The sequence below is a fragment of the Pan troglodytes genome, chromosome 12, assembly GCF_028858775.2.
Source record: "Pan troglodytes isolate AG18354 chromosome 12, NHGRI_mPanTro3-v2.0_pri, whole genome shotgun sequence".
NCBI lineage: Eukaryota > Metazoa > Chordata > Mammalia > Primates > Hominidae > Pan > Pan troglodytes.
The window spans coordinates 51,515,182-51,659,360 of NC_072410.2; the positions used below are offsets into that span (position 1 = coordinate 51,515,182).

A 144,179-nucleotide genomic window follows, 5' to 3' on the forward strand; every position below is an offset into this window, starting at 1 on the left:
CCTTTCAGCCAATCAGAGCCGGCATCTCCCGCAAGGAGGTGTTCCACCACAGGAAAAAAAATGAAGGAAGAGAAAAGACAGACATTAAAACCAATCAGAAGCTGAAACTTCTGAGGGAGTGGGCGGGCACTGCTTCACATTTAGACCAATAAAAACCACATATGCCATTCTAGGTGACCGAACGGCATCTTCTTTGGCCCAATAGACGAATGGGGCGGTGCCCGGCAACCAATGGCTTGGGTTCGGGGGCGGGGCGAGAAGGCAGTGTGCCGTAAGAGATAACCTGGCAAGTGGTAGTGGCGCTTCTCGGGTGCTGTGCTTCACGTTTTGGTACTAAAGGCCGAGACTGTTGTGGCGACGGCGACCTCTACGGCAACGGCTTAAGCTCTCGGAGGAGTGGCAGAGTACGATCTGAAGGAGGGGCTTCTGGTTAGCCCAGGTGGGCTCGGGTGCCCGGGCTGCTGGGGAAAGGACTCGAGGGAAACGCCGTTCTCCCGGCTCTGGGGGCGCCCTGCGCCTCCCTTTCTGCCGCCGTCGGGGCTGTGAAGGGCGGCACGCGCCTGCCCGAGCTCCTGTAGGGAGGGAAAGCGCGCGGGGTCCCACGTCGCGGCCATCGGCGAAAAGGGGCGTCCGCTGGGGTCAGCCCCTGCCCCTCGGGAGCGATAGGGGGTTTTCGTCCCTTTCCCCCCCGCACAGGTGCTCTGTTTTCCCCCCACTCCCACCCAAGTTCCTGACTCCCCTCAGCGTCCTCCTAACACTCGAACCGGATTCTTGGCCTGCGTCCCATTTCTACCCAGGTGCAACAATGCTAGGCAAATTGACCCGCGCGGCATCCCCCGCCCCTCTCCCCGGGCTGGAGGGGGAGGGATTGCGCGTCGTGCCCTTCCCCTATTCGCGGCCCCTGCGCGTCCTCTGCCTTTTTATACTTGCTCCAACTCCCCCTTGACTCCAGCCCTCATTCTTCATGCCCCATTTGCCTGGGAGACGTTCGCCACTTCTCTTGTGCCTTGCGGTCCGTGAGTGAGCCCATCACCCCCTACCAACCCCTAAATTCCATTCTCATCTCTCCAGAAAACTAACATTTTCCACTTGCCTCTTCCAGGCAGCTGGAAGGTGAACTGAGAGAGGCAGAATACGCTGAACAGGGAGTTTGGCAAGGTTGGGAACTTTAATGTTTTGTTCCTGGTAGACTGTTTTTGCCTTCAAATGGCATTTGACCATTATACCCGCTCTAGAATCTTTGTCCTAATGCAGTTCTTTTGGTGGTAATTGCTGAAAATGCAGTTGAAAAGGGCTAACTAGAAGCAAGGGATTTAAATTTTGTTACTATTATTTTAAGTAAATTGAATTGGATTATACTTTAAACAGCTTAACTGGGGTTTCTGGGAATTTGTAGTGTAAGGGCCTGGCTACCCTACTTTGTCATAAAATATAGAACATACTTAGTTGTACAGCACAGTGTGATTCGATCACACCCAACCTATGAATGGATAATAACAGCATTGAATCTGTTTAAAAACAACATTCCCTGTTCCCTTTTCACCTTCATAGTATATTCGTTTGGTTTCTAGTAATGTCGGTTCTAGCCATATGTTTTTTGATAACAGTACAAACTATGCTGTGCCTAAGTAAAATTATGCCAACAATTTTATGGGGAAAAGCTAATGCACTGCTCTTAGTTTTGATTAAGATTTTAGACGTTTGAAAATATAAATTCAGATATTGGACAGTGAGGGTTTTATTTTGAAGGTTGGAGGAGATTGAAGTGTTGGGGTGAGACTGATAGGCTCCTTTGGCTACTTGTATATCGGGGTGGGGAGAATATACAGGTTTACAAAATCTTGTAAATTCTCACAGTGCTTAGTTTCCTGACTTTACAAAAATTGGAATTGTTTTTCCTAGCTTTCAGTGGAGAAATGTAAGCTATGAGTTTAACATCATGTTCACTGTGTTTTGGCCAGGATTTTGCAAGCTTTTGTGGAAAAAATTATATTGCTTTCTTTATCCTGTTTGTAATGTATGTATCAGTATGCTTCCTTGTATTTTACTGTGGTAAAATTGTATCTTGTATATAAAGAAAAAAGTCTATTATAGTGAATTAAAAGAAATCTTTACTCTGAGGTGGCAGCCTTGTCTAATGGACCATATGTTTAAGCCTTGTTAATAAATCACACTAGAGCCTAGCACAGTGGTGTGTGCCTGTAATCCCAGCCACTTAGGAGGCTGAGGCAGGAGGATTGCTTGAACCTAGGAGTTTAAGACCAGCCTGGGCAACATAGTGAGACCCCATCTCAGTCAATCAACCAATCAATCAATTACACTAAAAAGAGTAAGATCTTAAAACTGTTCCAACAAATGTCTGGGTGTCTAAAACAAGGAAAAGAGTTTATGACAGAGTTACAGCAGTCATCAGAGAAAAATCCTGGACAAATTGCAAATCTGTAACAGTTGTGAATTGCTAGGACTGCAGCTGAAAACCAAAGTTATTTTTGTGCAGTCTTTTTTGGGAGTATTTGTGTTTAATAATAACTTGTTTGCAAATTTAGAGGACTCTAGCTATGATTTCTTCTTAGAGACCTTGAGGAGCTCACAGTTTAATGGAAGAGAGAACTAGAAACCAATAATTAAATGCAGAGAGTGAGGTTCTACAGTAGAAGGTATATACAGGGTGCAGAGAAGCACGATGGCACTGTGTTCTGACCTCATCTCCTACTGCTCTAGACTTCCTGAAGTGCCATTTCCTGAACCTACCTGTTTTTTTCCACCATCTGGACCTCTCTCTGTATGCACTGTTCTCTCTCCTTGCAAGCCTTTTCCACACCTTATGTGCTTGGTGAAATTCTGTTTCTTCAGAATCTTGAAGCCTGCCTCTGCCTCATCCAAATGTTTTGCCTACTTCTCTGTTATTTCTTTATAAATAATTATAGTCGATTCTCATTATTTGCAGTAGTTATATTCTATAAAGTTGCCAAGAACACTGAATTATCAAATATTCAACCCTTGTTCCCAGGGAAAATATATACATATATACATATCTCACATAGATTACAAAATTAATTCCTAAAAACAACTCATCCTGGTAGATTGAATTTTCTTTATTTACAAAAAATAAAGGAAGTACAGAAGTGTTAAGCGATTTGCCTGAGGCCTCTCTACTAACAGGTGCCAGAGTTAAGATTCAGACTCGTCCAGATGGCCCCGGAGCCAGAGCTTCTTGCACTACGCTGCACTGCCCTCTGCTGTCTCTGTCCTCTGGTCATCTTTGTATGAGGGCTGAGACAAGGCTGAGGGTCACCTTATTTGATCTTAGCTTGGGACTTGGGCAAGGAGTGACATATTTTTCACTACTATGTGTATATCCATAAGTCACCTTGAAAGCTCCACAAGTATTTGGGGATTACAAAGACATTTTAGCAAGTAAGCAAATTTGCAAATATGGGATCCACAAATAATGAAGATGAACTGTATTTGTAAGTGACTGCTAGGGTCTGTTTCATGGTAACCCCTTTCCCCAACAATGTGGACTATTTCTTTAGCTTATTTGATAGTTTGTACATTTATTCATAAATTTATTCAGTTATCATATATTCATTCATTCAGTTTGTTCATTTATCATATATTAAGCACTTACCATAAGTCAGACTCGGCTGGGCGTGGTGGCTCATGCCTGTAATCCCAGCACTTTGGGAGGCTGAGGCAGGTGGATCACGAGGTCAGGAGTTCAATACCAACCTGGCCAGGATGGTGGAACCCTGTCTCTACTAAAAATACAAAAAAATTAGCCAGGCATGGTGGCAGGCGCCTGTAGTCCCAGCTATTCAGGAGGCTGAGGCAGAGAATTTATTGAACACAAGAGGCAGAGGTTGCAGTGAGCCGAATCGCGCCACTGCACTCCAGCCTGGGCGACAGAGTGAGACTCCATTTCAAAAAAAAAAAAAAGTCTGTGTTTTTTTTTGTTTGTTTGTTTGTTTTTGAGATGGAGTTTCGCTGTTGTCACCCAGGCTGGAGTGCAATGGCACGATTTCAGCTCACTGCAACCTCTGCATCCTGGGTTCAAGCAATTCTCCTGCCTCAGACTCCAAGTAGCTGGGATTATAGGCTCACACCACCACACCCAACGAATTTTTGTATTTTTAGTAGAAACAGGGTTTCACCATGTTGGCCAGGCTGGTCTCGATATTCTGACCTCAGGGAATCCACCCATCTTGGCCTCCCCGAATGCTGGGATTACAGGCGTGAGCCTCTGCATCCAGCCTCAAACTCTGCTTTAATCTGTGGTGAACAAGCTGGAGATTAAGGTCCTGCCCTGTGGATTTTATATTTGCCTAAGAAAGACAGATAAGAGCTAAGTCAGGAGCTCTGGGGAAAGGCCCAGGTTGGAATTAAAGATTCACTTGACCAAGGTAAACCTGGTGTGCCTGCTCCTACTTCACATCCCCAGACATACTTCCAGAACATTTCCTTTTGTATTTTTGTGTACAAACTCTTCCTTTTGAGCCTCTCTCCATTGTCACATGTCAACCTCTACTTGTCTTTTGTTGATTTTGAGGCCACTTGCCCATGTAAGTGGCAGGATATTATAGAAGAATCATGCTGACCTGGGTCTTTGAATTCTGGTTCTGCTACCTACCAACTGAGTTCCTTTGGTCAAGCTCTTGGACTTCTGAGCCTGTTTCCTAATTCCAAAAGTGGTATATGATGTGTTAGTCCCTGGTGGGTTGCAAGAAAGAGGCACACACATATCAGCTTTGGTGATGAGGGCTGAATGTAAACTTGGATGGAAAGTCATCTAAGCAGCCATATTGTCTCTTGGCCCTAGTACTTTCAAAACTTCACAGAACATTAATTTAGCAGTATTTAGTATTTGAGCTCTGAAGACCTGCCCTCTTTTCCTTTGTTCACTCAACATTTGTATTTTCCAAGAGAGAATATCTGATTGGATTAGTCTGTCACCTTCTAAAAACAGAAGGCCCCTACTAGAGAGAATTTTGAGCTGTGCCATCATGTCCTTGGTGACTGATCTCCCTGAAGTTCAGCCTATATGTCGTCCTCAGCTGAAGCACTGAGCCCTGGTCCAGTCACTTGTGGCCACAGAAGTAAGGTTGGTTTTATGCATTACCAGTCACACAGATATGCTACAGATATGCTTTTTTGTGTATGCCACAGTCACATAATAGTTGTATTGTGTCTGGAGTTGCTTCCTGCCTGTGGGTTCATAGCCTCACTGACTTCAAGAATGGAGCCCCAGACCTTCGTGGTGAGTGTTACAGCTCTTAAAGATGGTACGGACCCAAAGAGTGAGCGGTAGCAAGGTATATTGTGAAGAGTGAAAGAACAAAGCTTCCACAGCCTGGAAGGGGACCCCAGCAGGTTGCTGCTGTGGGCTCAGGTGGCCAGCTTTTATTCCCTTATTTGTCCCCTCCCATGTTCCGTTTCTGGGCTATCAAGAGTGCCCTTTTTTCAATCCTCCCTGCGATTGGCTACTTTTAGGGTCCTGCTGATTGGTGCATTTTACAGAGCGCTGATTGGCGCATTTTGCAGAGCACTGACTGGTGCATTTTACAATCTTCTTGTAAGAGGAAAGTTCCCCAAGTCCCCACTCGACCCAGGAAATCCATCTGTCCTCACCTCTCAGTATGACTATAGCATATTTTAAAAGAACCCTTTGGAGAGTTTCTTTAGAAGACGATTGAGAGTATAACAGTTCTAGAGTTTCATGGCCTTTTGTCCAATTCAAATACTTACCTAATATAATCATAGATAATTATTAATAAAGAATCTAACAAGGTAATTGACACATGTCAAAAATTCAATACATCTCCCTTTTGGTATTGCATTTAGTATTATAGTGTGGTTATTTGTTCATATGGCTGTTTTTCATACTAGACCATGAGCTCTGTGAGGGCAGGGTCTACAGTTTCAACTGTAGAAATTCTGAACTCTTACTGAAAGAATGGGAGGATAGAAAGGCTTCCCAGAGAAGGTATTATTTAAGCTGATATCTTTAAGGGTGAGTAGGAATGCTTTCCAGGTGAATAAAACCTTCAGACATCATTCCAAACAGATACTAGCAGGTGCAAAGGCACAGAGATATAGAGATGGTGAAGTTTACTTATGTGCTGTTTGTATTAAAAATACAAAGAACAAATAAAAACAAAAATTAAAAATCATCTAGAGGAAAAACTATGAATGGGCTTGGCCAGAGGGCATGTCACAATTGAGTTAGCTATGACCATAGATACTCAGTAATGGATGGAAGTTTTAGGGAAAGAGTATAACATTCTCAGGTTGTTGGCAGAGTATCTAGAACAATTTAGAAATACAGGTAATTGAATTCTGGGAATGATTACACTGTAGTGAAATCATTTACTTCTTCTCTGCCTGTGAAGCATACATGTGTTGCACACTGTTCAAGGTCCTGAAAATGAGACTTCTTCTCAAGGAGCTCATGAGCAATCAAGGGAGACAGATGGGTGAACAGCTGATTATCATGTGACAAGTGAGGTAATAGAGGTATAACAAAAATGCTATCTAAACAAGAAGAAAGGAATAATTAGTAATATATGGAGTGCTGGGGAAAGATTTCTCAAATGAAGCTGGCCGGGTGTGATGATGGCTCATGCCTGTAATACCAGCACTTTGGGAGGCAGAGGTGGGAGAATCCAGGAGTTCAAGACCAGCCTGGTCAATAGAGCAAGACCCTGTCTCTATATTTGAAAAAATAAACAAATATTTTTTAAAAACGAAGTGATATTTGAGCACTCTGGAGCACTATACAAATATAGGACAGACTGAAGGAATTAATCCACCTTAATTTGAGTTAACATTTTTAAACATTTTATATTGCAGAAATAGTACATATTCACTGTTGTGAAATTAGAAATAATTGATTGGCAAGGAGCAGGGGACTACAAAGCACTCCACAGATCCACCATACTGAGACAGTGGTTAGTGCTTTGATGGGTTTATTTTATACTTTCTATGCATATACATGTATTGTATACATACATATGCATGGTTAAATAGAAATGGTTCATCCTAGCTGTTCTGTTTATCCCTTTATTTTTATGAAATAAATCCCCAAAGAGTACATTTGCTTTGTCCAAGGGAATCTTTTGTTACATGCTGCTGTACATAATGAAAACTGAAAAAGGGGCTAATAATTCAGCCTAGTGACCATGTGGGCTTGCAGTAATTTAAATAGAGGCCTCATGAGAGGCACCTTCGGAAATGAATTTGGTGTGTGTAGGTGGTTATGCTTGGCATCATTGTTTGTGCTAGTATGATAGGGATGACTTCAGTGCCTGCCATCAGGGAACTGGTTAAGTAAACTATGGTACATCCAAATGATGGAATACTGTGTAGTTGTAAAGAAGAATGAGAAAGACCTATGTACTCATGTGGAAGAACTAGATATTGTGTGTGTTTTTAAAAAAGGAACAAGGAATGGTATATGGATGGCATAGTGTATATGGTATGCTACTTTTTGTGTTGAGAGAGAAGAGTAGAGTAAGAATATACATGTGTGTTTGCAGAGATAACTTCTGAAATGATAATAAGAAACCAATTAAAAGTGTTTGGCTGTGGAGGGAGAATAGGACTATGAATGGGATTTTGCCACATACATTTATAGATAGTTATATTTTAAATTTTTTTGAACTACGTATTTGCGCACATTACCCTTTTAAAAATAAGTGAATGAAGGAATGAAGTGGGATTATGAGAACGAGATAAGAAAAAAGGTTCTATGGGGCTGCCCATCTTTTTAGTACCCAGAGAATATTAATACATAGCAATAGCAGCAAAAATTGGAAGAGTAGCCCCAGGAAGGTGGGGAATCAGCCTTTCCTTTGTCTTTTCCTCAATTTCATATATTTTAAAAAATGAGAACAGTAAAACAATTTAAAACAAAAATGTTTCCAGAACTTGTAAAATAAAAGGAATATGGGGCAGCTTAGTGTAGTGCACATCCCGAAAATGGGCTGATTCACCTCAAGAGGCAAGGAGTCAAGCTCTCTAGCCTACATGGGATACATACATGAGAAAAATAAGAAAAAGAAAAGAAATGTAAAAATAAATGAAAATAACACTTATCCCTGATTATAAAGGAAATCACATTCTTTTTACAATAATTTAACAAAATATAAAGAAAAACCCTTAGGCTGGGCGCGGTGGCTCACGCCTGTAATCCCAGCACTTTGGGAGGCCAAGGTGGGTGGATCACAAGGTCAGGAGATTGAGACCATCCTGGCTAACACCGTGAAACCCCGTCTCTACTAAAAATACAAAAAAAAAAAAAAATTAGCCAGGCGTGGCGGCGGGCGCCTGTAGTCCCAGCTACTCGGGAGGCTGAGGCAGGAGAATGGTGTGAACCCAGGAGGCGGAGCTTGCAGTGAGCCAAGATCGCGCCATTGCACTCCAGCCTAGGCGACAGAGTGAGACTCCATCTCAAAAAAAAAAAAGAAAAGAAAAAAAAAGAAAAACCTTTAATTCTGCCACTCAAAACATTCTGGTTTGCTGCTTTTTATACTTTTTTATGCATATAAACATTTTTAAAAGTAGAATCATAAAATATAGTCTTTTGTCACATTATATTTTGGGCATGTTTCTGTGGCAGTAAATATATCCTGGCATCATCATTTTTAATAGCTGGCTGTATATTAAGTGAATCATTGCCACTCCAGAGGTGAATTTCCTTAGATATACATTTTAATGGACTTGAGCAAGCATTTTTGGATGGAATTCATAGGAGTAGAATTTCTGGAGGAAAATAACAAAAAAAACAGTTTTAGGGTTTTTAATAGAAATTTTCAAATTATCCTGCAGGAAAATGGGTTCAGTATATACTCCCACCAACAGTGACAGAGTTCCAGTTTCCCCCTTCCATTTGTCATCTTTGCTCGTCTTTAAGCAGAAAATCTCATTGTTTTAATTACATTTTCTTTAATTTCCAGTGCTTTTGAGTCTTTTTAATATGCTTATTGGCCATTTTTATTCTTGTGGGAAGTGCCTTATTTCTCCATTATTTGTTTTTTTCTGAGTAATTTTATAAAATTATAAAATAATTTTATCTTTTTTATCATTTTTCTTTTTCTGAGTAATTTTAAAGATTTCTTTATAGGCTAGGGATACAAACCTTTTATCTGTCATTGAGGTTACCAAAACTGTCTCCCAGTAAGTAATTTGTCATTTTGCTTTATTTTTTCTTTCTTTTTTTGCTAGCCAAGCTCCAAAGTCACATTTCACTTTATTTTTATTGGGCTGAATGAAAGCATTTTAACTTAGTGATGTTAGTGTAAACAGGAGTAGGGCAGAATGTAATTATCTAGGTCTCGGTCTGTCACCCAGGCTGGAGTGCAGTGCCATGATCATAGCTCCTGCAGCCTCAAACTCGTGGGCTCAAGTGATTTTCCCGCCTCAGCCTCCCAGGTAGCTAGGACTACAGGTATATACCACCACGCCCAGCAGATTTGAAAAATTTTTTGTAGAGATAAGAATTCGCTATGCTGCCCAGGCTGGTCCTGAATTCCCGACTTCAAGTAATCTCCCCCCTTGGCTTGCCAAAGTGCTGGGATTGTAGGCATGAGCTACTGCTCCCAGCCGAGAGCTTACTGTTGTTTGCTAGTGGTGTTCTTGGTATCTTTTCATATTTGAGGCTTTATTGCTAGTACTGAGGTATTACCCTCACCATCTGAGGTTTGAGGACTTTTGTTTTTAATATTGAACAGATGGAACTGTTTAGTTCTGCATCTTTGCAGGTAACACAATGTGCCTACCAGGACTCTGCCTCATGTCCACTGAAAGCAAGAAGCAATACAGTAAAACTTTGCCTGGGTAGAGGCTTTGAAAGAATGGAGTATTCTGGTTTAATTCTATTAACTTGGAAGTATGAAGGTGAAAAAATTCAAAAGTTTAATTTCCTGTAGAATGCAATCCAAAAATATAGGCTGGGCTTGGTGGCTCACACCTGTAACCCCAGCACTGTGGGAGGCCCAGGTGGGTGGATCACCTGAGGTCAGGAGTTTGAGACCAGCCTGACCAACATGGTGAAATGGTGAAACCTTGTCTCTACTAAAAATAGAAAAATTAGCTGGGCCATGGTGGTGGACTCCTGTAATCCCAGCTACTCGGGAGGCTGAGGCAGGAGAATCACTTGAACCTGGGAGGTGGAGGTTGCAGTGAGCCAAGATCATGCCACTGCACTCCAGCCTAGACGACAGTGAGACTCCGTCTCAAAAAAATTAAAAAATATATATATATAGCCAATAATTCCACTTTTCTTCTCTTAGTAAGTTTGGACATTCAGATCTACTTGGTGTTTTATTATAGAACTCCTAGTGTGCCTGAGACTTACATTGTGAAGATCCTTTTCTAAAACTTTAGATGTAAGAGGATGTAAATGGTTTTGTATCAGAGCAGTCTGGATGAGAACTGACACCTGTAAATATACTTCTTAGACTAAGTCTCTGATTGCCATTTGTTCTTATTTAACTCATAAAATACATTGGATGGAGGGTGAGAGTAGAAAGGAGATATATGTCTTTTAATTGGATGTCATTATTTCATATCAAGATAGAACATACAGTATCCCTGGCTTTGGGCCTCCAGAAAGAAACACATTTTTCTAAGTGCTATATGCCAGAGGTTCTTGAACACCTGGAGGGCTTATTGCAACACAGATTGCTGGGCCCTATTCCAGAGTTTCTGATTCATCAGGTCTAGGGTGGGGCCTGAGAATTCGCATTTATAACAAGTTCTCAGGTGATTCTGACGCTGCTGGTCCAGAGACTACATTTTTGAGAACCATTCTTGTATACTAAAAATTGTAGAACTCTAGAAGAAAGCTCTTTGGTCTGGGATGAGAAACACACAGGTTATGGAGCAAATCATGACAGATTCAACCCTTGATCCCAGCCTAGTGTGGAGTTCAGGTTACAAGCAATACACAGTGACATAACACAATTCTTGGTTTTTTATGATTGGAAGTCATAGCCAAGTATCTAGTGAGAAACTCCATTTCATTTGCAAGGCTTAGAGAGGCCAGGAGATTCTAGGCAAATAGGATTTAGTGATTAACCCCATGAAAGTAAGAGTTATTTATGTCCTTTTTCTCTCCCCCATCACTTAGCATTTAGCCTTTAGAAGGGCCTTGTATTTTTTAAAACTGGTAAAGAGCTTTGAGTGCTTATTAAATCGAAACCTTTGTGTGTTTTTAAAGATATTAGACATGTTTCTTGAGATTATTTTAAACAGTAATGTAGGAGAATAAGAGAAACTTTTTCCAAAAAAGAAAAATCACTATGATTATTTTATCTTATTGGAATGTTGGATAATATAGTCTCCTTCATTAATCATCAAGCATGCTATAGGTTTTCCATTTTTATAGGATTTGTACCTCAACTGAGGTAATACTGGTAATTCTTGTACTCCATTTGAAGATGAAAAATCAAGGCCAAAATCAAAGACCTGGCATAGAAGCTGGATAATGAAGACAGCTTCAAAGGAACACATAGATACACACACACATAGATACACAGATATATAAAGTATGCACAAATATATTTTTTAAAGTTTTATTTATTGTTATTATTGTCAGCACAGACAAAGATATCTGTGCTGAACTTAGGCATCATATGTAGAATCTTTGGGTTGAAGAGAAAAGAAACTGTGGAAGCCACACCTTTTCATAGAGGAGTTTTGCTTTAACAAGTTTTTCTTGCTTGTCAACTCTAATTTCTATCGTTCCACGGCTAATAGTCTCAGTTGACCAGCTGGTTCAGCCTAGACTGTTTGAAGGAATAACTAGTATTACAAACAGTGGGTTAGGCAGATTCCCTACTTGGAAACATTCCTGTTTTTCTCCCCTTACCCCTCAGAGAAGAGTTTGAGTGAAGAAGGGTAGAACTAGAACCCACAGATTAAACTGGTGGCTCTGAAGCCTGGCTGCACATCAAAAACAACCCAGACTGTTTTCTAGAAAACGACACAGATTTTGCGCCTCACCTTTAGACCATCTGAATTGTGATCTCCTAGGATGGACCTTTTTGGGAGGCTGGGGGGAGTCTGCATTTTTTTTTTTTTTTTTTTTTTTGAGACGAAGTCTCGCTCTGTCACCCAGGCTGGAGTATGGTGGCACGATCTTGGTTGTGTCTGCATTTTTAAATAACTTTCCCAGGTAATTTTATATAGGCTCCTGGACTGTATGCCTCAGATCAGATCAGTGCCAGTCCCAGGTGAATTTTCACCAGCTTATTGTGAAATAAGAAGTATAAGGACCACATAGTATTTTTCGTAACATTAAATTCATTCAGTTTAAAGAATTGTCTTTTGCATTGAATTAAGACCTTCTTTTGTTTTTTTTGGTGCTAAAATATCCTTTTATAGAATGATGTTGATAAGGATGTTTTTACCATCTTTGTATGTTTTTAAATTGGAATCCTATATTGTCCTCAATATTTTTTAAAATCTCCTGGTTTATGAAATCCTAAATACTGAGTGCCTCTGATCTAATCATCCTTGGAAACTGTTTTTTAAATTCTTTGGAATACAGGTTCATAGAGGGTCCAAAGCCCTTGGAACTAGACAACTCTCAGAATTCAGAATTTTTCAGGTTTAGGAAGATGCTTTCTCTGTTACGAATGCCTCAGTGTGTCTGATGCAGCATCCTTAGTCACCCGATACATTAATATTTCTGAGCAAAACAGGAGTATTCACACTAAGTGGGTAGATAAAGGCTGTATATAGCTTCATATCAGTTCAGGCCAAATTTTACTGTCCTGCAAGTTTTGACATAAAACATATGAAAAATTCTTGGTTTTTAGAGCTGTTTGGATATTGGAATTGTACATAATGGATTGTAGACCTATTTGGAGGTTTGGTTTCTCATCCTAAAAATATTAGCAAGCTTCAAATTAAATGGAGCTTCATATGTTCATGGTAGGGAATGTAATTTATTTTGATTTAAATAAACCACCATGTGCTGTGATTGGTTTGTGTTTTCCTTCCAAAGACCTCAGTACTTTTGTTGAATAGCATTTTTCTTCAGCATGGTTCCCCGAACCCCATTTTTAATATTTGAGATCAAATCAGAGTTTTCTATTATAGCCTTTCTGGACCTAAAGTGGGAAGTGTGAGAGTATGGGGTAGTCACTACATGGAAGTGGTTAAGAGCATGGGCTTTGGGACCAGAAAGACCTAAGCTTAAGCACTAATTCTAGTACTACTAGGTTATACTTTAGGCAAGGTGTTTAATAAATCTCTGATGGCTCATACCTGTAATCCTAGCCACTTGAGAGGATAAGGTGGGAGGATCACTTGAGCCTAGAAGTTCAAGTCCAGTCTGGACATCATAGTGAGACCTGTCTCTAAAAAAATTTTTTTTAATAAATAAATGAAAGGTGGAGTATTTGTATGAAAACAACTAGGAGACTAACAGTCCCTGCCTTGTGGGATTGTTATGAAGATTAAAAGAGAGACTGTTACTGAAGTACTTAGAAGAGCTATTATTTTGTTGCTGTCCTTTCCCCCTTGTATTTGGATAGATTATGATAGTTGTTTTTTCTATGTAACTTAATTGTCCAGTGGGGTTCTCATTCCTTTAAAGGCCTGGAGAAACTTGTCTTAAATGCTTTCCCAATTCATAAATTGGGACATAATTCCCAATTCATACTTAAGTCTCACCGTTGCAATTTAGACATAAAATCTGCCTCTTGAGTGGTTTCCACACCAAAAAATCCACAGACTCCTGAATTTTATATGGGCCTAATAGTCTTACTGAAAATTGGAAGTCTTAAGGTGTAGTCCATTTTACACAGTGTGAGGCCTTTCATACTCTGAAATGTACGACTCGACTTTTTCTTCTTCACTCTGTTTAGCACTGTGCCCTCATTAGCCAGATAAATGTTCCCCTTTCTCCCAGGAAATGTTCTGACCTTACCCTCGTCCCTCAAGGACCCTCTTTCTCCCCAAGATTAACTTTCAAAGAGCTTTTCCAACCCAAAATGGCACCCTTCCTGAAAAGATTTCTAGTGGATACTGTTTTCTCTACCTCATTACAGATGTATTATGCTGCTTGGCTCCCCACTTTGTTGTGGCAAACCTTTATTTCCAGAAATATGTCAAAGAAAATGAACATGTGATCCTTTTTTGTGATTTTTGTTGGGATTCACTGTATGAATTTCTTCTAGTTTAGATAATTCCACTGTGGCAAGCTTTTATTCTTATTATACAGCTCGTAAAGAGAATGTTATAGTCATTTGGTGTTATTAATGCTAAAATAGTAAACAAGAACACAAAATTTTCTAGATTAGAAGTGTTTTTCCCCACTGCTCCCCAGGCCAGGCACAGTGCCTCACATCTGTAATCTGGCACTTTGGGAGGCGGAGGCAGGAGGATTGCTTGAAGCCAGGAGTTTGAGACCAGCCTGGGCAACATAGCAAGACCCCTTCTCTAAAAAAAAAAAAAAAAAAATTAGCCATGCCTGGTGGTGTACACCTGTAGTCTTAGCTACCTGGGAGGCTGAGGCAGGAGGATTGCCTCAGCCCGGGAGTTCAGTGCTGCAGTAAGCTATGATTGCACCACTGAGCTCCAGCCTGGTCTACAGAGTGAGACCCTGTCTCTATAAAAATTAAAAAATAGGCTGGGCATAGTGGTTCATGCCTGTTATCTCAGCACTTTGGGAGGCTGAGGCAGGAGGATCACTTGAGTCCAGGAGTTCAAGACCAGTCTGGGCAACATGGATCCCATCTCTAAAAAAAAATAAGTAAGTGTTTTTTAATCCCTCTTGAGTAACTTGATTTGTCAAAAACAGATTCCAGAGTAGTGCTGTCACTGACTGTGGGGAATAACTGTTCATACTCAACTAAGAGTTCTCACTCACAGATCCTAACCCCTAAGGGCATGGGCTTCCTGCTGAGGAAATGAGATTTAGAATACAGCGTTCTAAAAATGGCAGTTAACAGATTATTTATTAAGGACCTGGTGGGTGCACAGAGGCATGCTAGAAGCTGTAAAGGACTTGATTCTTGCCCTCAAGAAACTTCCAAGGTTATAGACTAGTCCCAAAACAAGTAATGAGTGATGCTCTCTCAAATATACATACAATGAAATGTGAGATGGAGGTGAAGATGGGGAAGACCTTAGGCTCGGAGATTGTATTCAGGCTTTTATAGTGGCATTTATTTGATATAATTATGCATTTAAAAAACAAATTGTCATCACATCAGTCTGAAATGTATAGAGACACTTGTTGGTGAGAAAGGTTTTTTATATATAATAATTTACCCATAGGAATGTTTTTGATTAACGTTGTCTGTTAAAGACTTCACAATATTTCCCCCATTAATAGTCTATATCTTTTTGGAGCTGATCTGGAGAAGTCAAGGACCATATGCTAATTGCTATTTGATGTTATTCTGGGAGGACAATTGATTGGCTTTGGGGCAAGGAGTTGGAACTTGAGGACTCAAAGGTGGGTCTGAGTCTAGAGATCTTGCCACTGACTTTTGGCAAGTCTTTTGATTCTACCTTTGAAACTGCCTTTAAATGCCTTGTGGAGTACATTTTATGACTGTTCTGTACGTTTCCAGTAGAATGACAGTAATATCACAGAACATCCTTGGGGCATTGTTTCTAAAAGTTTGGGACTGTTAATAGTTACTAGGTTAAAAATGTAATATATGTAATAAAGGTAACAAATTAATACATAAATTTGGGAAATGCTTGGTAAATTAAACAGGACTTCTCAGGACAATGAATTTACACATGGCCATGATTTTTTTTTTTTTTCAAAGAGCATTCACAAGACTGTAGTTTGTAGAACACTAGTTTGGGAACTGTTGGTGTAGGAATTAGGGTAATTAGGATTTGGACTATTCCAGGTAGAGGTTGTCACTATATTCGAGGAATTGTTCTTAAGTCTTTAGTCTTTCTATATATCGGAATTACCTATGGCAAATTAACAAGCAGAAATACAAAAATTGGGCCTTGGCTCAGGCCTAACAAATCAGAATATCTGCAAAGTATGGATGTGGAAAAACTTCCAGGTGATTCTATATACTCCTAAGACTGAAAACCGCTCAATTAGAATAGATCTTCTTGCCACTTGCTAAATGCAGTCTTTTTTTTTTTTTTTTGAGACAAGTCTTGCTTTTGTCCCCTAGGCTGGAGTGTGATGGTGCAATCTTGGCTCACTGCAACCTCTGCCTCCCGGGTTCAAGCGATTATCCTGCCTCACCTCACCCCCTACCTCCCCAAATAGCTGGGATTACAGGCGCCTGCCACCACGCCCAGCTAATTTTTGTATTTTTAGTAGAGACGGGGTTTCACCATGTTGACCAGGCTGGTCTAGAACTCCTGACCTCAGGTGATTCACCCACCTCGGCCTCCCAAAGTGCTGGGACTATAGGCATGAGCCACTGCGCCTGGCCAGCTAAATGCATTCTTAATCCTATTTCAGTACGCTTCTGTTTTGTTTTCTTGGGTCTGGTCCAGGGACTAGACTGTTGCTGTAATTAAGTTCAGTTTTATTATTCTTCCCAGAGTATCTGCATCCCAATTTTCAGATTCCATTTCATCGTGGGGCAAACTTATAGGTCAGTATAGGACAAGTCTTAAACATGAATGAAAAAGAGGTTGTATTGTATTTATATTGTCTTTCTCATTTGGCAGCCTTGAGTTTAATTTAGAAAATGCCTCTATTTGTAATTTACCTTTGTTTTGATATATTTTACAAATATAGGGACCACATAAGTGATTTTCCTCTTTTTCCTGACTTCCTTGTCAACTAATACGTTTTTGAAAGCTTCTTGTTAACTTATAATTGCAGGTAAGTTCCATTTTCTGTTTGCTTAAGCTCACTGACGTTATATTTGCAAGCACTGTTCTTGCATCAAATGGAAGATAGCCAATGGAACATTTGTGCATTGAGGTCAATATAGGAAAACTTAGCAGAATGACTACTTATTTGTTTTCTGTTAATGTCCATGCAGCTGCTCTGGAAATAAATGAAATGGAAGTACATGGGACAAAATCATTCTAATTTGAAATTTACCTGGAACCTTTTAAAAATTTTTCATATACATGTTGTACGTCTCCTCACCCCACCTAAAGCTGAACTACTCCCCCTTTCTCTTTTTTTCCTTTGATCCTTCACCAAATAATGGAGAAAATCTGATGGGTTTATTTACTTAGTAAAAGAAAATCTTGTAAAACAAGGAGAGAAATTATTTTAGTGCAAAGTATGACATGGTATATAAAAATATGTTCTGGCCGGGAGTGGTGGCTCATGCCTGTAATCCCAGCACTTTGGGAGGCTGAGGCGGGCAGATCACGAGGTCAGGAGATCGAGACCATCCTGGCTAACACAGTGAAACCCTGTCTCTACTAAAAATACAAAAAATTAGCTGGGCATAGTGGCACGTACCTGTAGTCCCAGCTACTCAGGAGGCTGAGGCAGGAGAATCGCTTGAACCCAGGAGGTGGAGGTTGCAGTGAGCCGAGATCGCACCACTGTACTCCAGCCTGGGGCGACAGAGTGAGACTCCATCTTAAAAAAAAAAAAAAAAGTTCTATGTGATTTTAAAAGGCTTTATAAAATTATTTCTTGTATTGCTTATGTAGCTTTAAAATGTTTATTTGTGTTTGTGTATGTGTGTGACCCTGTGAAAAATTAAAAGAATAAACAAAAAGTTAGAAAGTTAGAAAGTTGGAGTTTGATGCATTAATCCAGGAGCTGTCTGGGCAGGCCAACTTACACTTGGGGGGTATAAGCATTCCTGCTACCAGGGAAGTGAAATTTCCTACCATGGAGTAAGGATGTTTCATGTGGCTTTGTAATGGATAAAATCTTTCTCCTGATGCTTTTCCTACTGCTCTGATTTCGTGTTCACCATGCAACCATCTTTTACTAATTAAGCATCCCAGGCATTTGGATTTTGAATGGTGGGAATGTATTAGCTATTCGAAAATAAATATTCCCTTCTGCCTTCCCAGGACCTACACTATCAACTATACTTTCTCCCTCCTGTATGTATAACCTGTCCCTCTCCACTAGACCCTTTCTATGAACATTTAAATGTGAATTAGACTTTCTAATCTTTAAAGATGTCATTTCCGTGGACTTCATACCCCTCCAGTTTCTGTCCGTTCCTGCCTCTTCCCTTGGCAGCTGGACTCTGAGTTATCTCATACTTGGTATCACCTACGATTCAGCCTACCTCCATTTGGCTTTCAATCTCATTTTTTCCGTGGAAACTGCTCTCATTAAGGTCATCAGAGACTCCATGGTCCTGAATTCTGTGGACACTTCTCAGTCTTCTTCCTACTTGACCTTTCAGCAGACTTCTGTATTCCTACTTTACTGGAATTGGATTCATTCCCTGTGGCTGCTGTAACAAATTACCACAAACTGGTATCTTAAAACAACATTTATTCTCTCATAGTTCTGGAGGCCAGAAGTCCAAAGTCAAGGCATCAGGAGGGCCACTTTCCTTCTGGAGGCTCTAGGGGATAATTTGTTCTTTGCCTCTTCCAAATTCTGATGGCTGCGGGCATTCCTTGATTTGTGGCCACACCACTCCAATCTCTGCCTCCATGGTCACATTGCCTCCTCCTCTTCTGTGTGTATGTTAAATCTCCCTCTGCTTTTCTCTTATATACCTATCATTGAATTGAGGGCCCATCTGAATAATTCAGGATGATCTCCTTATCTTAAGGTCCTTAATTATATATACAAACACCCTTTTTTCCAAATAAGGTAGCCTTCACAGATTCCATGGATTAGGACATGGACATATTTTTGGGGGGTCTACCATTTAATCCAAATCAAGAAAATACAGAACACTGGGTTCTGTATTTTCTTGATTTCTGTGATGTCACACTTTTCTGATTGTCTTCTTAACTCTCTGGGTTCTTCTCAGTTTCCTTTTCATGTTGCCTTCCTCCTCTACTTGACTTTTTTTTTTGGGGGGGTGAAATGGAGTCTCGCTCCATCACCCAGTCTGGAGTGCGATGGCGCGATCTCAGCTCACTACAACCTCCATCTCCCAGGTCCAAGTGATTTTCCTGCCTCAGCCTCCAAGTAGATGGGATTACTGGCATGTACCACCACACTCAGCTAATTTTTGTATTTTTAGTAGGGATGGGGTTTCACCATGTTGGCCAGGCTGGTCTCGAACTCCTGACCTCAAGTGATCCACCTCCCTTGGCCTCCCAAAGTGTTGGGATTACAGGTGTGAGCCACAGTGCCCGGCTTCTACCTGACTTTTTAAAATGTTCACACACATCAGTGCTGGGTCATGGGCCCTCTTCTCATCTCACTTTGCATTTTCTCCATAGGCAGTATCTTCTATTCCTATGACTTCAGTTACCATTTATATAAACGACTACTCCAACTTCCTATATTTAGGCAGACTTCTCCTATTCTTGGTGCATACAGCCAACCTACTTAACGTCACCATTTCAGTGTTTCAGAAGCATTGCAAATTTAACATGTCCAAAATAGAACTCATCACCTTTTTTACCCCACGCCCCTATCACCACCCAAGAAAAGTTTGCCCTTCCCACAGAGTTCCTTAGCTCAGTGAATGACATTACCATCCACCCAGTTGCTTGTGCCAAAATTATCTTTGATATTTCCCTCAGTCTGACTCCCCACATCTAGTTCATCACCAAAAACCTCCTAAAATAGTTTTGGAGTCTACCTCCTTTCTTCTTACTGCCATCATCTTAGTTCAAGCAGCTACCCTTTTTTCATCTGGATTGGAGCAATAGCTGCCTTACCAGTCTCTCATTATTAACTCTCAGTCTCTGCAATCCGTTTTCCACATGGCAGCCTGAGTGATCTCAAAATATGTCGAATCATGCTACGGTGCATTATAAGGAGTTTCAGAACTCCTTATAATGGCTATTATTTAGGATGAAATCCAAAATCCTTCATGTGGTCTCTTAAGGTCCTGAATGATCTGATCTGGCCCCACCTGCCTCTCCAACCTCATCTCTCTTCCTTGTCATTCTCCGGCTATATACGTACCTACCTTCTTGTAGTTCCCGAAAATTCCCTCCTGCCTTTGATTCATTGTACGTCCTTTTCTCTCTCCTCCGTATTGCTAGTAAACTTACATTCTTTAGGTATCAGTGAAAATGTTTCTTGCTCAGGGAAAGCCTTCTGAACCATCCCCCTCTCCTGGACTAGATTGGGCCCCCTGTTGTTTTCTAATAGTCCCTTTTATAGCATGGATCATTATTATTTTTAACTATTTTCTTGTTTCTCTCCTGAGAGAATGTAAATATCACCAGGGCAAGGGCTGTGTACCCTATCAAAGCAAGAGTCAAGCCCAGTGCCTCAGCACAGAGGGTCAGTAGGCACTCAGATATTAATGAGTGAATAGATTTAATGATCTTAGTTGTTAAGATGTAGCTGAGAGAAAGCAAAACCTGAATCCTGTGGCAGAATATTTGAAATAAAATTTAAAGCTGTCATCCACCATATTTACTTTTTAAAATGGTATTAACCAGACTGAAGGAAGTAATGAAACTGTAGGAAACAAAATAGGAGGGAGTAGTTTTTATTTCAGTTGTTCAGTAGACTTTTTCCAGGTAATTCAGTCAAAAGTCCTAAGTAATCTTAGCAAACTGTTATCATAGGCACATTGCAGGTTTGTAACTTCTGAAAAATATTATTTAAGTTCAAAGAATAGCTAGTTTTTGGCATAAGCATGTTGGATCTGAAAGTTGTGGGTGTTTAAAGTGTTAAACTGATGAAGCATGTATCCTTGAAATATCCTAGATACATTAAAAGTCCTGGAGTTCTTTCTAACATGGAACAGAAGTCCCTATTTCAAGCCACATATTTTAGACACAAATATGTCTTGACCCTTGACCATGATAGTGCCAACTCAAATGCTTGGCAGGCCTTAGCACCCCTGTATTGACTATTAACAGGGTTGTGAGCTTTCCCATTTTCAGCCAAAGTGACAACTGTTATTTCTTATTTTCAGCATGTTTGACATGTGTATAAGAGGGAAAGTGGGGTGAAGGGGAAATAAGTTTCAAATTGTTCTTAGATTTCAAGATGCAATATAGTCACAGACCAGACACAAACTCCTTTATCTACTGTTGAGGTCTAATTCTTAAAGAACTGCTTCTCAAGCAGTGACCTATTTCAAATTGCACATTTGTCTTCTTGATAGATAAAAAGATGTTGTGACGTAGTGGTTTGTGTGGCAGAGTTAATTGCCAGTGTTTATTGAATACCTGTATAAGCTATTGTTAGGTGACAACTTTTCCCAAAGCTTAGCAGGTTAAAACAACTAATATTTATTATTTCATAATTTCTGTGCATCAGGAATCTGGGAGTAGCTTGGCAGGGTGCCTGTGCTTGAGACTCTTAAAAAGTTGCAGTCAAGCTGTCATCTGGGGCTGCTATCTCATCTGAACGCTTGACTGGGAGGAAAATGCACTTCTAAGCTCACTTACATGATGGTTCATTTCCTCTCCCATGAACCTCTCTGTAATGTAACTCACAACATGGCAGCCATTCAGCCTCTTAACCCGATTTATGTAACCAAGCATTCCTCCCATCTCTGGAAGCTTTGGGCATATTTTCTTTGTCCTCACTACACTAGACTTTCATCCTTGGTGTGGATGAGGATCAAGTGAAATAATGTGAAATGGTGAAATGGAATGACTAGAGAAATACAGTGCTCAAGCATGGACAGTGAGCTGGGGAAGAGCTGGAAACAGAGAATGTTACATGAAACTGGGAGCAGGAACTTCAGGGAAGTTAAGGGTGATGATCCTGTCTTCCCTTGTGTCTTCCCCAAGTTGGAAACATCCAAATGCCTTCCCTAGGAGTTACCGGTCTCCAACAAAAATCTCCCTATTGCCACCTAGCTACTAAAGCCAGGGCACATTAAGCACCAGTTCACTCACACCCAGTAGGCCCACAAAACAATGTTGTTCTTGAACTATATGCCTTAAAGTGTGGGTATGAAAGTGCTTTATTAATTTTTAAACAGTATAAAAATTAAGTTGTTGGAATGCTGCTGTTTGGAAACACCAAACTTTCTAATTGTGTGGAAAACACAGGTTGAATAGTACAAAATACAAATCAACACTGTATAATATTGTAAGAGAATCACTTGCCTAGTATTGACAATACCATATCAGTGTTTTTAACTTCTGTGAAGTATTTGCGTTAAGTTCATTAACAGTTTTCGTAGATTTTATGGTAATTCCCCACTCCCTTTCTCATGAATAAGCACATCCTGGAATTTGCTATCTGTGTTCCACCTTGCTCTTGAATTAGAAGGGTTTTTTTTCTTTCTTTCTTCCTTTGCCTTCCCTTTCTCTTTTTCCTTACAATCATGTGCACTCAGGACTTATTTTTTGGGCACAGGAAGATTTTTTTTAAAAAAACTGAACTCTGATTTCTGATTCTCTGTAGTGATTTTCCATATTGGTGGTGAGAAATCAGTGTGCTAGTTGCAAACAACTGCCAAATCTTTGGAAATAATAGTACAGTATATCTTGCTACCCAGCAAGGTTCAGGACCTTTAAGAGTCTCTGTGCTCTTACTTACGGGGCAAATACAGTTGCCCTGGCATTTAGAACAGACTTGCTTCTGTCATTGTTATGCTACAGATGGAAGTGGTAAAAATAAAGAACTGGTTTCTTTCCCTCTATAGCTTATGAAATTATTATTATGGATCTGTATTTGGAAAAGACATTGATTTCTTTTGTTTCTATTTAAAATATGTTAAGCAGATATATTTCATATTAGTAGCCTTATTTAAACCTACAGTGATTTAAATGGGTTCTATTTTAAATGAATTCTTTTAGAACTATGTACTACTGAGTTGTTTTTCCATCTATTCTTTACTCTTCACAATTTTACCTTGTCTTTTTAGAATATTACATTTCTAATATCCATAACAGGTTAGGAAATTGCAAAACAAAACAAACAAAGAGTAAAAACAAAAAACCTTTAAAGAGAACTAAGAAAGAATATTTTACTGTATCCAGAAACAGAAAATAACTTATTCACGAGTGTTGCCAAGATGGAAACAACCCCTGGGAAATAATTTGTTATAGAAACTTAAAGAAGCCCCAAGGAAGGTGGGAGTCGGGGTAGAGATGGAGTCAAGGTTGAAGAGAGATGAGTTAGAGAGGGAAAGTTGCCTAAATACAATTAAGCCTCAGGTATTTATGGAACTCATAATATTGTGGTGAGTTACAAAATCTGTAAAACTCAATCTTGCTTGTCAGGAATTGAGAATCTAATTGGAAGGAGAAAAATTATGCATATCAAACAACAATTAAGTAGTGTTAATGCTGTACTAAGTACAGAAGGGAAGCAGTGAATAAATAGAGAAGGAAAGTAGTGAATGAAGACTGGAATGATTTTTGAGGAATTGTTAAGATTTAGATGAATAACAGAAAAAGATGTATTCTAAATGATAGCAAAAAACATCAAAATGGGTTTAGAAGCCAAAATAAACAATTTTATGTACATACAATTTTACGAAGCTGTAGACAGAAACATATACATGAGCTAGAAAAAAATTAAGGCCGGCAAAAATTGCCATAAAAAATTAAATATAATGAATAACATATTTTAGTTATAAACTTTCATTTAAATTATTTTATAAAAAATAAAAATTATAACAAATATAATAAATGTTTTTACAAAAGATAAGGAAAAGATAATATACCCCAATAGAAAAATAGGCAAAGTACTTTAGCAGTAAAATTACAGAATAAGAAATATAAATGGCCAGTAAACATATCTTAAGATAATCAGCCTCAGTAAAAATTAAGGAAATGTAAAAAAATGCAAGTTTTATGAGATTGGCAATGGTTTAGAAAATGATAATACTCATGAATGTTGGGAAACGGGCACTTCCACACCACTGGTGGGAATTTAAATTCTTATAGTAGTGTGGCAATGCCAAGAGCCTTAGAAAAGAGAGCATACTCTCCAATGTAACAGGTCTATTTCTAGAAGATAAAAAGAAATAATTAGAAAAGAAGACCTTTATAAAGCAGAACCTTTATAAACAGAAACATTGGAAACACCCCCAAAAGATGGTATGGCTATGTTATTAAACAACATAGGAATGAGAAAAAGCAAATGATGGGGCATCTTGTATCACATGATCCTATTACTATTGAGAATGGATACTTGGGAAATGTGTGTGTATGTTTGTGTATACACAAACATATGGGAATTCAGGAAGGTTATATGCACCACATTGTTAATTGTTCTTAACTCTGGATGGTTGGACAACAGGTGGCTTTTGTTTTTTCCTTTTTGCTTATCAATATGATAAACATGTATTTTTTTAAATACATTTTAAAGAAAAACAGCTTGAGAATTAGAATAAGGAGTAGGTGCTTACAATGTTCATTAAGAATGCATTTTCACTGTTTCAATGTTAAGGAAGCTGTAATGATCTTGACTAGGTTCCAGGACCTACAGAAATTTGGCATGGGAAGATTCCTACCCCTCCCACCCCTGTCCCACCTGCCTAGAAAGACTAAGTGAGCCTAAGTGTTAATAGACATCTTTTCTTTTAACTCTTAAATAATTGTACATCTGTCTAGTTGATAACTGCAGGATATGGATGGTTTTATAAGAGTTACAGACTAAGTTTCTGTTTATCTACAGTTAAAATCTTTGACTTAGAATTTCAGAAGCTTCTGACAGAATCTGCATGTTTTAGGTCTACATTTCCTTTATCCTTATATTCATTTTATCTTTTCTTTTGCTTCTCTTTAGGTTCCATCATAATGAATGGATCCAATATGGCAAATACATCACCCAGTGTAAAATCCAAAGAGGACCAGGGGTTAAGTGGGCACGATGAAAAGGAAAACCCATTTGCAGAGTACATGTGGATGGAGAATGAAGAGGATTTCAACAGACAGGTAAAGAAAGAACTGGAAAAGTGGAAGATTGATGATACATGTAACTCAACAGCTATAATATTTTACTGCCAGTTTGTTACAAAAGAAATGGATACAGTTAGCTTTAGAATAACTTAAAAATTCATTGGTGGGGGGCCTCATCTGGAATGACCAAGAAACATCTTCATCTGGTAAGAGACCAGAGTGATAGTACCTTGGAGGAAGATATTTGTATTTTTCTTACCATGTCGATTAAAAGAGGAAACAAATATCAGACTAATTAGTTGATATCTGAACATCCTCACGTGACAGCCCATGTATAACCAAATAGATTTGCATATACTCCACACTCTGATATGCCTTCTAAGTGTAGTTCACATTACACAGTAACTACTGCAGAGGGTCCCTGCCCTCAGCCTTGTTCTGGCTAGATTTGTTTATGACATTTCTCTCAGCAACTGTAGACCATTCTAGAATATTCCCAGAATTTAAATCAAACAAGACTCTTCTCAATCTTAGAGGATTGACATAAAACCCTTGTACCAAACCATGGTAGCTGAGGTCCTTTATCCTACCCTGATTCTGCCTTTAATCCTAGGAAGCACAGTAGTTCTATAACTCTCTGTAGTGATCAATGTGAAATTAATCGCTTGAACAATGGAGCACTAAAAAACAGAATGGTAGTGAGGTTGTTTTTCTATACTTTGTAGTTTGTTGCTTTCACTTGCTTATAGGAAATGTGATACTCTGCATTTCATTTTGAAAATAAATGAAGACATAAAAGAAGTTTAAGGCCAGGCATTGTGGCTCATGCCTGTAATCCCAGCACTTTGGGAGGCCAAGGCAGGCAGATCACTTGAAGTCAGGAGTTCAAGACCTGCCTGGCCAACATGGTAAAACCTCATCTCTACTAAAAATACAAAAATTAGCTGGGCATGGTGGCACCCTCCTATAATCCCAGCTACTTGGGAGGCTGAGGCACAAGAATTGCTTAAACCAATAGGTGGAGGTTGCAGTGAGCCAATCGCACCACTGCACTCCAGCCTGGGCTACAGAGCAAGACTCTGTCTCAAAAAAAAAAAAAAAAAAAAGATTAAGAACTCTCACTGAAGGTAAGTATGTTTTCCATGGGATTTTAGAACAGTCGTGTTTGGCATTTTTGTTGACCTAATGGTTTCACTCTTCCTTTATCCAGCCTCTGAATGAAATATATGTTGTTGACAACATAAAACAATTTTCACTAGCTTTGTTAACACTCACTGACATGCTCTTAACCCCAGTGATCAGGATTGCACCAGGGCTATTAGAAGCCAGATGTCTGAGCTATGGGTCAGCTGTGCACTCCTACATTCAAGAGTTTAGCAAACTCAGAGACAAGGTACATGGAAAAGTGCTGGAAAGCTAGGGGCTTGCAGAGACACACATACACATTCACACACACACACACACACACACACACCCCACACACACAAAGAGATTGAGGAAAGACAGTTGAGAAGCTTTAAAAATTGTAACTTTTTTTCTGGAGATCTAGGTAAGCAATGACAGATATATGCATGGTAGCTTCCAATATTGCAGTAAATACCAGGCCTTAAGAAAGGCTGAGCAGATAAACAATTGTTTGCTCAAATTCCCCCAACCCTAATGTTTTACAGGTAATACTAGCTTGGCAACATAATTTTGGGTTTTTTTGTTGTTTTTTGTTTGTTTGTTTGTGGAGGTGGAGTCTCACTCTGTAACCCAGGCGGGAGTGCAGTGGCTCAATCTCGGCTCACTGCAACCTCCACAGTCCAGGCTCAAACCATTGTCTTGCCTTAGCCTCCTGAGTAGCTGGGACTACAGGCACGTGTCACCATCCCTGGCAAATTTTTGCATTTTTAGTAGAGATGGGGTTTCGCCATGTTGGCTAGGCTGGTCTTAAACTCCTGGCCTCAAGTGATCTGCCTGTCTCAGCCTCCCAAAGTGCTGGGATTACAGGCATGAGCCACCGTGCCTGGCCTGGCAACATAATTTTGAAACTGTTATATGATTTCAGGTCATAGGAGTAAGTATTTCGGAGAAGCCTTCTTTATCCTTCATTTGGGAGCAGGAGGGTTTAGGAATCTGGGATATGATTGATGTCAGTTTTTTCTGAACACCTGTATATTACTCTGTTACACTATGGTGTGCTGTACAGTTTTTACCACTGCCAACCCCCATTCCATTACTAGCATAGTTTTCATGGTAATTCAGAAGTGGTTTTGCATACCATGTACCTTGAGTTGGATCTTAAGGAGTAGAAACTGGTTTCTAGCTAGCAACCCTGATATAATGTCTTCTGACTTTCTAATAAAATATCTAACAAAACATAGAATAAGATGAAAACAGCTTACAACCCCCCAAACTAGGAGTGACATTCATTGGTCTTTTGAAAAGATTTTCATTGACTGTGAGGCTGATAGAAGCGGATTGAAATGTAGTTTTGGGGGGAAAAAGGATTAAGTCTCAAGAAAAGTAGTGGGACTTTTATTTTAAAGTAACTCAGGAAAGAAGAAGTAAGACCTAACATACGAGTTATAATTGTGAATGGCTTATATCCTCCAACACCCACACACATACAAAACTTTTTAAGAAATGGGGTCTTGCTATGTTGCCCAGGCTGGACTTGAACCCCTAGGCACAAGTGGTCCTCTCACTACAGCCTCTTGATTAGCTGTGACTACAGGCATGTGTCACAGTGCCTGGCTAGAATTTTTAAGAGAGAAGATAGGTGGCAGGTGCCTTTAGTCCCAGCTACTTGGGAGGCTGAGGCAGGAGAATGGCGTGAACCCAGGAGACGGAGCTTGCGGTGAGCTGAGATCGCGTCACTGCACTCCAGCCTGGGTGACAGAGTAAGACTCCGTCTCAAAAAAAAAAAGGATGCAGTTGGGTTAAGGGGGAAAAAAAGGGAGAAGTGTAATTATATGCAACTTGCAACATACACTCTCACTGGCTATTCAGGCTACAGAAAAAGAGGGAAAATGCTTAGTAAATTGTAAAATCTTATGGGTCATTTCTAACTAGATTTTTTTTTTTTTTTTTTTACTCTAAGCTTCTGTCATTTTCCCGTTGGGTGTCTATTAAGTAAAAATCAGGGTAGATATATTCTGAAATGTCAACAATATTCATTACGTGTGAGTGTTGAGATTAAGGGGGCTTTTTTTTCCTTCCAATTTGGTTTTCTTAGTTCTGATTTCCCAACTCATATGCAAAGAAAATGGATTACTTCCACAATAAGGGAAACAGGTTCACGTGTAAAGAACCTAAAAGAGAAACATCTGAATTAAAATGCTTCAGAAAAGGAAAACAAAATAATGAAGATAGAAAATATCAGGAAATTTCAAACACAAAGCAATATAAGTACTGGATAAAGTGGAAATTGAAGGGAAAAAACAGTTCTCTCAAACCCTGCTACTGCTTTATCAACTAAGTTGATTATGTAATATTCTAAATCCTTCATGGTCATTTCCACAGTGTTCAGAATATGAATAGGAACAAAGATCATCAAGATTCAGGAGGATGGCAAAACCCAGTCCAAGGAAAATAAAAATCATAGTAAAGTGATACAGGAGCTGAAAGACAAAATAGCCAGTATAAAAAAAGAACCTAACAGGTTTGACAGAGCTGAATAACACAAGAATTTCACAATGCAATCACAAGTATTAACAGCAGAATAAACCAAGCTGAGGAAAGAATCTCAGAACTTGAAGACTGGTTCTCTAAAATAAGACAGGCCAGGCATGGTGGCTCACACCTGTAATCCCAGGACTTTGGGAGGCTGAGGCGGGGATCACCTAAGGTCAGGAGTCAGAGACCAGCCTGGCCAACATGATGAAACCCCATCTCTACTAAAAATACAAAAATTAGCTGGGCCTGATGGCAGGCACCTGTAATCCCAGCTACTCGGGAGGCTGAGGCAGGAGAATCTCTTGAATCTGGGAAGTGGAGGTTGCAGTGAGCTGAGATCACATCACTGCACTCTAACCTGGGCAACAAGTGTGAAACTGCATCTCAAAAAAATTAAATAAGACAGTCAAAAATAAAGCAAGAAGAATAGAAAGGAATGAACAAAAACCTCCAAGAAGTATGGGATTATGTAAAGAGGACAAATCTATGTATCATTGGCATCCCTGAAAGGGAGGGGAACAAAGTAAATAACTTGAAAGATATATTTCAGGATTGATATGGTTTGACTCTGTGTCACCACCCAAATCTCATCTTGTAGCTCCCATAATTCCCATGTGTTGTGGGAGGGACCTGGTGGGAGATGACTGAATTATGAGGGTGAGTCTTTCTGTGCTGTTCTCATGATAGTGAATTGGTCTCACGAGATTTGATGGTTTTAAAAACGGGAGTTTTCCTGCACAAGCTCTCTCTCTTTGCTTGCCGCCATCCATGTAAGATGTGACTTGCTCCTCCTTACCTTTTACCTTCTGCCATAATTGTGAGGCCTCCCCAGCCACATGGAACTATAAGTTCAGTAAACCTCCTTCTTTTTTAAATTGCCCAGTCTTGGATATGTCTTTATCAGCAGTGTGAAAACAGACTAATACAAGGATACCATCCATGAAAACTTCCCCAACCATGTTAGAGAGTCCAACAGTCAAATTCAGAAAATACAGAGAACTCCTGCAAGATTCCACACAAGAAGATCATTCCCAAGACACATAATCATCAGACTTTCCAAGGTCAAAATGAAAGAACATTAAAGACAGCTAGAGAGAAAGGGTAGGTCACCTACAAAGAGATCCCTATCAGGCTAACAGCAGACCTCTTGGCTGAAACCCTATAAGCCAGAAGAGACTGGGGGACTATATTTAACATTCTTAGAGAAAAAAAATCTTCAACCAAGAATTTATATCCAGCCAAACTAAGCTTCCTAAATGAAGGAAAAATAAGATCCTTTTCAGATAAGCAAATGTTGAGGGACTTCATTACTACTAAACTTGCCTTACAGGAGACCTTGAAAAGAGCACTAAATATAGAAAGGAAAGACCACTACCAGCTAATACAAAAACCCACTTAACCACACAGACCAGTGTCACTGTAAAACAACCACACAAACAGGCCAACATAATAACCAGCAAACAGCACAATGACAGGATCAAATCCACACATATCAATACCAACATTGAATGTAAATGGGCTAAATGCCTCACTTAAAAGGCACAGAGTGGCAAGCTGGGTAAAAAAGCAAGACCCAATAGCATGCTGTCTTCAAGAAACCGATCTCACGCATAATGACACTCATAGGCTCAAAATAAAGGGATGGAGAGAAATCTACCAAGCAAATGGAAAACAGAAAAAAGCAGGGGTTGCAATCCTAATTTCAGACAAAACAGATTTTAAACCAACAAAGATAAAAAAAGACAAGGGAAGGACATTACATAATGGTAAAGGGTTCAATTCAGCAAGAAGACCTAACTTTCCTAAATACATATGCACACAACATAGGAGGACCCAGATTCATAAAGCAAGTTCTTTATGAATCTGGGTGCAAAAAGACTAGACTCCCACATAATATTAATAATGTGAGACTTCTATACTCCACTGACAATATTAGAACATTGAAGCAGAAAATTAACTAAGATATACAGGACCTAAATTCGCCATTGGAACAAATGGGTCTGCTAGACCTTTACAGAAGTCTCCACCCAAAAACAACAGAGTATACATTAATCTCATTGCCACATGGTACACACTTTAAAATTGACCACATAATTGGACATAAAACAATCCTCAACAAGTGTAAAAGAACCGAAATCATACCAAACACACTCTTGGACCACAGCACAATAAAAATAGAAGTCAACACAATGAAAATAAAACCATACAATTACATGGAAATTAAACAACATACTCCTGAATGACTTTCAGGTAAATAATGAAATTGAGGCAGAAATCAAGTTATTTGAAAATAAGGAGAACAAAGATACAACATACCAGAATCTCTGGGACATAGCTAAGGCAGTGTTAAGAGGGAAATTCATAGCACTAAATGCCCACCTCACAAAGTGATAAAGATCTCAAATTAACAACCTAACATCACAACTGAAAGAATTAGACAAGCAAGAGCAAATCAACCCCAAAGCTAGCAGAAGACGAGAAATAACAAAAATCAGAGATGAACTGAAGAAAACTGAGACATGAAAAACCATTTAAGAGATCAGCGAATCCAGGAGTTGGTTTTTTGAAAAAAGTTAATGAAATAGGCCAGGCATGGTGGCTCATGCCTATAGTCCCAGCACTTAGGGAGGCTGAGGTGGGCAGATCACTTGAGGTCAGGAGTTTGAGACCAGCCTGGCCAACATGGTGAAACCCATCTCTACTAAAAATGCAAAAATTAGCCAGGCGTGGTGGCATGTGCCTGTAATCCCAGCTGCATGGGAGGCTGAGGCAGGAGAATGCATGAACCCAGGAGGCAGATGTTGCAGGGAGCTGAGATTGCACCACTGCACTCCAGCCTGGGTGACAGAGCGAGACTTCATCTCAAGAAAAAAACTAATGAAATAGGCTAGTAGCTGCAATATTTAAGAAGAAAATAGAGAAGATCCAAATAAACACAATTAGAAATGACAAAGGGAATGTTACTACTGACCCCACAGAAATAAAAACAACCATCAAAAACTACTACAAGCACTACACACACGAACTAGAAAACCTAGGAGAAATGGATAAATTCCTGGACACATAAACCCTCCCAAGACTGAGCTAGGAAGAAATTGATTCCCTGAACTGACTAATAATGAGCTCTGAAATTGTATCAGTAATAAATAGCTTACCAACCAAAAACGCCCAGGACATGATGGACTCACAGCCAAATTCTACCAGACATACAAAGAAGAGCTGGTACCATTCCTACAGAAACTATTCTAAAAAATTGAGGAGGAGGGATTTCTCCCCAACTCATTCTACAAGGCCAGCATCATCCTGATACCAAAACCTAGTAGAGACACAACAAAACAAGAAAACTCCAGGGCAATATCCTTGATGAACATTGAATCCTCAACAAAATACTTGCAAACCAAATCCAGCAGCACATCAAAAAGCTAATCCACAATGATTAAGTAGGCTTCATCCCCGGGATGCCAGGTTGGTTCAACATGCAAACATCAATAAATGTGATTCATCATGTAAACAGAATTAAAGATAAAAGCCACATGATTATCTCAATAGAAGCAGAAAAGTCTTTTGATAAAATTCAACATTGCTTCATGTTTAAAACTCTCAATAAACTAGGTATTGAAGGAATATACCTCAAAATAATAAGAGTCATCTATGACAAACCCACAGCCAACGTTATACTGAATGAGCAAAAGCTGGAAGCATTCCCCTTGAAAACCGGTACAAGACAAGGATGCCCTCTCTCACCACTTACATTCAACATAGTATTGGAAGTCCTAGCTGGAGCAATCAGGCAAGATAAAGGGCATCCAAATAGGAAGAGAGGAAGTCATGCTATATCTGTTTGCAGACAACATGATTCTATATCTAGAAAACTCCGTAGTCTCAGCCCAAAAGCTCCTTTAGCTGATAAATAACTTCGGCAAAGTTGCAGAATACAACATCAATGTACAAAAATCACTAGCATTCTTATACACCAACAACCACCAAACTGAGAGCCAAATCAGAAAGGCAATCCCATTCACAGTTGCCACACATACACACACAACCTAGGAATACAGCTAACCAGGGAGGTAAAAGATCTCTACAGTGAGAATTTCAAAACACTGCTCAAACAAATCAGAGAAGATACAAACAAATGGAAAAACATCCCATGCTCATGGATAGGAAGAATCAATATCATTAAAATGGCTATACTGCCCAAAGCAGTTTACAGATTCAATGCTATTCCTATCAAACTACCAATGACATTCTTCACAAAACTAGAAAAAAATATTTCAAAATTTATATGGAACTTAAAAAGTGCACGAATAGCCAAGGCAATCATAAGTAAAAAGAACAAAGCTGAAGGCATCACGTTACCTGACTTCAAACTATACTACAAGTCTACAGTGACCAAAATAGCATGGTACTGGTACAAAAGCAGGCACATAAACCAGTGGAACAGAACAGAGAACCCAGAAATGAGACCACACATCTACATCTGATCTTTGACAAAGCTGACAAAAACAAGCACTAGGGAAAAGACTCCCTGTTTAATAAATGGTGCTGGGATAACTGGCTAGCCATATGCAGAAGTTTGAAGCTGGACCCCTTCCTTACACCATATACAAAAATAAACTCAAGATGGATTAAAGACAAATGTAAAACCCAAAACTTTTTTTTTTTTTTTTGAGACAGAGTCTTGCTCTGTAGCCCAGGCTGGAGTACCCACTGCAAGCTCCGCCTCCCGGATTCTCGCCATTCTCCTGCCTCAGCCTCCAGAGTAGCTGGGACTACAGGTGCCTGCCACCACACCCGGCTAATTTTTTGTATTATTTAGCAGAGAAGGGGTTTCACCGTGTTAGCCAGGATGGTCTCGATCTACTAACCTCATGATTTGCCTGCCTCAGCCTTCTAAAGTGCTGGGATTACAGGCGGAGCCACTGCACCCAGCTAAAACCCAAAACTATAAAAACCCTGGAAGACAACCTAGGCAATACCATCCTGGACATAGGAATGGGCAAAGATTTAATGGCGAAGACACCAAAAGCAATTGCAACAAAAGCCAAAATTGACATATGAGATCTAAATAACTTAAGAGCTTCTGTACAGCAAAAGAAACTATCAACAGAGTAAACAGACAACCTACAGAAAGGGAGGAAATATTTGCATACTATGCATATGACAAAGGTCTGATATCAAGCATCTATAAGGAACTTAAATTTACAAGAGAAAAACAACCCCATTAAAAAGTGGGCAAAGGACATGAACAGACACCTCTCAAAAGGAAGACATACATACGGCCAACAAGCATATGAAAAAAAGCTCAATATCACTGATTATTAGAGAAATGCGAGTCAAAACCACCATGAGATACAATTTCACATCAGTCAGAATGGCTATTACTAAAAAGTAAAAAAAAAAAAAAAAAAAACAAAACACATGCTGGTGAGGTTGTGGAGAAAAGGGAAGGCTTATACAATGTTGGTAGGAGTGTAAATTACTTCAGCCATTGTGGAAAGCAGTATGGCGATTCCTCAAAGAGCTAAAAGTAAAACTACCATTCAACCCAGCAATCCCATTACTGGTTGTAGACCCAGAGGAATGTAAAGCATTCTACCATAAAGACACATGTACACAAATGTTCATTGCAGCACTGTTCACAATAGCAAAGACATGGAATCAACTAAATGCCCATTTATCAGTGACAGACTGGATAAAGAAAATGTGGTACATATACACCATGGAATATTATGCAGCCATAAAAAATAATGAGATTATGTCCTTTGCAGGAACATGGATGGAGTTGCAGGCTATCATCCTTAGCAAACTAACACAGGAACAGGAAACCAAACACTACATGTTCTCACTTATAAGTAGGAGCTAAATGATAAGAATTTATGAACACAAGGAACAACAGACACTGGGGTCTACTTGAGGGGGGAGGGTGGGAGGAGAGAGAGGAGCAGAATAGGTAACTATTGGGTACTGAGCTTAATACCTGGTGATATGATAATATGTACAACAAACCCCTGTGACATGTGTTTATGTAACCTTCACGTGTACTTCAAACCTAAAATTAAAAAAAAGTAACATCAAAGATTACTGATTACAGAGCACTATAACAGATAAAATAATAATGAAAAAGTTTGAAAAATTGAGAGAATTACCAAAATGTGACACAGACATTGAGCACATGCTGTTGATAAAAAGGCGCCAATAGGCTTGCTTGATGCAAGGTTGCCACAAACCTTCAATTTGTAAAAAAAAAAAAAAAAAAAAAAAAAAAGCAGTATCTATGAAGCAAAATACAGCAAAATGCAATAAAACGTGTGCCCATATATAATATTTTTCATTAATCATATGTGGTTAAGTCCAGTTCCTAAAAATCTAGTTTCTGCTCTCCTTTTGCAGTGTTTTCATGGAAAATTTGTGTTAATGGGAAAAGGTGAGGAAATTTATTTTATGAAAGAAAGTTGTTTTGGTCTAATGCCCTGTGTTATTGGGTGTAGATTTGTGGGAAACAGCAGCTATATGCAGACAGGTCAGCATGGCATGCCTCAAATGGGAACTCGGGATTGGCAGGATGTGAGTCTGAAATAGAGAAGTACATGAGGTGAGGGTTGGCTAGACTACTACTTCAGCAAAGATTCAGCAGTAACGCATTGTTTTATATCTGTGAGGTTAACAGTCCAAGGTAAGCATTCTGGATAGACAAGTGATCTGGTGCCCACTTGGTCCCTTCCACGGTATTGCTCTGCCACCCCCAGGGCATATATCAGCTGCGTGGCTGAGGGAAAACTGGGAAGTCCAGCAGCTGGGAAAGGGAGAGCACCAAAGGCCATGGCAAGGGGTCTTCTTTTAACCAAGGGATGCCAAAGTGTCCATGTCCCTTGTGGGAACATTTTGTAATGAATAGTCACTTGGCCATATACAGCATGTAAGGTGACAAATGTGATTTTAACTGAACAGCCTGGTGCTCTGGGAAGAAGGAAACAAGTTTAAAGGGGACAGACAGCAATTTCCACCTAATGTGGCTCTGTCGGGATCTGTGTGAATTGCACGTAGCATGTTTCTGTTACACCTCTGTGCCCAGCAACCATTTTCATTGGTTGTGCCAGTGAACAGGGGTAAATTTAATAAGAGCTAGCATGCTGTTATGCTCTCATAGAGTCAGGGCAGCTCTCAAATGGTCATGTTACATCTTGTGGCATAAGAATATTTTATTAAGCACTTCATAACTGTCTAGTTTTCACGTGTGGCTAATTGTAGTGTTCAAATACTATTCTTAAGTCTCACTACCAGTAACTTTTCCTCTGAATTCATTAGGTAACTGTATATTCCAATTTGAGAAATTATTTTTTGCTTGACCTCATTTCTGGTGGTGGTGCTTGTGAGCTGTGAATCTGTCACCAGGCAGCCTGCAGGAGAGGGATGCCAAACATGAAGCAAGAGGCCTATCAAAGACACTGAAATCTGCAGAGTGAACCACACTCTATACTAAGAGTTGACAATGTCTGCAAAGCAGTGTAAAATATCCTAGATATATATTGCTTTAGTTTAGGGCAATGTTTAAGAAATGCAGAATTATTTGAATATTCATATATTTCATCTTTTGAAAGAATACTACATTGATTATGTAATTTTCTAGTGGTATGCCAGAAAGTGTTCTTTATGTCTTCCTAATGTTCTGAAAGTATTTTTCTCCCTTGAGGGTTTCCTTACCCAAAAAATGGCCAGAAGCTGAGAGCATTGGCTTTGATTTTATCTCCACTAGCCAGGTCATGAACTAGTTATATACTTGCAGTATCTTTTTCATATTTCTTATAAAATGGGAAATTTAAGAAGGGTTACTTTGTAACAGGACTGAGAAAAGAATTTTAGGCTCTAAAGTGATTTTCCATGATATCTGTATCACCTATTAGAGATCGTAGAACATCTGCGGAGACCTTGAATTTCTGTTACTGTGAATAACTATTTTCTTAGTCTTATTAGTGATAGAATTTGGTTGAGAAAAAATAAAAATTATGCTATCTCTAGCTAGTCATTAGGCGCATTGAATCCTTAGATCCCTTGGACCTCATGTAAGATCATAAAATCTTTTTTTTAATATATTTTTATTTTTTAAAGAATCGGGGTGTCATTCTGTCGCCCAGACTGAAGTGCAGTGGCACAGTCTTGGCTCAATGAAGCCTTGACCTCCTGCATTCAAGTTGTCCTCCAGCCTCAGTCTCCCAAGTAGCTGAGACTACAGGTACACACCACTATGGCCTGGCTAATTTTAAAATTTTTTTTGTAGAGGCAGGGTCATGCTATGTTGCTCAGGCTGGTCTCAAACCTCCTGGCCTCAAGCAATCCTCCTGCCTCAGCCTCCCAAATTGCTGGGATTACAGTTGTGAGCCACCACACCCAGCTCAAGATCATTCTTAATTGCAGAGTAATACCTTCTGAAGGAAAGAGGTGGAGGAAAAACTGGAAGGGGTAAGTCTTGCTGTGACAGTAAGTCTGAGCTGCTCCCCTTTGCTTGCTAGGTGGAGGAGGAACTGCAGGAGCAAGACTTCTTGGACCGCTGCTTCCAAGAGATGCTGGATGAAGAAGACCAAGACTGGTTTATTCCATCACGAGACCTGCCTCAGGCCATGGGACAGTTGCAACAGCAGTTAAATGGACTGTCAGTCAGTGAAGGTCATGATTCTGAAGATATTTTGGTAAGAGCCATATGTAGTTCCCCAGGTTATGTAGTGAAAAGAATATAGGATTTGGAATGACAGACTTTCTTTCCAGCCCTACAACCCTCAACAAGTCTGGAGCCCTGTGAGCTGTTGTTTCTTTGCTCGTTTTATGGGCATTATTAATAAGGGGTGCATTAAAGATGTATTGCTCCTCATAAAGCACTATAAAACATTACTGTTGCCAGCATCATGGGCTTTTTACTTGCCAAGATTGGACGCCACCAACCTTTACTTTCTAATGGGCTCTTCAAAGTAGAATTGGGATTAAGGATAACAATTTGAACACTGAAGAAGTTTCTTCTCAAATATCATTTGTTGCTATTCTTCTCTTTTACTGTCCCTCAAATCTGTATTTAATATACTTCTAAATGATTCTGTTATAAAAATTAGCTGTTCATTTTGGAAGAAATGTACTCCTGAGAGGTCATTTTCTCCACTTAGAATTAGAAAACCAGATAAATTAATTTCCTGCCTTTCATATGTATGTAACATCAGAAGTCTGTGAGCAGGCTGGGCACGGTGGCTCACGCCTGTAATCCCAGCACTTTGGGAGGCTGAGGCGGGTGGATCACCTGAGGTCTGGAGTTCGAGACCAGCCTGGCCAACATGGAAACCCCATATCTACTACAAAAATACAAAAATTAGCCAGGCGTGGTGGTGTGCGCCTGTAGTCCCAGCTTGGAAGGCTAAAGCAGGAGAATTGCTTGAACCTGGGAGGCAGAGGGAGGCGGAGTTTGCAGTGAGCCAAGATTGCACCACTGCACTCCAGCCTGGGCAACAGAGCAAGACTGTCTCAAAAAAAAAAAAAAAAAAAAAGTCTGTGAGCAATATAGTTTTCACACAACTCATATTCTGAACAATCTTGCCCTGTGGTTTGCTAAGGTTTTGGATATTCACAAGAGAGTAGAGAACCAAAGAGAGTACAGAAAGATGAAGAAAAATAGAGACTGTGGTATCCAACCTGGTCTGATGGAGTACCCTGGTTTTCACCAAGTTAAGGTACTCAGTGAATTGAAAAATTCTTCTTGGAGTTGAACTTACAGGCCTCTGATGAGATTTTGGAAAGCATCAGGAAGGAAACAAGAGTCCAAAGAAGGAAGGAGAAGATGAGCTTGCTCAGGGCTATGTCAGGTGCAGTTGAGATAACCTAGCAATAACAGCCTGAGTTACAAGGAATTTTCTTTCTTTCTCTCCCTAAAGCTAAGGGAAGGTACTGATAATGATGGACTGGGTAAGTTTTAAAATGCAGCTTGCCTTAGGATTTACTATCTCTTGGTTCTTATTTCAGAGCAAAAGTAACCTGAACCCAGATGCCAAGGAGTTTATTCCAGGAGAGAAGTACTGAGCCGAGAAAGCTTTGAGGAAGACTTGTCTGTCCCCACATCTGGGGATAGTAATGCACAAAATGGTGGAGCTGAAGAGGGGGATGGGGCGGGCGAGGGGTGCACAGCGGGAAGGGGAGTGGTGGTCTCACGATACTGTGACTCTGAGTAACTAATATGCTCAGTCTTATTCTAAGCCTCTGAGTATTTCTATTTTGTTCTGCTGACTTTTGTTTGGGGAGTTTCCTGTTTTGTTTTTTTAAATAGCTCTTTCGAGTTAAGGAAATTGCATTTTCCCCCCTTCATCAGAAGTGTTCCGTGGTGTGTATTTAAACAAAATAAGCTGACTAAGAAAAACTGGATATTTAGGAAATGCCCCTCTCACCCTGCTGTATACTTATCAGGGACAGTGAGCACCTGGAGAGCTTTTTGTGGAATCTATTGAGTTGGATGGGAAAAGGGACAAGCAGAAAGAGCAGGTGGTGCAAACTGGAATTTGAGGCTCAGCTGCCCCCCCCCCGGGGTCTCCTGCAATGAACTCAGATAACCAATGTCCTGTCAAGCCCTTGCCTGTTTGTCCTGAACCCCATTCAAGAAAACACAGACTTAAAGTACTTAGTTTACAGTAACTTTTGATGATTGTTGAAAGTTGTAAATCAGAAGGTAGGGCTGTGATGGTGGTTGTCACTTGAGTCATTTAGTTACTGTTGTCCTGTTCATAAGCCTGTGTTCACCACCACCATCAGACTCACCATTTATAAGTAGAAGAGCACTAGGGTTGATCTGCCACCTCATCTTTCATGAAGTCTATTCCCCAGCCTCCTTTTTAAGAAAAGATACTGCTACCAAAGGCATAGGGGAGGCCTGCTGTGCTGGCAATTAGCATGAGCCTGCAGAAGTCATCCTTGAATCTGTTGTGTCTTAATTTTATTTGGACAGTTTTTTTTTCCAGCCTCATCAACACTTGGTCTTCCTGGTGTCTTAATTCCCTCAGACAAGTTTATGCACTTTTTTAAGGAAATATTTTTCAGGACACTAGTAAGAAGCTCAGTTCACAGTTTGGATATTTCTTCCCACATTACAGAATTATGGAAAGGAACTCAAAATCAGCCTAGGAAAGTGAGTCCTGCTTGACCCATGTGACTGTGTACCTGACCTTCTGGGATCTTTTCAGCTATTAAAACATTTTACTGTTCCCACATACCCAGCTTTGCAAGTTTTGTAGATTGACCTCTTAGGGTGTGTTTCTTTGTCTTTCCTGCCTTTAACTTGCTGGGGTCTTTTGTTGCTACCCCTAAGGAACTAAACTGGGTGCCAGGAGCTACCTTCGTGTATAGAGATGTAGATGGCAGTGTGGGGTACAGGAGAGCCATCCAGGCCATTCTCCCAGGGATGAGGAATTGGAGAGCCCTGAAGATAATAGTGGCTTCTTTCTGATTGCTTCTGTGCTGTGTGATAGGCCTAATAGGGAAAAGATATGTAACTTGAAACAAAGTTGGTATAAATTCAGTATGTGGCTGTGGGACAGAGGTTGGAAGGAAAGGACTAGGGTATGGAAAGCTGAAGAAATTCTCCTTATGAGCTCTCGTTGACTTTTTGAACAGTGATAAGCTAATGCCAGATTTAAAATACACATTTTTTCCTATTTGAGTCTGTAGGATTATATCATTTGAAAAAATTGCCTTCCTTGTTAGGTCACATGTCATAGGAGAGTAGCTTAGAGAACTTGCATTACCAGACAGACACATTAATTCCCAAAGCCTCTATGTTGAGAGAATGAAACTGTTAACTCTTTTTCAGAGAGGACTATGAATAAAGAAACTTCTTTATTCAAGCTTCAGCTTTCAGCTGGGTTGTTTCCTCTAAAAAGGAAAGGGCATTGCAAGTGCATAGAGGAAATCTCTCCCTTCTGGGACTGCTTTTCCTCCTTCATCCTCGTGAGCCTGTCCAAGCTCAGAATTCCGAAGGCTGTTAGAAATGCGTTGGGATTGCAGAGAGAAAGGAGCTTGTCTTTCCTTCTGCTGTGCTGGTCTGTTTTGGATGTCAGTCTTCAGGACTATGAAAACTTCCTGCGAGTTTAGCATGGACACTGAGGGCTGGCATTTCTAGTCTTCTTCAGACACTGAACATGCCGACTCCAGGTATAGGAAGCAGCTAGCAAATTGATTCTTTTTTAAATGCATAGGACTCTGCTTCCGGCGGTTCCTCTTGTAGTCCAACTCTTTTTGCCATCTATTTATGTTGGGAGGTGGGGGCACAATTGTCACTCACGACACAGGCTAGTTAGAGTTTGCTACCTTCTTAGCAGAAAATGCATGTGTGTCTTGTTGGACCTTCACTGGGGAAAGGCTGGGAGCCTCCGGCTGTCAGTAACTTTTCTCACAAAAGAAGAACCAGCAAGCCAGACTGGACACCTTTACCCTTTAATGGTAAGACTTGTATTTATAAGGGGTAATTTTGATGTTGAATTTAAGCCACTACTTTGTTTAAACTTTTTTAAATTGGCAACTAGAAGTTTGAGAATTTGTATAGAAATGGAACATGTATTTTTAACAGTTGCCAATCTGGCTGGTCCCAATGTTAGTTTATTAGTGATTGATCTGTAATTATTGGGATTATTTATTCAACTCTAAAATTCCAAGACGAAAATAATTTATCTCTTTCTTTTCAAGGGAAAAAAACCCAAATGAATGCATTTTCAGTTTCTCTAGGCCTTTGAACTGCAGCAGAAAATTCAAGGATACAGCCTAGGCCTGGGCAAATGCAGCCCTGGGTCTTTGGGCCAGTTTCTGACAATAATAGTTGAGTTTTGGGAATCACATAAGGGTGAAACCAGAAACAATCCTAAGGAAAGGCTTGACCTTTGTAACACCTTTAGTTTCCAAAGTCACAGCAGCTGGGGTCCCTCTTTTTTTTTTTTCTTTTTTTGAGACATAGTCTCACTCTGTCACCCAGGCTGGAGTGCAGTGGTATGACCATAGCTCACTGCAGCATCAAATTCCTAGGCTCAAGCAATCCTCCCATCTCAGCCTCCCAAGTAGCTGGGACAACAGGTACGCACCACCACGGCCAGCTAATTATTTTTATTATTTTTATTTTTTGTAGAGACTGGATCTTGCTCTATTTCCCAAGCTGCTCTTGAATTGTTGTGCTCAAGTGATTCTCCCATCTCAGCCTCCCAAAGTGCTGGGATTATAGGCTGGGTGTGGTGAGCCACCCCAGCCTGGGGTCTCTTTAATTAAGGTTATAATGCTAACCATGGCTTAAAATACTAAGCAACATTTTCCAAATTGTTTATTACTATTGCTTTCATTTTGGAGAAGCTGGGAAGTAAGGAGGTGAGGTGAATACTCTGATAATTAACACGTGTTAGAGAGGAAAGTTGTGTGAAGAGGCTGCCAAAGTAAACAGCACGAATGAATCTTCTTGTACTAGGGCTGCTGCAAACCCCAGGTAGACAAATGACAGCCCAGGCTCCTGAACCATCGGGAACCCAGGAGTCTACCCTACTGTGAGGAGGGGGCAGGCCTTCGTCAATAAGGGTCCCACCATCACGGGCTAATAATCTTTCTCAGTTTAGGTGATATTGAGGTATTGAAAGTGTTAGAAATCTGACAGATTTGACCAAGATTTGGAGATGTCCACATATTGGGAAGGACTGAGTGTCCCTAGCCGCTCTCTGGGATAACGCGGACGTCATTAGTTTGCGAAGTGGGTGGGAAGAACAGGAGGATTGACTCTAATGTGGTGTGCAGTGGGGGCCTTGATGTCCTTCTGCCTCTGTCCACATTTCCCCATGTGACTCATTGCACCCTGCATTGCTCACAGGGATCATTAGTTCTCCCGGTAGACAGAGCACCTCTGCAGCCTCTGCTCTGCTGCCTTGTGAATTTCCTACACAGACTTGGTTAGTTACAATTTGGAAACAGTTTTTTTGGGTTTTTTTCCTTTGTTTTAATCTTCTCACAATGAAGCTGCTATTGGTGACAGGGACAGGGGAGCAGGAAGCCAACCCAGGGAAACATGCGAGTTTCCTGCACACCACTTGGTCACCTGCCCTCACTGGCCAACCCCCTACTGCTGTTCCCAGTCAGTCTGGTTTTTAGAGGCATTGTGGCAATAGAATAGCTGGATACACTAATCTCTACAAGGTGTCAGGCAGGAGATTCACCTTCCCCAGTCCCAGGGGACAGGAGAGAAATCTGTAAAGGGACAGATGCACCATCTTTATTTCAAAAGAAAAAGCTCCCTCAGATTGTGTTACTAGGAGTCTCTTTTGTGACATTTACTGAGTTTCTCCCCAATCTTACCTTCCTATTGGCTAGTTTTTAAATAAAAATAAACATTTTAGGCTAATATGACAAAAATGAGATAAAATCTTAAAAACATTGTACTAGTGTACAGTTACTAAAATGTGCTTACTATGAAACAGTAAAATATTTCACTCTGTAAATCATCACTAAGTAGTTATTCTGTCCTGTTGATTATGAGCCTCCAAAAATGTTTAATGCTTGAAGGATGGTTTGGGAGGCAGGGAATCCTTTTCTTAAAACAACTTTAATGAGGCATATGTTACATATCATAAAACACCCATTTCAAGTGTACATTTCAGTGATTTTAGTAACTTCCCTCAGTGGTGTAGCTATAACTATTACTCAGTTTTAGAACATTTTTATCCCTCCCAATAAGATCCTTCATGCTCTTTTACAGTTAATCCTGTTCTTACCCCCAGCAACCACTAATCTACTTTCTCTATAAATTTGCCTTTTCTGGACAGTTCAAATCAATGGAATCATACAATATGTGGTCCCTTGGGTCTGGCTTTTTTACTTAGCTAATGTTTTTGAGGTTTGTCCATGACAGATAACGTCTTGGTAGTTTGTTCCTTTTATTGCTGAGTAGAATTCTGTTGATGGATGTACCACATTTTGTCAGCAGAGAGCCTTTTAAACTTGGATTCCAACTTCCTGTTGTCTAAACGGAACCCTCCAAACGTAGGACTTATAGGGGAAGCTGCTGTGCATGTCAAAAAAACTACTAATCAGAATGAGCTTTGTCATCCAGAGCCAGAACTGCCGCAGAAATTTTTATAATTTTGCAACTTCTTTTTTTACAAGGAACTTTTGTGCTGCTACACATCAGGACTTTTGAAGCATCCAATAAATCCATTTAATAAGTATGAGCATGTGTCTGAGTGGACAAGAAAGTGAAACCATCCATGCTACATTGGATAATTTTTCCTCCCCCAGACTGGATAGGGAATCTCAACTTTCAAAATAGAGTATCCTGGCTCCATTTACAAAGCTGCACAGGCATTAAAGATCGTGCTGCCTTTGTTAGGCAGATTTGGAGGGGAGGCCCAACAGCAAAGATGGAGAGGAAAAAGGGAGTGGAGCTTGTGGAACAGGAAGCCCCCCAGGGTCTGTGCAGGGCTGCTCAGCTCTTGAGGATGTTGTGGATGGTGAAGTGGTGATGGTGTCCCGGAGCAGCCCAGCACCTCCACTGGGCCCAGAAGGTCTTGACTTCGGACACTTACCCCTGTTTCACAAGTGTTTATAAAGCTGTTTTTGCCTTTGTTTTTCTCCTAAATAATCATTACTTGGTAGTTATTAATCCTTCTTTGGGGGAGGGACAGGGCTTTAAAACTGAAGAAAATAATTTTCATAAAAATATCAAAAATGGAAAAAAGTTACTTTGTAAAAAATTTGCTATACAAACCAAATGGCAGCTGTTGAGAATCTCAATAAAATGTTAAATGCATTTGCTGGCAGTGGTACCCTTTTGCCTAAGGTTGGGTCACTGTGTTATACCGTGTGTGTTTGGGGTGGGGGGAGGTGTGAAACTTTTTGTCTCACACATAAATTGTCTCATGGGTCATAATCTTAGTTGCAGTTTTCCTTTCAAATAGGGTTGCAAAGTAGAAAACATGGGCTTGGAAGTGACAGACCTGAGTGAATCCCACCTTCACTACTTTGTGCCATTGGCCGGCACTTTATTTACAAATAACCTCTATTTGTAAAGGTGCAGCACCTGTCCCCCGGAACTGTAACGACAGATTTTTAAAATACTGCCTGGCACATAATAGGCACTTAATACATGGTCGCCAGTAGTGGCAATTGTTATGTCCAACTTTGAACAAAGAGGCAGTGACATCATTGGGCTAGAAGGGAAACTAGGCATTTGTTTTCCTGTTTCTGGGCAAAACTGACAACCTACCTAGAAAACAAGTATTCCGTATCTGCCTTTCAACTATTGAACAAGTTTGAGAGCGTGCTACATGTCAAGCATTCTCTTAGGGACAGGGGCTATGAGGGTTACCAGGCCCATTTTTTCCTCCCCCAGACTGGACAGGGAATCTCAGCTTTCAAAAGAGAGTATCCTGTCTCCATTTACAAAGCGGCACAGGTATTAAAGATTGTGCTGCCTTCGTTAGGCAGATTTGGAGCAGCAGCCACATCCCTGCTGTTGTGATTATGGTTTGCTGATGCCTAATTATTTCAACTTAAACCTTGCTCAAATCTCCCAGTGATTTCTTGAGGGGCTTTATCATATGGTTAAAAAATTATATGGGACTAGCCTAGGGCCCATGGGTTTTGCTGAGCCCTATCATTTCTTTGCCTCCTTCCTAAAAGCAGAGGGTGGAGGTTGGGGTATTCTGAGCTTGCCTATTTACAGCTTTTTAAAATAGTATAGTTATATGTAGTTTTGTGTATATAGAGTTTATTAGAATGTAACTTTCTTGAAGAGGTGGATGGTGTATTCATTTTAAAAATTACATTAAAGATAAAATTTCATTAACTTAGTTGAAGTATGATGTTACAGAAAGGTACAGATATTTTGCGTGCAGTTCCATGAATTTTCACTACTGGGAAAAACATGTACTTATTTTTAATCCCTAGAGTACTCATCACACCTACAAGACATTCAGTAAATATTTGCCGAATGAATGGGACAGATGAGGCTGTACTATCCCTGAGATCACACAGGGAGATAAGGCAGTGCTAACCTCATTCCAATGCTTGTTCCAAGTTCTCTTGTCATCACAGGGCTGTTGCAGGCTCAGATGAGATGAATGTATACATCTCTAATGCCTTGGTAATACAAAATCCCATGGATAGCTCCTGATAGTTTGTTGGGGAAAGGACACTAAGTTTAAAATTAAAGGGGGAGAAACTCAGCAAAAATCAATTATGGGCTGGGCATGGTGGCTCACACCTATAATCCCAGCACTTTGGGAGCCCAAGACAGCAGGATTGCTTGAAGCCAGGAGTTTGAGACCAGCCTGGGCAACATAGCAAGACCTGTCTCTACAAAAAAATGACAGAATTAGCCAGGCGTGGTGGTACATGCCTATAGTCCCAGCTACTTGGAAGGCTGAGGTGGGAGGATCACTTGAGCTCAGGAATTCAAAGCTGCAGTGAGCTGTGATCATGCCACTGCACTCTAGCCTAAGCAAAAGTGAGACCCTACCTGTAAAATAAAAAAAAAATTTTTTTTTTTTTGAGACAGAGTCTCACTCTGTTGCCCAGGCTGGAGTGCAGTGGCGTGGTCTCGGCTCACTGCATCCTCCACCTCCTGGGTTCAAGCAATTCTCCTGCCTCGGCCTCCTGAGTAGCTGGGATTACAGGTGCCTGCCACCACGCCCAGCTAATTTTTTGTATTTTTAGTAGAGATGGGGTTTCATCATGTTGGCCAGGCTGGTCTCGAACTCCTGACCTCGTGATCCACCTGCCTTGGCCTCCCAAAGTGCTGGGATTACAGGCATGAGCCACCGCACCGGGCCTGTAAAATAAAATTTTTAAAAATCACTTGTGATTTTCTGCACTGCAGCCTGTCTAATAGAGGCTTAATAACTGGGGAGTAAGGGACCTCATCACATCTCCTAAATGTGACAGGAACTAGGAACACATCTGACCTTATGCACTTTAATACTGCCTTTTTTCAGCATTTTTTTAACACGTATGCTGGGACTAAAAAAGTCAAGATGTGCTCCTCCACTAAAACCTCCACTGTCCAATTGGAATTATTGCAGTCTAGACAATTCTAAGGAAAAGTGATGGCCATATTCTGAAGAACATGAGTAGGTCTCAGTAGTTATAAACTCCAATTTATAAGCATTTGGCGAATAAAATATTTACATAATATTTAAAGCATTTGGTGAATAAAATATTCACCAAAATGCTGTTTGATCCTCATCCTGAGAGCATATTTTTAAAAATCTCCGAAGCTCACCACTCATTAATAACCTAACAGTTTTTCAAGACTGTGGGATATAGCAAAGATGCCTCTGCTGTGTCCTTGTTCTCTCTGCAAGCTTTTTACCAGGTGCTGGACTGGAGACTTGCTGAGTGCTAGACCACAGTGATTTGGTCATAGCTGGATGTGAAGATGGCTGGCTGTTCTTTCAGAAGGGACCTGGCTGGAGTTCTTATTGCTCAAAGCTCCAGCTTGCAGTATTGGGCCAGAGCTGATGGGAGGAGAGCTGTTACCATTCTGTTCTACATGAATGCTACACTGTGAAAGAACATTGTCATCTGACTTGGGCAACAAGGTAGTATTCAAGATGTCTTCGAAGGCCTAATCAGAACTTACCAGCTGTAGCGTAGAGCTCCCTCAAGTGCAGATACTGGACCTCTGCAGCAGAAATTACTCAAGCTGTTCAGTATAATAGAAATGAAAATTCCCCATCCCATCCTTAACCTATTATCATCAGATGCCTTAGGGCAGGGGAAGAGGGGAGTAGACAGAAACCCTGTTTTAAAACAAACTCTAGAATAACTGATGTCTGTAAGTTGGAGAACTGATGTGCAGGACGTGATCCACATGCCTCTAATAAAACACCTGGAGAGGCAGCTATTGTGGATCAAGACTCCTGTCCTTAGTCTTCACCAAGCAGCACAGGCTGTGGAACCGAAGCTTCAGGTTTGCCTTCACTGGCCGAACTATGGTATCCAGAGGACAGGAATCATGTCTGCTCTTCACTGATGCTCCTCATTCCCAGGGACACACAACACATAGTGTCACACTGCAAGCAGAGCCAGGCTAGTAGTAGCCAGGAATAAGTCGGCCACCGAGGTGAGCGGTACCTAGTTGGTTTTCTTGGATCTCAGCCATCCTCATAACCTTTCAACAACTCATTCATAGGAAAAACTTCAAAATGTCCTGCTTACCTGCAGTTACTAAATCCAGTGAGGCAAAGATGCTCCCAGTCTAGAATTGTACCCTAGCCCTTATGGAGTCTCAGGAGAGGGTGTGATATGCCTAAGGTACTCCCTGTGATGTTCTGCATGGCGAACACTTGTTTCTGGTGACTGTGGTCACCAGGGATCGTTACCTACTTGACACGACAGGAGAAAACAGGTCACAGATTAACTGGCAGCCACACAGTGCATATGTATGGTAATGTGGGGGGAAGGGTAGCACACAGACAAATCATCTGCCCAAGTGCATGCTGAGTGGATGCAGATCACAGGCTGAGCACCTGGGGGCGGGGCTTTAAATCTTGGACTAAATCCACTCATGAGCCCTCCAGGATATCTGCTGGCAGGTGCACGGAGGATGTACACAGCGCCTGTGTTTGATAATGCAGTCCAATTGGGGAGTGGATAAAGTGCGTTTATTTTCTTCTATGTTTGTTTTTGTAAAAAGGAGAAAGGAAGCAAAAGACTCCTTCCTTCCAGACCCAGTGTCCACTGAGCTTGGAGTAGGTGGAGCCGGGACCAGCCCCCTAGGAAAAGGTGTAGGAATAGAAGGCAATGGCATTGGCGCTATAGTCCATGGGGAGGAGGTGCCCGATGTGCCTGGCCCCTAGGCTGGCCCCACCCAGAGCGGAGGAGTGCCTCAGCTTCATCAGGGTGAAGCTGGAGAAGAAATTCTGAGCCTGGATCTCTTTGCCCTGAGTCAGCGCCGAAGAAAACCTGGAAGGCTGTTCCCTTCCTCCGTGATTCTAAGTTTCCTGAGGTCTCCCCAGCAATGCTTCCCGAATAGCCTGCAGAACCAGGAGCCAATTAAACCTGTTTCCTTTACATATTACCCAGTTTCAGGTATTTCTTTACAGTAGTGTGAGAACAGACTAATACAGGTACTCAATAACGTGAGTAGGTATAGGGATGAATAAATGAATAAAGTGAAACAGATAAACACTGCGGGCTATCAGAGGAGAGGACTTACTCGTGGAAGCCATCATCAGGGATGGCCTTTATGAGGAGTCTTTGAAGGACAGAGAGGATCTGGACAGGCAGAGGAGAGGGACCTAAAGACCTCAAAAGTGGGATCATAAAGGCATTGGGGACAATGAAGATGCCAGTCCGATCAGAGCAGAGGTTCCACAGAGAGGCAGGAAATGGCCGTATTTACAAACCAGAGAGAAAGATTTGGTACTGCTGGTCCTAAAGGGATAGGGATGGACTTGACCTTTTGAAGTGATTCAAAACCAAATGGTCAGTGCCAAGTTTTTACAATGCAAGGTCCAGGGCTGGCCACTCAAAGGTAAAGCCTTTGGTTGAAAAGTGATAGTGCTGACCAGTGTAATTAATAGAACAGCATCTAAGAGAGGTGTGTTCTCACTTGTGCATGCTGGAGAAGGAAGGGCTCTTAAAAATGATCTGGTCTAACTCACTTATTTGGCAGAAAGAGAAACAGAGACCAAGAGAAGGGAAGGCTGCCAGACAGGGGCAGTGGCAGGACTTGAATTTGGAGTCCTGTGAGATGTGCTGCCTGTGCTACCCTCCTGACTCCTCCTCCCCGGGGCAGCCAGGAAGGTAGTTTGCATTTCTCAGTTAAGCTGTTCCCAAGGAGATGGGTCAACCCAGACCCCATAGTCCCTCTGGCAAACACTGAAGGTATTATGTGGGGTTCAGCCCCATGGGTGATATTCTGTTCATGTAGAATGTGTCTGACCTACAGTCACATCGGGATCAGAGAAGGCCTTGAGTGCCTGCCAAGAGCTGGAGCTTTATCAGGCAGAGGGAGGTCTCTGGGGAGAAGGAGAAATGCAGGGCCTGGGGGCACACCCTGCTGTTGAGGAAGCTGGCCTGTGGCAGGTGGTCTGGGGGCTCCCTACTTGCACAGCCAGGTGGTCCTAAAAGGGGTACGTCCCATCTGACTTTCTCCAAAAAGAGTTTGATTTCCTTTCCCAGTGCTGAGCTTGTTTCTGCCTTGACACAGTGACAAAATTGTGTTCCTTTCACCTGGGACTGGAAATCATTGAGCAGCAGGAGCAGCAATTTAAGAAGAAAAGGCTGGCAAAGGGAATGCAGCACTGAACTACCCAAAGACCAAAATCCTTTTGTGGCCTTCAAGGCCCCTGGTGTCTGGCTGAAAGGGAGAGCACAAAGATGTGCTGCTGAAGGTCTGTGCTCCCATCACATCTCTGCTATCATGCTACTATGTGCAAGCACTCAACCTCTCTGAACCTCAGTTTCCTCATCTGTAAATTGAGGAGAATATCACCACCCTCCCTGGGCTTGTGGGAGGTTCAAACGAAGTTCAGCTCTACATAGATATTTGTCACTGATTTGCAGTCTTTCTCAACTGATCCCCTGCAAGCCCTCAGTTCCTTATCTGCTGGGGCTGGAGTTGAAAGGAACAATGAGGAGGCAGCTGAGACTTTCTGCAGAAGTGCCCCTGGATAGCAGAATCAGAGTATGACCAAAAAAGGTCCTCAGTGATAAAGGAGAATGACAGAAACAAGGGGAGAAGAAGGAAGGCAGGTGGGTTTGGGAGGGTATGCAAAATCCATTTATTCATCTCTCGTTTATTTGAGCCTACTGTGTACCAAGCACCATGCTGGGCCCTGGGGACTCAGATGAACAAGATTCTCATTCATTCATTCATTTATTCAACATACAATTATTAAGGGACTTGTATGAGGCTGCCAGGTGCTGGCATAGAGAGGGAGTCAGGCAGGCAAATGAGCAATTGAAATGCAGGCTGGTGAATAGCCTAAGACAGGATGTACAGAGGGAGGCAAAGGGCATTGCAGATGGAGGGAGGCCTATTCTGAGGCTGCAAGGAATGCCCCAAGGCTGGAAGGGACAGTATGTGTTGTGGCGAGAGGGGAGCCTGGAAAGGCCAAGAAAGACCCTGAATGCCACCAAGAGTTTGAACCACATGTACATAGGGAGCCACTGAGCGGCTTCCCAAAGGGAAACACCAGACTCAGATTCCAGTTTGGCTACAGTGTGGCCAAGTGAAATGGAACTAGTGGATGAAGCAAAGAGGAAAGGAAGAAGGGATGAGACTCTGGAGATGGTTGGGAGGACTGGGTGACTGATTGGCCTTTATGGGGTAGGGAGAGGGGACAGGCAGCCATGCAGCCCGTATTCACTGAAATGTTAGCAGAGCATGGTATGGGGGAGCGGAGGGGTGTGTGGGCCATCTGAGTGGACGTGTTCAGTGGACATACCAGAGCTTGAGACTGATTGGAAGTCATCAGCACATTAATCCATGTCTCTCAATACTGCCTGCCTATCACAGGCCCCAGGGAACTTATTAAGCACATGGGTTCCTAGGCCCTCCCCAGGCACACTGAATCAGAATCTCTGGAGTGCGGCCCAGCAATGTGTATATTGCAGCTCAGTGTTCCTGGTCTTTGTGGTTGTGTAGAGGATCCCCAACCAGCCACAGGTTCAGTGATTGGCTATAAGGACCCAAAGGACTTAGAAAAGCCTAACTGTGGTCTAATGATCCACAGTTATGGATCATTACAGTGAAAAGATACAGGTTAAAACCAGAAAGGGAAAAGGGAGAAACGAGGCACTAGCTTCCAATTATCCTTTCCCAGTGGAGTTGTACAGACAATGATTAATTCTCCCAGCAATAATGTGTAACAGCACATGCTAAGTGTTGTCAACCAGGGAAGCCCAACCAAGCCTTAGTGTTCAGGGTTTTTCTTGAGGGGTCAGTCATGCAGGCATGCAGCTCCTGGGGGATTGACCCCAGCTACTCAGGCTTCAGCCCCTAGAGAAATCAAATTGATACAGCAAGGCCCAAAGCCTCAGGCTTACAAAAACATTGTTAGAAGGCAGAATATTCCAAAGGCTTAGAGGTCAAGCACCTCTCAAGAGCTGGTCAAGGACCAGTCCTTTTTTTGGGATGTGCAGGGTTGTTAGAGCTAACCAACACTTTACTGCCCAGTGGTCTATATTAGAATGCCCTGAGGAGCTTCCAGAATGCTCTATGGCCAGGCTGCATCCCAGACCAATCACTCAGAGTCTCTGGAGGGGGGTGTGTGGGTCTGTCCAAAGTCAGGCCCCACTGCCATAGATTGTAATTGCTACCAAAGGAGGGAGTGAGCTCATCCCAGAGTGAAGGAGGAGAGAGTGCTCACAGATGGAAGAGATGGCCAAGAACAGTGGACTAAGGAGCAGCGCAGGCTGCAGACTGCAGGAAGGATGGCACACAGGGAAGGAGCGACCAAAGAAAGGGGCAGAGAACCAGGGTCCCCATGGTCTGGACAGCAAAGAGAGCGAGCAGGTAGTCAAGTCACTTAGGTGGCCTGGTGCCTTAGTCAGCTCAGGCTGCTGTAACAAATTATAATGAATTGCCAGGTAGCTTAGACAGTAATTTATTCCTCATAGTTCTAGAGGCTGGGAAGTCTGTGATCAGGCTGCCAGTATGGTTGGGACTGGATGAGGACTCTTTTCTTGGTTTCTCATACGGACGCCTCCTTGCTATATCCTCACACGGCAGAGAGAGAGAGAAGGCATGCTTGCTTATGTTTCTTCCTATAAGGGCACTAATCCCATCATGCAGGATACAGACATTCAGTGCATAGCACCCGGGAAGGCTCAGTTAGGTCCAGGGGTAGGAGCAGGGTGCCAGGAAGAGCAAAAATTTCTGTCAGCCTACCTCTCTCCTCCTCTTTCACCTCTACTTCCTCCTCCTGCTCCTCCTCCTTCTGATCTCCTCCCTCCTTCCCCTCTGCAGCTCTCCACTCCCCTCCTAGACTTTCTTGATAGAACCAGAAGGGAATGCTTGAATTGGCCTGGAATGCCCAGCCTGTACGGTTCTGGGAGTGGGGTGGGTGGATGGAGTGACCTCCGCAGGCCCTCCCAGCTCTGCCCTTCTGTGGTCCTGTGGTTGTGACTGGATCTCCAGGATGGATGTTGACCTTTCCAGGTCTAAGCACTGAAGATGCTTTGGTGCTTCTCCCCAGGAAGAAATTCAAAATAAAAGCAAAACCACAAACCACACAACTTTTAAATGCACGCTAAAAATAAAATGGCTTTTTTCTTAAATGTTCCAATTGCAAAAGTCTGAATATTTGAAAGCTGTACCTCCTTTGCCCTCTTTTGAGTCTTGCTCTGTCACCCAGGCTGGAGTGCAGTAGCTAGATTCTGCTCACTGCAACCTCCGCCTCCTGGGTTCAAGCGATTTTCCTGCCTCAGCCTCCAGAGTAGCTGGGATTACAGGTGCGTGCCACAACGCTGGGCTAATTTTTGTATTTTTAGTAGAGACGGGGTTTCACCATGTTGGCCAGGCTGGTCTCAAACTCCTAACCTCAGGTGATCTGCCCACCTTGGCCTCCCAAAGTGCTGGGATTACAGGCGTGGGCCACCACATTCAGCCCAACCCGGTTCTTTTGTTAACCCTTTGTTCTGTGATCTTTGTCACTCCATCTCTTTTCAAAAGCTGTGTGCTATGTTTTGTTGTTGTTGTTGTTGTTGTTGCTGTTGTTGTTTGAGACAGGTTCTCCCTCTACCACCCAGGCTGGAGTGTAGTGGTGCGATCTCAGCTCACTGCAACCTCTGCCTTGAGGGCTCAAGTGATCCTCCCACCTCAGCCTCCTGAGTAGGTGGGACTATAGTTGTATGCCACCATGCCCGGCTAATTTTTGTATTTTTTATTGTAGAGACAGGGCCTTGCCATGTTGCCCAGGTTGGTCTCAAACTCCTGGGCTCAAGCAATCCTGCTGCTTCAGCCTCCCAAAGTGCTGGGATTATAGGCATGAGCCACTGTGGCTGGCAAAAGCTGTGATATTTACGGGTTGGGGGGAACATCAAGAAAGTAGAAGCTTGCTTGGCTTGCTGGATCTTGGGAGATTTTGTTGCCATCCTAAGTCTTGGGCCTCTCTCACCTGGAGCTACAGCAGACATTTCAGCCACACCTCACAATCCTGATTTCAGCTCTCCCCTCTGACACCACATGACAACCAGGAGCTTCATTAGAAAGCCTTAGCCTGACATTGTAACCTTTACCCTGCATTGGGCAATGCCTCCCCGGGAGCCTCCCACCCTCCACTGGCCTCTATTTGTGACATTCACCTTAATGTTTGAGTGCCAAGTTCCTCCCTCTTGGTGTCCCACATCAACAAATCAGATGAATACAAAAAAATTACATAATTCCTATGAGCCAACCAGGGGGAAAGTGAAGACCAACCATCTAAGGAAATGGGGGGTGGATTATCTATCACCCCTGGTTCAAGTCGATTAAAGACATACAGACTGATCATGGATTCAAATATGGCCTGATCTAGAAGTGTGGGGAAAAAATGCCAACTCTATCAGCTTTGTCCTCAGACCCTGACACGAAAGCAGAGTTCACATCTACTGTCCCGATTCTGACGGAGGCCACCTGTGGTCGGCAGTTCCGCTGGTTTGCGCTGCGCATGTATGAATATAGCCTCCAGATCTCCCCTAGCTTCCCACCCCATCCTTCATGCAGAGGTCACTATATGTTTGGATAGATGCCAGGGTGCCACGCGGCCATGTCTGCCAATGGGCAGGGGGACTACTATGAAAAGGCTCTGCACTTGGGGCCCTCAGGGGTACCACTGGCTCCATGAGCCTCCTATGGCAGGACAGGCTGATCCTGGTGTGCAAAGCCTGGTCATCTCACTTCCATTCCTATTCTGGGCCAAGCACTCCTGGGGCCTCAGTCTCCTGCCCCTGTGCCAGCCTGTGGGTGGTAGGATTCTGAGGTCCATGCTGGGTTAGAGCAGTAGGTCTCAGCCAGGAGATATTGTCACAACTAGGGAGAAGGTGTTGCTGGTATCTAGTGGGTCAAGGTCAGGGATGCTACTAAACATGCTACAGTGCACAGGACAGCCCTCAGAACAGAGGTCTATCTAGTCCAAAATGTCAAAGAGAAAGCCTGGGTTATGGGAAGGGGTGTCCTCCAGAGAGCATGGCCTTAGATTTTCAGCCCCTCTAAGAATGAGATGTTCCTTGTTTATTTTCTCCATCTCTCATTGGCCTAGTTGTAGGGGAGGGAAGAGTTAGACCAGGGTAGGATCCAAGCACTCCTGATCCTCTGAGCCAAATATGGTTCTCCAGATAGCACAATTTCCTCTAAAAATGCAGTCCAAGATGGAATGGGTAAGAAACCTGCTTCCTTCCATCTTCTAGTACATTGGCTTTAAAAACTCATCGTAAAAATATGAAAAAGACATTTACTGTAGCACTGTTCATAACTGAAAAAGATTTAAAAAAAAAAACCTAAATGTCCACTTAAAAGGACCGGATAAATAAATTATGATACATTCATGCAGTGGAATTATATGCAGTTGTTAAAAGAGTGAGGTAGCTCTAAATATAATGACATGAAACAATCTCCAAGACATATTATTAAGAATCCCATGGCCAGGCACAGTGACTCACACCTGTAATCCCAGCACTTTGGGAGGCCCAGGTAGGAGGAGGGCTTGAGCTGAGGAGTTTGAGACCAGCCTGGGCAACATAGTGAGACCACATCTCTATGAAAATAAAACAATTATCTGGGCATGGTGGTGCACACCCGTGGTCTTTGCTACTTGGGAGACTGAGGTGGGAGGATCACTTGGGTCCATGAGGTCCAGGCCGCAGTGAGCTATGACTGTGCCACTGCACTCCAGCCTGGGTGACAGAGCAAGACCCTGTCTTGAGAAAGAAAAAGGATACCAGCAAGATGCAGGAACAATATGCCTGGTGTACTAATACTTGCATGAAAATATTATTTTAAAATACTATGTAAACCTAGATGCTGAGTGTGAATTAGACACGCTCAGAAAAGACACTGGTTGTCTCTTGGGAGGGGAGCTGGGGCTGGGACCGGGAAGGGATAGAAGAGAGATTTACTGTTCACTCTAGGTCCTTTGCAGAATCATCATTGTGGTATGTTTGGTTGAATAGAAGTTTAAATACCTTACTGAAGTCAAATCTATCACCATTTTTCTTTTGAGCTTACACTTTTAATATTTTTTTCTTGAGACAGAGTCTCGCTTTGTTGCCCAGGCAGGAGTGCAGTGGCTCAATTATAGCTCAATGCAGCCTCAAACACCCAGCCTCCAGGGATCCTCCCACCTCAGCCTCTTGAGTAGCCAGGACTACAGGCATGCAGCAGCACACCCAGCTAATTTTGCACATATATATATACACACACACACACACACACATATATATATATAGAAGAGAGAGAGAGAGAGAGAAAGAGAGAGATGGGGTCTTGTTGTGTCACCCAGGCTGCTCTGGAACTCCTGGGCTCAAGCAATCCTCCTGCTTCAGCCTCCCAAAGTGCTGGGATTACAGGCGTGAACCACAACACCCAGCCACTTTCAGTATTTTATTTAAGAAATTACTTTCTACATGTTATGGACTGAATGTTTGCATCCCCTCAAAATGTATATGTTGAAATCCTAGCCTCCAATATAATGGTGTTAGGAGGGGGGGCCCCTGGGAAGTAATTAGAAGGGAGGAGCTCGCATGATGGGATCAGTACCTTCATAAGGAGAGATTCAGGAGAGTTTCTTCCTGTCTTTCTTGCTCTCTGCCGTGTGAGGATACAAGAAGATGGCCCTCTGTGAACCAGCAGGTGGGCCCTCCCCAGGAACCAGCCATGCTGGCACCCTGATCTTGGACTTCTAGCCTCAAGAACTTGGAGAAATCAATGTTTGTTGTTGAAGCCACCCAGTCCATGGCATTTTGTTAGAGCAGCCCCAACTAAGACACTGCTCCAATCATAAGGATATCCCCCTACGATTCCTTGTAATTGCTTTCAAAGTTTTGCTTTTCACAGCTAGATCTTTAATCAACCTGGATTTTATTTTTGGTATGATGTGAACTAGGGATCTAGTTGTATTTACTTTCCATATGGAAAATCAATTGTGCCAACACCATTTGTAGAATATTCCATCCTTTCCCCAACAATCTACAATGCAACTTCTGTCTCATTCCAAGTTTCCATGTGTCATGGGTCTTTTGCTGGGTTCCTGTTCTCTTCCAGTGGTCGATTTGTAAATCCCCTTGACAACACATCACTGTCCTAATTCCTATGACATTATAGTATGCACACAAATCTTAAACGTTCCATTACCCACCGACCTCTATGTTACTCTCATTCTTTAAAAATATTTTCACTTGTGGCTGGGCATGGTGGCTCTCACCTGTAATCCTAGCACTTTGAGAGGCCAAGGTGGGCGGATCAAGAGGTCAGGAGATCGAGACCATCCTGGCTAACACGGTGAAACCCCATCTCTACTAAAAATACAAAAAATTAGCTGGGCATGGTGGCGGGCACCTGTAGTCCCAGCTACTTGGGAGGCTGAGGCAGGAGAATGGCGTGAACCTGGGAGGCGGAGCTTGCAGTGAGCCGAGATGGCACCACTGCACTCCAGCCTGGGTGACAGAGTGAGCCTCCATCTCACAAAAAAAAAAAAAAATATATATATATATATATATATATATATATATATATATATATTCACTTGTGTTCCACTAGAAGCAGAGTCTGAGTCAAGGATTTGGGTGCAAGCATTTTTTTAGAAGGTGATTCCAGGAAGCCCAGGTAAGAGGGTGGGAAGTGAAATAGGTAAGGGAAGAAAGCTAACAGACAGTGCATTAACGAGCAGGTTGCCACAAAGGGTAACTGGGGTTCAATCTCACTGGGCCCTTCAAAGTTATTCCAACTGAGGGGTGGGGAAGCTGCAATATTTATCCACCAACTCCCATTCCTCATGGCTGTTTTAAAATGCACTGAACATTTATTTTAATCAGATATGGTAAGACACATAGACATGGACATGACTGTCCTGAAGGAAAGAGTTTTTTTATACTCAAAGTTTCCTAGAAACAAGAGCCACGGCATGCTATGCAGGGATACATAGGGGGGCACCAGGGTTGGTCAAGAAGTCAAACGAGTGAGGGGAAAACATGGGCAAGAGCTTTATTTGTGGCATCCAAGGGAAAGGCAAGGTAAGCAGGCACAGGATTAGCTATTAATAGTTTGAATAATTTCATTCGGCTCTGGGGCCTAGGGCTCTCCCCAGTTGTCTGGCCCATGGCCCTGGGATGATGAGGGCAGAGGGACAGTGGCCCAATGTAAGAGCCCGATGAAGGAGGTGGTTGGGTCTATGGGCTTTGGATTGGCTGGTTTGCATATGGAAGGTGCACTTGCAGGTGAGTCCTTTACTATCTCTAGGAACTGGCTAGCCCTGGGAGGAGCATTCTCTCCAGGATCAGCAAGGCCCCAGCTGTCAAAACATCAGGAAATACAGGAAATGAAAAGGAATGATGAATACACTGAGTGTGCTCTTGAAGGCATGTAAGTGGCTGGCAATGCCGAGGGCTATGGGGAGGGCACCAATGGTGTCTGCTACACTATTCTTGGCCCCTCAATGACTACATGAATTTTAGGATCAGCCTGTCAAATTCCACAAAAACTTCTATTGGGATTTGTGTGGGAATTGCTTGAATTTATAGATTAATTCGGTGAGAAGTAATATGTTTATAACATTGAGTCCTACCATTCATAATATATACAGTATATATTTCAATTTAGTCAGTTCTTCCTTTAAGTCCCTGGGTAGTTTTTATATTTGTCTTAGTCCCTTTGTAGTGCTATGACAAAACACCTGAGACTAGGTAATTTACAAACAACTGAAGTTTATTTTCTCAGTTCTGGAAGTTCGGAAGAACAAGATCAACGCTCCAGCAGGTACAGTGTCTAGTGAGGGCCTGGTCTCTGCTTCCAAGATGGTACCTTGAATGCTGGTTCCTCTGGAGCAGACAATGCTATGGTCTCATGTGGCAGAAGGCAGATTTACCACCATCCCTAAGCCCTTTTATAAGGCACTAATCTCATACATGAGGGCTTGCCCTTATGACTTAATCACTTTTTAAAGGCCCCACTTCTTCATACTATCACCTTGGCAATTAAGTTTTAACACATGAATTTTGGGAGACACATTCAGGCTATAGCAATACTCTTCATGAAAGGTCTTGTGTATATTTTGCTAGATATATTCTCAGGATTTTGTTGCTATTGTGAATAGAATCTCTTTTTCTATTACATTTTCTTAATTTGTTATTACTGATGTATAGGAATGCTAATCTTTTTTTAAGTTGATCTTGAATTCAACAACCTTGCTAACTCTCTTACTAGTCTTAATAATTTATCTGGACTTTGCACCCAAGACTGTGTGGTAGATAGAGCTCCCTCTCCCCTCTCCCCTCCCCCCTCCCCCCTCCCCCCTCTCCCCTCTCCCCTCTTTCCACGGTCTCCCTCTGATGCCGAGCCGAAGCTGGACGGTACTGCTGCCATCTCAGCTCACTGCAATCTCCCTGCCCGATTCTCCTGCCTCAGCCTGCCGAGTGCCTGCGATTGCAGGCGCGCGCCGCCACGCCTGACTGGTTTTCGTATTTTTTTGGTGGAGACGGGGTTTCGATGTGTCGGCTGGGCTGGTCTCCAGCTCCTAACCGCCAGTGATCCGCCAGCCTCGGCCTCCCGAGGTGCCGGGATTGCAGACGGAGTCTCGTTAACTCAGTGCTCAATGGCGTCCAGGCTGGAGTGCAGTGGCGTGATCTCGGCTCGCTACAACCACCTCCCAGCCGCCTGCCTTGGCCTCCCTAAGTGCCGAGATTGCAGCCTCTGCCTGGCAGCCACCCCGTCTGGGAAGTGAGGAGCGTCTCCGCCTGACCGCCCATCGTCTGGGATGTGAGGAGCCCCTCTGCCTGGCTGCCCAGTCTGGAAAGTGAGGAGCGTCTCTGCCCGGCCGCCATCCCATCTAGGAAGTGAGGAGCACCTCTTCCCGGCCGCCATCACATCTGGGAAGTGAGGAGCGTCTCTGCCCGGCCGCCCATCGTCTGAGATGTGGGGAGCACCTCTGCCCTGCCGCCCCGTCCGGGATGTGAGGAGCGTCTCTGCCCGGCCGCCCTGTCTGAGAAGTGAGGAGACCCTCTGCCTGGCAACCGCCCCGTCTGAGAAGTGAGGAGCCCCTCCGCCCGGCAGCCACCCCGTCTGAGAAGTGAGGAGCGTCCTCCCTCCTTGTCCGGGAGGGAGGTGGGGGGGTCAGCCCCCCGCCCGGCCAGCCGCCCCGTCCGGGAGGCGAGGGGTGCCTCTGCCCGGCCGCCCCTACTGGGAAGTGAGGAGCCCCTCTGCCCGGCCAGCCGCCCCGTCCGGGAGGGAGGTGGGGGGATCAGCCCCCCACCTGGCCAGCCGCCCCGTCCGGGAGGGAGGTGGGGGGATCAGCCCCCCGCCCGGCCAGCTGCCCTGTCCAGGAGGTGGGGGGCGCCTCTGCCCGGCCGCCCCTACTGGGAAGTGAGGAGCCCCTCTGCCCGGCCAGCCACTCTGTCTGGGAGGGAGGTGGGGGGGTCAGCCCCCCGCCCGGCCAGCCGCCCCGTCCGGGAGGGAGGTGGGGGGGTCAGCCCCCCGCCCGGCCAGCCGCCCCGTCCGGGAGGGAGGTGGGGGGGTCAGCCCCCCGCCCGGCCAGCCGCCCCGTCCGGGAGGGAGGTGGGGGGGTCAGCCCCCCGCCCGGCCAGCCGCCCCGTCCGGGAGGGAGGTGGGGGGGTCAGCCCCCCGCCCGGCCAGCCGCCCCGTCCGGGAGGGAGGTGGGGGGATCAGCCCCCCGCCCGGCCAGCCGCCCTGTCCGGGAGGTGAGGGGCACCTCTGCCCGGCCGCCCCTACCGGGAAGTGAGGAGCCCCTCTGCCCGGCCAGCCGCCCCGTCCGGGAGGGAGGTGGGGGGGTCAGCCCCCCGCCGGGCCAGCCGCCCCGTCGGGGAAGTGAGGGGCGCCTCTGCCCGGCCGCCCCTACTGGGAAGTGAGGAGCCCCTCTGCCCAGCCAGCCGCCCTGTCCGGGAGGGAGGTGGGGGGTCAGCCCCCCGCCCGGCCAGCCGCCCCATCCGGGAGGGAGGTGGGGGGGGTCAGCCCCCCGCCCGGCCAGCCGCCCCGTCCGGGAGGTGAGGGGCGCTTCTGCCCGGCCGCCCCTACTGGGAAGTGAGGAGCTCCTCTGCCCGGCCACCACCCCATCTGGGAGGTGTACTCAACAGCTCATTGAGAACGGGCCATGAAGACAATGGCGGTTTTGTGGAATAGAAAGGGGGGAAAGGTGGGGAAAAGATTGAGAAATCGGATGGTTGCCGTGTCTGTGTAGAAAGAGGTAGACATGGGAGACTTTTCATTTTGTTCCGTACTAAGAAAAATTCTTCTGCCTTGGGATCCTGTTTATCTGTGACCTTACCCCCAACCCTGTGCTCTCTGAAACATGTGCTGTATCCACTCAGGGTTGAATGGATTAAGGGCGGTGCAAGATGTGCTTTGTTAAACAGATGCTTGAAGGCAGCATGTTCGTTAAGAGTCATCACCACTCCCTAATCTCAAGTACCCAGGGACACAAACACTGCAGAAGGCCGCAGGGTCCTCTGCCTAGGAAAACCAGAGAACTTTGTTCACTTGTTTATCTGCTGACCTTCCCTCCACTATTGTCCTGTGACCCTGCCAAATCCCCCTCTGCGAGAAACACCCAAGAATGATCAATAAAAAAGAAAAAAGAAAAAAAAATTTATCTGTATATTCTTCTGGATTTTCTTCATAGGCAATTATATGGTCTGCAAGTACAGGAATTTTTCTTTCCAATTTAAAATTTTTATTTCCTTCATTTTTTTTTTTAAGATGGAGCCTCACTCTGTCGCCTAGGCTGGAGTGCAGTGGCATGATCTTGGCTCACTGTAACCTCCACCTCCCAGGTTCAAGAGATTTTCCTGCCTCAGCCTCCTGAATAGCTTGGATTACAGGCACCCACCACCATGCCCAGGTAATTTTTGTATTTTTTTTTAGTAGAGATGGAGTTTCACCATGTTGGCCAGGCTGGTCTTGAACTCCTGACTTCAAGTGATCCTCCTGCCTGGGCCTCACAAAGTGCTGGGATTACAGACATGAGCCACTGCACCTGACCTTTATTTACTTTATATATCTCACCTATTACTGCTGCAGTTTGCAGAAGAGAGGATGCCCTCAAACCTAACTTCTCCAAACCATCCCAAAGGGGAAGTCTGCTCCACATCAACAATGTTATTGTTTTTAAAGACCATAAGTCAACATGTTAGATTATAGCAAAATGATGTCCAAGGGGCAATATGAAAGCAAGACTGAGAGTCCTGGAAAGAAGGTGGCAGAGCTGCCTTTTTAAAATGGTCATCCCCTCACACCCTACCCTTCCTGCCTTCCTCCAGTTGTCAGATTTGCCTGTTGGGGTCCACACGGGGAAGGAGATAGGGGGCTGGACTGAGAGGGAGATGGAGAAGCTGCCAGAGGCCCTTTTGGATCCAGAATTGAGGCAGCAGTTCCAGCTAGGTCCAGAGGTGGGGGCTGCCCCCCAACGCCCAAGGGAATGGCACTGATTCCAAAACGTGGCAAGAACTCTCTGGCTGGGAGAGGGATGTGCTTGCTCCCTTGAATCACCTGAGCCCAGGCTGGAAGGCCCAAGGGGGAGCACAGGCCAGCCCACTCCAGCCCCATCCCCTCCCTTTAACCCTAAGCTATTCACTCTCCCAGATTCCACTCCCTTTTCCTAAGTGACCTCCCTGCAAAGTCTGCAGAGAGCAGCACTCCTTTGTGCCAGCTCACCCCGCACTGTCCTGTCTTTCAGCAACCCCCATGGGTATGAACTTGAGATGATTCATTTTCCTAAAAGCCTCTTTCGGGTGAGGGAAGGCGTGGGTGGCTCTGCAAGGTTTGGAGTGGGGGCTGCCTCTTCTCAGAGCCACTGGGAGAGCCAGTGTCACCCTCCATGGTGGGTGTCTGCGGGCTGGGGAGCAGCCATGGATGACACCATCTTTGCAGGCAGCCCAGGTCATCCCCAGTGGTCTAGGAGACTGGGGGTGCACCAACTCCCACTCCCAACAGGGCCGAGGCTCCTTCCTCACCTAAGAGGTGACTTTCTTGAAGAGTGGGGACAGAGGAGCTGGCAACCTGTGCGGTGTAGGCACCTGGGAACAAATCTGCGGCTCAGTCTCAGAGAGAAGTCTCCTCCAACACAGCTATTGCAGAAATGGGGAAACTGGGCCTAGAGGGAAGGGGGCTTGCCCAAATCACCAGCCCTGGAATGTTTTGCGCTTTCAGGGTGGATCTCCCAAGAAATGCATTTAATGGCACTGCTGCCTCTGGTCACCCACCTCGAGGTGTGGTGGGCCTGGACAGTCACCTTGACTGAGGGCCAGGCTGATGAAGTCAAACGTACCACTCAGGAAGGAGACCCAGCCCTTCTCCAGGCAGAGTTCGAATGTGAAGACTGCCTTCTTTGGGCCTCAGTTTCCCCACCTGAATTGCAAGGGCCCTTCTAGCTCCTACAGTCTGGGCCAGGCTTTTCCTCTGAGCCCCAGTCAGCCTGGAGGACCAGGGCTACATCTTCCTTGGACAGAGACCCACCATAGGGGTGGCAGGACATAGGGGTGGGGGTAGGCAAGGTTCCTGTAGGGAGGTGAAGCCGTCATCAGAGATGGTGTCTGCAGGCAGTGGGTGTATCATGGCTCTGCTACTACTTGCTGAGTGATTTCCCCATTCTGGACCTCAGTTTCCCCATCTGTTTTACGGAGATAATATGCCTGCCTACATATCTGGGGACTTGGATGTGTGTGTGGGCTAGTTGCAGTGTTTCTTAGGTGTGGTCCTGGGGCAGCCTGCACCACCCCATAGAGATTTCTGGGCCCCATCCTAGGCTCACAGGATCAGAACTCCGGGAATTTGCATTTACACAGGCATCCAGGTGATTCAGACACATGATTGAAGAAGCACTAATAGTATATTGTAAGCTCTTTATAAAAGGTAAATTCATAGCTGCCTTTTAATAAACATAAATTTCATCTTCCCTTCCTCAGTTAAGGACACACAACCCAGGTGAAAATCACTCTGCCTTTCCAGATGCGGAATCTTATCTTTCCACTAAGATTCTGTTAACTGTTACTTTCTGTAGTTTGTATTCCAAAACAATGGGTATATCTTTCCATTTTTTCAATATAAATGTGTAGGTTGGATGTGCTTTTTCAAATGGGACACACACTCACACCGTTTAGAATTCCAGCTATGGCTTCTGTCAGGCCTCTGAGCCCAAGCCAAGCCATCGCATCCCCTGTGACTTGCACATATACACCCAGATGGCCTGAAGTAACTGAAGATCCACAAAAGAAGTAAAAATAGCCTTAACTGATGACATTCCACCATTGTGATTTGTTCCTGCCCCACCCTAACTGATCAATGTACTTTGTAATCTCCCTCACCCTTAAGAAGGTTCCTTGTAATTCTCCTCACCCTTGAGAATATACTTTGTGAGATCCACCCCTGCCCGCAAAACATTGCTCTTAACTTCACTGCCTAACCCAAAACCTATAAGAACTAATGATAATCCATCTCCCTTCGCTGACTCTTTTCGGACTCAGCCCACCTGCACCCAGGTGAAATAAACAGCCATGTTGCTCACACAAAGCCTGTTTGGTGGTCTCTTCACAAGGACGCGCATGAAATTTGGTGCCCTGACTCGGACCAGGACCGCACCCTGTAGCCTTTCTGTGCAAATAACTTGACCTTACTGTTTTAGCCTAATCCTCATGTCTGCGTGCAGTGGCTGCCACTGCTTTAATACTTTTAGAGGCCCTAAAAATCACAGACTATGCTCAACTCACTCTCTACATTTCTCATAACTTCCAAAATCTATTTTCTTCCTCATACCTGACGCATATACTTTCTGCTCCCCGGCTCCTTCAGCTGTACTCACTCTTTGTTAAGTCCCACAATTACTATTGTTCCTGGCCCGGACTTCAATCTGGCCTCCCACATTATTCCTGATACCACACCTGACCCCCATGACTGTATCTCTCTGATCCACCTGATATTCACCCCATTTCCCCATATTTCCTTCTCTCCATGTCTCTACCCCTTCTCTGCTTTTCTGGGGGAGGGGCAAGTACCCCTCAATCCCTTCTCCTTCACCCTTAGTGGCAAGTCCTGCTTTTCTGGGGAAGGGGCAAGTACCCCAACCCCTTCTCTCCTTGTCTCTACCCCTTCTCTGATTTTCTGGGGCCGGGGAAAGAACCCCTCAACCCCTTCTCCTTCACCCTCAGTGGCAAGTCCCACTTTTCTGGGGGAGGGGCAAGTACCCTAACCCCTTCTATCCATGTCTCTACCCCTTCTCTGCTTTTCCTGCCTTGGTCCTTCACCCTTAGCAGCAAGTCCCGCTTTTCTGGGGAAGGGGCAAGTACCCCAACCCTTTCTCTCCTTGTCTCTACCCCTTCTCTGCTTTTCTGGGGAAGGGGCAAGTACCCCAACCCCTTCTCTCCATGTCTCTACCCCTTCTCTGATTTTCTGGGGCAGGGGCAAGAACCCCTCAACTCCTTCTCCTTCACCCTCAGCGGCAAGTCCCACTTTTCTGGGGGAGGGGCAAGTACTCCAACCCCTTCTCTCTGTGTCTCTACCACTTCTCTGCTTTTCTGGGGGAGAGGCAAGTACCCCGACCTCGTATCTCTGCACCCCGATCCCTTCTCTGCTTTTCTGGAGGGGAAGAAACCCCCACCCCTTCTCCGTGTCTCTACTCTTTTCTCTGGGCTTGCCTCCTTCACGATGGGTAAGCTTCCACCTTCCATTCCTCTTTCTTCTCCCTTAGCCTGTGTTCTTAAGAACTTAAAACCTCTTCAACTTTCACCTGACCTAAAACCTAAATGCCTTATTTTCTTCTGCAATGCCGCTTGACCCCAATACAAACTCAACAGTAGTTCCAAATAGCCAGAAAACTGCACTTTGAATTTTTCCATCCTGCAAGATCTAAATAATTCTTCTCGTAAAATAGGCAAACGGTCTGAGGTGCCTGACGTCCAGGCATTCTTTTACACATCAGTCCCTCTCTAGTCTCTGTTCCCAGTGCAACTCATCCCAAATCTTCCTTCTTTCCCTCCTGCCTGTCCCCTCAATCCCAACCCCAAGCGTCGCTGAGTCTTTCTAATCTTCCTTTTCTACAGACCCTTCTGACCTCTCCCCTCCTCGCCAGGCCGAGCTAGGTCCCAATTCTTCCTCAGCCTCCGCTCCTCCACCCTATAATCCTTTTATCACCTCCCCTCCTCACACCCAGTCTGGTTTACAGTTTCGTTCAGTGACTAGCCCTCCCCCACCTGCCCAGCAATTTACTCTTAAAAAGGTGGCTGGAGCTAAAGCCATAGTCAAGGTTAATGCTCCTTTTTCTTTATCCCAAATCAGATAGTGTTTAGGCTCTTTTTCATCAAACATAAAAAACCCAGCCCAGTTCATGGCTCATTCAGCAGCAACCCTGAGACGCTTTACAGCCCTAGACCCTAAAAGGTCAAAAGGCCATCTTATTCTCAATATACATTTTATTACCCAATCTGCTCCCAACATTAAATAAAACTCCAAAAATTAAATTCCGGCCCTCAAACCCCACAACAGGATTTAATTAACCTTGCCTTCAAGGTGTACAATAATAGAAAAAAGTTGCAATTCCTTGCCTCCACTGTGAGACAAACCCCAGCCACATCTCCAGCACACAAGAACTTCCAAACGCCTGAACTGCAGCAGCCAGGCGTTCCTCCAGAACCTCCTCCCCCAGGAGCTTGCTACACGTGCTGGAAATCTGGCCACCAGGCCAAGGAATGCCCACAGCCCAGGATTCCTCCTAAGCGTGTCCCATCTGTGCAGGACCCCACTGAAAATCGGACTGTTCAACTCACCTGGCAGCCACTCCCACAGCCCCTGGAACTCTGGCCCAAGGCTCTCTGACTGACTCCTTCCCAGATCTTCTCGGCTTAGCGGCTGAAGACTGACGCTGCCCAATCACCTCGGAAGCCCCGTAGACCATCACAGGTGCCGAGCTTCCGGTAACTAACGGTGGAGGGTAAGTCCGTCCCCTTCTTAATCAATACGGAGGCTACCCACTCCACATTACCTTCTTTTCAAGGGCCTGTTTCCCTTGCCTCCATAACTGTTGTAGGTATTGACGGCCAGGCTTCTAAACCTCTTAAAACTCCCCAACTCTGGTGCCAACTTAGAAAATACTCTTTTAAGCACTCCTTTTAGTTATCCCCACCTGCCCAGTTCCCTTATTAGGCTGAGACACTTTAACTAAATTATCTGCTTCCCTGACTATTCCGGGATTACAGCTACATCTCATTGCCACCTTTCTTCCCAATCCAAAGCCTCCTTTGCATCCTCCTCTTGTATTCCCCGACCTTAACCCACAACTATAAGATACCCCTACTCCCTCCTTGGTGACCGATCATGCACCCCTTACCATCTCTTTAAAACCTAATCACACTTACCCCACTCAATGCCAATATCCCATCCCACAGCACGCTTTAAAAGGATTAAAGCCTGTTATCACTCGCCTGCTACAGCATAGGCTTCTAAAACCTATAAACTCTCCTTACAATTCCCCCATTTTACCTGTCCAAAAACAGAACAAGTCTTACAGATTAGTTCAGGATCTGCGCCTTATCAACCAAATTGTTTTGCCTATCCACCCCGTGGTGCCAAACCCATATACTCTCCTATCCTCAATACCTCCCTCTACTACCCATTATTCTGTTCTAGATCTCAAACATGCTTTCTTTACTATTCCTTTGCACCCTTCATCCCAGCCTCTCTTTGCTTTCACTTGGACTAACCCTGACACCCATCAGTCCCAGCAGCTTACCTGAGCTGTACTGCCGCAAGGTTTCAGGGACAGCCCTCATTACTTCAGCCAAGTTCTGTCTCATGATTTAGTTTCTTTCCACCCCTCCGCTTCTCACCTTATTCAATATATTGATGACCTTCTTCTTTGTAGCCCCTCCTTTGAATCTTCTCAACAAGACACACTTCTGCTCCTTCAGCATTTATTCTCCAAAGGATAGCGGGTATTCCCCTCTAAAGCTCAAATTTCTTCCCCATCCATTACCTACCTCGGCATAATTCTTCATAAAAACACATGTGCTCTCCCTTCTGATCATGTCCGATTAATCTCCCAAACCTCAATCCCTTACAAAACAACAACTCCTTTTCTTCCTAGGCATGGTTAGTGCGGTCAGAATTCTTACACAAGAGCCAGGACCGCACCCTGTAGCCTTTCTGTCCAAACAACTTGACCTTACTGTTTTAGCCTAGCCATCATGTCTCCGTGCAGTGGCTGCCACTGCTTTAATACTTTTAGAGGCCCTAAAAATCACAAACTGTGCTCAACTCACTCTCTACATTTCTCATAACTTCTGAAATCTACTTTCTTCCTCATACCTGATGCATATACTTTCTGCTCCCTGGCTCCTTCAGCTGTACTCACTCTTTGTTAAGTCCCACAATTACCATTGTTCCTGGCCCGGACTTCAATCTGGCCTCCCACATTATTCCTGATACCACACCTGACCCCCATGACTGTATCTCTCTGATCCACCTGATATTCACCTGATTTCCCCATATTTCCTTCTTTTCTGTTCCTCACCCTGATCACGCTTGATTTATTGATGGCAGTTCCACCAGGCCTAATCGCCACACACCAGCAAAGGCAGGCTATGCTATAGTACAAGCCACTAGCCCGCCTCTTAGAACCTCTCATTTCCTTTCCATCGTGGAAATCTATCCTCAAGGAAATAACTTCTCAGTGTTCCATCTGCTATTCTACTACTCCTCAGGGATTATTCAGGCCCCCTCCCTTCCCTACACATCAAGCTTGAAGATTTGCCCCCACCCAGGACTGGCAAATTAGCTTTACTCAACATGCCCTGAGTCAGATAACTAAAATACCTCTTAGTCTAAGTAGACACTTTCACTGAATAAGTAAAGGCCTTTCCTACAGCGTCTGAGAAGGCCACCGCAGTCATTTCTTCTCTTCTGTCAGACATAATTCCTCAGTTTAGCCTTCCCACCTCTATACAGTCTGATAAAAGACCAGCCTTTGTTAGTCAAATCAGCCAAGCAGTTTTTCAGGCTCTTAGTATTCAGTGAAACCTTTATATCCCTTACGGTCCTCCATCTTCAAGAAAACTAGAACAGACTAAAGGTCTTTTAAAAACACACCTCACCAAGCTCAGCCACCAACTTAAAAAGGACTGGACAATACTTTTACCACTTTCCCTTCTCAGAAGTCAGACCTGTCCTCAGAATGCTACAAGGTGCAGCCCATTTGAGCTCCTGTATAGAGGCTCCTTTTTATTAGGCCCCAGTCTCATTCCAGACACCAGACCAACTTAGACTGTGCCCCAAAAAACTTGTCATCCCTACTATCTTCTGTCTAGTCATACTCCCATTCACCGTTCTGAACTACTCATACATGCCCTGCTCTTGTTTACACTGCTGGTTTACACTGTTTCTCCAAGCCATCACAGCTGATATCTCCTGGTGCTATCCCCAAACTGCCACTCTAAACTCTGGAAGTAAATAAATAATCTTTGCTGGCAGGACTATGCTGAATCTCCTTAGGCACTCTCTAATCAGATGTCCTAGGTCCTCCCAATTCTTAGACCTTTTATACCTGTTTTTCTCCTTCTCTTATTCCATTTAGTTTCTCAATTCATCCAAAACCGTATCCAGGCCATCACCAATAATTCTATATGACAAATGTTTCTTCTAACATCCCCACAATATCACCCCTTACCACAAGATCTCCCTTCAGCTTAATCTCTCCCACTCTAGGTTCCCACGCCGCCCCTAATCCCGCTTGAAGCAGCCCTGAGAAACATCGCCCATTCTCTCTCCATACCACCCCCCAAAAATTTTCACCACCCCAACACTTCAACACTATTTTGTTTTATTTTTCTTATTAATATAAGAAAGCAGGAATGTCAGACCTCTGAGCCCAAGCCAAGCCATCGCATCCCCTGTGACTTGCACATATACACCCAGATGGCCTGAAGTAACTGAAGATCCACAAAAGAAGTAAAAATAGCCTTAACTGATGACATTCCACCATTGTGATTTGTTCCTGCCCCACCCTAACTGATCAATGTACTTTGTAATCTCCCCTACCCTTAAGAAGGTTCTTTGTAATTCTCCTCACCCTTGAGAATGTACTTTGTGAGATCCACCCCTGCCCGCAAAACATTGCTCTTAACTTCACTGCCTAACCCAAAACCTATAAGAACTAATGATAATCCATCTCCCTTCACTGACTCTCTTTTCGGACTCAGCCCACCTGCACCCGGGTGAAATAAACAGCCATGTTGCTCACACAAAGCCTGTTTGGTGGTCTCTTCACAAGGACGTGCATGAAAGCTTCCTCTCAAATTATTAGCCCTTTTCTGCCAGGGAGTAGTTTTTCCCAAGGAGTTCTGGAAGACAAGACCCTGGACAGAGGCTGGTGGTACCCCCCCTCCTGCCCCACCGCTCATCAGAATTGCTGGATCATGACTGACCCCTAGTGGCGGCTTCTCTGCTTAACTGTCAGCCCATGGACTGGGGTGTGACCCCCAATGCTGCTGCAGAAACTTTCACCCGTCCTGGGCCACCCCTGCCATCTGTGGAGAAAGGCCTGTCCCTTGTCTTCTGAGCCCAGCTGGCCTCACAGGCATTCAGCAGATTGGAAAGTCTAAGCATGTGCTGGGCTGGGCTCCCCCACGCCCCTTTTTGGAGTGAGGCAGAGTGCATTCCAGCCCCCAGCATCCCTGCTGTTTATTCCCACCCCTCACCCCCGCCCCCATACACACTCACAAGTACAAACACGGGCGCAGTCACGGGCACACACCGCCACGGAGAGCATTTCCACTTCCAGCCTCGGCAGAGCAGGCTCCTTATAGGGAAGTTAACGAGGCAGTAAAGGCTCAGGGGTCAGGGAGGACCTCTGTCGGGAGGAGGCTGCTAGACCCAGTTCTGCCTCTGACTTGCTGGGGGTCCTTGAGAAAGTTGCTTCTCCTCTTTGGTTTCAGTTTCCCCAGCTGAGAAATGGAGGGTTTGGCCAAATGGTCTAAGGTTCTGGGAACCTCTAACTTAGAGCCCGTAACTGGTGGTCAAGATGAGGGAGAGTCCCTCGGGGTCAGCTGAATGCCTGAGAGGCAGGACAGGCCCAAAGGTGAGCAACTTGAGCACACCAGGTGGGCTCCGAGCTGGAGGTGAGCCCCACAGCCTGCAGAGCAGCCCTGGACTCGTGAGCCCCATCGCACCCGTCCAGGGGGACTTCAGAGATGTGGAATCCAGCCTCCTCTAGTATTGCAGAGCTGGGGGATGGGAGCTGCGGATTCTGACACCACAGCTGCCTTATATATGCCAGATGGGCTGGGGCAAGACACACCCCTTTCTATGAAATGAGCAGTCAGTCCAAATAGATGAGCTAAAGAAAGGCTGTGGGAGGGACCCAGCTCTAGCCTGAGGCTACAGACTGGCTTCCAGGGTACTCAAGCAGCTGCCTCTGGGGGAGGGGTCCCAGGTATGAGAGGCAGGGCTCAGAATCTAGGCCAAGCCTCCACAGGACCCCCCTCTGGAGAGCTCGGAGCAGTCTCGGGGGGAGGGTCAGCAGGCAGCAAGTGCACTAGGAGCATCTTTCACAAGGCACCCAATATTGCATCTGCTCCAATAGGCAGCGAGTTGGAAAGTGGATGGAATAGGCAGGGTGGCAGCTGCTCCCCAGGACCAGGAGTCCAGCCCAGCACCCACCCAAGTCCACCTCAGGCCTGCTCAATTGGGTTGATCCATGCTCTGGGCCCTCTGGCCCCACCCTCAGAGGGAGGGGTTTGGGGCAACCAGGTGAACTGGCCCTTGCGGGAGGCAGGCAGCCCCTCACCAGGATCCCCACCCCCACCTCTCCAGCCCCCCTCATTCCCTGATCCTTCCACCTGCTCTCCTGCCCCAGTAGTTTCCTCTGCTCACTCTCATCCCTTTTCCTGCTCCCAGGCTCACCTGCTCAGATGTCCTTGACTCTCCTCTGAGTCTCCCTCTTTCCAAGCCGCCTCCCCTCTACCTAGCACAGTCTCCCTGAAGACACCAGAGTACACAAGCTCAATTTCCCGCACCTCACCTTTACTCCCAGACATGGGAGAGAGATGACATGAAGACCCGAACACCACTTGGCAAGAGATCTGGGGTGTGCAGGGGGGCAGATCTGAGGCTGTGGAAGCTCCAGGGGCTCCCTGCAGAAGGCTGCATTTAAGCTGGGTTTTGAATGTGGCTCTGAGCTGAGACCTCTCCTTGAAGCTCCAGACCAGGAGCCAGCTGCCAGCTGGACCACTTCATTTGGTGTCTCAGAGGAACCTTGCACTCCATAAGTCTAACTCTGAACCCAGAAAATGCCCCCATCTCAGCCCTGTTTCTTCTCAGGGAAAGCACTACCTCATACCCAGTTCTGCACCAAACCCAAACTATGAGGGCTCTGGATAAGCCAGTGCCAAGAGGGAAAGAGCTCTGAATGCCAAGCCAAAACATGTGAGTTTTAACTCCACCTCCAGCTCCGAGAGTTGTGGGTAGGGAAGGGCCTTAGTCCATTTTGCTGTAGAAAGACCAGTCTGGCACTGTATTGTACATGGATGACAGGGGAAGAGTGAGGGTGGAGAGACCAGAAGGAGGGCAGGACTGGGGAGGTAGGGACATGGCTGTAGCAGTGGAGATGGGAGAACAGACAGGACTTGGTGGTTACTTGGATGAACCAAGGGAGGGATCAGGAAGAGACACCCAGTTTTGTACCAGATGTCTAGAGTGTGGGATGCCATTTATTGCTCGAGGGAAGAGGAGGAGGAAGAGGTACGGCATGGGAGGAGATAGCTGAGCTCTCTCTTGAATGTCACTTGAAGTCCCCAAGGAGAGACAGGCCTGCCAGCACCTTCATGAACTGCTTCAGCCAGCCCTTGGGGCACCTGTGGTCCCTGGCCATCTCGACTCTCCCCTTTGTGCCTGTCAGCTGCCATGGGGGTCAGTTGCACAAGGGCCCAGCAGGTCTGTGTGTTTTCCCAGGGGACTGCCGCATGGCCAATGCTGAGGAGAAGCTGATGGACGACCTTCCCTTCTGAACAAAACCCGTTACAACTACCTGATCCGCCCAGCCACCAGCAGAGGCCCTCACAGCTCATCTCCATTGAGATGGAGCTCTCCCTGGCCTAGCGTGTCAGCATGGTAGGTGCAGAGGGTAGCTGTGGCTCAGGCTCAGGCGAAGAGGCAGCTCATGCCCACACACCAAGCGATCATTGGCCAGAGGAATGAAATTACTAGGGTTGACTTAGACTTACCATTACATGGCAGGGAGGCTGCAGAAGAGTCCATGAAGTTCATAGGTGTCCAACATTTAATGAAGTCAAGGTTTTGTTTACAAAGAAGAAATAAGGGTGGGAGCGGGATGACCACTGGGTAGGCAGCCGATGGGCCTGCTCAGCTGAGTCTCCAGCACGACCATAAGCTTCTCCTCATCCTCACAGCCCCACCTTATTATCTCCCTCAACCCTGCTCAACAGATGACCTTACATGCTGCCTACTTGTTGGGGGAAACAAGAACCAGACTGGGGGAATTGACGGGTACAGAGGCCCAGGTGTAGGGGCAGGACCAGAGGCAGTGCAGCGCCTACTGAGCCAGGCGGGTGAGGGTCTGGACAGTGTGTGTGGCTGCTGCAGGCATGGAAAGGAGGCGCAGATGGAGGCACTCCCAGGGGCCATTGTCAGGCTCTCCATATGTGGACGCATGCAGAGGTGGGGGTGCTGAGGAGGGAGGAGGTGCAGGGAATTTCTCTTCTCCTCTCTACTGCCTCTGAATTGGAGATGTCAGATGAAACCATGGCCCATTGTAAATGAACACAATGTCCCCACTCACAGGGTTAGAACCCCGCCCTTGGAAGCAGCTCTGAGGGGACCATTCACATGGGGAGAGTGCAGGAAGCTGTGTCCAGCAGGGGAAGGAGATCACCAAGGGGGCTGACCCTCCCCTGGTGAGGTGGCTGCCTTCTGACACACCAGATGCTCTCTTTAGCATGGTTGGCCCCCACACACCCAGCCTGTCAAATTTACAGCCTTCAAGAAGGCTTTGGCCAATTAATGAGCAGCTCCCTCTCCTAGGAGGAAGGACGTCTAAAGGATGAGGAGGGCAGTAGAACCCTGTACGCTCTGCCCCCTCCCTCCACAGTTGGACCGAAAGGAAGGGGGCTTTCAGACAGGCTTGCCCAGGCTGGGGTCTGAGTGTCACTGTCCAGCCAGTGGTCATCCCGCTCCCATCCTCACCTTCTTGCTTAATGGGTGAGCCCAGCTGCTGCCGCAGCTGCCACCCTAGTGAGGGTGAACGAGCAGGAGGCTGCGCTGCACTTCCAGGCTCAGGCTGCCTGGCCAGATCTGCTCTGAGAGCCCTGTAGGCTGATAGAGGCTACCAGGAGGAGGACGGGATGCAGCTGCCAGCCCCCACCTGTGCAAGTCGTACTTCTAAAAGCTTGGGTATACAGTAAATATTAGGTGCTGGGCTGCGGGGCCAGGAAGGGGTATTCTCCTCCTATTTTTCAGGGTTTATTTATTTGATGAGGGAGGGTTATAGATACAACCAGTTTAAAGATGGAAATTTTTAGAGTGCAGGCAGGGATTTAGGGTAAACCAAGCAGACTTGTCCAAGCAGCTCTTTTGGGGAGGCCAGAGTCCTGTACCAATGTCCTCAGGCATGTTCAGCAGCTGCTGGGGGAGTGCTGGACAGGATTAAAGCACAGGAGAACTTTCTGGATGACAGAAATGCTCTATATATTGAAAGGAAGTAGGTTACATGGGTAATGCATTTGTTAAAACTGATCAAAATGTGCACTTCACATCTGTGCATTTCACTGAATATAAATTATACCTCAAATTAAAAACATTTTTTAAAAGACAGATGGGTCAGGCGCGGTGGCACACGCCTGTAAGCTCAGTATTTTTGGAGGCCGAGGCGGGAGGATCATGAGATCAAGAGATCGAGACCATCCTGGCCAACATGGTGAAACCCTGTCTCTACTAAAAATGCAAAAAAATAGCTGGGTGTGGTGGCACGCACCTGTAGTCCCAGCTATTCAGGAGGCTGAGGCAGGAGAATCGCTTGAACCCAGGAGGCGGAGGTTGTAGTGAGCCGAGATTGTGCCAGTGTACTCTAGCCTGGCGACAGAGTGAGGCTCTGTGCCCCCCCCCCCAAAAAAAGCCCTGAGGTGGAAGATTGCCTAGCGGGCTCTAAGAAAACCAAGGAGGCCAGAAGACTAGAGCAGAAACAAAGCAAGGGAGGCAGCAAAGAGCCAGATCATGAAGGGCAAGTGTTAGCAAATTTGTTCTGTGAAGAGCCAGATAGTAAATATTTGAGGCTTTGGGGGTCACGTGGCCTCCATCATAACTAGGCAACACTGCTATTGTAGTGTGAAAGCAGCCACAGACAATACGTAACATATGAGTGTGGTTGTGTTCCAATGAAACTTTATTTACAGAAACAGCTGGCTAACTTGCCATCCAGCTACTGTTTGCCAGCACCTGATGTAGGACCCTGCAGGTCATTGCATGGATTTCAGCATCGACTTTGAGTGACATGGGAGGAGGGGAGACAAAGATTTTGAGCATAAGCTCTGAAAGGACCCCTTTCCCTGTTGCATTAAGAATAGATCATGGGGTACACAAGGATGGAAGCAAGAGAGGGAGTGAGGAAAACAGAAGGCTGATGCAGTAATCCAAGGGGAGATGATGGTGACATTTTGGGTCGGGATGTTGGCATTGCCATTGATAAGAAATCGTTATATTCTGAATATATTTAGAAGACTGAGCCAGCAGGATTTGCTCATGGTAAAGGTGGTAACGTACAAGAGAAGAGTCAAGGGAAACTCTGAGGACTTTAGCCTAGCAACTGGCAGGATGGAGCAGAAAGAGTAAGAGTTCAGTTTCGGACATGTAAATGTGAGATACCACTTAGACATTCTTGAGGATGAAAACCCTTGAACTGATGTAATCAAGTCAGGTCAGACTGGAAATACAAATTTGGGAGTTGTTGGGGTTTAAATGGTATTAATACATGGGACCAAGGATTGACTGTAGATAAGAGAATTAAGAGGTCAAAAGACTGAGCATTTCATTAACAAAAGGCAGGGCAGTAAGAAGGAGCCTGCAAAGGAGACTGAGCTAGCGCAGTAGGAGGAAGAGACTTGGCAGCCAGAAAACCAAGTGAGTGATATATGTCAAGGACTGAGGGGCATCAAATGCAGGCAGAGAAATGCTGTGGGGCAGGGCCACCACAGAGAACACCTTCCCAGGCAATGCCCAGCACAGCGACTGGGGCAGGGCTGCCCCTGAGACCCTGGACCTATACAGCCACCAGTGTGCAATGCCAGGCTGGGAGAGCTGCATGCACAGGACTCCAACCAGTGAGAGCGAGGGCATGGGCTGCACCCAGTAAAGCTATGGGGGTGGAGCTGCCTGGAGCCTTGGGGACCCAACCCTCACCCCAGTGTGACTGGAAGGTGAGACATAAAGTCAAAGACTATCCTCAAGCCTCAAGACTTAATGTTGTTTACCTGGTGTGTTTTGGACTTACTTAGGACTAAGCTACTTCTTCCTATTTCTCCCCTTTAAATGGGAATATCTATCCTATGCCTATTCCACCGTTGTATTTTGGAAGCATGTAACTTGTTTGATTTGACAGCTGGAGGGAAATTTGGCTCAGGATGAATCACACCTTGAGTTGGTCTTACCCATGTTTACAGACTTTGGACTTAGAATTTAAAGTTGATGCCGGAACAAGTTAAGATTTTGGGAGCTATTGGGATGGAATTAATGTCTTCATTTAAGAACGTACACTTGAGAAGCCAAGGGTGGAATGCTATGCTATGATCTGAATGTGTCCTTCAAAATTCCTGTGTAGAAACTTAATGGCCAATGAGATATTAGAAGGTAGGACCTTTAAATGATTAAGTCTTGAAGGCAGAGCCCTCATGGATGGGATCAGCATCCTTATAAAAGGACTGAAGGATTGAGTTTGATGGCTTTTTGTTCTTCCACCTTCTGCCAAGTGAGGACATAAGGCACCACCTTGAAGCAGAGCAGCTCTTACCACTCAACTTGCCAGCACCTTCATCTCAGACCTCTCAGCCTCCAGAACCGTAGGAAATGTTTCTATTGTAAACATTTTCTATTGTAAACATATCATAAATGACCCAGTCCCAGGTATTTTGTTATAGCAGCACAGATGGACAAAAGCCAGTGCTTAATGTAGCCCCAGCCTAGCTCTACCCTGCTGCAGCCAGCCTCTGCAGTAACAGGAATGCAGAGTGCAAACTTCCACAGGCTCTTCTGGACCACTGATTGACCCCTTGTAGACAAAAAAACCAGAAGGGCTTCACCTGTTGCTTTGGTGGAATCTTAGTCCACATTCTCTACCCATCTGGACTAAGGCTTACTGCATTTCCATCAAATCAGTATGAGAGCCTATCAGACAAAAGGCATTTTTCCCTGGATGGGGAGGTTGAAACAATGAGCACCTGGTGGTCACAGAACACTCTGCAGACTGCAGTTTACATTCCTGGCTGTATGGAGCTTCTATTGCTTCTAGATTCACTTCTCCATCATACCTGTCCTCTGCAGCTGATTGTGGATAGTGCTCTACAGCCTACATTAAACCTTTGTTCAGATGACATGAGATCATTTCCCAAAGGGGAAGGAAGTAAGGCACAGGCATGAAAATGCTACTGTTTTATGAAATGACAGGGCAATGGGAGAAGGAAATCAAGAGCCCAAAGAGTGAGGACCTCTGCTGTAGACAGCTGCTTGTGAGGGGGTTGGCTGGCTCTGTCCTCTTCACAGCCTGCAGGCCAGTGCTTGCTCACCAGCCCATGTGGACAAGCTGGCCTGGCCTTCACACAGGCCTGAGCCACGGCAAGAGCACAGCAGGATCAGCTCAGGCAGTGCCTGAACAGGAAGGGCCTGGGGAGGAGCCAGGTCCTGCTTCACACCAGTGAAAACCGGAAGGGCTTTGCAAATGGTTAGGGGTTTGTCTTTTCACATTATGGAACCCTCAAATATCTGTCATCGATGCAAAGGAAGGTTCTCAAGAATTTTATTATAAAACAGAACAATGACACAATATAAGCTTACACATTAATATTTACATTATATTCAAAATATATTACAGCTTTAATTTATGAACAGAAATATCCTGTCTTTTCTTCTTTTTCTTTTCTGTTTTCTTTGCATCATTGATTTGCATTTTTACTTGATCTTGTAATTTAGAAAAGAATGCTTGAGAGGACTTTAAGGCCTTGTCTTTACCTTCATCCTGCAGTTAAAAACACATGCTTATGCTGTAAAATGTACTTATAAGTGAAAAAAGCCAAAAATAGTACATCACCATTACAACAATGTATGCAACCATAAATATGAAAAAGGACTAGAATTACAGAAAACTGTATCAGTTAGCATAGAGGTATTCTACACTGCTACAATGTTCTTATAATCTAAGAGAGAAAGGAGTGGAAGACAAGCTGCTGCCAGGACCCAGGTTATTGTGAAGACCCTACATGAAAAATTCTAGAACATTAAAGGTTGCGATTCCAGCCAGTCAGCATCATGCATCTCTATCCTGCAGGTGGGCTGTCGGCTGGCTCAGACATTCCAGTCACCCAGCACTTGCTATCCACTTGCCCCACAAAGGTCCCCTTGAGCAGTTTTCTTTCCCTTGTCCTTACCTTTATGAAGGAAGCTTTGCCAGTTTTGGTCAGCTGTTTTAACTTCTCCGAAGCTACTGTTTTGCTGTATTTCCCTGCTTGATCTACACTGCTCTTTTCAAGCAGTTTTCTCCGCTTCTCCTTCTCTTTTATTTTCATACGCTTTTGATATTTCTTTTTCCTTCGCTCTCGTTTCTTGTCTGTAGCTGTTTTTTCAGCAGCTGTTTTTATATCTCCAGCTTTATTTTTCTCCTATTAAAAAAATAACCACCAACATATTCGTTCATCAAGTTTAACAACTAGGACACTGGAATGGAAGAAACTGCAGGGTAGCCAGCAAGCAGGCTGTGCATCTGTGGCCAAATGCATGAAGATGCAGAGCAATCCCCACCTGCATTCCAATGAGCGTTGGTAACTCAGCTCTTTAAAACCTGAAATGCATTCTTTGACAGGCACAGACTCTTATAGTGACGGTTCAGTTCCCAAACTAATTCACAAGAAGGCAACATGGAGAGTTGGGTTCTCAACCTAACAGCACAAGAGGAGCCAGCCCTCCACAGCATTTAGATTCCAATGGGCTTCAGGGACATGCCAGAGGCAGCCTCAGCTCTGAGCTGCTAATGACAGCAACCGGACTGAGGCCAGAGGGCAGAGACCAAGGAACAGAGGAAGGGAAGGGAAACATCTCTCTAGTGAGGATCAATTCTATCTCTTTTCTCCTCAGCTGCCAGCCTATCCTGCCAGGGCTGTCACCTGCACTGAGGTGGCAGAGGCTCAGACAGAAGGGGTGAGTGTAGGTGTAGCAAATCAAGTGAGGAGGGAAAAAGAAGGCCCTGCTGCTAAGCCAGCCAGGAAGATGAGCACCTGGCAGAAACCATTATTACTGTGTAAGGCATAAGCTTCAATGTTCACATGGCAGGGATTGCTGCATTTGATATATCTAGCCTCTTCTGATAACCAAATCCTCGATTCTAGATTCAGATTCCATTACTAATTAGCATTACATGAATAAAATAAGGGGGAAATGCTGACACTAAACTATTGCTAGTATATATGCAATGCAAGCCATTTGTTTTCAACTTAACATCACTGCTAGTATTCGGATTGGATTATAACAAGATATTGATACTAGCTATTTTAAAACTGCTCTTACAGTAACTCTCAAACCTGTACCTCATAATAAAGCCAGAATATAGGAGACTGGTATTTGAATATTATAACATTACTAGTTTGCTTATACTTAGAAACTGCTGAGATACATTGGAATAAGAACTACAAGTGCAAGGCAAATGACGTCAAATAAATGGAGTCTGGCTATGATCAACTAACTTGTATCAGACATTTAAGGTTTCAACATTGGCTTCTTACCTTGATCTCCTCTGGGGCCAGGAGAGCTGCATCACTAACACTCACTGGGGCTACTTCCTCCATGGTTATGGCTGGCAGATTTGACACAACTTTAATCTCTGGTACAGGCTAGAAAAGAGATAATACATTCAATGGGAAGCCAGAAGGGACTCTAACACAAAATGTGTGAACTGTGAACCTATTAACTTAAAGTATAATATATAAAATACTTTATGGAGATTATCTTTTTTTCACTTGCTTGAAAGTCAGCAAACCTAATGGAGACTATTTAAAATGTTAGATATGGTGACGGCCAAAGTCCTAAGTGGACTGGCATGACGGCAGTGCTGAGGGGCAGCACTGCTTCAGGATCCCAGAGACCTGGGTATTTTAGGGTTTTCTGTCTCAAAACCATTCCAACAGCATGTATTTCTTTTTTTTTTTTTTTCTTTTGAGACAGAGCCTTGCTCTGTTGCCCAGGCTGGAGTGCACTGGCGCTATCTCGGCTCACTGCAAGCTCCCTCTTCCGGGTTCACGCCATTCTCCTGCCTCAGCCTCTAGAGTAGCTGGGACTACAGGTGCCTGCCATCACACCTGGCTAATTTTTTGTATTTTTAGTAGAGATGGGGTTTCACCGTGTTAGCCAGGATGATCTGGATCTCCTGACCTTGTGATCTGCCCGCCTCGGCCTCCCAAAGTGCTGGGATTACAGGCATGAGCCACCACACCCGGCATTTTCTACATTTTTACATAACATTTCTGCCATCTTCAAACATCAGTTCTTCCATCTCTTCCTCAACTATTCCTATCTACCATGCATGTGGACATTCTCAAACAACCATTAATGCTGTTTGGTAAGATTTACTGATTTCTATTAATATTATCTTGACTTTGCTTACAGAAAAAAAAGCTAGCTCTAAGAAGTATATAGAAAAAGATGCAAGGAAAGATGTTTATGGGAACAAGAGTCAAAAATAGACTACTGATAAATTTCCTCATCTTTCAACTACTGAAAACATCTCTATAAACAAATATGAAATAATACTGAAAAACTAAAACAGTATCAAAATAAATCAAAGCTATCAATTACAAAAAGGGGGAAAGAATGCAATGTTAATTGAAGGACCATCTGCTTCAGATTTTTGTCTTTTTTTGAAAGAACTACCCAAGAAATCCAGTAATTAAAACAGGTTTCATACTGATCCTGCAACTAAAATGGTGACTATATATTGCAGTCACATTAGCATTCTTTCTTCCTTATCACCATCCTGTCCATGGAGTTATTTGCTCAAGGAAACTTCACAAAGAACAAAAACAAGCCATAAACACAATAGGATCCTGGATTCTAAGTGAGAGAAAAATGAGAGTGTGAAAGAAATCATTTCTTCCACCGGACCACTGTTCAACTGTTATTAAAAACACTGTGTTCCATTCTAGCGTTTAAAGAGAAATATGGAGAAAAAGAAGACAGTCCAAAAAGCCACAAAATGCTGGGCACGGTAACTCACGCCCGTAATCCCAGCACTTTGGGAGGCCAAGGCAGGCAGATCATTTGAGGTCAGGAGTTTGAGACCAGCCTGGCTAACATGGTGAAACCCCGTCTCTACTAAAAATACAAAAAAATTAGCCAGCCATGGTGGTGCATGCCTGTAGTCCCAGCTACTCGGGAGGCCGAGGCAGGAGAATCGCTTAAACTTGGGAGGCAGAGGTTGCAGTGAGCCAAGATCATGCCACTACACTCCAGCCTGGGCAACAGAGTGAGATTCTGTCTCAAAAAAAAAAAAAAAAAAAAAAAGCCACAAAAAATAACGGCTGTGATTAGTAAATGGAGTCTACAGAGATGGTGTGAAATACCAACCTGAACATGAAAAAAGTAGTACCAAGGGGAACCTACACTAGCAATTCTACATTTCTTAAGGGAAAAAAGACAGGCTTTTCATTTGGGCACATAGACACATATACATTCACTTCTCCTTCACTTCCCAGTATTCCAAGGAATGTCTAAAGGCTTCCATGTGTTAGATCCTAGCTAGTGCGAGGAACAGAGTGGAACAGCAGATGCATTTCGTGCTGCCTGAAGACAAGTAGAGAGCAATGAACAACTAGCGAATGACTGCAAATGTGCGATGCAGCTATGAGGAAAAGGAGCCAAGTGGTGAGACATGCAGCAAGGTGGGAAGGGGAGTCTACCCTAGGTAAGGAGCCAAGGAACATCTGCAAGGAGGGGAAGGCGTCTGGCCTGGGCAATAAGAAGGAGCCAGCCATGCCAAAAAGGAAGTGCAGCCTACTGGGCCAGGGGAAGAGCACAGTGAGAAAGCGCAAGGGACTTGGCCTGCTCAAGGAATCAGAAGATCAGTGGGGGTGGGGGTAGCAAGCCAAGGGAGACCAAAGGGGTGGGAAGAGCCAGATCACACAGGTAAGGCCCAGAAAGGCCCACGTCCTTCATCTCAGTAAGACCTGCTGGACAAGAGGAGTTGAGAAATTCCACTCATCTCTTCACCTGTTTATTTTACACAGCCCATAGCAGGGACTTTGGGAATCTAAAGATGGTTCCTGCCATCAAGAACTTACTTGCATGTAATTACAACTGGATTAAAAGCATACATATATACCAAAAAAAACAAAAAAAAACAACAACAAAAAACCAACCAGGTTAAAAAAGCTTACTGTCTGAGAAGATAAAATATTTGCATGGGAATCACCTAGCCATCAACTAATAATAAAGGATCTTGGAGATTAGCTCTTCGGTACAAATGAAACGTAAAGCGACTGCCTGTATCATAAAGCTAGTTAGGAGCAGAACTCAGCTCAGGTTCTGACTTCTAGACTAGTCTTTAATTCATGACATTCCATTTCAGACAACAACACAGGCACCAAAGGGCAACAGGTGAACAAGTACCAAAGGATGGTACAAGCATGTTTTATGGGTTCACAGAAGCTGGTAAGCAGGAGATGAGGCTCCAAGGAATAGACAGGTAGAGCCAAGTCTGGGTGACAGACAGACAGGGGAGGAGCATTTGAGAGGGCTGGGCCTGGTGAAGGAACATCATGCGGAGACAGCTGGGCCCAGAGTTAGTTCTCACTCTCCCACCTCCTAAACCTTGGTTTTCTCCCCTGTGAAATGGAAACTATAGTACCTGCCTTAGTGTTGTGTGCATTAAGTGTTAGTGTATGTAAAGAACCTAATATGACACAAAGCAGATACTCCATAAATGCTGGTATAGATATCCATACATCTCCAAACCCATTATACAATGAAAATGCAACAGAAGACTGAGAGGGTAGGGAAAGGAGGAGTCCCTGTGGCTACGGCTGAGGGTCTTTTAAAGTGTGAGGTAAGTTAAAACAGTAAGAGGCAGTACTAGCACGATGCCTGACCATGCCCAGCCCCAGCTGGCAGGGGCTCACTGAAGATCTGGGTAGAGCCAGAACTGTCATGGGACCAGAAGTGAGCTTTCCTCATGGAGACCCTGCCTGGAATTTACAGCAAACTACAAGTTTGTATCCTGAAACAAAATAAAGAGCTAGTCTCACAAAGGATCAAAGCTATGAAGGTCACCCTGCTCTAGCTACACACTGAACTGTTAACACACTTACCGGTTTAGGGATAAAGTGGAAGTTTGAGAGGGCATCCAATTTTAAGAAGAGGGAATCCATCATCTTCTGAATTTCTACATGTTCTGGATTTTCTTCTTCTGCTGTTTTTTGCTTAGGAAATAAGTTCAACAATGTCAAACTAAGCGACTTGATATATATCACAGGACAAAACACTAAAGGTCAATGAGGGTATTTCTAACTTCTCATCACTAAAGCTTCAGCTACAAAGAAACATTCCAAAAGCAAAATTAAAAGCAGCAGTACCATGAGGGTTCCAGCACCTACCAGAGATGTGATGTGCATTTTAGGAGCTACAGTAACCATTACCTCTAATATTCAGAACTTAAAAATTTAATTACCTTGGTATTTACTTCTGTCAAAAACTAAGCTGTTCCTAAGATGGCTACAGTTGTTTTTAAAAGGAAAATAGCAAGTGATAACAAGTGTTGGCAAGGATGGAGAAACTGGAACCCTTGTGCATTGTTGATAGGTAGGAATGTAAAATGATGCGGCCACAGTGGCAACAAGCTTGGCAGGTCTTCAAAAAGCTACACAGAGAATTACCATCTGACCCAGCAATGCCACTCCTAGGTGTACAACCAGGAGAATTAAAAATAGATACTCAAACAAATACATGTACATGGCACTATTAGCAGTCAAAAGGTGGAAACAGCCTGAATGTCCACCAGTGGATAAGCAGATAAACTATGGTACCTACACACAACGGAATACCGTGTAACCATAAAAGAGAAATGAAGCACTGACAAATGCCAGTCTTGAAAACACAACACTAACTGAAAGAGGTCAGAAATGGAAGGCCACATATGGTATGGTTCCATTTATATCAAATACTCAAAATAGGCCAATCCACAGATAGGATGCAGACTGGGGTTTGTTGGGGCTGGGGCAAGTGAGGAAAGGGTAGCAACTGCTTAATGCGTATGGGGCTTTATTGTGGGCTGATAAAAATGTTTTAGAACTAGAGAGAGCTAGTAGTTACATAACACTGTCCTAAATGCTCCCAATTTGTTCACTAAGTGGTTCATTTTATGTTATATAAATCTCACATCAATTAAAAAGAAAAAAAACGGCCCAGCATGGTGGCTGGCTGGGCGCGGTGGCTCATGCTTGTAATCCCAGCACTTTGGGAGGCCGAGGCGGGAGGATCACGAGGTCAGGAGATCGAGACCATCCTGGCTAACATAATGAAACCCTGTCTCTACTAAAATACAAAAAATTAGATGGGCTTGGTGGCATGTGCCTGTTACTCAGGAGGCTGAGGCAGGGGAATTGCTTGGACCCGGGAGGCAGAGGTTGCAGTGAGCTTAGATCACGCCACTGCACTCCAGCCTGGCAACCGAGCAAGACTCCGTCTCAAAAAAAAAAAAAGAAAAAAAAGAAGTAAAGTGTTAATATAGACTTCATAAAATTATCCAAATACCCATTTGGATGGTAGGGACTTTTTTGTTCTTTTATTTACATGTAATGTGTTAAAGATTTATTCTCACAAATCACATTGAAAAAACTGACAGAAATTTTAATTCTACTGAAGAGAAAAAGAAAATTTCATGCTTCTCTCTCTGTCCCCTTTGGCCCCAAATGCTTATTCTAAATGCCTAAGAGGGCTTTTTGTTTGTTTGTTATTAAGACATGAAAAAAAGAAACCCACCAGAACTAGGAAACGATAGGCTCTTTGCCTCCTAATCCTGATGACAGAGATGCATTCAGGTCTGTTTCCAATGTCCATCATCAGCACCCACCTTCCAGCCACAGTCAGGCATCACGCTACTACTGCTTACTATTTTAACTTACCTCACACTTTAAAAAATCCTAAACATGTCCTTTCACCTCATTCTAGGTAACAATATCTGTAAAATCAAATATGTAGCTATATATTGGCTATACAGCATTTTTCTGAGCCACATTACATACACAAATGTGAGTAAAGGGTCCTACATGTGCTGTTTACCATCATTTCACTTCTAGAACTAGCCTAGCTACTAGAACTCCAAGTCCATCCTCAAAAGCTTCTGAACTGGCTGTTGACTTCTAAGAGAGAAATGAAACTAACATTTAGAGCTGGCATAAGCTATTGCATTACCTATCTAATTTTTAATTCTCGTGGTCACCAAATACCTTCTGTATCTACCCAATCTCCTCAAAGATTCAAATGAAACTGTACACATCCTCCTTCAGCTACCACCTTGGATTGCAAGGCAGCCAGGAAGAATTTTAATTCAAATCTTTTCAGTTCTTCAGTTTCACAGTGGCATCAGGGCAATTTGCTGTTGCTGAGGGGCATTCATTAACAAAATCTGGTGGGAATCGTAAATGGCTTTTGCAGAAGAAAAATGCCATCTGATCCCTAAGTACCCACATTCCCAATAAATCAAATGTGAAGGAATAATTTGATTATTATATCAGCATATAATATTCCTAGGAATAGGACCTTGTCCTATTATTTAACCAGAGATTTCTTCCTTCCTTTCTTTCTTTTTTTGAGATGGAGTCTCACTCTGTCGCCCAGGCTGGAGAGCAGTGGCGCGATCTGGGCTCACTGCAACCTCCACTTCCCTGGTTCAAGCAATTCCCCTGCCTTGGCCTCCCGAGTAACTAGGATTACAGGCACATGCCACCATGCCCGTCTAATTTTTGCGTATTTTTAGTAGAGATGGGGTTTCACTATGTTGGCCAGGCAGGTCTAAAACTCCTGACCTCAAGCAATCCGCCCGCCTCAGCCTCCCAAAGTGCTGGGATTACAGATGTGAGCCACCATACCCAGCCCAGAGATTCTAGTTAAGTGAAAGAAAAAACAGACCTAAAAATCAGAATGAATTCATAATCATGTAAAATATATCAGTTACTTCAAAATATCAATGAGAAATGCTTTTAAAGTTGTAGCACCACCATAATTGCTAGAAAGTTAATGAGTTGTAAAAGTATCAGGTGACCAAAGTCTAATTGCAAAGCAACCCCCCTCAACCCCTCACATCCAGCGGGAATATTAGAACCCTTCTATTCCTAGCATGCTCTGTCTCATACTTACATGAGGTAGCCAAAGAGCTCAAGATTTCTGTTTCACGATTTCAACAGTCACAAAAAGCCTAGTTCTCTACTTCTATTTCTTTAATAATAATGGCTTGGCCTTACAGGCTTCCTCACCTGGTTGAGTTTGATGTACTCCTGTTCATAAATTTCAGCAAGGCTCAATTTACTCTTCTCATGGTCTAAGGTTAAACGCTTTTTATATTCATATGCATCCTCTTTAGGTTTTTCTTTACGTACTACATCATCCCAAGCCTGAAACATAAAGTGCAGGTAGAACATAACAAAACCTACAATTTATTTCTAGGTTCACTTAAGAATCTTCCTCTGGAATATTATTATAATAAATATTATCAATATATTAATAAATTATCATTAATATATTAATAGTAAATTATATCATTGTTATAATAAATATTTATTATTACTTATTACAGAGTAAGCAAATTATAGCAAAAAGAAAATTTTCAACTCCTGAAATAACTATTCAAGTCACAAAGAATAAACATTAGGAAAGCAAAGAAACCATTACTCAAATATCTTTTTCTGTTTTAAATGAGTCTTCCTACCTGGTTACCAACTTTAATTCCACATTTCCCCATCACAGTTTGTTTAAAAGTCAAGCCTTGAGTTAGTTTATCATGTTTCATTTCAAATTTTAAGATGTTCTGCACATGATACTCACCCTTTAAACCCTTTCTATTTTAGACCCACAAGTGTAGGCAAACATTATACACATGTTATAAGGCCATCTCTTACTGTACATGCCATATATCTAAGTTTTATTCTAAGTTTACAAAATCAGATCAATTCTTCAACAAAAACCACTAGGTTTTTAACATTTGAAAAAAATACACCATTGAGAAATGGTTTTAAAATTGTAGTACTACCACAATGCTAGGGTTTGAATGTCCCCTCCAAAACTCATGTGGAAACTTAATCCTTGATGTGGCAACACTCAGATGTGAGGCCTTCTAGGACGTGACTGGATCACCAGGGTTTTGCCCTCATGAATGGCAGTTGCATTTATGGATTAATGGGTTATCATCAGTGGGGGAATGGTGGCTCTTAAGAAGAGCAAGAGACACCTGAGCCAGCATCTTAGCATGCTCAGCCCTTTCACCATGTGATGCCCTGCACCACCTTGGGACTCTGCAGAATCCCCACTGGTAAGAAGGCCCCTCGACCTTGGACTTCTCAGCCTCCATAACTGTATTCCTTTTAAGTTACCCAGCTTCAGATATTCTGTTATAAGTAACAGAAAAAAGACTAAGACATATATACTGAATAATTTACCACACCAGATACTGTGCCTAAGCCAAGGGTTCTGGGTGCAACCATCACAGGTCAGCCACCAGCTTCACTGAGCACCGCCCAAAAGGTCAGCAAGACTCACGAGAAAGGGTAATGGCTTCTTGCTCCTCTCAGGCACAATACTCGTCTTTCCTGGGTACTACTGAAGAGCAGTACCTCACACAACAAAAGCTGACTAGGTAGCCTAGATTTAAGGTTTGTGAACACTAAGTGAAAATAAAAAGCAATAGTCCTACTCTCAAAGTACTCTCGCATTATTTCTAAAAATTTCGGTGACATTTTGATTAAGTTAAATTTAATTCTTACTGACCTGATCTCTTATCCTCTGTTTAATGATATCTTCCAGTTGAAGGGTGGTTTCCTCTGTAATCACAGGTGCTAAAGGATATACAACGTTTATTCATTAGGTAGATATCCACTAGACCACTGATTCAGTGCAGTCCTTGGACCCACAGCATCAGCAACACGTGGGAACTTGTTAGAAATGCAAATTCCTGGGCCACCCCCATACTTCCTGAATCAGAAAGTGGGGAAGAGGGACAGCTATCTGTGCTTTAACAAGCCTTGTGATGCTCCCTGAAGTTTGAAAACCACAAAACTAGGATACATATGGTAGTAAGTGCTAATACTTTACCCAAGGTACCCAGGGACTCTTCCCCTCTTTTCCATTCTCTCTTCCATTGAAATAAAAGGAAAACTCATTTTGATGTAATGGGTACAAGAAAGAAGTCAATGAGATGACCACAGTTTCAGGTTGAAGTTCAAAATTTAATCAGTGGACCATGACAGGATGCAAGCCTTCAAAACAGATTACTACAAGAAAGCTGATTACAAACTATACATTAGGTATCATTAGCGTATTGTTAAATTTTTTGGGTGGATTAATGGTACTGTGATTACATAGGAGAATGTCCTAGTTCTTAGAAGATATCTGCAAAAGTACTTAAAAGTGAAGTGCCATGAGATTGGCAACTTACTTAAAAAAAGGGCACATATACAATCTTACATATGCTAGGGAGAGAAAGCAAATATAACAAAATGGTAACTGGTGAATCCAATTGAATAGCATATAGGTGTTCACTGCAGTATTTTTTCAACTCTTCTGTGTTTATAAGTTGATTTTTTCTTTTTTGACAGAGTGTCGCTCTGTTGCCCAGGCTGCCCACGCTGGAGCACAGTGGCACAACCTTGGCTCACTGCAACCTCCCCTTTCTGGGTTCAAGCGATTCTCCTGCCTCAGCCTCCCAAGTAGATGGGATTCTGAAATCTGCCACCATATCTGGCTGATTTTTGTATTTTTAGTAGAGACGGGGTTTCACCATGTTGGCCAGGCTGGTCTCAAACTCCTGACCTCAGGTGATCCGTCTGCCTCGGCCTCCCAAAGTGCCGGGATTACAGGTGTGAGCTACCATGCCAAGCCATGTGTTTACAAGTTTTTAAAATAAAAAGTTGAGGGAAAAGAAACATCACCCCAAATCTTTGTATGAAATGGAACCATGGAAAAAGCACAGACATGAAAACTACAGAAGAGGGCACCATACCCATCCGGACAGCATGGTCAAAGTGTAGGGTCTCCTCCAGGAGGCTGTTCTCTGGCCTCTTCTGTGCTGTCACTTCCCCCTGAAGCTGCCACGGCTTTTTTTCTAACAACTCTTTTTCTAAAGATGCAATTTTTTCATTCATCTAAGAAAGAGATAAAATAACTAGTATACATTTAGAAAATAAAATCTTATATTTGTGTAAAAGCAAAAAATAATTTAAAAAGTGGGAAAGCAAGAAACATACTGTTCTACAATTCTGTTCTTGCCATCTTTTTATTCTGTCGATGACTTCGTATTTCTGCTGCCTATGGTGGGGTGAGCTGCAAACAATTTCTTTTCCTGATTAATTTAAAATGCCATGTTTATAATATACTAAACGCCCCCAGAAGCTTTTGAGTTTGTTTCTGGGCTCTATTCTATTCAAGTGATCTATCTATTCGCAAATCAAGTAATTCTTTGATTAGAATATAAGTATCTGATGGAGTCTGACCCTTTTGACTGCAAACTCAAATTCTTACTCTAACTTCTTTTTTTTAAATTTTTTTGAAGCAGAGTCTCGCTCTGTCGCCTAGGCTGGAGTGCAATGGTGTGATCTCAGCTCACTGCAACCTCTGTCTCCTGAGCAATTCTCCTGCCTCAGCCTCCCGAGTAGCTGGAATTACAGGCATGTGCCACCACACCCGGCTAATTTTTGTATTTTTTAGTAGAGACGGGGTTTCACCAAGTGCTGGGATTACAGGCATGAGCCACCATGCCTGGCCATTATCTCTAACTTTTAAAAGACAACAATGATGACTTCAGTGTATAAAATGCCAGCCTTTTCAGCTACCTTACAGAATTCTCTTATTTTCCTAATATCAATTCAGTTTATCCATTCGGTTTCCTCTCCAAATACCAACACTTTCATTTTTCACTCTTAGTGGAATATAAATACATCTGCAGTATTCCTAATCTTTTTTTTTTTTTTTTTTTTTGAGACAGTCTCGCTCAGTTGCCTAGGCTGGAGAGCAGTTGCGTGATCTCAGCTCACTGCAACCTCCACCTCCTAGGTTCAAGCAATCCTCTTACCTCGGACTCCCAAATAACTGGGACCACAGGCGCGTGCAACCACGCCTGACTAATTTTTGTATTTTTTGTAGAGACGAGGTCTTACCATGTTGCCCAGGCTGGTCTCGAACTCCTGAGCTCAAGCAATCCTCCTGCCTTGGTCTCCCAAAGTGTTGGGATTACAGGCATGAGCCACCGCACCTGGCAGTTTTCCTCATCTCTTATCTTTATCTTTTGTAGTTACACTGGCCTATGCATTTAAAAGAATGTTAATCAACAGTGGTAATTGTAATACTGGACATCTTGTCTTATTCCTGATCTTAAAGGGATGTTTCTAGAATTTCACGCATCATGCATGATGGCAGTTTTTGGCTTAAATGTATTTATATTCCACTAGGAGTGAAAAAAAAATTAGAAATGAATATTGAATTTTATCAAATGTCTTTCTGACATATATGGAGGTGACTATATGTTTTTTCTCCTTAATGTCTTGCAGTCAGGAATCATACTAGATTTTCTAATACTGATTCAAGAGAATAAGGTTCATGCAGTTGTGTGGCATAATTTTTCCACTGTGCTGTAGGATTTTTGCATCACTGTTCATGAATGAGACTGTGCTCTGTGTATGTATGTGTGTGTGTGTGTGTGTGTGTGTGTGTGTGTGCGCGTGTGTGCGTTTTAATGCTACCTCTGTCAGGTTTGGGTTTTCATGACCTAACAGTTTCAAAAAAAAAAAGGTTGAAAGTTCTACTTTATTCTTTATATGTGGAAATTGAAATAAATTATTTGTGATTTATTGAAACTTAACTTGAAGGTCTGATGTAATTTCACAATAAAACCAAACCTTTCTTTCTTTATTTGTTGGGGGAGGGCGGGAGGAGTGGGGTGGAAGGATACTAACTCATTGATATTTTATAATGGTGCTTTTTTTCCCTTAGAATTTCTCTATCTTCTGGGGACAATCTGACAACCATGGATTTAATTCAGATTCTTAGATTTTAAAAACAATTCTTTTGATATTCTTGGTATCTTTTATTCTCTGCCTGTTCTCTTTTTTTTTTTTAATTTTTTCAGATAGTCTCTAGCTCTGTTGCCCAGGCTAGAGTGCTGTGGTGCAATCATAGCTCACTGCAGCCTTGAACTCCTGGACTCAAGAGATCCTCCCCCATCAGCCTCTCGAGTAGCAAAGACTATAGGCACACACTACCATTCCCAGCTAATTTTTTTAATCTTTAGTGGAGATGGGCTTTTGCCCTGTTGCCCAGGTTGGTCTCAAATTCCTGGGCTCCAAACAATCCTCCCTCCTCAGCCTCCCAAAGTGCAGGTGTGAGGTGTGCCTGGCCCTATTCTCATTTTTATTGTGATAAAAATTTTAAGGTAAATAAATGATAGAGCCAAATTATTAGAGCCAGACTACATCTACAAAAATTTAATGAAATTTCACTTGTCTGAAATCATGACACAAAGAAACAATTTTTACCAACTTTGAAAAATATGTTTGTGATGGTATAAATTAAAATTCTGACTATTTGGCACTCACAAAAATCTGTGGAGCACCTTAAAGACATAGGTGGTATCCGCCGGGCGCAGTGGCTCATGCCTGTAATCCCAGCACTTTGGGAGGCCGAGGTGGGTGGATCACCTGAGGTCAGGAGTTTCAGACCAGCCTGGCCAACATGGTGAAACCCCGACTCTACTAAAAATACAAAAAAAATTAGTTGGGCGTGGTGGCGGGCACCTGTAATCCCAACTACTCAGGAGGCTGAGGCAGGAAAATTGATTGAACCTGGGAGGTGGAGGTTGCAGTGAGCTACGATCACGCCACTGCACTCCAGCCTGGGTGACAAGAGTGAAACTCCGTCTCAAAAAAAAAGAAAAAGAAAAAAAAGAAAAAGAAAAGACATATGTGGTATCCTCCAAAACAGTCGAAACAGTTAAGATGCTCACAGGACAGCTTTATCAGGAGAGACATGCTATACATATAAAGATATTAGGGACAGAGAAAAAAAAAAATTATCTTTAAAAATTTTTTTATTTTTGAGACAGAGTCACACTCTGTCGCCCAGGCTGGAGTCCAGTGACACCATCTCGGCTCACTGCAACCTCCGCCTCCTGGGTTCAAGGGATTCTCCTGCCTCAGCCTCCTGATTAGCTGGGATTACAGGTGCCCACCACCACACCTGGCTACTTTTTTTTTTTTTTTTTAGTAGAGATGGGGTTTTACCATGTTAGCCAGGCTGGTCTCGAACTCCTGACCTGAAGTGATCCACCTGCCTCAGCCCCGCAAAGTGCTGGGATTACAGGCATGAGCCACCACGCCCAGCAGAAGCAACTATTTTACTCACAGGCCCCAAACTGAAATGCAGGCACTGATTTTGCAAATCAGATGCTTTCCATATGGCAAGATTTTTGGTTTTTTGTTTTAAGACAAGGTCTTGCTCTGCCGCCCAGGCTAGAGAGCAGTGATGCAATCTTAGCTCACCGCAGCATCAACCTCCTAGGCTCAAGTGATCCTCCCACCTCAGACACCAGAGTAGCTGGACTACAGGCACACATCACCATGCCCAGCTAATTTTTGTATTTTTGGTAGAGACAAGGTCTCACTATGTTGCCTAGGCTGGTTCTGAACTCCTGAGCTCAAGCGATCCTCTTGCTTTGGACTACCAAAGTGTTAGGATTACAGGCGTGAGCCACTCCACCTGGCCAAGATATTTGTTTTCAAAGGATGGTTAATAGTTTTCAAAGGATGGTTAATATCAAGTATATTAAAAATTCCTTAAATTACTAATTACCTTTTCCTGTCTTTTTTCAAAGGAGGATTTAACTTCATCAGAATTTTTCTTTACATTTAAAACACCTGTATCTTCAGTTTCCTTGTCATCTGGTAAAGCAAAGGTCACTCTTTTCAAGCTTTCTTTATGTTGTTTATTGTCTTCATTTTCTTGAAGGTCATCATCTTCATCCCTACAATACCAAAACTCTTATAAAAAGAAATATACTACTTTCCATTAGAAAAACAAAAGGAAACAAATTTTCCCTTAATAAAGTTCTTATTTTATATACCTAATGCAACCAAATACTCAGAACTTCCAAAATCATTCAGTTATTAAGGAACAAAAGGTATTATTTAGGTAAAACGCTATGTAAGAATCAGAACAAAAAGTGTCCAACATATAGAAAATAAATTATTCATCAATCTATAATACAAATCTCTTATCTCACAAAAATAACAGGATTTTATTGACACAAAACCAAATCAAAGTTCCTGGTAAGGAAGGTTTGATTGCTACTACCAGAGATATTTTTCTTCATTAAGTGATCTCTAATGTCCCTTTACAGTCAGAGACTTTCCTCTGGCTATCTTGAGAATATCTGATATTAGAGAATACAACTTGCTAAGACAAACACATTTGATAACTACGAGTACACATACATGATTGGGCAATTCCAGCTTACAATGTAAAGGATGGTTCAAAATACTCACGTTTCCGAAATACTTAGTTCTTCTGCTGCTTCTTCAGCAATTTCATCATCTTCTTTGTTTGAATCCAGCTCATCATCATGAACATTTGTTATGTCTTCATCACTTTCAACTGGATCAAAAAAATCTTTGTATTTCAGATTTCTGGAACTTTTACCTGACTAAAATAAAAAGATTTTAAAAACTATTAATTAGGGATAGAAAAATATATTAACACATGCATATAGATTTGCATGTATATTGTATGTATATATTACTTTCTGACTTAATAACACTACAAGCTAATAACTAATAACTAAACTAATAACTAAATAATTATTAGGTGAAAATGGCAACTAATAACACTACCACAAAATTATAAGACCAACTGGAACATAAATCGAATGGAAGTACAGATTCATTCATAACTGATAAGATAGAGCACAATATTTCTTATCACTAAATCTTTTAACTACAATTAAAGCTCTCCTAGAAAAACAGAAGAAAAGCTAATTTGAGGAGGAGGAAAGTGCTCTCTCCTCTCTCAAAACTTTACCTTAAGTTTTTTACTTCCAAACAGTCCCCCTTCATCTTCATCAGAATCAATATCTTCAAAAAAATCAATATCTTCCTCCTCCTCATCATTATCATCTTTTCGTTCCTCTTCTTTTTCTATGTTTTCTAAATAGGCCTCCATTTCAGAGAGTTTGAAGAATTTATCATCTACTATGGACTTTTCTCTTGGTTTTCCATGTCCTTTGTTTTGCACCTTGCTCTGTTGTTCCCATTTGCTGATATCAAAGTCAAGGTCAGAATCCTCATCACTGAAAACGGGGCTTTTCCTCAGATCAGATTTGCTTGAGTTTTCAGCTCTCTCACCCATTTCAGGATCATCATTACCCATGTCGGACACTTCCTCCTCCTCTAAATCTTCTAGGTCCTCCTCGTCATCAGCCTCTATCTCTGAACCATCCTCTTCACGTTCCTGTTCTTCACTCTCTGGGAGAAGACTGATATCTTCATCATTAATTGTTTCACTAACTGCATTCTCAAAGTATTGTAAAATTGGTTCATTTTGCAATTCCAGTTGTTGCCAAATCTGCTCATCATCAAAATTTGCTATCACAAGTTTTTGCAAGGGGCTTCCATGGATCCTACCATTCTCTAATATTTTATTAAAGTCATAAAGCACTTTTGTTAAAGAAGTGAACTTTGATGCCAATCCCTCTTGAATCCTATTGGGAGGAATTAAGTGAGATTTAGAATTATAGGTAATAATTTCACAGCACTCTTAATAAAAATAAAAAAAACCCAACTCTTTTGTAAAATAAAATTTGAATGAAGTATAAGTATAGATTCTGGCCCCCAACAACATATAAGCTGATGAGCTACACTGATATATAAAACCTGTCAACCAAGTATCTGTGAATCGGCTGTATAGATTTTAGGCAGGAAAACCATTACAAATCTATTTGCTTGGAGATATATAGTGAATTAACCTTAAATTATCAATTCTGCTAAATTATATACCACTCCATTCATTCATTCACTTATTCATTCAATGATCAACATTTGCTTTGGCTACAGTGGTCAAGGAAAACCTCTCTTAGATGTCACATCTGAGAGGAAACCTACAGATAAGGAGATAGTCTTATAAAGGTTGGGAAACACGTATTCCAGGCAGAAGAAATCCTCTAAGATGCAAATCCTCTAGAGGTGAGCTTGAGGAACAAAAAGGTGAGCATGGCTAGAGTGTGAAGGAGGCAGAGGGTGGAGCTGGAGAGACTGAAGGGAGCCAAATTATGCATGGTTCAGGAGTAAGAATTTGTCATTTAAAGTGTAAAGAGAAAACATTTTAAGCAGAGGGATGAAATGATGATTTACACGAAGGAAGGAGAAAGGGAGGAGGGAGGAGGAGGAAAGTACAGTGATTAGAAGGTTGATGCAGCATTCCAGCGAAAGGATAATGGTGATTTAGACTGGAGTTAGAGCAGTGAATATGCTGAGTATAGTTTGGAGGTAGAACTGACAGGATTGCTAAAGAATTAGATATAGAATAGAGAAAAATGAAGACATTAAAGTAGCAGCCTAGTTTTATGTTTGAGTACCTGAAAAGACAGAAGTGCCATGTACTGAGATAGGGAAGGCTTGGGTGGTGGTGTTAGGCCTCTGAGCCGAAGCTCAGCCATTGTAACCCCTGTGACCTGCACATATATGTCCAGAAGGCCTGCAGGAGCCAAGAAGTCTGGGGCAGCCGAAAAACCACAAAAGAAATAAAACAGCCAGTTCCTGCCTTAATTGATTAACCAACATTACAACATTCCTCCATTGTGACTTGTCCCTGCCCTACCTTAACTGATCAATCGACCTTGTGACATTCTTCTTCTGGACAATAAGTCTTATGATCTCCCCACCATGTACCTTGTGACCCCCTCCTCCTCTGCTAATAGATAACCACCTTTTACTGTAATTTTCCATTACCTACCCAACTCCTATAAAGCAACCCCTTCCCCATTACCATTCGCTGACTCTCTTTTCGGACTCAGCCCACTTGCACCCAAGTGAATAAATAGCCTTGTTTCTCACACAAAGCCTGTTTTAGTGGTCTCTTCACACGGACGCGCTTGACAGGTGGAGCATGGGAAAAGGACTTCAGGGGATGGCAGAGTATAGGTGGGTAGAAACAACAATTCTATTAAACAGACACAACAGCTCTATTTTGGACGCAGTGAATTTGAGATGCTTGACAGTACCAAAATTTTAAAAATCGTTAAAAGTTGTACAGTGCGGATATCCCAGTTGCGTGCTACGGAATTCAAACTAAGCTCAGTCTGTAGTTGCTGTGAGCTGGGAACTCAGGGAAAGGTTGGGGTTTGAAACATAAATGAGTAATAATTTCATAGATCACATTTTAAATTCTTCGACAAAATACATATAAAACGCTTGTGTTGGGAAGAGACATGGAAGTTCTATTTCTGAAGAAGCTTAGTCATGGGGGGTGGACAGACAAGTGACAAGTTCGTACTTTCAATAAAGTATGCTAAGCGTTAAGTGCTTTGGGAGCACATAGGAGGAAGGAGAAACCAACAGGCTGTGTGTAGAGGGATGGGGGCGTAAGAAGCCCAAGGGAAGCTTCTAGGTGTTAATAATTGAGGTTACAGTGATTTCAATAACACTCAACTGAGAGATCCATCTATACAAATTTTAACAGTTTTTAAAATTTTGATAGCCTAGGAAAGCATAAACTCTGAAATTTGGGGAAAAGCGATTTTACGTTTCCCCTTAGCTTCCCCCAGCTCCACAGTTTGCCGGAGGCCTGCAACCCGCGTCCACGTGAGACCCCGCTCGCACCCCGAGCCCGGGATCTGCGCACTTACGTGAGGAAGCACTCGGGCCGACCCGTGGCTTTGCCGACTTCCGTCAGACACCGCTCCAGGGTCCGTCGACGCCAGACCTGCGGCGCCATGGCTGTCAGCAACTCCCGACACAATGCAGCATGCAAGGGAAGGGAGCCGCCCGGAAACCGCGCGGCAAAGATGCGCCCAGCGCAACTTGGATTTCAGAGCCGAAAGTTCCGCGGCGCACAGGTTCCGGACTCGCCCTCAGCCAGAGCCAATGGCAGCGCGAGCGCTTTCGCAGGAGGGTGGGAAACAAAAATCTCCATGGTCAGCCCAAACGCCTTTCAACTCTCTCCAAACTTCGTTTTGTATTTTTCAGGGGCCCACAAAGGGTGACCCGTCCTGGCCTTACGTTTCTGTTTTAGCTAAAGTAGGCGCGTTGTAGCAGGAAAGCAGCGACCTTCGCCACGCCCCTGACCTTTCTGTCCCCGCCCCCTCTGCCTCCCGCCCCGCCCTCTGCCGCGCGTCTCTCACCCTCCGTGGCTAGTCTGGACGTGGCGGGTTGCTTTCCAAAATGGCGCGGGTGCTGAAGGCTGCAGCCGCGAATGCCGTAGGTGAATACCGGGCACCGGCGACCTTCGCCATGGGACAGGGCGCGTGGGAACGGCGGTCGGGGGCGGAGGAGGCCTCGGCGTGGCCAAAGCACCTTGATCTAATGTCCTCCCCCGGGGGCGCGTTCCACAGCAGCTGCTGTCACTTAGGCAGAGGGTGCCTTCCAGAAGCGCCACCGCTTAGTAGCGGGGATTGCCTTGTGCATGAGTCCCATTTCCATCCGAGAGCTGTGCGCCTTGGGCTCTGCACCTTCCAGTATGTGGGCGGGAGAGTCGAGGGAACTTGCCCGGCAGGTCAGGCAGGGCAGGGACAGAAGTAAATAGAAGCGGATCGGTAAGTTATTTTACCGCGCACCAATAAAGAGACTGGGGAGAAACCAGAAAGGAGAGCACGTTCTGTAAAAACAACAACTACTAGTCGGCCGAACTCCAAGCGTGACCAGCTTTCTGTTGGGAACACTCAAAGGTCAGTGGTGTAAAGAATACAAAAGGAGTGGTTTTTCCACGTGCACTAATATATTTATCGCGTACACAGATAAAAGCATGTGGATTTGGAAACTTTCTTGAGTTCTCTCCCCCTTCATTTTTTAAAAAAATATGTACATAGAATCAGTTATGACAGAAATAACTGTAATAATTGTCACGTTTTCTGACTCACTTTCTCCTCTTTTTATCCTTTTTTTTTTTTCTCTTCCTCCTTTTATGAGAGGGCAAGTATTTCCCTTAATCTGAGATTCCCTGTTAGGAAGAAGGTGCCAAGTGGTAATGCCCCAGAGTTACTCCGGGACATTCGTGATAAATCCTTCTAGCACCAGAGCCCACATTCTTAACCGTAAGGCATACCTTCCTCTTAGGTGATACACAAGATAGGAATGTAAAACTATAAATAAATGAATATTTGGGAAAAGGCATTTTTATGTCTATTTTTAGAACTGCACACTTTAATGATTGACAGTTTGGGAAAAAGTATGACTTCCAACAGGTCATACACATACTGCAAGAACTCAATACAGATAAAGGTGCATGTTTGTTTTGTACTTACATACACATCTTGGCATAAAGGAAAAATGAAGACAGTGTATTCCAAAGATTGCCTTTGATTTGTCCTATTAAGATACTTGAAGCTTAATGTCTCCACTTGTGTGTGTGTGTGGTTGAATATACATAAAGTAAAATTTACCTTTTTTTTTTTTTTTTTGAGACAGAGTCTCACTCTGTTGCCCAGGCTGGAGTGCAGTGGCGTTAGCTCACTGCAACCTCTGCCTCCCAGGTTCAAGCCATTCTTCCGCCTCAGCCTCCCGAGTAGCTGGGATTACAGGCACCCGGCACCACGCCCGGCTAATTTTTTGCGTTTTTAGTGGAGACGAGATTTCACCATGTTGGCCAGGCTGGTTTGGAACTCCTGGCCTCAGGTGATCCGCCCACCTCGTCTTCCCAAAGTGCTGGGATTACAGGCGTGAGCCCGTCTCTACTAAAAATACAAAAATTAGCCGGGCGTGGTAGCACACGCCTGTAATCCCGGGTACTCGGGAGGCTGAGGCAGGATAATCGCTTGAACCCGGGAGGCGGAGGTTGGCGTGAGCCAAGATCGCGCCACTGCACTCCAGCCTGGGCAACCAAAGCGAAACTCCGTCTCAAAAAAAAAAAAAAAAAAAAAAAAAAAAAAAATTGCTTTTTAAGACTGAATAATATTCCATTGTGTGTGTATACCACATTTTGTTTATCCATTCGTCTCTTGATAGCCATTTGGGTTATCCCCACCTTTTGGCTATTGTAATACAGCTGTGAACGTGGGTGTACAAATACTTCTGAATTCCCGCTTCTTTGGGGGTGTGTATACTCATAAGTGGAATTGCTGGATTACATGGTAATTCTATGTTATGGCCCCTTTTTTAAGGAACATAAAACTTCACCGAAAAACAAAAGCACAGAAAAATCAGAGTGAACACGTAGAAAAGTTCTGAAAATGGAAATTGAACCTGTTAGGTGGGAGACAAGAATGACCAACTTACATGACTGCATAGGTTTACTTTCGTTAATCGTCTGTAAATGGGCTAACAGAAATGTAATCTGTTTACTTACTGTAATGAATAAAAAAAATTTGATCATAGTTTGAAACAAGATGAAGATATATATATGGTGCTGTGAAATTAACTGGTCAAATGTTTAAGAGAAAACTTACCAGACTAACTTGAAAGCACTTCTAATGAATGACTTTCTAAATACGTATGTTTCCTCAAACCAGATATTCAGTGAAAATTCAGACTTATGTTCGGCCAGGCGCGGTGACTCACGCCTGTAATCCCAGCACTTTGGGAGGCTGAGGAAGGTGGATCACCTGAGGTCAGGAGTTCAAGACCAGCCTGGCCAACATGGCAAAACCCATCTCTACTAAAAATACAAAAATTAACCGGGCGTGGTGGCGCACTCCTGTAATCCCGGCTACTCCGGAGGCTGAGGCAGGAGAATTGCTTGAACCTGGGAAGCAGAGGTTGCACTGAGCCAAGATTGCGCCATTGCACTCCAGCCTGGGCTACAGAGCCAGACTCGTTTCAAAAAAACAAACAAACTTATTACGTGTTCTAAAATTAGATTATGTGAAGGTCGCACAACTTTGCAAATATGCAAAGAAATGAATTGTACACTTCAAATGGGTGAACTTTATGGTATATAAATTTTAAGTCTGTTTAAAAACTATTAAGAGATAAAGCTGTTAAAAAACCTATTACAAGTGATTATTCACTTTTATAGTACTTTTTATACAAATTTAACATCTAATGTCTTTAAATAGTAAGTACTCTTAATGCATTTGAGTATAGATCCTTGCAGCTAAACCTTTATGTATTCAGGGACAGTGTCTAAAAAGTGTGATCTGAAATAAATGCAAAATCTGAACTGAAAGAAATGCAATGTTATTTTTAAATCAGGACACTAAAAGTGATTAACGAGAATTGATATTGAAAGGAAGATTGGAATGAGAGTTAACATACACATCCGATTTTGATCTTTTACTTGTATACCAGCTTCCTGACATGTGAAAATAGTTTCTTAAATCTGTATTCATCTTTACACGCATTTTTTATTAACACTTCTGTTTTAAAATATCTTATGCATTTATTTGCACATGGTTTTACACTGTAGTATATTCATGCAAAGCAACCTTTATTGGAATAATCACAAATTAAACATTACAGAATTCAAAATAATGCAATTCTGCTGCACTATTCTGAAATGGGAGGCAGAGAAATCTAAAACTAAAGAGCTGTGAATTCCTGCCAGTTGGAGGGCAACCTGAAATAAAAATAGCTTTAAAAAGGTAGCTTCAATGTTGGTAATCATTTTCATAATTTATGCATTTATTAAAACATCACATTGTATACCTTAAAGATACACCATTTTTATTAGTCATCATACCTCAAGCTGGAAAAAAGTGTCTACAAGTCAAAGGAGAAATATAATAATTAAGAGTTCAATTCACAACAAACTTTTCAGGAACACATTTTTATTAAATATAAAGCTCTGTCTCATTTTAACTCCTTTATTCAGTGTTCTCTACCCAGTTTGCTTGGTCTACACAATTTCACCTTTGGATTTTTATTGTTGGATCTTTTTTTTTTTTTTTTTGGTAAAATGTACATAACAAAACCCTTTAAAAATGTACAGTTTAGGCTGGGCACAGTGGCTCATGCCTGTGATCCCGGCACTTTGGGAGGCCGAGGTGGGCGGATCACGAGGTCAGGAGTTCGAGACCAGCCTGGCCAGCATGGTGAAACCCTGTCTCTACTAAAAATACAAAAATTAGCCGGGTGCGGTGGCATGCACCTGTAATCCCAATTATTCAGGAGACTGAGGCAGGAGAATCGCTTGAACCCGGAAGGTGGAGGTTGCAGTGAGCCGAGATCACATTATTGCACTCCAGCCTGGGTGAAAGAGCAAGAGTTCGTCTCAAAATAAATAAATAAATAAATAAAGTACAGTTTAACAGTAATTATTACATTCACTGGGTTAGTGCAACTATCACATTTGTCTATTTCAAAACATTTTCACTGGCCTAGTGCTGTGGCTCACATCTGTAGTCCCAGCACTTTGGGAAGCCAAGGTCAGAGGATCGCTTGAGCCCAGGAGCAACATGGGCAGCCTGGGCAACATGGTGAAACCCCATCTCTACAAAACGTACAAAAATTAGCCAGGCATGGTGGCTCATGCCTATGGTTCCAGCTACTCAGGAGGCTGAGGTGGAAGGTATTCTTTTTTTGCAATTTAGTTTCAATTGTACATTTATGTATATGTGTACTCGGTTGTAATCCACTTGGATTTCATGATAACAATGAAACTTACTAAGTTTCTAACTTGGTTTGTTGTGAATATTAGATAGTTGGTGTAAAAAAATAAATACAGTGCCGGACAGTAGGTGCACAGTAAATTCAGGCCATTCTTGTTGTTAATGACATGCAATGACTGTTTGCTAAATGAATGGAATGCAGAGTTATCTGTGGAGATCAAGAAACTATCTGATGAGGACACAGCGACAGTGAATTTTAAAAATGCTAAAAACTGACTGGAATGGTGGCTTACACCTATAATCCCAGCACTTTGGGAGACCAAGGTGGGTGGATCACCTGAGGTCAGGAGTTTGAGACCAGCCTGACCAACATGGTGAAACCCCATCTCTACTAAAAATGCAAAAATTAGGGTGGGCACAGTGGCTCACATCTCTAATCCTATCACTTTGGGAGGCCGAGGTGGGTGGATCACCTGAGGTCAGGAGTTCGAGACCAGCCTGGCCAATGTGGCGAAACCCCATCTCTACTAAAAATACAACATTAGCCGGGCATGTGGCAGGTGCCTGTAATTCCAGCTACTCGGGAGGCTGAGGCAGGAGAATCGCTTGAACCTGGGGGGCGGAGGTTGCAGTGAGCCCAGATCACGCCACTTCACTCCATTCTGGGCAAAATAGTGAGACTCCGTCTCAAAAAATATATATATATATATATATATATTTATATATATATATTTATATATATACACACACATACACACACACACAAATTAGCTGGGTATGGTGGCAGGCACCTGTAATCCCAGCTACTTGGGAGGCTGAGGCCAGTGAATCACTTGAACCCAGGAAGCAGAGGTTGCAGTGAGCTGAGATCGCACTGTTGCACTCCAGCACTCCGGCCTGGGCAACAGAGCATTAAAGAGTACTGTATGTACTCTTTTAATGTATATTTATACCTTTAATGAACTTATTACAAAATATAAGACAAAAAATTGGGTACAGGTAGAGAAATTGCTTGCTCTTATTAAATATATGTTGTTTCATTGTGAAATGCAGGGAATAGCAAGTAATTCTTAATATGCCACTATTTAAGTGTTACCAGTAAATATGAATTGTTATGAAAAAATGTTATCCTGTGTTTTAAATCTAACTGCAGCTCAGAATTAGCTTTTTTATTCCAGTCAGTTATTTGAATGGGCAGAGCAGAGTAATTCTGATGTAAGTTTTTCCATTTATCTCCTGGTTTCATTTCAATAATTAAAAAGAACAGATATATAAATAATGAATTTTTGCATGCATTATTTGTTTAGTTTTTAAAATTCAATTTAGAAGTGCGTTAATTCTCAAAAGAAGGATATCAATAGCTGTTCAATTTTTCAGGGCTTTTTTCCAGACTTCAAGCTCCCATTCCAACAGTAAGAGCTTCTTCCACATCACAGCCCTTGGATCAAGTGACAGGTTCTGTGTGGAACCTGGGTCGACTCAACCATGTAGCCATAGCAGTGCCAGATTTGGAAAAGGCTGCAGCATTTTATAAGAATATTCTGGGGGCCCAGGTAAGTGAAGTGGTCCCTCTTCCTGAACATGGAGTATCTGTTGTTTTTGTCAACCTGGGAAATACCAAGATGGAACTGCTTCATCCATTGGGACGTGACAGTCCAATTGCAGGTTTTCTGCAGAAAAACAAGGCTGGAGGAATGCATCACATCTGCATCGAGGTATTTTAATTATTTTAATGCCTGGTATTTTAAATCTCTCTTTTAAAAAATGTCTTCTACTTTTTAAGTCTATTTATGGTCACTGTCATTAGAAACTTTTGTAAAGTTCTTTAAGGAGGATGATAATATTCATCCTCCTCAAAGGTGGATCCTTACATACATTTCTTTTCCCTTTAGAAAATTCTAACATATAATATTAATGTATTTTTTTGAAGTCTGGATTCAGTGACCACTGTAAATGCCACCAAAGTTAGCCACAATGTAGAGTCTGCTTCAGAATTGATCATGTTTGACCTCCCATGTAACAGGAGTACAGCTGTTTTCACTGTCATAAGGCAATTAGGAGAAACAAAGGAAAAGACTTTAAAGCTTTCAGTGTACATGCTAAGTATTCTTTATAACTCTTTTCTCTCTTTAAAATGCTAATAACTTCTTCGTTATTATAAAGTCAATACATTTTCAATTACTCTAATTTTTAAGATCTTCTGAATTGCACCTGCCAACAATTTTTAAAGGAATGTGAAGAAATGTTAGACAAGAAAAGTCCATTAGAGAACATTTCTATAGATGTTCATGTTCAGATAACTGCCTTTTAGAATATCAGCAATGACAATTATGCATCGATTTAATTTGCTAGGACAATTCTTTTTATAGAAAGAATGACATAATTGTTAAGCCAAATTTCTTTTTCTTTTTTTTTTTTTTTTTTTTTTGAGACGGAGTCTTACTCTGTCACCCAGGCTGAAGTGCAGTGTGGCGTGATCTTGGCTCACTGCAACCTCTGCCTCCTGGGTTCAAGTGATTCTCCTGCCTCAGCCTACCAGGTAGCTGGGATTACAGGCATGCGCCACCATGCCCGGCTAATTGTGTATTTTTAGTAGAGATGAGGTTTCACCATGTTGGTCAGGCTGGTCTCAAACTCCTGACCTCAGGTGATTCACCTACGTCAGCCTCTCAAAGTGCTGGGATTATAGGCGTGAGCCACCTTGCCTGGCCTGTTAGGCCAAATTTCTAATACAGAGGAGAGGTCATTTGATTCTAGAGTGAATTCAAGGATGTATTCAGTTCATTATTGCAAACATGTATGAGACCCTATAATGTGTATTCTGCCAAGTACTTGGGATTTAGCAGTGAATAAGACATGAGTCATGTCCACAGTGAGGAGGGTCAGAAATTTAAACACCCAAGTGCAATATACTATGATAAGTAGAATTGATATATGTGACTTTGCAGTAGCACAGATGAAGGAGATTGATTGCTCCTGGCAGATTGAGTTGCTGGGAAGGCCTCACAGAGCATAAGTTACAATGAATGTGAAGGAATTCCCTAGGTGAACAAAAGGAGAAAGTTATTTCAGGCAGAGGGAATTGCATGTGGAAAGGCATAGAGTTATCATAACAGCTAACACTTAGTGGCTGGGTGTGGTGGCTTATGCCTTGACATGGCTTGGCTGTGTCCCCACCCAAATCTCATCTTGAATTCCCACGTGTTGTGGGAGGGACCAGTGGGAGGTAATTGAATCATGGGGGCAGGTCTTTCCGTGCTGTTCTTGTGATAGTGAATAAGTTTCACAAGATCTGACAGTTTTATAAGGGGGATTTTCCCTGCCCAATCTGTCTCTCTTTGCCTGCTGCCATCCATGTAAGATGTGACTTGCTCCTCCTTGCCTTCTGCCATGAGTGTGAGGCCTCCCCAGCCATGTGGAACTGTAAATCATTAAACCTGTTTCTTTTGTAAATTGCCCAGTCTCGGGTATGTCTTTATCAATAGCGTGAAAATGGACTAATATACACCTGTAATCTTAGCACTTTGGGAGGCCAAGGTGGGCAGATTGCTTGAGCCCAGGAGTTTGAGACCAGCCTGGGCCAAATGGCAAAACCGTGTCTCTACTAAAAATACAAAAAGCTAGTCAGGTGTGGTGGTATGCACCTGTAGTCCCAGCTACTTGGGAGGCTGATGTGGGAGCATCACTTGAGCCCAGGAAGTGCTGAGGTGGAGGTTGTAGTGAGCTGTGATCACACCACTGCACTCTAGCCTGAATGAAAGAGCGAGACCCTGTCTCAAAAAAAAGAACTAACATTTAGTGAGTCCTCTAGTAGTATGTCTACAAAGTAACTCAACACATACTATTTTCTTGAATTTTCATAGCTACCCTGTGAGGGCCCTATTATCCCCATTTGACAGGAAAGGAAACTGAGACAGAGTAGTTAATTTGCCCACGGTCATATCAATAGCAGATATGGGGCTGAATCCCAGATTGGTTCTGATTCCAGGGTCTGCACTCTTACCCATGATGCCAGTTGCCTTCATTATATTAACTGAGTTTTAAATTTGTGGTGGGGAAGCTATAAGACCTTAAGCAGGGAACTAAACAAGTCCTAATATTAGCCTTTATTTTATTTTTAGGGAGTTACTTTTGGCTGCAGGTCTTTGTCAGTGGACCTGAGGGTTTGTCTAAGCCCTACCCCACCCCCCAGGATGAGAAGCAGGACCTTTGAATCCACTCCCCCTCTCTCCCTCACTGCACTATCAGTATTCCATCAAGAGAGCCCATGCTTTCAAAGGAGTTCAGCTATGTGATTTAGTTCAGTTAAGTAAGGAATAGTGGAAGTTCAGTAATGGCAGATTCAAAAGCAGAGATTAGAAGGGGGACATGCAAATGTATTGGATATAAAATGAAGGTAGGTAAGAGGAGAAGGTGTGAACAGTGGTTAGTTAGGTGCTATTTTAGTATAATACCCCCATCATCATTCTCTGCCCTCCACAAAAAAATTAAGTGGCTTAACAAGATTTTATTTTTCTGTTTTCAGTCTAATATTAGCTATCCCAGGCTGATGGGCAGTTCTGCTGTCCATGACACATGACTTACAAGGTTGCTCCAGGCATCACCATTTGCCAGCCAGAGGGAAGGGAAGGGAAGGTGGAGTGGGAATACCTGGCAAGTGGCTTTAAGGAGATGCTCTAGGATCACTTCTGTCCTTATCCCATTGGCCCAAGCTTAGTTACATGACACACTTCTCTGCAAGGGAGGCTGGGGAATGTAGTCTCTAGCTAGGCAGTTATGTGCCCTGCTGAAACTTGGGGGTTGCTGTAATTAAAAGGAGGAAAAGGAGAAAGTACTGGAGGCCATCAATGGATGCCACACTTGGTGATTTTTAAAAAGTGGTGTGTCACCTGGGCACGGTGGCTCATGCTTATTATAGCACTTTGGGAGGCCAAGGTGGGCGGATTGCCTGAGCTCAGGAGTTTGAGACCAGCCTGGGCAACACGGTGAAACCCCATCTCTACTAAAATACAAAAATTAGCTGGACGTGGCGGCACACACCTGTAATTCCAGCTACTTGGGAGGCTGAGGCAGGAGAATCGTTTGAACCTGGGAGGCAGAGGTTGCAGTGAGCCAAGATCATGCCACTTCACTCCAGCCTGGGCAACAGAGCAAGACTCTGTCTCAGGAAAAAAAAAAAAATGTTGAACCACTCATCAGAGAATTGGCTTTCCCCTCTGTAATCACAGGGCTACTTTCTGTCCTTTTTCACCAGGATCTTATAAAACCTCTGACTTAGCATATATCTGTTTGTGCATGCTCCATGGTTTTCGTTGACTCACTTGATGAAATGTTCCTTTCTCACATGTGGATTACGATCTCAATAGTTAATTAGCATTTTTCTGTCGAGGTTGAGTTGGTTTCTACTTTTTCTTGTGAGGTTTACTCATATTTCTTGTGTGTCTTTGCCTCTCACTAGAGGAAGTTTAGAGGGCATCTTGTCCCATCTCTTCTCCTGCTCAAGTATGGACTGAATCACCCACTGTTTTCTGGCACAGCTTGTGTTTGTGCTCCTAACTGCTGCCTGCGATGGCAAGAGGGGGGTCACCTTCCCTGCCTTCTGCGTGCCTCTGCTTGAGGAGACAAAGCTGGCTGTGCTTTCTCTGGAGAACTTACCCAGACAGCACAGTGTGTCACAGTGAAGACTTTAAGGGCCACCAGAAATACTTACTCAAATTTGTATTGAGTTTGTAAAAATATTTAAATGCTTCCGTGCTGGTTGGTAAACAGCTGCTGCTCTGTAACCCCTGAGTAACATTCCTTTTCCAGAAGGACCCTTTTCTGGGACCCTTCAGACACCCTTCTCCCTCTACAATTTTTTTCCTTCAGAGAGAGGGTCTCACTGTGTCACCCATGCTGGAGTGCAGTGGCACAATCGTTACGCACTGCAACCTGGAACTCCTGAGCTCAAGCGACCCTCCTACCTCAGCCTCCTGAGTAGCTACGGCTACAGGCAGCACACCATCATGCCCAGCTAATTTTTTTTTTTTTAAGAGACAAATTCTTGCTATATTGCCCAGGCTGGTCTCAAACTCTTGGCTCAAGCAATCCTTCTACCTCAGCCCTTCCAAAGCACTGGGATTACAGGCATGAACCACCATGCTCAGCCACACAATTCTATCTGATTAGTATCTTTGTATTTTCCTGATTGTTAAGTATTTTTGGTATCACTCTGTCCTTCACTGTACAAGATGCTGGGGATATGTGGCTGAACAAGCAGAAAGTTCCTGTCTACCCAGAGCTTGCCTGCTTGCTTCATTTATTCACACATGCTCCTCATTTTCCAGAGAGGATTAAAGGTGACTGACTAAAACACAGCCTACAAAGTACAAAAGGATAAACAGAAGTAATAGTGCTAGTTGCAACAAAGAGGAAATATAAGGGATGATTAGCATACCTTACTAGTTTAGCCAAATACAGTCCCACACCGCATAACAATGTTTCAGTCAGTGATGAGTCCACATGAGGTCCCGTAAGGTTATACACTGTATTTTTATTGTACTTTGTCTGTGTTGAAATGTGTTTAGACACCATTGTGTTACACTTGCCTACAGTTTTCAGTAACATGCTGTACAGGTTTGCAGCCAAGGAGGAATAGGCTGTACCCTGTAGCCTAGGTGTGTAGTAGGCGCCACCATCCAGGTGTGGTGATGTTCGCACAACAATGAAATTGCCTAGCGATGCATTTCTCAGGACTCATACCCATCAAGTGACACATGACTGTATTTCTTTGCACTTACCAAAAACAAAAAAGGAAATAAACAGTATTGAGTACCTATGACTCCTCCCCATTCCTTCCCTTCCTGAAAACTTCAGGTAGGACAGAGCAGAAGAGTCATTTTTGTTGATGGGGAGAACCAGACTGGCCTAAAGCAGGGTGTTGGGATCCTGGCAAGGTGAGGAGGGCATCCATGAGTGAGAGCTGCCTGCCCCGGGGAAGCCAGAGACTGAGTGCCCATGCATGGGGAGTTCCAGTGCAAGGTGTCCGAGTCTGAGCAGGGTTTGTGCGTTTGTGCCCAAGGGAGCATCTTGACTTGCAGTGTCAGAGTGAGGAGGGCATCAGCATGGGAGGCCAGCTTAGAACTAAATGCTTATGTCCCCTCAAAATTCATATGTCGAAATCATAACCCCAAAGTGATGGTGTTAGGAGGTGGGGCCTTAGGGAGATGATTCCTGAGGCCCCATTCATGAGCAGTAGGCCTATCCCTCATGAATGGGATTAGTGTCCTTATAAAAGAGGCCTCAGAGACACCCGTTGCCCCTTCCGCTATGGGAGGACAGTGAGAAGGTGCTGTCTGTGAACCACCAATCCCCCACCAGATGTTGAATCTGCCAGCACTTAGATCTTGGACTTCCCAGGCTCTCAAACTGACAAATTTCTGTTTTTTCTGAGCCACCTAGTTTAGGTATTTTGTTCTAACAGCCCGAATGGACTGAGACACAGCTCAGAGCAGGGAGCTGGAGCCCAAGGATGTTGAGAAGGGCGTCCACCTGAGGGGCAGCGGCAGCAAGGAGTGGGAGAGCCAGAGCAGGGTAGGGGCACCGACACTGTGGGGAGGGCACGCCCAGCATGGAGGGCCAGGGCTGGTCCTGTGGGGAGTGCATCGTTGCAGGGGAAAATGGTGACTAATGTGGGGAGTTGAAGCCCAGGTGGGATAAGCTGGGTGTCCTCGCAGGGAGTGGCCTGGTATGGGAGCAGGGCCTGAGAAGGGTGAGGCAGATGTTCACATGGGGTAGGGGGCAGGTATGGGGAGTCAGAGCCACACAGGGTGAGGAGGATGTGTATCCACTGGGACGCTTCTGGGCGGGATGTTGAATCCCACAAAAGGCAAGGAGGACTGCAGCACAGGGAGTGGCCCAGCTCACATGGGGTAACAGGCCTCTGTGCAGGGGTGGTGTGGCCTGGAATTGTGAGTGGGAGCTCAGATGGGATGAAGAGGGCAGCCCCATGGTTGGAGCACATGGAGGGTGATGAGTGCAGTGCTGAGGCTGAGGGAGGGGCTGCAGAACCATAGGGACCGGTGACAGAGAAGGGGCTGGTTAGATGAGTAGGTAGTAAGGATCATGGGAGCCTGGCTTCCCAGTGGCAGACAGAGATGTTGGATTTGATTTCAAGGTAATCTTGAAATTACTGTTGCAGGCTGCTGGGGAAAAGCACATGAGAAAAATATTAATAGTATTTAAAAACTAAGACAAAAGGTAGAGAAATGCAGCAATTATAGCGGTTTTATTTTCTGAGTGATTAGACAATAGATGACTCATTTTCTTGTTTGTGCTTTTATATGTTTTGCAGATCTTTTTTGACAGCATATATTCCTTAGGAAAGAAAAAATTTATAACTTCAAAGTAACAGGCTAGTGAGGTAACTCATTTCCTACATACTGGGTAATGTTTGTTCTTCAATCAAGAAAGGAAAATATTCTCCTTTTTAAAAAATTTTATTCTCATTTTGGCTTTTCACAATAAACTAGGGAATTAAAAAAATATTTTACTATCCACTGTGAAAATTTCAGCAGAGACAAGCATTTGAGGGATACTCCACATAGCCCCCACTGGACTATATAGTCATTGTGGAAGCTTAGGTAACATGTGCTCTTCTGAAATAAATCCAAGAAGACAGGAACCATCTGAACCCTGTGTAAAGTGAGACAGTGTTAGGCTTGCATAATTCACTTAGCTTTTAGCTTTTGAGGAGATACAGTTGGAACAAATACAACAAATACTTAATCCAGACTTTTCACTTTAACTTTCATGGATTTATACCAATTTGAGGATTGAAGTCATTCATTATATCAGCACCATTACAACTGTATATAAAATAAAAGCTTATGTTTGTTAAATCTGTCCAAATGTCATGTACAGTTAAGAGGGGTACATTATTACTTTTTCATAAAATTTGGTCATTGAGGATTACATACCTTAAGGTTAGAGTTATTTAGCCCAATTACTTGGCTTCAAACAAACAAGATTGTATTGCCATTTTCAGATGGGGAAGCTGAGGACCAAAGAGGTTATGAGATGTACCTGAAGATTGTGAATTCTGGCCGGGTGCAGTGGCTCACACCTGTAATCCCAGCACTTTGGGAGGCTGAGGCAGGATCACCTGAGGTCAGGAGTTGGAGACCAGCTTGGCCAACATGGTGAAACCTATCTCTACTAAAAATATAAAAATTAGCCATGGTGGCACGCGCCTGTAATCCCAGCTACTGGGGAGGCCGAGGCAGGAGAATTGCTTGAGCCTGGGAGGCGGAGGTTGCAGTGAACTGAGATCGCACCACTGCATTCTAGCCTGGTAACAGAGCGAGACTCCGTCTCAAAAAAAAAAAAAAAAAAAAAAAGTTTTGAATTCTGATTGTGACAATCCAAACATTTTTTATTCGGGTTATTGTCACTCTTAATTTGCAGGTGAAGGGGCAGAATCAAGATAAACTCAGATACAGATAAATACCAAAAAAAAGAAAGAAAAAGGAAATAGCTGGTAAGAAGTTGAAGTGAAAAGTAAAGGGCCGGGCGTGGTGGCTCACGCCTGTAATCCCAGCACTTTTGGGAGGCTGAGGCGGGTGGATCACGAGGTCAGGAGATCGAGACCATCCTGGCTAACACGGTGAAACCCTGTCTCTACTAAAAATACAAAAAAATTAGCCAGGCGTGGTGGCGGACACCTACTACTTGGGAGGCTGAGGCAGGAGAACGGCATGAACCCGGGAGGCAGAGCTTGCAGTGAGCTGAGATTGCGCCACTGCACTCCAGCCTGGGCCACAGAGCAAGACTCCATCTCAAAAAAAAGAAAAGAAAAGTAAATAGCCCCGATTTTCACTAGTGGCATGCAAAGTCTTCCAGAACTATATGGTACACTCTGTAATTGTTTGAAGGACTATAAAAGCAGTTTTAAAAAACCATAACCCCCCCCTTTTTTAAATTAATACTTTAAGTTCTGGGATACATGTGCAGAACGTGCAGGTTTGTTACATAAGGTACACATGTGCCATAGTGGTTTGCTGCACCCATTAACCCGTCATCTACATTAGATATTTCTCTTACTGTTATCCCCCACTTTCCCCCACCCCCCAACAGGCCCCGGTATGTGACTCCCCACCCTGTGTCCATGTGTTCTCATTCTTCAACTCCCACTTATGAGTGAGAACATGCAGTGTTTGAAAACCTCCCTTTTTTAAAAAGATGGGTTATTACTGACTGTGTTACTTTCATCCTTACTTAGAGGGACTGATTTAATTTCCCAAATCAAATTGCTGTGCATTTCTTACAACTATTGCATCTGCTTTCAATTCAGAAAATTAAGACATTTTAATTTTATTCTTTTTATTACTGCCAAACAAAGCATTAGGAGTACTATTAAAAGAATCATAAAATGTATAGCAACACTAACAGAAGGATAAATATGGTAAAAGAGCTTTAAAATCGAAGTTAGTGATAGAAATAGTAACAGAAGTAGAAATAGATGCTAGTGCAATGTCATTTAGACATTTATTAGTTTTTTGAGACAGGGTCTCACTCTGTTACCCAGGCTGGAGTGCAGTGGCAACATCATAGCTCACTTCAGCCTCAACCTGGGCTCAAGCAATCCTCTCATCTCAGCCTCCTGAGTAGCTAAGACTACAGGTGTGTGCCACCACACCTGACTGATTGATTGATTATAGAGATGGGGCTTCACTATGTTTCCCAGGCTGGTGTCAAACTCCTGGGTTCAAGCCATCCTCCCACCTTGGCCCCACCTAAGTGCTGGGATTATAGGCATGAACCACTGTGCCCAGCATGAAACACTGTGCCCAGGCTTGAAGTAATTCATGATTGAGGGATATTGAAGAAGGAGTATACTAAAACATTGGGTTGCAATGTCAAAATTATAGATACTTGTACTTGGATAGAATGTTCCATAAATGAAAATATTCATAATCACATGTAGCATAGGAGTTATCAAAAGGGCACTATGGAAAAAGTCATGATTATATCATGAAATTGTTCAAACATATGAGAAGTAGAAAAAAAATCATGTCAGTACTTTCATCACCCAGGTTCAACAGTTTTCAAGCTCTTGCTACACGTCATCTTTTTTTCTTTTTTCCTTAAATTATTTTAAATGAACAACATGTCATTTTACCCTTACTCAGTTTGGGTCTCCAAGAAATACAAAAATAACCATGGTGACATCATCTTTATTTTCTGGCACTTCAGTCAAAATTAAAGGGAAATCTTTTGGCACCATCTATACACAGCTCATAAATTAAATTTCCCAGATTGATTTACAAATGTCTTTTTATAGTTGATTTGCTCTAATCAGGATAAAAACAAGATCCACTCATTATAAACAGTGGTTAATCTCATCAGACGCTTTAAAAAAATTATGAACATCTTATAATAGTTTGATACATTTATCACAATTAGTGAACCAATACCAATTCATTGTTATTAGCTAAAGTCTGTACTTTATTCTGATTCCTTTAGTTCTTACCCAGTGTCCCTTTTCTATTCCAGGATCCCATCTAGGATTTCACATCACATTTTTTTTTTAAATTTTATTTTAAGTTCCAGGATACAAGTGTAGGACATGCAGGTTTGCTACATAGGTAAACGTATGCCATGGTGGTTTGCTGCACCTGACAATGCATTACCTAGATATTAAGGCTTGTATGCATTAGCTATTTATTCTGATGCTCTCCCTTCCCCCACTCCTCCACCCCTAGCACATCACATTTAGTCATCGTATCTGCTGAGGCTCCTCTTGCATGTGGCAGTTTCTCAAACTTTCCTTGTTTTTTTGTTTTGTTTTGTTTTCTAACCTTTTTCTAGGATCTCCTTTCCTTGTTTCTGATGACCTTAACACTTTTGAAGATTACTGTTCAGTTATTTTGTAAACTGTCCCTCAGTTGAGATTTGTGTTATATTTTTCTTATTAGACTCATGTTATTGATTTTGGGAAGACCATAGAGGTAAAGTGTCATTTTCATCACATCATATCAAGGATTCATACTATCAACATGACTTACTACTGTTGATATTAACCTTGATCTCCCAGGTGAGGAGGTATTGTCAGGTTTCTCTACTGGAAAGCTGTTCTTTTTTTCTCCTCCATACTATCCTCTTTTGGAAGGAAGTCATTATGCAAGGCCCACACTTAAGGAATAGAGAGTTATATCAGTATGGACTTGTGGATATTTATTTTATGACTTGCATTACAATCTAATACTACTTTTTTTCCCTGCAGATTATTCCAGCTTTGGCCATTAGGAGCTCTTTCAGTTGATTCTTGTGTCCCTTTGACATACCCCCATCATTTTTGGTTTTGTGTTTTGTGTTTGCTTTTTAAGCACTTCCTTTCTTTTTCTGGCACTGTAAGATGCTCCAAATTCATCTTCTATATGAGATGCTCCAAATTCATCTTCTTTACTCTTTGCCCTAGCCATATAATTAGACATTTCATCTAGGAGCCCTGGTTCCTAGGAGAATGGTATTAGAAGCCAAGATCTAGGTTCTAAGTGTGCTTATTGCTACTGGGTGTGTCATTGGTTCTTGCCCTACTGAGCCAGGACAACAGGGAGATATATATGTGTGTATACTGTATATATACACATATCTATACACATTTCTGTTTATAACTATATTATAGAATTCATGAAATGTCATAAACTCCTCAGAGCATACTGACGTCTCCAGCTCTAATCCATTACCACATAGACCACACTAGCCTTTATCTTCTCATTCCAACAGCGAGAAACTTAGCTCCCACTATCAGCCATCCATCTACTTCGTTGTTCAATTTCGGTATGATGTGTGGTAGTTATATTTGTCTTCTAGGGCTGCTATAATAAATGATCACAAACTTAGTGGCTTAAAACAGAAATTATTCTTTTCACAGTTCTAGAAACTAGAATTCCAAAATCAAGAGGTAAAAAATATGGAAGAAAAAGAAAACAGAATAGAGCATAAGACAGATGTAGGACATGGTCAAAAGTTCTAGCAGAATATAGTTGGAGTCCCAGAAAAGGGAGAGAGAGAAAATAGAACAGAAGCAGTAATTGAAAAAATAGTTGACAAGGACACTACCAATCTGATGTAAAACATCACTCTATGGTTTCAAGAAAGTCAGCAACCCCAAGTAGGGCAAACAGAAAACTACACCAGGCCGGGCAACGGTGGCTCACGCCTGTAATCCCAGCACTGTGGGAGGCCAAGTCGGGCAGATCACTTGAGTTCAGGAGTTCGAGACCAGCCTGGCCAACATGGTGAAACCCAGTCTCTACTAAAAATACAAAAATTAGCCAGGCATGGTGGCACATGCCTATAATCCTAGCTACTCAGGAGGCTGAGACAGGAGAATCGCTTGAACCCAGGAGGCAGAGGCTGCAGTAAGCCAAGATCATGCCATTGCACTCCAGCCTAGGTGACAGAGTGAGACTCTGTCTCACGCCTGTAATCCCAGCACTTTGGGAGGCAGAGGCGGGCACATCACAAGGTCAAGAGATCGAGACCATCCTGGCCAACATGGTGAAACCCCTTCTCTACTAAAAATATAAAAATTAGCTGGGCATGGTGGCGTGTGCCTGTAGTCCCAGCTACTCTGGAGGCTGAGGCAGGAGAATTGCTTGAACCCTGGAGGCAGGGGTTGCAGTGAGCTGAGATCGCACTACTACACTCCAGCCTGGGTGACAGAGTGAGACTCTGTCTCAAAAGAAAGAAAACCACACCTAAGCACACCATAGTCAAACTGAAAATCAAAGATGACAAGAAAATCTTAAAAGCAATCAAAGTAAAAAAGACATATTATAGAATGACATGTAATGACACTTTTTAGTTGCTGACAGAAAAAACCTGCCAATTTAGAAATCTGATTCTGGCCAAGTTGGTGTAAAAGAGATCAGTTTATCCTCCCTGAAACAAACAAGCAACCTAGACAAAATACATGAAATAATGGATTTCTGGCATTGGACATCAGGCAGCACAGGAATTGATTTCTGAGAGAGGGTAAACAAACAAGATGAGCCCTACAATTACCCAGTTTACTGGCTGTAGAGAGTTTCCAGACTGCAGTGCAGGAAGGGGGAATCCACGTGGAACTTAGTGGTCTCCCTGAGTTGAGGAGATAGGAGTTGGAAGTCTGAGGAGGCCATGGTGCTAGAGTTCACAGCTCTCTCCTGGAAAGGAGAGCTGCACAGAGAGTGAACTCTAAAGATCTGTAGTACCTTTCATGTCTTCATCTGAGCTTCGAGTATTGCACGCATGTTAGGAAGCTAGAATAGAACCCCTTGAAAGGATTAGAGGGAATAATCCACACACAGAGGTGGGGATAGTTTTTTCTTACTAGTCATAGTAATTTCCATAACATTGGGAAGAGTACTCAGAAGGGCTTTGGCTTGGTAGTGAGGAAAATTAGTCCTAGACTAAAAGCTGCTCCAATCCCAACTAACGCAGCAGAAAAAAAGCTTAATAATATTGATATGAATTTAAAAATAAGATAAAATTGACAATGTCTGACATCAGTGAGGACCAATTTTCCTCACTAAGTGGGTCGAGCCGTTCCTGCCACGAGCTTCTAGTGCATGTTCTATTCTGAAAAAGATGAGAATTAACCAGCTACAGTGCAAGATGTCATGAAATGAGCTGTGTTCAGAATCTAGGCACGTGTGACTTTGATATATCTATGAGGTTTAAAAAAGAAATATCAGGAATACAAGTAGAATATGTGCCATATGAAGAAATCATAGCTTATTTATGTAACATTTAGTATCCTCATTAGCTGTTTGACTGGTTTTAGAATTCAGCATATAATCCTTGGCTCTTTGGAAATAAAATTGTATAAATACTAATATTTATTAGATCTGAATGGTAGGTACATGGGTGTTAAACTAGTCTCTGTGCTTTTGTGTGTTTTTTTTAATTAAACTAGTGATTTTAATTAAACTAGTGATTTATGACTGCCTAGGAATGTGGCCATTCATATCATACCTTTTCATCCATTTCTTAGGTTCCCAGTCTAAGTGGGTGACTTTCCAAGATAGAGGCAGATCATTTCTCCGTCAAGTATAGAGAGACACATCTGCTCCTCCTAGAGTGTCCATAAGTATGAAGAAAATAGAAATAACTTAGAAGAGGCTGCAAAAACATTAAAGTTTGAAATTTTTTTGGATGGGGAATAACATTTTGATGGCAATTTAATAGTGATTTTCATGTGTGTCTTGATAATGTCAAAGGTAATAACCAGGTGTTTTGGCAGGGCAAGTTTTGGGGATCAGGGAAACACTCATATTTGCTAAGTACCTATTATGCCATAAACTGTACTGAAAGCTTTTTATCTGTTACCTCATTTTAATCTGTAGTCAATTTATGTGGTAGACCTCATTTGCCTGTTATAGATGAGGACCCAGGGTTCTCAGGAAAAAGCAATGTCTTCAATCTCACTAATAGTACTGCCAGAATAAACTATTATAAAGTATATCATACATGATTTAGATTATAAGAAGAAACATTTACTAATGGTGAAAATTCTGAGCATTGTGGTTGCTTACCTAGAAAAATTTAGTAACTTCTTTTACTTCTCTGAAAATTTTAAGCTTATTTTTTATGATGATTTAAGAATGGTCCTGCCCACAGGCAGAGGAGATAGACTGCATGAGCTCTCAAAGTTTTTTCTAAGTCTTATGATACTATAAGTTGGTATTTTATGATCTCAAATGTGTTCAATTTATTTCCCTTTCTTAAGGTGGATAATATTAATGCAGCTGTGATGGATTTGAAAAAAAAGAAGATCCGCAGTCTAAGTGAAGAGGTCAAAATAGGAGCACATGGAAAACCAGTGATTTTTCTCCATCCTAAAGACTGTGGTGGAGTCCTTGTGGAACTGGAGCAAGCTTGATTTATATTTGCAAGCAACTAAATTAATTGACCTGAAAAAGCCTATCAAATACTATCAAAATGTACTATGACATTGAGTCCTTCACTGCTTCCATCATGTAAAAGTTCACAGTTAAAGACTGAATTACAGAAAGATTAAAATATATACATATATAAATACATAAATATGTATATTATTTAGATTAACAAACATATTTGTTAATTTGAATTTGAAGAAAATCTTGATTACTAATTACTTAGGGAACATTATTAAAATCATATAGAAATAAATTATTCCTCTTCTACAATGGGGTAATTGAATGTAATGTGTTAGCTGTGTATAAGGGTATGTGTGTGATGGATGGATACACAAAGGAGTTATGAAAGTATGACAATTTTGTGGCTAATATTTGGGGCAAAAGTTTCTAAGAATGTTTTGGAATACTTTTTTAGAGCAAACTGTTTAAGATTAGGGAATTTTGATCTCAGAAGTTTTGCTCTTCAAAAACAACTCATGGTCACAGTTTCCTCAGGGTCCAGGTGTTTTGGGTGCTAGGGCTAGATGTATAGGAAGTTTTGTGGAAAACCTGGTGCGTCATCTAGTAGGCATGTAGATGTCTGAATTATTTTTTTAAATCAGTAGTAATTTGTAGAGTTAGGTATCATGTAGATGCTAGAACACCACAACAGGTCCTAGGGGAATGTACAAAATGAATAGAAATCCACTGCCAAGATGCTTATGGTTCAGTTGGGGAGAGTACTGCTTGAAATAAATGTAAACACTTACAAAACAACATCTGAATGAATTAAAAAGGAAAGGAAAGAGAGAATAGATCTCAGAGGATAGTCAGACTCAAATATGTTAGAAACAAGTTTCAGATGAATTTCAAGGATTACAGATGGATGCATTGAATGCATAGTGGATGGAAAAGTGGCTAACAAGTTCATGGATGAGTGGATGTTGAGTAAATGAGTAGATATGTAGACATTGAACTTGTTATGGAAGACAAGTATAATATCCAATTATACTTTTCATTTAAAAGTTAAAGTAAAAATAACAACATTGATGTGGTTCTCAGTGTATGTAGAGGAAGTATTTTAGACAATTACATCACAGAGTGGGGGCAGTAAAAGGGACTTAAATGGTGGTTAAATATCCACATTCCACTTCAAGTGGAAGATGTTGATAGTAGTAGACTGCAGTAAACTTCATGTGTGTATTGCAGTCTGTAACCACTGAAAAACTATACGAAGAGATACACTCAAAAATGTAGATAAATCAAAATGGACTACTAAAGAATGCCCAAATAACCCACTTGAAGACAGGTAAGAGGAAATAGGAAAAAAGCAAAACAATAAAATGACTGACCTATAACCTCACATATCAGTAATTACATTCAATGTAAATGGTCTAAACACACCAAGATTGTGAGAGTGAATTTAAAAACCTGACCCAACCAAATGCTAACTACAAGAAACTCAAAATATCGGTAAATTAACAATGATTTATCAGTAAATCTCAATATCAATAAACTAAGAGTAAAAGGATAGAAAAAGATACACCTTGCAAACAGTAATTCAGAGAAAGCTGGAGTGGATGACTTACTATCAGACAAGGTAGACTTTAGGACAAAAGAAAATTGCCAGGGACAAAGAAATACATTACATAATGATGAAGAGGTCAGATCACAAAAAGACAACAGGTGTGCATTAACCAAATAACACAGCTGCAAAGTATATGATCTAAGAATTGATAGAACTAAAAGGAAAAAATGGACAAGTTTACAGTTGGAGACTTCAACACCCCTTGTTTAGTAATGGATAAACCCACTAGACAAAAAGCAAGTGCGTGGGAGAACCAAACAGTACTATCAGCCAATACATAATACACATTTTTTGGGCATTTATGGGACATTCACCAAGATAGACCATATCTTGGGTTATGAAACAAACTCTAACACATTTAAAATAAGTGAAACATATAAAATATGTGACCATAAATGAATCAAACTAGAAATCAATAACAACACAAAAACCTTCCCAAACTTGTAAGTTGTCAAAGAGGAAGTCTCAAGAGAAGTAAAATACATCCTGAGCTGAACGAACTTGGAAATACAACAATCATTTTTTATAAAATGTATTTATTGCTTTAATCTATGAATCAATAAAATTTTGCTTTCATAAGAAGAATGAAATGTGATCACAAGAAATGCAAAACAGTATGTTTAGTAGATGCTGGTGTTAGCACCCATCCACTATTTCTTCTTTAATAGAGTTCTGACTTGGTTAGGTTCCCATCCTTATCCTCTCCCACACAGGTAAAATTCTCAGGTAAAGCCCCAGGATTAGACTGAAATTACATCACCCTTGCCAGTGATGGGTTCAATGATGTGGTTCATAACTACATATGGTTATGTAATTCATATGTGGACTAAAAGCATGAAGAAAGGTTTTCTAGAGACATCTGGAAATGTTCTTTCCCACATCTAGGTGAGAACTATGAGAAGTCAGCCTCTCTCCCAACAGAGTTGAACAAGGAAAACAGGTAATTTGGTTGCTACCAGCAACTATCCAACAACTATGGGACAAACAAAAACCCAAAAACCTTTAGGATAATGGTGATCCTGGTTGGCAGAGTAGAGAAGCAGAAAAAAAAAAAACTTTTCAATGACACTTTTTAAAAAATTAATTCATTGGCTGGGATTGGTGGCTCACTCCTGTAATCCCAGCACTTTGGGAGGCCATGGCAAGTGGATTGCCTGAGCTCAGGAGTTCAAGACCAGCTTGGGCAATATGGCTAAACCTTGTCTCCACAAAACATAGAAAAATTAGCTGGGCATGGTGGTGTGCACCCGTAGTCTCAGCTACTCAGGAGGCTGAGGTGGGAGGATCATTTGAGCCTGGGAGGTCAAGCCTGCAGTGAGCTATGATTGTGCCACTGCACTCCAGCCTGGGTGACAGGGTGAGACCCTTTCTCAAAAACAAAAAACATTTATTGAACAACAAGTTTAATTTATCAATGGGCTTTTTAAAATTAAGAAACTTTAATCAAAATTTTTAAAGATAAATAATTATCCAGAATGTTTACATAATTGTAAAAGCTTGATATGGATTATTTGAACATTAAAAACAATAGGCCGGGCATGGTGGCTCACACCTGTAATCCCAGCACTTTGGGAAGCCGAGGTGGGTGGATCACCTGAGGTCAGGAGTTCGAGCCCAGCCTGGCCAACATGGTGAAACCCCGACTCTACTAAAAATACAAAAAATTAGCCAGGCATGGTGGTGGGCGCCTGTAATTGCAGCTTCTCGGGAGGCTAAGGCAGGATGATTGCTTGAACCTGGGAGGTGGAAGTTGCAGTGAGCCAAGATCACACCACTGCACTCCAGCCTGGGTAATAGAGCAAGAAACCGCCTCAAAAAATAATCGTAATTCTTGTTATTTATATACTTCAATCAGTGCCCTAGCCATGTCTGTTTGTAACACCTTGTTGCATTTTCCTGAAAACTTTTTTTTCAGTATAGTCATTTAATTTTTTAAATAAAATTGTTTACAGTTTTCTTCAAATTACAGTTTATAGTTTACATATTGGAAATTGTTGATATATCTAATTGACTCTTCTCTTCCTATCTAACTGAAACTTCATACTTTTAGACCAACATCTCCCTCTTCCCCCCACCTTCTTCAGTCCCTGGCATTTCTACTCTCTGCTTCTATGGGTTCAACCTTTTTAGAGTCCTTGTATAAGTGAGAGCATGCAGTATTTTTCTTTCTGTGCCTGGCTTATCTCACTTAGTATAACATCCTCCAGATTCATCCATGTTGTCACAAATGACAGGACTTCCTTCTTTTTTAAGGCTGAGTAGTATTCCACTGTTTGTGTGTGTGTGTGTGTGTGTGTGTAACATTTTCTTTATCCATTCATGCATTGATGGACACTTAGGTTGATTCCGTGTCTTGGCTATTATGAATGATGCTGCAACAAATATGGGAGTGCAGATATCTATTGGACATACTGGTTTCATTTCGTTTGGAAATATACCCAAGTGTATATACTCAAGTGGAATTGCTGGATCATACGTGCCATGGTTTGGATATGGTTTGTTTGACCCTGCCAAGTCTCATGTTGATATTTGATCCCCATTGTTGGAGGTGGGACCTGGTGGGAGGTGTTTGAGTCATTGGATCCCTAAGGAATGACTTGGTGCTATCCTCAAGGTAATGTATGAGTTCTCACTCTATTAGTTACCATGAGAACTGGTTGTTAAAAAGAGCCTAGTGCCTGCCTCCTCTCTCTCTTGCTCTCTCTTTCTCTCTCACCATGTGATCTCTGTACATGCCTGCTCCCATTTGCTTTCCACCATAAGTGGAAGCAGTTTGATGTAGATGCCAGTACTGCGTCTTGTACAGCCTACAGAACTCTAAGCCAAATAAACTTATTTCCTATATAAATTATCCAGCCTCGGCAGAGCGCAGTGGCTCACACCTGTAATAGTACTTTGGGAGGCTGAGACAGGAGGATTGCTTGAGGCCAGGAGATAAAGACCAGCTTGCACAACATAGTGAGACTCCTGTCTCTACAAAAAATAAAATAATAATTTACCCAACCTCAAGTATTCCTCTGTAGCAACACAAATGGACTAAGACAATATGGTAGTTCTATTTTTTAATTTTTTGAGCAACCTCTATACTGTTTGCCATAATGACTGTACTAATTTACCTTCTCACCAAAAGTGTACAAGGAGTTTTCTTTTCTCCACATCCTTATCAACCTATCTTTTGTCTTTTCAATAGTAACCTTTTTTTTTTTTTTTTTTTGGGATGGGGTTTCACTCTGTCGCCCAGGCTGGAGTGCACTGGCATGACCTCGGCTCACTGCAACCTCTGCCTCCTGGGTTCAAGTGATTTTCCACCCTCAGCACCCCCAAGTAGCTAGAATTACAGGTATGTACCACCACACCCAACTAAATTTTGTATTTTAGTAGAGATGGGGTTTCACTATGTTGCCCAGGCTGGTCTCGAACTCCTGACCTCAAGTGATCTAGCCATCTCGGCCTCCCGAAGTGCTGGGATTACAGGTGTGAGCCACTAGGCCTGGCTATTTTTTTTTTTTTTTTTTAAGACAGAATCTCAATCTGTCACCCAGGCTGGAGCGATAACTCAGGTCACTGCCACCTCCACCTCCTGGGTTCAAGCGATTCTCTTGCTTCAGTAGCTGGGACCGAGTAGCTGGGATTATAGGCATGCACCACCATGCCTGGTTAATTGTATTTTTAGTATTTTTAGTAAGGACAGGGTTTCACCATGTTGGCCAGGCTAGTCTTGAACTCCTCACCTCAAGTGATCTGCCCACCTCAGCCTCCCAAAGTGCTGGGATTACATGTATGAGCCACCATGCCCAGCCAATAGTAGCCATTTTAATAGGTATGAGATGATATCTCTGTGGTTTTGATTTGCATTTCCTGATGATTAGTGATGTTGGGCGTTTTTTCATATACCAGTTGGCCGTTTGTATGTCTTCTTCTGAGAAATGTCTATTTAGTTTTGGAAATTTCTATTGACTTATCCTCAAATTCAGAAATTCTTTCCTCAGCCATGTTCAGGTTACCTTTGATGCAGGATTTTTCTCAGGCCCTTTGCTGGACTCATGGAAGGGGTGCCCATCTACTCCGCCCACCATGCTCAACCCCTTGTGGGAGGGAGAACATGAGAGAGTGAGTGCAGGCTCTGGCTGGCTGCTTCAGGCACTGACACAGGAGCAAGCTCTGTGCAGGGCCTGCACAGACCAGGCGTGTCGCCTTGAGGGGAACTTGGTGGCATCCAGGTGAGGGTGCCCACAACCTTCCTTCCTGAAGTCCCAAGGAAGTGTTACAGTGCTCCTTTAGTTCTGCACTGCAGACGGTGGTGTATTAGCAGCTCAGTTGGCCCCTTGCCTTGTTGTGTGGGGTGGCTGCCCTGCACTGACAAGCACAAAGGGCTGATGTGACAGCCTTTCTGGGGACTTGCATTCCATGGGTCCTGAGCATTTGTCTGGTTTCCAAGAAGAATGAGATCATGCAGATGAAGGATGGTGAAGGCAGAGAATTTTATTGAGTGATGAAAACTGCTCTCAATAGAGAGGGGAGCTGGAGAGGAGATGGGAAGGGCAGGTCGTCTTCCCTGGAGTTAAGTCATCTTTTGCCCAAAGTCAGGCCATCTCCTCCTCTTCCAACTGAGTCTGGGGTCTTTATAGGCACAGGATGGGGGGTGGATGCTGATTGGTTTGTGTGTATGCAAGAAAGGTTAAAGTGAAGCCTCCACTCAAAGGTGGGCATGACAGTGTAGAAAACCTATTAGAAAAGGATAAGGTATATGTAAAATAGGTGAAGGGTGGGGCCCAATCAGAGGAAAGCATGCCAAACAGGAAGATGATTTCTCAATCCGTTCTGAGGATTTAACCTGTAGCTTGGCTTTCAGGCTTTAAACTGTCTTCAGCTTGGAGGTGGGGTTTCAGTGGAGATCCACCCCTATCTGCCCAGGAATTTGGCTGCCTGCTGTCACTATCACCTTGAGCTCATCAAAGGCATTCTTCATTGTTGTTTATAGCAGTTTTGATTGTGTGTTAGGCTGTTTTTGCATTACTATAAAGAATACCTCAGGCTGAGTAATTTATAAAGAAAAGAGAGTTAATTAGCTCATAGTTCTGTAGCCTTTACAGGAAGTGTGGTGCTGGCATCTGCTTGGCTTCTGGTGAGGGCCTCAGGAAAGTTTTACACTTGGCAGAAGGTGAAGTTGGAGCAGGAATGTCACATGGTGAGAGCAGGAGCAAGAAAGCAAGGAGGGTGGTGCCACACACATTTAAACAATGAGATCTCTCGTGAACTCACTCATCACCAAGGGGATGGTGCTCAGCCATTCATGAGGTATCCACCCCCATGATCCATATACCTCCCACCAGGCCCCACCTCCAACAACTGGGGGTCACATTTCAACTTGAGATTTGGAGGAGACAAATACCCAAACCATAGCAGATCTCTAGCATTTCTTTTTCATTCTTTCTTAGAATTTATATCTCTCTGCTTACATTATCTATCTGTTCTTGCAGTTTGTCCAATTTTTTCATTAGAGCCCTTAGCATATTAATTTAATTAAGCAATTAAAGTTGTTTTAAATTCCCAGTCATATCATTCCAACATCCTTTGCATGTCTAAGTCTGGTTCCATGCTTGCTCTGTCTCTTCAAACTGTGTTTTTTGCCTTTTAGTATGCATTGTAATTTTTTATTGAAAATTGGACATAATGGGCTGGGTGAAAAGGAACTCTGATAAATAGGTGTTTATTACTAATGTGTTTGTATGTGCTTGATGGGTCATAGTCCTACGATTAAGTCAGTCTTTTAGTGACCCTGTGTACCTAAGCTATAAATTTTGAAGTGCCTGTCAGTTTTTCCCTACCTTAGGTGGGATGGGGGGCTGAAGTTGGGTATCCCTTCCCCTAGGTTAGTTAGAACCAGATAAAACACCAATAGGTTAGGCTCTGGTAAACTAGTTTATCTTGAGGACAGGCCTTTTAAGAAAGAACAGAATGCCAGTCGCGGTGGCTCACACCTGTAATCCCAGCACTTTGGGAGGCTGAGGCGGGCGGATCACGAGGTCAGAAGCTCAAGACCAGCCTGACCAACATTGCGAAACCCCGTCTCTACTAAAAATACAAAAATTAGCCAGATGTGGTGGCACGTGCCTGTAGTCCCAGCTACTCAGGAGGCTGAGGGAGGAGAATCGCTTGAACCCAAGAGGCGGAGGTAGCAATGAGCTGAGATTGTGCCACCGCACTCCAGCTTGGGCGACACAGCAAAACTCTGTCTCAAAGTAAAAAAAAAAAAACAGAATGCTCTGGTATATTTTTTTAAATGGTTACTTCCCACTCTTTCTGCTGGAAGCCAGAAGGGATTTTTCTGCTATGCACTTAAAGAACCTGGTAGAGGTCCCAGAGGAAAAAGTCATAAGAGAGCAGTGGGGGTGGGGGCTATGACTGAGTCATGTTGGAGTTTTTAACTCATAGACTTGTCCATACAGAACCATAAACGATTTGTCAATTACAGGGCAGCTTTCCTGCCCTGGAATGGCTCCCACAAAGCTTTCTGCTTGTGAGTTTCCTCCCCAGTAAGTTGTGGTTCTCTGTGTCCACCTGTCTGTTTCTCTGTCTGGGGGCAACAGTTTGCCCTGTGACCTCACTTCCCTGACAGACCTGAGAAGAGCTGTTTATTTTTCAGTTTGTCCAGCTTTTGACGTACTAGGATGGAGTGGCATCTTTGAAGTCCTTACATGTTAGATCAGGATTTCAATGGCATTTTAATCTGCTGGATTATTCAGTCCTGAAATCACCCTCTCTGAACTGCTTTTTATATGGGCTAATTTCTTTATTTTTTGAAGTCAGTTCGAGTTGAGGTTTTGGTAACTTGAAACTGAAAGCATTCCAATAAAGTACAGTTGACCATAAAAATGAGACAAAAACCCTCACAATTACGTGAGGAAGCTCTAATTAGTATCAAATACAGAACAGAAGACCAAGTACTCATGGCTGACTAACTCGGGTGCAGTGGCTCACGCCTACAATCCCAGCACTTTTGGAGGCCTAGGCAGGCGGATCACGAGGTCAGGAAATCGAGATCATCCTGGCTAACACGGTGAAACCCCTTCTCTACTAAAAATCCAAAAAAATTAGCTGGGCATGGTGGCGGGCGCAGTTATCCACCCGCCATGGCCTCCAGAAGTAACATTTTAATGAAAGAGATCTAGTCTTGAAAAGTATCCTTGGAGTCTGGGGTAAGAGAGTAAACTTTTTTTCCTATATCTCTGCCAAAATGTATTCCAAGTTACCTGTCTCAGAAATGTTGAAGCAGCTATAAAATTATCAAGATGAACTGAGAGCTTTATAAATTTATATGTCCTCTTCAGTCAGATAACCATATTCACCTGGAAGTTACAGAAACAACAGGTTTCTGTGTCTCAAGGTGACCTATAAATGTGACACAGATTACCAGCACTATAGGTGTGCTAGTATAGATCACATGAATCTGCTGAGTTTTAAGCCAGAATAGCTGTTAGTGCTGTGCCTTTCACCCATTGGACATATATTTTATTTTAAAATGCATATTGTATTCAGAAAGCTACCTCTCAGTTTTAATTTAAACCTTCGTTATTTAAAAGCCAAATTTATTCTAGATTTTTATAAACAACAAGAAATAGTTTTAGTAAGGGAAGACGGCTGCCATGTTTTTGCTGAGGTTCCAAGAAGTGCCTCCTGAGAACCTGGGGATGAGGGAAGTAGGGTCGCCCTCTGCCGGGTACACATGGAACAGCTACAAGGAATGGAAGTGATTGGTGATCCTTTTCAGGGAATAAACCAAGAGATTGTTTTCAAATGTTTGACTAAGTCGTTATCCCCAAACTCCTGTTAAGGTGATGAGAATAGAGACTGAGGCTCAAAGTGGAAGACAGCAATGTAGACATAATTTACTAACTAAAAATTTAATCTTTTGGAATGATACTAAAGGGACATAATAAGGTCAATCCACTGGGAGCCAGAAGAGAGATGCCCAGAGAGCTGGAGGTTGGCAGGACCTTTCTAACCACCATCCCTGAGCACACCATCCCATGTGTGTGTCCTGGGCCCTGGGGTTTTTGTATTCCTGTTGTTGGGCATGATATTAACTCCCTTTGTTGTCATTCCATCTTCATCAAACATGTCAGTGCCAGCATTTGAGGTCTACTTGACAGATACATCTTTCATTATAAACTCATAGTATGAAATTCTGGTTTATATATCCATCTCTAATGAGTTTGGTTAATGTGAATCTACCCCATAAGACAAAATCAGTCAGGCTATGCCCAAATCTGTCTTTTGAGCTAGCAGGTTGGGAGACAGACCAAAGTAAATGTCGCTTCCAAGACTCTTGGCAGTTAAAGTGCTGGTCTTCTCAGTCAGTACTCATTTCTGCAACACAGCTTAATATGAACTGCAGTAGAAGACAATGGAAAATGCAGTTCAACATTTCACTCGCTTTTGGCTCTGAATGCATTTTATACAACATTTCCTCATTTGAGGGCAACACTATGTATGTATGTACATTACAAAGATACATACAATGCAACAATTAAATAGATTTTAGATGTCACAGTAATTAGAAATTTAGGGTATGATAGTCAAGTAACATACTTTATCAGTGCCTGTGCAATTTCCAAAGGACAGCCATACATTTGTCTCTGATCTTAGTAGCCAGATACAGGAGCACAATTAATTCCAAATTTAATGGGTTCCAAAAGATAAAAGTTAGCTTGTTGTCTAAGACAAGCCAACTCTACCCAGTAGAGCTGAGAGAGTATTTTCCTCAGGTTCCCATAAAGAAGACACTTTGAGCTTATAGAAAATGTTCTCAACAGCTGGGTGCGGAGGCAGGAGAATCATTGGAACCCAGGAGGTGGAGGTTGCAGTGAGCCAAGATTGTGCCACTGCACTCTGGCCTGGGCAACAGAGTGAGACTGTCTCAAAAAAAAAAAAAAAAAAGTGTTCTCCACAGCACCCCTATGATAAATAAGGAACACATTTCAAATAGTGTTTGCTTTCTTGTAATGTCTCTTTGTGCAGACTAATGGCATACTCTGCAGTCCAGTAAATAGCAATTCTATGAGGCATCAAGACTCCCCAATCCACATGAAATAAAATGAGAAATGTCATTGTGCAGGACTTCAGGGGCTACTCCCGCGGGAGAGAAGCTGTCAGAGTGGGACACCAGGCCCTGCCTCTCAGGGGCGCCCTGAGGGACAGAAGTCAGGAGCAGAGTGCAGGGGCCGCTGAGCTGGAGAACAAGAGAGGAACACTGTGTGCAGGAGTCACAACAAGGGGCCCAATGAGAGAGACGCTGGAGTAACTGCTGTGCAAACTTTGGGGAGCAGATGGGCCAAGGACTATTTTAGGAAGTTAAGATGTTTGTTGTGTAAACAACAGCCTGGCCATACCCTTCAAGACAACCAGGCAACATGGCACGGTGGTTTGGAGCAGTGGCTTCAGAGTTATAGACTTGCACACCTCATAAAATTACTAGGAAAAAATTGTGGCCTCCTATCTCATTTTAACAAATGTGACAAAAAATTGTTTTATCACAAGTTCAAATAATTATGAAGTATATAATTTCTGGGGTACTGTAAACACTGACATTTTAAAACAAAACTGTCTCATCAGTCTTTTTACATGTATAGTAGAATATTAATACAATAGCAATTTGAAACCCTCCATTATCCACTTACAAATTACCATAGGCCCATCTCTACTAAAAATATAAAAATTAGCCAAGGGTAGTGGCGGGCGCCTGTAATCCCAGCTATTCAGGAGGCTGAGGCAAAAGAATCACTTGAGCCTGGGAGGTGGAGGTTGCAGTGAGCCGGAGATCACGCCACTGCACTACAGCCTGGGCGGCAGAGTGAGACTCTGTCTCATAAATAAATAAATAAATAAATAATAAAATAAAATACCATAAACAAGCTCTTCATTAAGGGTCAGAAATTGTACCTTGTGCATTTTACCTATTGAAATTTAACTTCCATTCCAACTCTCCCACATAACTTTACAAATTTTATGTATTTTTTATGCATGAAAGTCTTATTTTGATCATCCAGTTAACCAACAAAATGTGACACTGGCGATGAGATATTACTGCTGAGATTTGGTTGCATAAAGACTCTGGCTTCTGTCTTGCCGGTGTTGTTCCACTCCCACACTTGCTGGCTTGCTCTAGCCAGCTGACATGTTGTGGACTGCCCCATGGAGAGGTGCGTGTGGCCAAGAACTGAGGGAGGTTTCCAGCTAACAGTGAGGAGCTCAGGCCTTCAGTCCAATTGCCTGGGAATAACTGAGTCCTGCCAACAACCCCATGAGCTTAGAAGTACATTCTCTCTCAGGCTGGGTGCGGTGGCTCACGCCTGTAATGCCAGCACTTTGGGAGGCCGAGGCTGGTGGATCACGTGAGGTCAGGAGTTCGAGACCAACCTGGCCAACATGATGAAAACCCGTCTCTACTAAAAATACAAAAATCAGCTGGGTATGGTGGCACACGCCTCTAATCCCAGCTACTCAGGAGGCTGAGATGGGGAATCACTTGAACCCAGGAGGCGGAGGTTGCAGTGAGCTGAGATTGTGCCACCACACTCCAGCCTGGGCAATACAGTGAGACTCAGTCTCAAAAAAAAAAAAAAGTACATTCTCTCTTAGTTGAGCCTTCAGCTGACACCTTGACTGCACACCTTGAGGTCACATTCAGATTCTAGACTCACAGAAACTTCTCAATAACTGTGTGATAATGTCTGATGAGTGGTTTATCAATTATATTGATCTCAAAGTACAAGACTTTGATTTCATTGATTGTCTCTATTATTTTTCTGTTTTCTATTGTACTGACTTTCACTCTGATCTTCATTATTTCCTTCCCTCGTCTTACCTTGGGTTTAATTTGCTCTTCTTTTTCTATTCCTCCCCCCCCCCTTCCTTCCTTCCTTCTTTCCTTCCTTCCTTCTTTTCTTTTCTTTTCGACAGAGTCTTGCTCTGCTGCCCAGGATGGAGTGCAGTGGTGGGATCTTGGCTCACTGCAACTTCTACCTTCTGGGTTCAAGCGATTCTCATGCCTCAGCCTCCTGAGTAGCTGGGACTACAGGGCGACACCATGCCTGGCTAACTTTTGTATTTTTAGTAGAGACGGGATTTCACCATGTTGGCCAGGCTGGTCTCGAACTCCTGACCTCAAGTGATCCACCTGCCTCGGCCTCCCAAATTGCTGGGATTACAGGCGTGAGCCGCTGTGCCTAGCCATGCTCTTCTTTTTCTGGTTTTTAAAGGTGGAAGTTGAAGTAAGTGATTTGAGACCTTTCTTCTTTTCTTTTATAGGCACCCAGCATTGTAAATTTTGCTCTAAGTACTGTTTTAGTTGGATCCTGCAATGGAAAATTATAAGCTGTCTAGAAACAATGAAAGGTTAGACATTACATGCCAAAATCTATGGGACACAGGGAACGTTTAATGTACAATACAATAAATATTATAAACCTAAACATCTTAGTAATTAAAGATGCTTAAAAATAAGATACGTGCCCATCTTTAGGAATAGACAATAAAAAAATATAGGTTAATAGGAATGAGAAAGAAGACATAATAAAAATCTAGGGAGGATTATAAACTAATTGTACAAACTGGCCAGGCATGGTGGTTTATGCCTGTAATCCCAGCACTTTGGGAGGCCGGGGCAGGTGCATTGCTTGAGCTCAGAAGTTTGAGGCCAGCCTAGGCAACAAGGTGAAACTATCTCTACAAAAAATAGAAAAATTAGTCGGGCATGGTGGTGCACACCTGTAGTCCCAGCTACTTGGGAGGCCGAGTTGGCAGGATCACTTGTGCCACGGAGGTCGAGGCTGTAGTGAGCTGTGATCGTGCCACTGCAAGTCAAGGCTGCAGTGAACCGTGATTACCCCACTGCATTCCAACCTGGGTGACAAGTGAGACTGTGTCTCAAATAAAATAAAGTAAAATAAAATAATTGTACAATAGTACATGTTACTCCATAGCAATATATTTGAAAATCCAAAAGAAATAGATTATTTCCTAGCACAGTATGAATTATGAAAGTTATCTGAAGAAGTCGAAAACATGAATAGATCAATTTCAACAGAAGAGACTGAAATTGTGATTAAAATCCTGCCATTGAAAAGTCACCAGGAACAGTTATGGAATGTAAAATTCTGTTATGTATGTAAAATTCAGTTATAGAATAGTAAGTCCATGACTGAATTTTACATAGGCTTTAAAGAACAGATAATTCATATGGTATTTAAACAATTCCAGGAAAATAAAACGGGGTTCAAAGCTCTCCCAGTTCATTTTATGCTGCCCTAGAACTTCAAATCAAAACCTGGCAAAAATATTTTTAAATGCATACCTCCTAAATTTGAAAATAGCAAATAAATGGGTATGCATAGGAAAAAAAGGAAAAATAAAATTTAAAAACATAGCAAATAAAATTCAGGAATGTATCAGGAAAAATCAGATACTCTATCTACATAATCCATTACATTCAGCATGAATTGGGGTTACATACAAATTCCCCATTAAGAGACATCTCCACAGCACACTGCAAGATGGAATTGTTAAAATACTAATCTGATTATTGAGGATTGTCATTCATTTGTTTTTTGTTTGTTTTTGAGATGGAGTCTCACTCTCTCACCCAGGCTGGAGTGCAGTGGCAGGATCTCGGCTCACTGTAATCTCTGCCTCCCAGGTTCAAGCAATTCTCCTTGCCTCAGCCTCCCGAGTAGCTGGGATTACAGGCGCCCACCACCACGCCTGGCTAATTTTTATATTTTTTGTAGAGACAGGGTTTCACCATGTTGGCCAGGCTGGTCTTGAACACCTGACCTCAAATGATCTGCCCACCTCGGCCTAGTGCTGGGTTTCCAGGCATGAGCCACCGCGCCCAGTCTTTGTTTTATAGTTTTATCACTCTAGAAACTGGAAACCCAAAATGATTTTTACTGTTACTAGTTGTCTGGTTTTACTTTTGTGTGAAGTATCAAAAATATTTGTCCCAAGATTAGAGAACGGACAAATGGTTTGACTCTTCAACTTCATTTGCAACATGTGCATTCACTGTGCAAAGACAGGCCTCCTCCACACTCTGCTTCTGAGCTGTTTGGGGACCACTCATGCTTCCATGTGAATTGAATCATCAGGGGACCAAACCCTGGTTATTCACTTAATGAACACTGGTGTTTCCTTATCATCTGCTTTTCTTTCTTGGGCTTTTTGCTCCCTATGTCCTTTCTACAAACATAGTGTTTTTATGACCATATGAAATGAAACTGCACTTTTAATCTAATAAGTTGCTTAATTTTAAAAATTGGCTGCTTACGTAAGCATTCTCTTCCCCAAATATATGGCCCTCCAGTTTCCATGCCCTCTCAGACCTGGCACCAGGCACTCTTTTCAGATTCCCTTGCTAAAAAGCTAATAAACTTTGACGTGTGCTCAACATCAGTTTGTCTAAGAAAGTTCGTTTGTAACAAAAGATGTGCTAAAGTGGGTCAAGATAATTAGACCACAGCTTGCTTCACTGTGACCCGTGATCCAAGGCCTTTATGTCATAAATTTTGCCCACTGTCTTAGTTCATTCAGACTGCTACAACAAAATACCATAAACTAGGTACCTTATAAAAAACACAAATTTATTTCTCATAGTCCTGGTCCCAAATCTCAGCTTGAGACTACAAATGACGATTTTTTTGTCTTTCAGGTTTAAATTTTTTAAAAAAAATTGTATTAAAGTTTGTAGGCACATAATTTAAATAAAACACTTCTCCAGACTTTTAATGGAAAAAAGGCAATCTTTGAGTACCACTGCCTACTCCCCTCTTCTCCCATTCTCCCCTCTCCAGGCACAACCCCTTTAAAATATTTTAACTGCTTTTTTAAGTATTAATATTTACCTTCAGCTGGGTGCACTGGCTCACACCTGTAATTCCAGCACTTTGGGAGGCCAAGGCGGGTGGATCACAAGGTCAGGAGTTTGAGTCCATCCTGACCAATGTGGTGAAACCCTGCCTCTACTAAAAAAAAAAAAAAAAAAAAAAAAAAAAATTAGCCAGGTGTGGTGGCACATGCCTGTAATCCCAGCTACTCAGGAGGCTGAAGCAGGAGAATTGCTTGAACCCAGGAGGTGGAGGTTGCAGTGAGCTGAGATCATGCCACTGTACTCCAGCCTGGGTGACAGAGTGAGACTCTGTCTCAAAAAAAAAAAAAAAAAAAAGAGAAAAGAATTACCTTCATATCACTAAATAACATGCTTCTATTACTATTTCTTGATTTTTTTGGTTCCTTGTATTTTCTATTGACTCCCCACCGTGGAAGATAACATTTGTCTCTCTTTCAATAACTTCTTTTCTCCTGGTGTGTTATCTCTCACACACACAACCCATTCCCTTCTTTCCATCTTCCAAACATAATAATTTTGGTTAGATGTATATTAGGTGTTTTTATTATTATACTCTGTTATTATTACCGTGTATGATTACAGCAGGGTCATGTAGTATACTATGATTTCCTTCCCTGCAAATAATTTATTTGTGGCTGGGGGGAGGGTGGGAGTAAATAAGTTTGCTTTTTGTTTGTTTACTTGATTAATTATATATGTACCCCAAACTCTCAATTGTTTTACCCTATCTCAAGAGGTACTGTTTCTTAAATGATGCTATCAATTTCATCTTCTTTTTATAAAAAAAAAACAGAGGCTGGCTCTGTTGCCAGGCTGGAGTGCAGTGACATGATCTTGGCTCACTGCAACCTCCATCCCCTGGGCTCCACGATTCTTGTGCCTCAGCCTCCCAAGTAGCTGGGATTGCAGGTGTGTGTCACCATGCCCGGCTAATTTTTGTATTTTTAGTAGAGACGAGTTTTCGCCATGTTGGCCAGGCTGGTCTTGAACTCCTGGCCTTGTGATCTGCCTTCTTCAGCCTCCCAAAGTGGTGGGATTACAGGTGTGGACCACCACACCCAGCCCCAATTTCACCATCTTTAACATGTGCCTCCTAAAGCCTTTTGACCTGCTCCAGTATGGTTGAGTGTGGTCCTCTGCACTCATCTGGGATAACTGATACCAAAATACTTTCCTGTCCTTGTACTACACATTACTGGAATCAGGAAAAAAGAACTTAGTACTTACTCCAGGAAACACTTGCTCTGGGAGTGAACCAACTAAAATAGTTTATTTCTCAAGACTTACAGCTTGCTTGCCAAAGCTGTTCAAGAAACTTGCCTCACTGTTCCCAATGACCCAGAGCCATCATGTTGACAGGTGACAGCGTGCTGGCAGTCCTCACAGCCCTCGCTCGCTCTTGGCGCCTCCTCTGCCTGGGCTCCCACTTTGGCGGCACTTGAGGAGCCCTTCGGCCCACCGCTGCACTGTGGGAGCCCCTTTCTGGGCTGGCCAAGGCCAGAGCCGGCTCCCTCAGCTTGCAGGGAGGTGTGGAGGGAGAGGCGCGAGCAGGAACGAGGGCTGCGCGCCGCGCTTGCGGGCCAGCTGGAGTTCCGGGTAGGCGTGGGCTTGGCGGGCCCTGCACTCGGAGCAACCGGCTGGCCCTGCCAGCCTGGGCAGTGAGGGGCTTAGCACCCGGGCCAGCAGCTGCGGAGGGTGTACTGGGTCCCCCAGCAGTGCCAGCCCACCGGCGCTGCGCTCGATTTCTCGCCGGGCCTTAGCTGCCTTCCCGCTGGGCAGGGCTCGGGACCTGCAGCCCGCCATGCCTGAGCCTCCCACCCCCTCCGTGGGCTCCTGTGCGGCCCGAGCCTCCCCCATGAGCGCCGCCCCCTGCTCCACGGCGCCCAGTCCCATCGACCACCCAAGGGCTGAGGAGTACGGGCGCATGGCGTGGGACTGGCAGGCAGCTCCACCTGCAGCCCCCGTGCGGGACCCAGTGGGTGAAGCCAGCTGGGCTCCTGAGTCTGGCGGGGACATGGAGAACCTTTATGTCTAGCTCAGGGATTGTAAATACACCAATCAGCACCCTGTGTCTAGCTCAGGGTTTGTGAATGCACCAATCGACACTGTGTATCTAGCTACTCTGGAGGGGCCTTGGAGAACCTTTATGTCTAGCTCAGGGATTGTAAATATACCAATCGGCACTCTGTATCTAGCTCAAGGTTTGTAAACACACCAATCAGCACCCTGTGTCTAGCCCAGGTTTCTGAATGCACCAATCGACACTCTGTATCTAGCTACTCTGGTGGGGACTTGGAGAACCTTTGTGTTGACAGCTGTATCTAGCTAATCTAGTGGGGAGGTGGAGAACCTTTGTGTCTAGCTCGGGGATTGTAAACGCACCAATCAGCGCCTGTCAAAACAAACCACTGGGCTCTACCAATCAGCAGGATGTGGGTGGGGCCAGATAAGAGAATAAAAGCAGGCTGCCGGAACCAGCAGTGGCAAGCCGCTGGGGTCCCCTTCCACACTGCCTCTTTGCAATAAATCTTGCTACTGCTCACTGTTTAGGTCCACACTACTTTTATGAGCTGTAACACTCACTGCGAAGGTCTGGAGCTTCACTCCTGAAGCCAGCGAAGCCACGAGCCCAGGGGGAGGAACGAACAACTCCAGACGCGCGGCCTTAAGAGCTGTAACACTCACCGCAAAGGTCTGCAGCTTCACTCCTGAGCCAGCAAGACCACGAACCCACCAGAAGGAAGAAACTCCGAACACATCCGAACATTGGAAGGAATAAACTCCAGACGCGCCACCTTAAGAGCTGTAACACTCACTGCGAGGGTCCGCGGCTTCATTCTTGAAGTCAGTGAGACCAATGAACCCACCAATTCTGGACACAATATCATAAATTTTACCCACTGCATTGGCCCATTTAGGCTGCCCAAACAAAATACCATAAACTGGGTACCTTATAAAAAAACAAATTTCTCAGTTCTGGAGGCTGGGCCGATTTGGTGTCTGGTGAAGGTTAGCTTCCTTCTAGCTGGTGCTTTCTCCTTGGATAGTAGCTTCTCCCTGTATCCTCATATGGTGGAAGGGGCAAGGCAGCTCTCTGAGGCCTCTTTTATAGGAAAACTGATCTCATTCATGAAGACTCCACCAATCTTCCTGGGCTCAAGCTATCCTTCTAGCCCAGCCTCCTGAGTAGCTGGAACAACAGGTATGCACCATCAGGCAGAGCTAATTTTTTTTTAAATTTAAATTTCTTGTAGAGACTGGATCTTGCTGTATTTCCCAGGCTGTTCATAAATTCTTGTGCTCAAGTGATCCTCTCACCTCAGCCTCCCAAATTGCTGGGATTATAGGCTGGGTGTGGTGGGCCACCTCAGCCTGGGGTCTCTTTAATTAAGGTTATAATGCTAACTGTCAGGCCTCTGAGCCCAAGCCAAGCCATCGCATCCCCTGTGACTTGCTCGTATACGCCCAGATGGCCTGAAGTAACCGAAGAATCACAAAAGAAGTGAATATGCCCTGCCCCAACTTAACTGATGACATGCCACCACAAAAGAAGTGTAAATGGCTGGTCCTTGCCTTAAGTGATGACATTACCTTGTGAAAGTCCTTTTCCGGGCTCATCCTGGCTCAAAAAACACCCCCACTGAGCACCTTGTGACCCCCACTCCTGCCCACCAGAGAACAAACCCCCTTTGAGTGTAATTTTCCTTTACCTACCCAAATCCTATAAAACGGCCCCACCCTTATCTCCCTTCGCTGACTCTCTTTTCGGACTCAGCCCGCCTGCACCCAGGTGAAATAAACCGCCATGTTGCTCACACAAAGCTTGTTTGGTGGTCTCTTCACACGGACGCGCATGAAATTTGGTGCCGTGACTCGGAACAGGGGACCTCCCTTGGGAGATCAATCCCCCATCCTCATGCTCTTTGCTCCGTGAGAAAGATCCACCTACGACCTCAGGTCCTCAGACCGACCAGCCCAAGGAACATCTCACCAATTTCAAATCCGGTAAGTGGCCTCTTCTTACTCTCTTCTCCAACCTCTCTCACTGTCCCTCAACCACTTTCTCCTTTCCACTCTTCAATCTCTCCCTTCTTTTAATTTCAATTCCTTTCATTTTCTGGGAGAGACAAAGGAGACACGTTTTATTCGTGGACCCAAAACTCCGGCGCCAGTCACGGATTGGGAAGGCAGCCTTCCCTTGGTGTTTAATCATTGCAGGGACGCCTCTCTGATCATTCAGCCACGTTTCAAGGGTGTCAGACCATGCAGGGATGCCTGCCTTGGTCCTTCACCCTTAGCGGCAAGTCCCGCTTTTCTGGGGAAGGGGCAAGTACCTCAACCCCTTCTCTCCTTGTCTCTACCCCTTCTCTGCTTTTCTGGGAGAGGGGTAAGTACCCCTCAACCCCTTCTCCTTCACCCTTAGCGGCAAGTCCCGCTTTTCTGGGGAAGGGGCAAGTACCTCAACCCCTTCTCTCCTTGTCTCTACCCCTTCTCTGCTTTTCTGGGAGAGGGGCAAGTACCCCTCAACCTCTTCTCTCCTTGTCTCTACCCCTTCTCTGCTTTTCTGGGAGAGGGGCAAGTACCCCTCAACCCCTTCTCTGCTTTTCTGGGAGAGGGGCAAGTACCCCTCAACCCCTTCTCTCCTTGTCTCTACCCCTTCTCTGCTTTTCTGGGAGAGGGGCAAGTACCCCTCAACCCCTTCTCTCCTTGTCTCTACCCCTTCTCTGCTTTTCTGGGAGAGGGGCAAGTACCCCTCAACCCCTTCTCTCCTTGTCTCTACCCCTTCTCTGCTTTTCTGGGAGAGGGGCAAGTACCCCTCAACCTCTTCTCTCCTTGTCTCTACACCTTCTCTGCTTTCCTGGGGCAGGGGCAAGTATCCCTCAACCCCTTCTCCTTCACCCTTAGCGGCAAGTCCCGCTTTCCTAGGGGGCAAGAATCCCCCAATTGCTTATTTCCACGCCCCAACCTGTTATCTCTGCGCCCCAACGTCTTATATCTGCGCCCCAATCGCTTATTTCCATGCCCCAACCTCTTATCTCTGCGCCCCAATCCCTTATTTCCACGCCCCAACCTCTTATCTCTGTGCCCCAATCCCTTATTTCCGTGCCCCAAACCTTTCTCTGCTTTTCTGGAGGGCAAGAAACCCCCACCCCTTCTCCGTGACTCTACTCTTTTCTCTGGGCTTGCCTCCTTCACTGTGGGCAAGCTTCCACCTTCCATTCCTCCTTCTTCTCCCTTAGCCTGTATTCTTAAGAACTTAAAACCTCTTCAATTCTCACCTGACCTAAAACCTAAATGCCTTATTTTCTTCTGCAATGCCGCTTGACCCCAATACAAACTCGACAGTAGTTCCAAATAGCCAGAAAATGGCACTTTGAATTTTTCCATCCTGCAATATCTAAATAATTCTTGTCGTAAAATAGGCAAACGGTCTGAGGTGCCTGACGTCCAGGCATTCTTTTACACATCAGTCCCTTCCTAGTCTCTGTGCCCAGTGCAACTCGTCCCAAATCTTCCTTCTTTCCCTCCTGCCTGTCCCCTCAGTCCCAACCCCAAGCGTCGCTGAGTCTTTTTAATCTTCCTTTTCTACAGACCCATCTGACCTCTCCCCTCCTCACCAGGCCGAGCTAGGTCCCAGTTCTTCCTCAGCCTCTGCTCCTCCACCCTATAATCCTTTTATCACCTCCCCGCCTCACACCTGGTCGGGCTTACAGTTTCCTTCAGTGACTAGCCCTCCCCCACCTGCCCAGCAATTTACTCTTAAAAAGGTGGCTGGAGCCAAAGGCATAGTCAAGGTTAATACTCCTTTTTCTTTATCCCAAATCAGATAGCGTTTAGGCTCTTTTTCATCAAATATAAAAATCCAGCCCAGTTCATGGCTCGTTCGGCAGCAACCCTGAGACGCTTTACAGCCCTAGACCCTAAAAAGTCAAAAGGCCGTCTTATTCTCAAAATACATTTTATTACCCAATCTGCTCCCGACATTAAATAAACTCCAAAAATTAAATTCCGGCCCTCAAACCCCACAACAGGATTTAATTAACCTCGCCTTCAAGGTGTACCATAATAGAAAAAAGTTGTAATTCCTTGCCTCCACTGTGAGACAAACCCCAGCCACATCTCCAGCACACAAGAACTTCCAAACGCCTGAACCGCAGTGGCCAGGCATTCCTCTAGAACCTTCTCCCCCAGGAGTTTGCTGCAAGTGCCAGAAATGTGGCCACCAGGCCAAGGAATGCCTGCAGCCCAGGATTCTTCCTAAGCCGTGTCCCATCTGTGCAGGACCCCACTGGAAATCGGACTGTCCAACTCACCTGGCAGCCACTCCCAGAGTCCCTGGAACTCTGGCCCAAGGCTCTCTGACTGCTTCCCAGATCTTCTTGGCTTAGCGGCTGAAGACTGACGCTGCCCGATCGCCTCGGAAGCCCCGTAGACCATCACGGACGCCAAGCTTCGGGTAACTCTCACAGTGGAAGGTAAGTCTGTCCCCTTCTTAATCAATATGGAGGCTACCCACTCCACATTACCTTCTTTTCAAGGGCCTGTTTCCCTTGCCTCCATAACTGTTGTGGGTATTGACGGCCAGGCTTCTAAACATCTTAAAACTCCCCAACTCTGGTGCCAACTTAGACAATACTCTTTTAAGCACTCCTTTTTATTTATCCCCACCTGCCCAGTTCCCTTATTAGGCTGAGACATTTTAACCAAATTATCTGCTTCCCTGACTATTCCTGGACCATAGCCGCATCTCATTGATGCCCTTCTTCCCAATCCAAAGCCTCCTTTGCGTCCTCCTCTTGTATTCCCCCATCTTAACCCACAAGTATAAGATACCTCTACTCCCTCCTTGGCGACCGATCATGCACCCCTTACCATCTCATTAAAACCTAATCACCCTTACCCCGCTCAATGCCAATATCCCATCCCACAGCCTGCTTTGAAAGGATTAAAGCCTGTTATCACTTGCCTGCTACAGCATGGCCTTTTAAAGCCTGTAAACTCTCCTTACCATTCCCCCATTTTACCTGTCCTAAAACCAGACAAGGCTTACAAGTTAGTTCAGAATCTGCGCCTTATCAACCAAATTGTTTTGCCTATCCACCCCATGGTGCCTAACCCATATACTCTCCTATCCTCAATACCTCCTTCTACTACCTGTTATTCTGTTCTGGATCTCAAACATGCTTTCTTTACTATTCCTTTGCACCCTTCGTCCCAGCCTCTCTTTGCCTTCACTTAGACTGACCCTGACACCCATTAGGCTCAGCAAATTACCTGGGCTGTACTGCCGCAAGGCTTCACAGACAGCCCCCATTACTTCAGTCAAGCCCAAATTTCATCCTCATCCGTTAGTCATACTCCTATTCACCGTTCTCAACTACTCATACATGCCCTGCTCTTGTTTACACTGCTGGTTTACACTGTTTCTCCAAGCCATCACAGCTGATATCTCCTGGTGCTATCCCCAAACTGCCACTCTAAACTCTGGAAGTAAATAAATAATCTTTGCTGGCAGGACTATGCTGAATCTCCTTAGGCACTCTCTAATCAGATGTCCTAGGTCCTCCCAATTCTTAGTCCTTTTATACCTGTTTTTCTCCTTCTCTTATTCCATTTAGTTTCTCAATTCATCCAAAACTGTATCCAGGCCATCACCAATAATTCTATATGACAAATGTTTCTTCTAACATCCCCACAATATCACCCCTTACCACAAGACCTCCCTTCAGCTTAATCTCTCCCACTCTAGGTTCCCACGCCGACCCTGATCCCACTTGAAGCAGCCCTGAGAAACATCGCCCATTGTCTGTCCTTATCACCCCCCAAAAATTTTTGCTGCCCCGACACTTCAACACTATTTTGTTTTATTTTTCTTATTAATATAAGAAGGCAGGAATGTCAGGCCTCTGAGCCCAAGCCAAGCCATTGCATCCCCTGTGACTCGCACGTATACACCCAGATGGCCTGAAGTAACTGAAGAATCACAAAAGAAGTGAATATGCCCTGCCCCACCTTAACTGATGACATTCCACCACAAAAGAAGTGTAAATGGCCAGTCCTTGCCTTAAGTGATGACATTACCTTGTGAAAGTCCTTTTCCTGGCTCATCCTGGCTCAAAAAACACCCCCACTGAGCACCTTGTGACCCCCACTCCTGCCCACCAGAGAACAAACCCCCTTTGAGTGTAATTTTCCTTTACTTACCCAAATCCTGTAAAACGGCCCCACCCTTATCTCCCTTCGCTGACTCTCTTTTCGGACTCAGCCCGCCTGCACCCAGGTGAAATAAAGAGACGTGTTGCTCACACAAAGCCTGTTTGGTGGTCTCTTCACACGGACGCGCATGAAACTAACCATGGCTTAAAATACTAAGCAACATTTTCCAAATTGTTTATTGCTATTGCCTTGACTTTGGAGAAGCTGGGAAGTAAGGAGGTGAGGTGAATACTCTGACAATTAACATGTGTTAGAGAGGAAAGTTGTGTGAAGAGGCTGCCAAAGTAAACAGCACGAATGAATCTTCTTGTACTAGGGCTGCTGCAAACCCCAGGTAGACAAATGACAGCCCAGGCTCCTGAACCATCGGGAACCCAGGAGTCTACCCTACTGTGAGGAGGGAGCAGGCCTTCTTCAATAAGGGTCCCACCATCATGGGCTAATAATCTTTCTCAGTTTAGGTGATATTGAGGTATTGAAAGTGTTAGAAATCTGACAGATTTGACCAAGATTTGGAGATGTCCACATGTTGGGAAGGACTGAGTGTCCCTAGCCGCTGTCCTCTGGGATAACACGGACGTCATTAGTTTGCGAAGTGGGTGGGGAGAACAGGAGGATTGACTCTAATGTGGTGTGCAGTGGGGGCCTTGATGTCCTTCTGCCTCTGTCCACATTTCCCCATGTGACTCATTGCACCCTGCATTGCTCACAGGGATCATTAGTTCTCCCGGTAGACAGAGCACCTTCTGCAGCCTCTGCTCTGCTGCCTTGTGAATTTCCTCCATAGACTTGGTTGGTTATAATTTGGATACGGTTTTTTGTTTTTCTCCTTTGTTTTAATCGTCTCCCATATTGAAGCTGCTATTGGTGACAGGGACAGGGGAGCAGGAAGCCAACCCAGGGAAACATGCGAGTTTCCTGCACACCATTTGGCCACCTGCCCTCACTGGCCAAACCCCTACTGCTGTTCCCAGTCAGTCTGGTTTTCAGAGGAATCATGGGAATAGAACAGCTGGATACACTAATCTCTACAAGGTGTCAGGCAGGAGATTCACCTTCCCCAGTCCCAGGGGACAGGAGAGAAATCTGTAAAGGGACAGATGCACCATCTTTATTTTAAAAGAAAAGGCTCCCGTAGATTTTGTTACTAGGAGTCTCCTTTGTGACATTTGCTAAGTTTTCTCCCCAATCCTACCTTCCTATTGACTATCTTTTATATAAAAATAATAAATATTTTAGGCTAATATGACAAAAATGAGATAAAATCTTAACATTTTACTGGTGTACAGATACTAAAATGTGCTTACTATAAAACAGTAAAATATTTCACTTTGGAAATCATCACTAAGTAATTATTCTATCCTGTTGATTGTGAGCCTTCAAAAATGTTTAATGCTTGATGGATGGTTTGGGAGGCAGGGAGTCCTTTTGTTATTGGGGGAGGGTGTCCAGGTTCTTGGCATCTGGAACAAAGAATTGGACAAAATGCACAAACAAAGCAAGGAAGGAAGGGATTTATTGAAAAAGAAAGTACACTCCACAGTGTGGGAGTGGGCCCAAGCATAGTTACAGAATTTTGGGGAGTTTAAATACCCTCTAGAGGATTCCATTGGTTACTTGGGGTAAGCCCTATGTAAATGGCAGGATGAAGTAAAGTTACAAAGTCATTTACTTGGTCTATGCCCTATGGAGAGGATCTTTCCTGTCGCAGCTGAAGTGTGAATTGGCCTTATGTTCCCTGCCTCCAGACCGTATTTTCCTGCCTCACTTAAAACAAAACAAAACCAAAAAACAAACAAACAAAAAACTTTAATGAGGCATATGTTACATATCATAAAACTCACCCATTTCAAGTATAAAATTCAGTGATTTTAGTAACTTCCCTCAGTGATGTAGCCATAACTATTACTCAGTTTTGGAACAATTTTATCCCTCCTGATAAGATCCTTCATGCTCTTTCACAGTTAATCCTGTTCTTACCCCAGCTCCAGGCAACCAACAATCTACTTTCTCTCTATATAAATTTGCATTTTCTGGACACTTTGAATCAATGAAATCATACAATATGTGGTCTTGTGTCTGGTTTTTTTTTTTGGTTTTTGTTTGTTTGTTTTCTAGACAGAATCTCGCTCAGCTGCCCAGTGCAGTGACGTGATCTCGGCTCACTGCATCCACCGTCTCCGTGGTTCAAGCGATTCTCCTGGCTCAGCCTCCCGAGTAGCTGGGATTACAGGCACCCGCCATCATGCCCAGCTAATTTTTGTATTTTAGTAGAGATGGGCTTTCACCATGTTCGCCAGGATGGTCTTGAACACCTGAACTCAGGTGATCCGCCCGCTTCGGCTTCCAAAAGTGCTAGGATTACAGACGTAAACCACTGCGCCCGGCCGTGTCTGGCTTTTTTACTTAGCTAATGTTTTTGAGGTTTGTCCATGACAGATAACGTCTTGGTAGTTTGTTTCTTTTATTGCTGAGTAGAATTCTGTTGATGGATGTACCACATTTTGTCAGCAGAGAGCCTTTTAAACTTGGATTCCAACTTCCTGTTGTCTAAACGGAACCCTCCAAACGTAGGACTTATAGGGGAAGCTGCTGTGCATGTCAAAAAAACTACTAATCAGAATGAGCTT

General features: G+C 43.2%; 3 protein-coding genes and 1 pseudogene across 7 annotated transcripts; 3 read left to right on the forward strand and 1 right to left on the reverse strand.

The window, feature by feature from the left end:
- The first annotated feature begins 258 nt into the window (after positions 1 to 258).
- Positions 259 to 44,344, forward strand: PAIP2B (poly(A) binding protein interacting protein 2B). 4 transcript variants are annotated; one of them, XM_009442641.5, is made up of 5 exons: positions 937 to 1,012; positions 1,103 to 1,158; positions 24,779 to 24,927; positions 37,062 to 37,238; positions 38,551 to 44,344. In XM_009442641.5, the coding sequence occupies exons 3-5, from the start codon at positions 24,790 to 24,792 to the stop codon at positions 38,605 to 38,607; spliced, it is 372 nt and encodes a 123-aa protein (XP_009440916.1). In that variant the 5' UTR covers positions 937 to 1,012; positions 1,103 to 1,158; positions 24,779 to 24,789; the 3' UTR covers positions 38,608 to 44,344. The 4 variants fall into 4 exon arrangements, with proteins under 4 accessions (XP_001139063.2, XP_009440918.1, XP_009440917.1 ...); XM_001139063.7 differs by lacking the exons at positions 937 to 1,012; positions 1,103 to 1,158 and adding an exon at positions 259 to 439; XM_009442643.5 differs by lacking the exons at positions 937 to 1,012; positions 1,103 to 1,158 and adding an exon at positions 259 to 404.
- Positions 44,345 to 54,293: 9,949 nt separating this feature from the next.
- Positions 54,294 to 71,882, forward strand: LOC129141170 (uncharacterized; annotated as a pseudogene).
- A 5,848-nt stretch (positions 71,883 to 77,730) lies between these two features.
- MPHOSPH10 (M-phase phosphoprotein 10) lies at positions 77,731 to 97,553 on the reverse strand. The gene is made up of 11 exons (XM_515539.6): positions 97,083 to 97,553; positions 94,262 to 94,940; positions 93,730 to 93,887; positions 93,038 to 93,209; positions 89,199 to 89,340; positions 87,968 to 88,035; positions 86,461 to 86,598; positions 83,299 to 83,409; positions 79,723 to 79,830; positions 78,376 to 78,606; positions 77,731 to 77,966 (listed from the first exon to the last, which is right to left on the reverse strand). Exons 1-11 carry the CDS (start codon positions 97,169 to 97,171, stop codon positions 77,817 to 77,819), a joined length of 2,046 nt encoding a protein of 681 aa, XP_515539.3. The 5' UTR covers positions 97,172 to 97,553; the 3' UTR covers positions 77,731 to 77,816.
- MCEE (methylmalonyl-CoA epimerase) lies at positions 97,550 to 118,126 on the forward strand. Of its 2 annotated transcripts, none has more exons than XM_515538.9 (3): positions 97,550 to 97,657; positions 103,314 to 103,651; positions 117,691 to 118,126. In XM_515538.9, the coding sequence occupies exons 1-3, from the start codon at positions 97,618 to 97,620 to the stop codon at positions 117,841 to 117,843; spliced, it is 531 nt and encodes a 176-aa protein (XP_515538.1). In that variant the 5' UTR covers positions 97,550 to 97,617; the 3' UTR covers positions 117,844 to 118,126. The 2 variants fall into 2 exon arrangements, with proteins under 2 accessions (XP_515538.1, XP_009440915.1); XM_009442640.3 differs by having other exon boundaries at positions 103,314 to 103,489; positions 117,691 to 117,967.
- The last annotated feature ends 26,053 nt before the right edge of the window (positions 118,127 to 144,179 follow it).

What these genes read in the sequence shown, in the direction of transcription:
- MPHOSPH10 (XM_515539.6), bottom strand. Translation starts at nt 97,171, where the DNA reads ATGGCGCCGCAGGTCTGGCGTCGACGGACCCTGGAGCGGTGTCTGACG. An exon ending in TTGGAAGTAAAAAACTTAAG is followed by an intron (nt 93,888 to 94,261) that starts GTAAAGTTTTGA and finishes TTTTTATTTTAG; the next exon opens with TCAGGTAAAAGTTCCAGAAA. An exon ending in GCAAAGCTTCCTTCATAAAG is followed by an intron (nt 77,967 to 78,375) that starts GTAAGGACAAGG and finishes TTTTAACTGCAG; the next exon opens with GATGAAGGTAAAGACAAGGC.
- MCEE (XM_515538.9), top strand. Translation starts at nt 97,618, where the DNA reads ATGGCGCGGGTGCTGAAGGCTGCAGCCGCGAATGCCGTAG. An exon ending in TGCAGCCGCGAATGCCGTAG is followed by an intron (nt 97,658 to 103,313) that starts GTGAATACCGGG and finishes TCAATTTTTCAG; the next exon opens with GGCTTTTTTCCAGACTTCAA. An exon ending in TGCATCACATCTGCATCGAG is followed by an intron (nt 103,652 to 117,690) that starts GTATTTTAATTA and finishes CCCTTTCTTAAG; the next exon opens with GTGGATAATATTAATGCAGC.
- PAIP2B (XM_001139063.7), top strand. Translation starts at nt 24,790, where the DNA reads ATGAATGGATCCAATATGGCAAATACATCACCCAGTGTAAAATCCAAA. An exon ending in AAGAGGATTTCAACAGACAG is followed by an intron (nt 24,928 to 37,061) that starts GTAAAGAAAGAA and finishes TTTGCTTGCTAG; the next exon opens with GTGGAGGAGGAACTGCAGGA. An exon ending in ATGATTCTGAAGATATTTTG is followed by an intron (nt 37,239 to 38,550) that starts GTAAGAGCCATA and finishes TTCTTATTTCAG; the next exon opens with AGCAAAAGTAACCTGAACCC.